The sequence below is a fragment of the Phalangium opilio genome, unplaced genomic scaffold (assembly GCF_054372755.1).
Source record: "Phalangium opilio isolate 3A_F unplaced genomic scaffold, DU_Popi_V2 ptg000061l_1, whole genome shotgun sequence".
NCBI lineage: Eukaryota > Metazoa > Arthropoda > Arachnida > Opiliones > Phalangiidae > Phalangium > Phalangium opilio.
Genome location: NW_028324178.1, coordinates 5,651,378 through 5,794,793, shown reverse-complemented (window position 1 = coordinate 5,794,793; position 143,416 = coordinate 5,651,378). Strand labels below are relative to the sequence as shown.

At 38.5% G+C, this 143,416-nt stretch overlaps 1 protein-coding gene and 46 non-coding genes across 47 annotated transcripts; all 47 read left to right on the top strand.

The window, feature by feature from the left end:
* Positions 1-55,269: 55,269 nt before the first annotated feature.
* Positions 55,270-55,342, top strand: TRNAA-UGC (transfer RNA alanine (anticodon UGC)). Its single transcript has one exon. It is a non-coding gene; the product is annotated as a tRNA-Ala (tRNA).
* Positions 55,343-56,092: 750 nt separating this feature from the next.
* Positions 56,093-56,166, top strand: TRNAV-CAC (transfer RNA valine (anticodon CAC)). The gene has a single exon. It is a non-coding gene; the product is annotated as a tRNA-Val (tRNA).
* Positions 56,167-57,052: 886 nt separating this feature from the next.
* TRNAV-CAC (transfer RNA valine (anticodon CAC)) lies at positions 57,053-57,125 on the top strand. The gene has a single exon. It is a non-coding gene; the product is annotated as a tRNA-Val (tRNA).
* A 65-nt stretch (positions 57,126-57,190) lies between these two features.
* TRNAV-CAC (transfer RNA valine (anticodon CAC)) lies at positions 57,191-57,263 on the top strand. The gene has a single exon. It is a non-coding gene; the product is annotated as a tRNA-Val (tRNA).
* A 65-nt stretch (positions 57,264-57,328) lies between these two features.
* TRNAV-CAC (transfer RNA valine (anticodon CAC)) lies at positions 57,329-57,401 on the top strand. Its single transcript has one exon. It is a non-coding gene; the product is annotated as a tRNA-Val (tRNA).
* Positions 57,402-57,466: 65 nt separating this feature from the next.
* On the top strand, positions 57,467-57,539 carry TRNAM-CAU (transfer RNA methionine (anticodon CAU)). The gene has a single exon. It is a non-coding gene; the product is annotated as a tRNA-Met (tRNA).
* A 747-nt stretch (positions 57,540-58,286) lies between these two features.
* TRNAV-CAC (transfer RNA valine (anticodon CAC)) lies at positions 58,287-58,359 on the top strand. The gene has a single exon. It is a non-coding gene; the product is annotated as a tRNA-Val (tRNA).
* A 753-nt stretch (positions 58,360-59,112) lies between these two features.
* On the top strand, positions 59,113-59,185 carry TRNAA-UGC (transfer RNA alanine (anticodon UGC)). Its single transcript has one exon. It is a non-coding gene; the product is annotated as a tRNA-Ala (tRNA).
* Positions 59,186-60,510: 1,325 nt separating this feature from the next.
* Positions 60,511-60,583, top strand: TRNAA-UGC (transfer RNA alanine (anticodon UGC)). The gene has a single exon. It is a non-coding gene; the product is annotated as a tRNA-Ala (tRNA).
* A 203-nt stretch (positions 60,584-60,786) lies between these two features.
* On the top strand, positions 60,787-60,859 carry TRNAV-UAC (transfer RNA valine (anticodon UAC)). The gene has a single exon. It is a non-coding gene; the product is annotated as a tRNA-Val (tRNA).
* Positions 60,860-61,196: 337 nt separating this feature from the next.
* Positions 61,197-61,269, top strand: TRNAV-UAC (transfer RNA valine (anticodon UAC)). The gene has a single exon. It is a non-coding gene; the product is annotated as a tRNA-Val (tRNA).
* Positions 61,270-62,158: 889 nt separating this feature from the next.
* On the top strand, positions 62,159-62,231 carry TRNAV-UAC (transfer RNA valine (anticodon UAC)). Its single transcript has one exon. It is a non-coding gene; the product is annotated as a tRNA-Val (tRNA).
* Positions 62,232-62,569: 338 nt separating this feature from the next.
* Positions 62,570-62,642, top strand: TRNAV-UAC (transfer RNA valine (anticodon UAC)). The gene has a single exon. It is a non-coding gene; the product is annotated as a tRNA-Val (tRNA).
* A 339-nt stretch (positions 62,643-62,981) lies between these two features.
* On the top strand, positions 62,982-63,054 carry TRNAV-UAC (transfer RNA valine (anticodon UAC)). Its single transcript has one exon. It is a non-coding gene; the product is annotated as a tRNA-Val (tRNA).
* A 1,850-nt stretch (positions 63,055-64,904) lies between these two features.
* TRNAV-UAC (transfer RNA valine (anticodon UAC)) lies at positions 64,905-64,977 on the top strand. The gene has a single exon. It is a non-coding gene; the product is annotated as a tRNA-Val (tRNA).
* A 338-nt stretch (positions 64,978-65,315) lies between these two features.
* On the top strand, positions 65,316-65,388 carry TRNAV-UAC (transfer RNA valine (anticodon UAC)). Its single transcript has one exon. It is a non-coding gene; the product is annotated as a tRNA-Val (tRNA).
* Positions 65,389-65,727: 339 nt separating this feature from the next.
* TRNAV-UAC (transfer RNA valine (anticodon UAC)) lies at positions 65,728-65,800 on the top strand. The gene has a single exon. It is a non-coding gene; the product is annotated as a tRNA-Val (tRNA).
* Positions 65,801-67,650: 1,850 nt separating this feature from the next.
* Positions 67,651-67,723, top strand: TRNAV-UAC (transfer RNA valine (anticodon UAC)). The gene has a single exon. It is a non-coding gene; the product is annotated as a tRNA-Val (tRNA).
* A 338-nt stretch (positions 67,724-68,061) lies between these two features.
* TRNAV-UAC (transfer RNA valine (anticodon UAC)) lies at positions 68,062-68,134 on the top strand. Its single transcript has one exon. It is a non-coding gene; the product is annotated as a tRNA-Val (tRNA).
* Positions 68,135-68,473: 339 nt separating this feature from the next.
* TRNAV-UAC (transfer RNA valine (anticodon UAC)) lies at positions 68,474-68,546 on the top strand. The gene has a single exon. It is a non-coding gene; the product is annotated as a tRNA-Val (tRNA).
* An 888-nt stretch (positions 68,547-69,434) lies between these two features.
* Positions 69,435-69,507, top strand: TRNAV-CAC (transfer RNA valine (anticodon CAC)). Its single transcript has one exon. It is a non-coding gene; the product is annotated as a tRNA-Val (tRNA).
* A 336-nt stretch (positions 69,508-69,843) lies between these two features.
* On the top strand, positions 69,844-69,916 carry TRNAV-UAC (transfer RNA valine (anticodon UAC)). Its single transcript has one exon. It is a non-coding gene; the product is annotated as a tRNA-Val (tRNA).
* A 68-nt stretch (positions 69,917-69,984) lies between these two features.
* TRNAV-CAC (transfer RNA valine (anticodon CAC)) lies at positions 69,985-70,054 on the top strand. The gene has a single exon. It is a non-coding gene; the product is annotated as a tRNA-Val (tRNA).
* A 1,026-nt stretch (positions 70,055-71,080) lies between these two features.
* TRNAV-CAC (transfer RNA valine (anticodon CAC)) lies at positions 71,081-71,153 on the top strand. The gene has a single exon. It is a non-coding gene; the product is annotated as a tRNA-Val (tRNA).
* A 60-nt stretch (positions 71,154-71,213) lies between these two features.
* On the top strand, positions 71,214-71,286 carry TRNAV-UAC (transfer RNA valine (anticodon UAC)). Its single transcript has one exon. It is a non-coding gene; the product is annotated as a tRNA-Val (tRNA).
* Positions 71,287-71,489: 203 nt separating this feature from the next.
* TRNAV-UAC (transfer RNA valine (anticodon UAC)) lies at positions 71,490-71,562 on the top strand. Its single transcript has one exon. It is a non-coding gene; the product is annotated as a tRNA-Val (tRNA).
* Positions 71,563-71,630: 68 nt separating this feature from the next.
* On the top strand, positions 71,631-71,700 carry TRNAV-CAC (transfer RNA valine (anticodon CAC)). Its single transcript has one exon. It is a non-coding gene; the product is annotated as a tRNA-Val (tRNA).
* A 1,303-nt stretch (positions 71,701-73,003) lies between these two features.
* TRNAV-UAC (transfer RNA valine (anticodon UAC)) lies at positions 73,004-73,076 on the top strand. The gene has a single exon. It is a non-coding gene; the product is annotated as a tRNA-Val (tRNA).
* A 70-nt stretch (positions 73,077-73,146) lies between these two features.
* On the top strand, positions 73,147-73,214 carry TRNAG-CCC (transfer RNA glycine (anticodon CCC)). Its single transcript has one exon. It is a non-coding gene; the product is annotated as a tRNA-Gly (tRNA).
* An 889-nt stretch (positions 73,215-74,103) lies between these two features.
* On the top strand, positions 74,104-74,176 carry TRNAV-CAC (transfer RNA valine (anticodon CAC)). Its single transcript has one exon. It is a non-coding gene; the product is annotated as a tRNA-Val (tRNA).
* Positions 74,177-74,513: 337 nt separating this feature from the next.
* On the top strand, positions 74,514-74,586 carry TRNAV-UAC (transfer RNA valine (anticodon UAC)). Its single transcript has one exon. It is a non-coding gene; the product is annotated as a tRNA-Val (tRNA).
* Positions 74,587-74,656: 70 nt separating this feature from the next.
* TRNAG-CCC (transfer RNA glycine (anticodon CCC)) lies at positions 74,657-74,724 on the top strand. The gene has a single exon. It is a non-coding gene; the product is annotated as a tRNA-Gly (tRNA).
* Positions 74,725-75,889: 1,165 nt separating this feature from the next.
* TRNAV-UAC (transfer RNA valine (anticodon UAC)) lies at positions 75,890-75,962 on the top strand. The gene has a single exon. It is a non-coding gene; the product is annotated as a tRNA-Val (tRNA).
* A 70-nt stretch (positions 75,963-76,032) lies between these two features.
* On the top strand, positions 76,033-76,100 carry TRNAG-CCC (transfer RNA glycine (anticodon CCC)). The gene has a single exon. It is a non-coding gene; the product is annotated as a tRNA-Gly (tRNA).
* Positions 76,101-77,405: 1,305 nt separating this feature from the next.
* TRNAV-UAC (transfer RNA valine (anticodon UAC)) lies at positions 77,406-77,478 on the top strand. Its single transcript has one exon. It is a non-coding gene; the product is annotated as a tRNA-Val (tRNA).
* A 340-nt stretch (positions 77,479-77,818) lies between these two features.
* TRNAV-UAC (transfer RNA valine (anticodon UAC)) lies at positions 77,819-77,891 on the top strand. The gene has a single exon. It is a non-coding gene; the product is annotated as a tRNA-Val (tRNA).
* Positions 77,892-80,302: 2,411 nt separating this feature from the next.
* TRNAV-UAC (transfer RNA valine (anticodon UAC)) lies at positions 80,303-80,375 on the top strand. The gene has a single exon. It is a non-coding gene; the product is annotated as a tRNA-Val (tRNA).
* A 203-nt stretch (positions 80,376-80,578) lies between these two features.
* Positions 80,579-80,651, top strand: TRNAV-UAC (transfer RNA valine (anticodon UAC)). Its single transcript has one exon. It is a non-coding gene; the product is annotated as a tRNA-Val (tRNA).
* A 1,417-nt stretch (positions 80,652-82,068) lies between these two features.
* Positions 82,069-82,141, top strand: TRNAV-UAC (transfer RNA valine (anticodon UAC)). The gene has a single exon. It is a non-coding gene; the product is annotated as a tRNA-Val (tRNA).
* A 203-nt stretch (positions 82,142-82,344) lies between these two features.
* TRNAV-UAC (transfer RNA valine (anticodon UAC)) lies at positions 82,345-82,417 on the top strand. The gene has a single exon. It is a non-coding gene; the product is annotated as a tRNA-Val (tRNA).
* An 865-nt stretch (positions 82,418-83,282) lies between these two features.
* On the top strand, positions 83,283-83,355 carry TRNAV-UAC (transfer RNA valine (anticodon UAC)). The gene has a single exon. It is a non-coding gene; the product is annotated as a tRNA-Val (tRNA).
* Positions 83,356-84,499: 1,144 nt separating this feature from the next.
* On the top strand, positions 84,500-84,572 carry TRNAV-UAC (transfer RNA valine (anticodon UAC)). Its single transcript has one exon. It is a non-coding gene; the product is annotated as a tRNA-Val (tRNA).
* A 1,279-nt stretch (positions 84,573-85,851) lies between these two features.
* On the top strand, positions 85,852-85,924 carry TRNAV-UAC (transfer RNA valine (anticodon UAC)). Its single transcript has one exon. It is a non-coding gene; the product is annotated as a tRNA-Val (tRNA).
* A 203-nt stretch (positions 85,925-86,127) lies between these two features.
* On the top strand, positions 86,128-86,200 carry TRNAV-UAC (transfer RNA valine (anticodon UAC)). Its single transcript has one exon. It is a non-coding gene; the product is annotated as a tRNA-Val (tRNA).
* Positions 86,201-87,065: 865 nt separating this feature from the next.
* TRNAV-UAC (transfer RNA valine (anticodon UAC)) lies at positions 87,066-87,138 on the top strand. The gene has a single exon. It is a non-coding gene; the product is annotated as a tRNA-Val (tRNA).
* A 1,555-nt stretch (positions 87,139-88,693) lies between these two features.
* On the top strand, positions 88,694-88,766 carry TRNAV-UAC (transfer RNA valine (anticodon UAC)). The gene has a single exon. It is a non-coding gene; the product is annotated as a tRNA-Val (tRNA).
* A 52,699-nt stretch (positions 88,767-141,465) lies between these two features.
* Positions 141,466-142,079, top strand: LOC149664022 (uncharacterized). The gene is made up of 2 exons (XM_089842125.1): positions 141,466-141,701; positions 141,762-142,079. Exons 1-2 carry the CDS (start codon positions 141,538-141,540, stop codon positions 141,970-141,972), a joined length of 375 nt encoding a protein of 124 aa, XP_089698251.1. The 5' UTR covers positions 141,466-141,537; the 3' UTR covers positions 141,973-142,079.
* Positions 142,080-143,416: the final 1,337 nt, after the last annotated feature.

Genomic DNA, 143,416 nt, shown 5'->3' with positions numbered 1-143,416 from the left:
ACAAAAGAGAGCTTAAAATTATCGGTAAATCACGATCCATCCAATGATGTATTTTTTTTATTGTGTGATAAAAGCTCTAGCTTTAATCTTAAAAATACTGAATCAGATATTTTGAGTAAATCGATTTAGACAAATTGTTATTTTAATGGTAAGGCCGATTTAGTTTTTACATAGATCAATGGATAGCCTATCCTGTGCTCGTAAATTATATGCCTGTTGCGATGAAAAAGTTTCATTTGGGAAGAGTATGAACTCCTCTAACTGAGACCCCCTCAACTTTAAAATGGCAATTTTAAAACTTAAATAAAACCAAGAAAATTTAAACTATGAAAACCAAAAATATATCAAATTATAGGCGGATATTTGTTATTTTAATGGTAAAAATTTCATGTCGGTGTATAATCACCTTCAACTGAAAAACGGGTTTTTTGCGAGATGGCAAAAACAGTCATTTTGCTATTTTTTCTCTGAAGGCTTGTAATTCCACTGCTTTAGTAAAATAATCTACCATGACTAGTAACATGGTATTTTCTATAGGGGATTTGGGAAAAGGACCCATCAGATCTATGCCGATTAATTTCCAAGGGCCTTGAATTAGAGTTGACATCATAAGTCCAGGTTTCTTTTGTCTTTCAGTTTTGTTCTTTGATATACGACGCATGATTGTTTGTATTGTTTAATGTCATTTTTTCATACCTTCCCAATAGTATTTGGCTTTTATCTTTTTGTAGGTTTTATCAATGCCCATGTGTCCGGCATAACGCGCATCATGGTAGGTTTCCAACACATTCTTTCTCGCGTCTATAGGGGTTAATAATCTTGGATAATATTCTTCCTCCATGGGTTTCAGATAAATCAGGTCATTTAATTTCACGTATTTGGGATGATTAGATAATAACTGGGGATCCCCATAAAATTCATTTATCTCAGGATCGTTCTTTTGTTTATCTATACATTCTTTATGGCTTAAAATTTTAATGGGTATATCTTCGGCTAGGAGTTCTATTTGGATCGCCAATAGTAAATCTTCAAATGCTACATCATCTGTCTCTTCTTTAACCATGATCACATATTGTGATTCCGTAAAATGGGTTTGAGTACTGGTAGACTTCATCAACTTGTTTCTATCCAAAAACCAGTCGTAGGGGTAAGTAGGGATGTTATGTTTCAATTCTTCTTTGTCTTCGCCTGTTTCATCCTCCGTAAGGGAATTTTCATTCATTTTCTGTTCTGTAGTACTAGCACGTGAAAGGGGGTCGGCTAGTTTGTTTTTCGATCCAGGTCTATAGATGATTTGGAAGTCATAATTTTGTAGACTGAGAGCCCATCTTGCTAGTCTTCCGTGAGGGTTGTGCAACGAAATTAACCATTGTAAAGCGGCATGGTCAGTTATGACTTTAAAATGAATGCCCTCTAAATAACATTTAAACTTCTTTATAGCCCAAACGACTGCATAACATTCCTTCTCAGTAATAGAATAGTTTTTTTCATGTGAGTTCAGGGTTTTACTAGCATAATGAATAACTCTGGGATAATCGTTCTGTACCTGAAGTAATACAGCTCCCAACCTATTTCACTTGCATCTGTATGAATAATCATCTCGCCATCTTTTAGGGGGGCAACCAAAATAGGGGGTGAAACAAGTTTTTCCTTTAATTGTTGGAAAGCCTGTTCTTCAAGTTCATTCCAAGTCCAAGGGACATTCTTTTTTCTAAGGTTGTTAAGGGGTGCAGCTATATCAGCAAAGTTAGGAATAAAACGTCTAAACCATCCTGCCAGTCCCATGAATTTAGCCAATTCATCAGTATTCGTAGGGGAAGGATATTGTAATAATGGTACAGTTTCTTTAGGGTCAGGACGAATTCCTTTTTGTCCAACGAAGTGTCCTAACAAGGGAACTTCCGATTTGGCGAATGTACATTTATCAATTCTTATGGTCAATCCATGAAATTTAAGGCGAGTGAATACGTAATTCAGGTCTTCTAAATGGCTCTCCCAAGAAGGGGATGAAACAATGATATCGTCTCTATATACATTCGTATTGTGTTCTCTTCTTACACTAGGGGGAAATACTTCATTCATCAGATAAGCAAAGCACGCCGGAGCATTGACCAATCCAAAAGGCATGACTAGAAATTCATATTTTCCAGAGTGAGTTATAAATGCGGTCTTGCAAATTAACGCTGAATCCATAGGTAGTTGCCAAAATCCCGACAATAGGTCAATCGTAGTAATATACATAGAGGTTCCAATAGAGTCTAACACTTCATTGACATCAGGATAGGGGTAAATATTCTTAACTGTTATCTCGTTTATCTTTCTATAGTCTACACAAAATCTGTTATCTCCAGTCTTTTTAGGAACTAATACTACACTACTATTCCACCCTCCAACATCTTGCTAACGTGTTCTTCTATAATAGTTTGTTTTGAAGGGGATACTCTACAAGTGGCTAACGCGATAGGTTTATGTAATACGGTGTCTATTTTATGTGTAGTTACCGTAGCTCGACCCGGTTTCTTACTGAAAACATTGGGAAATTGATTGAATAGGTTTTGCAAATCTAGTGTTTTTTTAGCGTTCAAATCTACATCTTCTGACATACTTATGTCATTTGTCACGATCGTAGTAGTAGGGGTGGCCCTAGGGTTTTGAATAAATGGAAACATCCAGTATTGTCCATTTATTGTGCAAGCGATACTATGATCTTCGTAGTTCAGTTTTACTCCTACATCTGTCATCCAATCAGATCCCAGTACAATTGAAAATTTTGCTTTCTCAATTATGTAAAATTCGATTTCCATAGGGGACCCATTTCATGATCTCATTGTACAGGAAGTTTAATTGGATCTTCAGCTTTAAACGGACTGTTAAGGGAAGCTGAAACGAATTCTCTCGTTTTCAGATGATTAAAGTTCATTTCTGGGTAGGCTTGTTCAGCGACATTCTTGACCATAAATGATGTACATGCTCCCGTGCCATTGGGTAATTGTAGGGGTATACTTCCAGTTCTTGGGACGAAATTACTTATCACGTTAATTAAGTTTTCATGTTGTGGGACAGTTATCTCAACCGTTCTTTTAGGAGTGGTATTTTGTTCTTCATTTATTCTTTCTCTTGATTGATAGTTTTGTTTTTGGGGACGATCTCTAGCTATGATCCGTAGAATTGCATACAAAGCATTCAGGCCTAGCTGATGGAAGATACGATTCAAGGGGTAAGGTTACTTCTTGCGGTCTACTTCTTTTATTTGGGCAGTTATAAACAAAATGTACGTATTCCTTGCAATAGTTGCAAAATTTGTTTATTGAGGGGTTTCGGGGTTCGTTTGTTCCTTGATTTCTAGGGTGTAAAACTCCCATCACTGGTTGAAGTTGCTTCACTACCTCTAGAAGCTCATCAACTGTGGTACATGCTTTCAGATTTAATAGGGCTTCATATTCGGGCATTAATCGAAAAATTATATGATCCAATCGATCTTGCTCAGAAGGAATAGAGGGTAGTTGATCATATATGTTAATCATATCCTGCACATAATCTCCAGGGCTCTCATTGGGTCTTTGTCTTCTTGTTTGAATTTTTCTTTTGATTATTTTGGAATAACTATCTCCCAAATATTTTTCTTTAAACTTATTATCAAAGTCATTCCAGGTATGAAAATGATTAATATTTTTCCAATACCATTTCTTTGCTTGTCCTTCGAATTCTAGGGGTATATGGGTCAATAATTCTAGAAGTTTTACGCCTGTTATCATCCCATACTCGTATGCGCTATATAGGAAGTCTATAGGGTTTGATTCTCCATTAAATCTTGCCGTAATTTGAGGAATTGGTAAAGTTCTATTTCTCTGGGTTGAATATTGTAATTTTTCTCCTTTAGGAATTAAGGTAATATCAGGAATATTTGATATCTCTCTTTCTTTCTCGTATACAGGAAATATAGGACTTTTCAACTTGTCTAGGAAAAAGGTATTCTGATTTAGTATAGGATCGTGTCTTGGAAAAAGTTCCTTTCTCTCTGGTCTCAAGGTAACGTTAATAGGGGGGTTGAAAAATTCTTTTACTCGTGTCGCATAGGGGTCTTACGAACTTTTTTCTTCGTCAATATTGGAGGGGAGGGATACTTTATTTCCTGTTTCTTTTTGGTTATAAGGGGTTGATGTAAATATCAGGTCTAATCTATCTTCCTTTTTTCTAGTCTTTTCGACTCTTCTAAGATTTTCATCAATGGGAGATAAAATAAGGTTTTATTCGGGTTTATGGATATATTTTATATGTGTAAGTTTCATATTAATTTGATGGGTTTCAGATTCCGAACTCGAACTTGAGTTAGATCTCAAAGATTGGGGAGGGGAACCTCTATGGGTTTCTAATGAATCTTTCAGGCTATCTCGTAAAGCAACAATAGTCTCAGTTAATACTTTTTGGGATTCAACATTTTGCTGAATTAATTGTGTTAAATAATGGGTATGGATATTTATCATTGTTTGTACGTCGAAATAACACGCCGATATTCATAATAATATTTCTCAAGAAGTTTAAGATTCTATCATACGAAATTCCTACCAACAATGCAATTATGATAGCGAAGATATATGATAATAGATCTGATGATTTAAGATTAATTTCTGTCATTTTGATTGGTCGATTTTTCAATATTTTCTCAAAATATAGGCGTTTTTAATAATTGAACCAACTTTGACTCTCTTTAAGACATGTCAGAATCCATCATATCGATAAGATTCCGAAGTATCGTATCCTGCCGACTGCGCCAATTTATAAGCCTTTTCTTTATGCTCTTTTAGATTTTATGGGGGTAAGGTGGGGTGTTCGATTCTTATTAGAGGGGTTAAAGTATAAGACAAACACCTATCTCTTTTTTCACTTATGATTCATCCTCGCAAACGCTAGACTAGATGTTAGAATGCAGTCAGTTGTGGGGAGTTAAGGCCATTTTAGCGGAAACGAGGGGCTTATAAAATTTCTGAATCAACAGTGACCGCGTTTGTTGGTATGTGTCAAGTGAGAGTCAAAATAGTTTCTAATCCAAATTTTAATATTCAACATAATATTCAATCTTATTCATAAATTATCACAAACGATTATAGGGGTAAAAAATAAGAAATTGAACAAGACAATTAAACTTACATCTAAGGGAGGTTTGCAATTTATAACCACTTTGAAATGGCTCCTCAATAGGATTACCTCCTACAGCCTTTAAGATTTTAAAAATTAAATTTAGGGGTTTGTTAGGTTAAAATCGTGCAATTATGCACTAAAATAATAATGTTCAAAATAGAAAGTTAATATTTTTAAAATGAATCAATCCGTCAACCATAATGCTAGTTCTTTAACCATAGTTTCAAGCCAGTTTATCAATAGTTTCAAGTTTTTTTTATTTCTTACGCCAAGTAGCTCCTCTTCCACATTCATCTTAGGGGTTCAGGATCTTTTTTCTGGTTACGCGATTTAAGGGTTTAATTATGTTTTTTTTCTTCTTTCGCGATTTAGAGGTTAATTATTTTCTTTTTTTCCCTTTTTAATAATAATTCAGGCACTCGCGCTCCTTCTCTTCTTCTTGGGGTTAAAAATAATTTCTCCGAAAAATAAAGATTCAACTTGATGAAAAATAAAGGTATCAAATGAATAAAAATAAAAATATCGAATTAAAATAAAGGTTTCGATTTAAAATAATCTTGGTACGTCTTAGGATTTCTTAAGGGTGAGCCGACAGGGTTTCGTTAAGGGGTTCAGGTATCGACTGAGGTTTGGCGAATAGTGGACCATATTTATGACGTAGCCGGGCGGATTCATGTTATAACGAATAGGCAAAATTTTTGGTTTTAGGACCAAATACGGATTGGTCCATTTAAGGGTTAAACTAAAATGTTCTAGAAGTTTCTAGGGCTAGGTACCAGGATAGTGACTCAAGGTCTTGTTGCTTGGGAGTCTAAATAAGCGAAGAATTTCTCTGGTTTCTTGGAAAACGTTTTCGTTGCTAGGTGTTTCTTTTTGCACTGTGGATACTGTGGTATAGGATAATTCTAGAAAGTTCGCTATCAAATTTGATGGGCTATTTCCTATTTCATTGTAGTTATTATTGGAAACCGTGAATTTCTTTCAGTTTCTTTTAAAGGGATAGGTTTAAGTTTATCTTTATAATTTTAATTTAAGGTATTTCGTTGTTAATTTAAAGATTATTTTATTTGTAAATTTAATTCGATTTTTGTGTTAAGATGGTTATATTACTTGGTACGAATAAAAGAAACACTAGACGGAAACCGTTTTAATAGTCTAATTTAGCGAGCAAAGCGACTTCTCCGACCATGACAATAGACTTTAGTCTAGTATGAATGGGCCTTTAAATTTATCGTATTGTTCTTACAAATATTGAAACGTCAACATCAATTTGTAGCTAAGATATAAACAGTAACGAATGTATCTTTCACGGTTTTCCGCCTTGTTGCTTTGCACCACGATGACATGTCCATTTTGAAAACAAAATAGTAAATGTGGATGACAGCTCTTTGTCCCCTGAGAGCAAACAATGCTAATTTATTTTGGCGCCAGTGACAGAGAGGACTGAGACCCGACTTCTTCTCCTCCAATAGGCCATTTCGTTTCATCTTCTACGAAGGAATAGGAAAACCGATCGTGTATTCAAAGGAAGCGACGTTTTTAGTTGAAATTGAGGCAGTTTATATTACCTAATATTTGTTTAAATATCCTGCTTTGATTTCGTTGCTATTCTGTATTTAATTTTTAAGTTTCGAATTAAAATGTACTATATAATTAGTCATCCTTATTATTAATGTAATAGTTTTCGAATTATAAAATGTATCTATTTTTCTATTTTAACTTGCATTAAAGTATTTATAAGCACACTAATGTATCTTTAATTTTTAGTCATTATCAACATTTTAGTGGTCAGAAAATCGCTATAGTCCCATATGGAGAATATATTTAAATTTCCAGCCCAATGGCGGCTTTCTGCTGAATGGGAATTATTTGAAAGAAATAGTTAATTAAATGTCTGTGAGGATTTCGAATCACCGCAGCAGCATGGTAGAATATCAGGCTTTTATTTCAGAGGCTCGGGTTCAAACCCAGAGAAGGAAATTTTAAATTTCGTTGGGTTAGGTTAGGTTCGGTTAGGTTAGGTTATTATCCTATTAATTAGCTGCCACCTTTTCCAAAACATTATCCTACTAATTAGCTGGTACCTTTCCAAAATATTCTCCTAATAAAAAGCTGCCACCTTTTCCAAAACAATGGGTCCAATAATTCGTTGCCACCTTTTCCAAAATATTCTCCTAATAGTTAGCTGCCACCTTTTCGAAAACAATGATTCCAATAATTCGTTGCCACCTTTTCCAAAATATTCTCCTATTTCTTAGTTGCCACCTTTTCCAAAATATTCTCCTATTAATTAGTTGTCACCTTTTCCAAAACATTCTCCTACTAATTAGCTGTCACCTTTTCCAAAATATTTTCCTAATAGTTAGCTGCCACCATTTCCTAAACATTCTCCTACTAATTAGCTGCCACCTTTTCCAAAATATTCTCCTAATAGTTATCTGCCACCTTTTCCAAAACAATGCAAGTCTCTCCATTATTAATCACTCTTAAATTTTGCATTTCAAACAACAATATATATCTACAACGAAAACTGTAGGGTAAAAAAAATTCCTTAAAAAAAGTGAAAACGTTTGCTTTTTAAATTTTGATATATATTTTCCCAAAACCGCACATTTGGGCTGTTTTCGGTTGAATGGGAAATGCGTTCGGTCGAATGGGACACAAGGGAAAAATCATATTGTATCAATTCTTTTTGACACAAATAAATTTTAGTTAATTTGTTGAGGTAACTGAGGTTCAAATGTAGCTAGTTTTAATTTCAAACAAATGAGACTTTTCGATCAGAAGCCATGCGTTAAAGTAGGATTCGATCACAACGATCACCTAAAATTGATCAAATCGTAAAAAGTGGTGGTGATCATTAGAAGGTGCTTCGATTACCTAATCAGATTAACATAAAACCAATATTTAGCTAACCCACCGGTGCTACGCGTTTGCGTGCAACCTAAGCACGTAATTTACTTTTCCATAACTGATATCCTTTGAAAGGCATGGCAAAGTTAGGCTTAATCCTGAAATCGAAAAGGTCTACGGCATCGAAACAAGATTTGTCAAGAGATTTGATTTGGTAGTAGAGAGGGATATCCCCCTTGGGATCAGAATCAATGTTGTTTTGTGCCCTAACGAGAAATCCCTTCCCGAACGAACAGGGTGTCAATCACACCACTGAAGAGACCAAAGTTACGCAATCTTAGAAGACCTCGAAAACTGATTCACGGGGTGAATTATTACGGAGCATTCTAAGAGTAAAGCCGAAAGGCAGGGAAATTTCCTCTTAGAGCACGTTTTGTTAAGCAAATAATAAAATTTGCATATTTTAATATAAGCTTAAACATACGCTGTTTGGGGTTGAGGATTCAACCGGCAGTTCAGGATTTGTTTCGAAGAAACGTATGGGCATTTAATACAAGTTGGGAAAACCAAAATATTACATCTCCGTGTCGAGAAGACTATATAAACTTAAGTATCCAATGAAAACGTCGACCTTTTTGCCCTTGTCCTTTCCCGCGCTTTGCGCTTCCGCATTTCATCCTTACTCTCGACATTATCTTCCTCCATTTTACATACAAAAATCAAATACTCACAAAAAGAAGCGGCAAAAACTTGCTGGCTCTTTACAACCACTTAATTTGACTTAATATTCAAACACGAATATTTACTGGTAGATAAATTGGCAACCCACAAGCATAGAAAAATTCTCAAGAATGGCTCCCGCAAATTTAAAAGGTCTATTTTCAACTAGGTGGGCGTATCTGATTAGATTTAAAATATATATTTTTGAAATTTTTGGTCTGACTGTTATCTACACCTAGATGGTTTTCAGTCAAACAAACTAGGAGCATAAACACAATAGTGGAAGCTTCAGTCTTATTTAAAACAAGTAAAACAATTATCATCTCTGCAAATAGTTTACACATTTCTTTCTTACCAATGCCTAACCGTTTCGATTTTTCTAAAGCAATCTTAGCACCAAAAAATAATTTTTGATACAAAATAAATGTTTTATATTCTTATTAAGAATAAAAACAAGAGGATAAAAAGGTCTGTCCTCTCGTAATTTTTAGGCTTTTATCATGATTACTCTATACAACAGTAACAAGGAGTATAAACCCATTAGTGGAAGCAGTATTTTTTTTTCGAAACAATCTCGCTTATGTTTATCCTCTCTAGACTTCGCTAAAAACGTATTACTCCTACGTAAAATATTAATAGACAGGCAAGGATTCATACCATTAAAGAAGGAGCGCAATACTATCCATATTTTCATTTCATATACAGAGAAAAGAAATTATTATGTTTCTGAGAGGAGCTTCCCATTTTTGTTGTTGTTTTGAAAAATATATCGCAATGCACGGGCCTTGATAGATATAGGAGGCAATGAATGAAATATATCACAATGCACGGGACTTGATAGATATAGGAGGCAATGAAGGAAATATATCGCATGCACGGGCCTTGGTAGATATAGGAGGTAATGATAATCTCTCTCTTTGCACGAGAGGTTTATCTTTAATATTTAAATAAATATAATTATTTTTAATTATTTTAATCTTCAATAATAAACATTAATAATAGTTAAATCGTTTAAAATAAAGTTATACCTATTATCATCTCAAACTTTGCTAATATTGACGTTTAAAGTGAAGGGTACCCCTCTTGCCCGCTTTCTTCAGATTTTGGGGTATATATACGATTCGTTTCCATTATAATAGTAAGGAAAAAGCGCAATTGCGAAAACCTTTGGTGGCGATCCCACCTTACGGAGGCTAGACGTTTCTCGTAACCCTAGCTGATCGCCGCGTATAACCTAAAACCAAAGGATGATAATGGAGTAGAAGCCAATGATACAGATTGGTGTCTATGTGGAATAGACGGAAGACCAGTGGATGGTGGTGTTAGAAGCCAATGATACAGATTGGTGTCTATGTGGAGTAGACGGAAGACCAGTGGATGGTGGTGTTTAGGAGCCAGTATGTACAGACTGGTGTCCAAGTGGGATGGACAAAGACCAGAAGATGGTGGTGATTAGAAGCCAGTATGTACAGACTGGTGTCCAAGTGGAATGGACGAAGACCAGAAGATGGTGGGGTGAATAGAAGCCAGTAAGTACAGACTGGTGTTCGTGTGGGATGGACAAAGACCAGAAGATGGTGGTGTGAGAACTCAAGTAGAGGAGCCATTTCCGTGACTGTGAAAGCAGTTCGGAAATGGTGAACACTTTTGCTCCGATACGCAAACTGCGAACGCGGTCACGTGGGTGTAACAACGGACAGACAGACACACACACAGACACACAGACACGGCCGTTACAGAACCTCTCCTGGACTACATCACACGGAGAGGTAAAAAGAAATTTATTAATTGAATTTCTATAGGGAATGGTTTTCATGGTAGTTTCTTTGCATTCGTGCTTTTGGAACTTAATGTTTCAGTCAATATTTTGAGAATACGCTTGCCACGGCCCCGTATACGGAGTCACACCTCATTTAATATAGATTTTTTTCAAAAAGTTCGCAATTGCCAGATTTAACACGCAGACTGAAACACAGTCAATTTAATATGACATTCTCTTTACCATATGAACTTTCTGCATTGATAAGTAAAAATTAATCATTTTCAACTAGGAGAAAAATCAAAACTAAATTGTTTATTGCGCCAATAGAGAAATAATTTTATATTTTATTTTAAGATAATTTTTCTTAGAAAATACAGGTCTACCTACGGATATAACCTAAATAATTCAAAGTATCTTTAAGAGGAAATAAAATTTTTATTGCTCTGCTCATTATTTGTGAATTTCTTCTGTAAGGGTTGAATGCCTATTACGCAAATTTGGAAATAGATTTTCACTATTTTTAAATTTTAAACGCATCGAAAAGATGGGGTGCTGAGTCATAATTACCTAGATTCTGTAGTCAATTACGAAATTTGCTATTGTTGATTTGAAATCGAGTAATTAGATGCGACTGCACCGATACCAACTGACAATGACACGTGTTGATCAGTAAAACTGCCTAGCTTATTTTCCATAGTTTTGTGTAATAAGATTAGGTAATAAGACTTTTACTTTAAAGATGCAAGTTTCGTATAAATTCTAAATAGACCATAAATATTTCAGACCTTATTAGATATTTTAATCTCTGACTTTTTTCCTTTAAACTAAGCCAGTTTCTTTTCTTATACCAGATTTGGAAGCAATGGAGACCATTAGATATTGTGTTACTGAGGTAAGAATAATTTTTAGTTAGTCCAAATACCTCTGAAGTAAGATGAGTGTGGTAAGACTAAGCCGCTTGTTTTGGTTAAAACAAATATTGAAATATGGCCCGATCATTGGTACTTTGCATTGAAACAAGGCCACTAATTTTTTTTTAAAACTCTCATAAATCGTAGATGTTAGCCATTTATTATAAGCGAATAATAGTGCCAATTGCTTGGTTTTCAGATTCCGTTGTATGGTTTGTACTACAATTTAAACCCTTTGAAAATGGAAGGTCACTACACCGTCATCGCCGATGAAACTTTGAAGAAAATGAAGTCAAAGTGACACATAGATTTAAAATATTTTTAAAAACGCTTCATGATTGATTTCGAAACACTGTCAATAAACTCACCTACGTTTTTCTAATTTTTTTTAGCTATACCGGTAAACTAAAAGAAAACATAGTGGATTTTGGTAAAATTTATGGTCCAGGAAATGGTACTGGTCTTCTCGGAATGTTGGTGAAAAATGTGAGTTCAAGAACAACAATTTTCAATTAATTTTTTTTGGCGTAAAAAAACTGTGTGTGTAATGGGCGTAGAAGAGATAATGGTCTTAACAACACCCAATACTATTTAAGTATAGAAATAAAGATCTTATGGGCTAAGACTAGAAAAAGCAAAAGATAAAAAAAATGGAATGACTGAAGACCCAGATATTAAAAATTTCAATAAGTTATTTTAGAAATATTGCCTGTCTAATTTTTTTCACCAAAATTTCATTTGCACGAATTATTGTAATCATAAAATTATGCACTATTTTCGAAAACAAACATGATAAGACAGAGTATTAAGTTGATCTTCAGTTCTTAATATTAGAAAAGTTCGCATCAAAAAATTCATATTATACCCTTTCCATTGTATTTTGTTCCACGACTGGCTTATTCGGATATGTTTGCATTACTTCCCACTATTTGTGTCGACAATTCGACAATTCAAAATGATATAAAAATCTATTTTAAAATTTTATAAAACTTGTGGTTTAATTAACTTTGGCATCAGCTTGAGGAATTCGAAAACGGTTATAATTGGATTTGCTATTTTGTGATGAATACACTAGAGGGTAACGAAACAAATAAGTGGACATGGATTCATTGTTGGACTTAATTTCAATTATCAAGACTATTTAAATCGAACAATAGATTAAATAGACGTCTTAAAGCCCTTATCCTATCCCCAATCGTCAAACTTTTCTACCAAGAACTACAATTCTTATGCTGACGCAAAATGTAAACGATGTCATTTTTGTTTGATTTATAGCAATGCTTCAACAATAATGGAAAATTACGTGAATAATTAATTTGGAAAAATGAAATTTTGGTGAAAAATTCGAAGATTACCAAATTTTCAAATAATTGATATTGTTTAAAAAATATCTCTCTAGTGAAAATTTTTAAGTCATTCTATTTTGTTCACTTATCCTTAGCTTTATCAACTAAAACAGTTCTTTTCCTTCAATCTTAATTTTATTTAAGATTATATTGCATTTTTAAAACTTGCACTACCATAATCGGGAAAAAAAGAGCGCTTAGTGGCAATGTTGGGAAAGACTTGTCATTATTGTTTAATGATCATACATCTCGATTTCGATATGGTCCATTACTGTTTTTCTCACTGACTTTACCCATGATAAAATTTTGTAAGTTCAAGTCAAAGTACATTTTTAAAATTATAAAAAGTAATACTTAAACTAATGAAACTATGCAAAGGCTTTACCCTGACGTTGGATCTTTATGTTCGTTCCCAGGCGTATTGAACGAGTAATTTTGTTTAATAACGTTTCTTTTTCCCTCACTTTAAAAAAACTTTTAGGTTATCTGTTCGCGAAAATTTAGTCTTTTCACCGAAAGGTCATATTTATTTTACGAATTCTAAAACTACCCTTAGATAACTTAACCACACATTAGGAGTCCGGAATATAGTTTTGATGAATTTTTTCAAAGCAGCAGACACAGTATGATAATCGTTATATCCAATCAAAAAACTATCCTAATTCATTTAACCCAGTATGAAGTCTTATCTATGGGAGGTACCTCTCCCTTAGAATATGCAGAAGGCAAACACAGACGACCCTAGGTTTGTTAGAAATACAATTTATCACTTTTCTAAATTAGGAATCGGATTTTGCTTTTAGCCTGCAACCCATCATGTACGATAATTTTTAATACCTCGAATTCACTCCTGTCGTTACTGAAGATAATTGGATATATTTAAGTTCCGGAAAACTAATTTATTCTCACGCATACCTCGTCGCCACGATTTCAATATTTGATTCCACGGTAAGCAAAGATAATCACTTCGATTACGAAATATTATGAGTGCGTTGGCCTGACTCTACAAATTATAAGTGAGGATTGAATATGTAATTAAAAGAAGTTGAGAAAACTAAAATATTAACTCTCCGATTCGAGAGAAAGACTAACTATACAATCAATGACTCGCGTCGAAATACTTAAGTCTTAATAGTCCTATATATTTAAGTTACTATAATGGTCTAACGAAGCTTAAATCGTTGAATCGTTCTCTCTACTTTCTCTAATTCCTTGGACTTAAGATTAAATAAATATATTGATATCCATGATATGAAATGGAAGGAAACGGTTTCTAACTTCCAAAGACGTTGGATGTGGTTCAAATAAGCGAACTTTGATGGACTGGTAAACTAAAATCCTATCTAACGTCTTTGGATCTACATACCGATAATTCCACCTTCACTCAATTAAAAGCGGATGATACTCCCTACAAAATGGGTCCGTTTTATTTGTGATGTTTTCTTTGCAGGGTTATAACTTTTAGAGGAATAGCGCCTATTTTATACTTTTTCCTAAATTTTTCTGCATCTGCTTGAAAATTTGGTAGAAGCCAATAAATACAGATTGGTGGCATATAGAAAATTATAGACCAGAACATAAGGTTGATAGATGTCAATAAGTAGAAATTAATATCTATACGAGAAAGATAAAAATAAAGAACGGAAGATGGTGGTGTTAGAAGCCCATTCGTAAAGATTTGTGTCCATGTGTGAAGGCATAGACCAGAAGATGGTGGTGTTAAAAGTACAGATTGGTGTCTATGTGGGATAGAACAAGACAAGGACCACAAGATGGTGGTGTTAGGAGCCACTTCATACACACTGATGTCTATGTGAAATGGACAAATATAGAAGACTATGTTAGAATTCAATGTTCAGAAATTGGTGTCTCTGTTCAATGAACGAAGAACAAGGCAGATGAGCAAAAATGTGCAATAATAATTTATTGGCTTAAGAAGAGTAACATAGTGAAATTATATCTTCCAAAATTCAGTGTCCTGTAAATGTGGAAAACGTTAGCTCCAAACTGCAAACCCGGTCTCTAGGGGTGTAAAAAAAAAACACAACGACGATTTCGTCTAGAACAGAACCTTTTCCTGACTTATCTCATTCTCAAAATTAATAACCACCACGTCAAAATTTAATACCAACAAAACAATTTTTTTATTGCATCGATAAGCGCGGTGAACGAACTCTTAATCTGCTTGTGAATGATCAAAACGAAACCAAAATACGAAAGTCCTAAGCTATGCATAGGAATAATAATATTGAGATAAGCTTTTTGAACAAAATTATGACGACCCTCTTTTAGTATTCGAGCTGGCAGTTAATGAGGTACAGGATTAGCCAGGATCTGAACGACGACACCAAATCTTTGGTGAAAGCTATTAATTTTCGAACGAGCTTGAAACTAGACATCATCTATTATTGTTCATTTGATTAGGACGTAGTTTCTTCAGCATTAATTAAATTTCACTAATTCTATTTTTAGGTTTGGATATTTTTATTTGAGTCTTTTTTATTCTTTCTCCTGGCTCGTACATTGTTGGAGAAATGTATTGGGAAAAATTACTGGGGTCGACTATGCATGAAAAATATCTTTGAAAATATTCAAGCTCTCTTATTTCAGGGTAAGTACAAATAAGGCCCTGCATCGATAAAACTACTTATTATACATTAAATAAAAATGACAGGTATAAACGTGTCGGTAAACAGAGATTGTGAGAGGATTATGATAGTTGGATGGTTGCTATTTTCATTTTGGATCGCATCTTCGTATACTGGATGTCTTCTCGCCAAATTGACATTATCAGAGAAACCATGTCAAATACAAACAGTGAAAGATATGCTGGAATTTCCAACACGTCGGGTCATTGTGCACAAGAGCACATCCCTCGAAACGTACCTTGAGGTAAATGAATACATTTTTGTCTTTTGTTGCACCACGTTGTTTTCATTTTTATGTTAAAACGAACCTATCTCTCCCATGTAAACGTTTGGAAATGATTAATTAGAAACCGTAACGTGATAAAACAAAACAGGAATTAGCAACATTTGAAATTTTAGATAGCATGATATACTAAAGATTAGTATTAACGATATTTTTATATAAAACAGGTAGAGAAAAAGAATATGTGTTTAATTATTTTATGTAAGCAAATTGAATATTACTCAATTTCAAGTAAGCCCATTATGCGTTACTATAATTCAAAGCTAATAATTTCGAATAACTACAAGGTACCTTAATTCTCATTTCCTAACAAAGATAATTTGAGGCTAACCTCTCAAAAAATACAGGTTGACGCTAAGACCCTCTAGCCAAAGGAACTCTGGTTTGTAGTTGAACATCTTTGATTGTGAAAACGACTTTTAGTCAACAACCAACCAGGGTTCCAATTAAAACAAGTCGGCTAAGGGCTTGTAATAGCAGCCACATCGTTATCTATTTAATTAGCACACAAATAAAACCCAAAAAAATCAGAACTGTCCGACTCCTCAGATAAAAATTCAAAAGTATCCGACCATACAGATAGAGAGGTACCCTCCCCCTATCCCCGACACTTTAGAGATAAACTAAAGGATGAAAACTCGAATGTTTAATCGAGTCTCTAAGGCTTAATGGTAGCGTGTCTTACTGCTGTGCCAGCTACCCGGGTTCAATTCCCGGGTACGATGTGAAAAAATTTTAATTAAAATAAAATCTCTAACAGAGCTCAGCTACCCCTATTGGTGTGAGTTCCTTTTAAACTAAAATCTAACGATAACGAAAGCGACAACCCCGGCCACTACTACTAGTACTACTACTACCCGTACAAAAATTTACGGCTGCATTTTGGTGTTATTTAGATTTTTTAGAATCTGCAATATATTGCAAATAAACTGGAATATTCTGGAAAAATACTGGAACAAACCTGAAAAAGGTTCAACTTCAGACAAAATTAAAATGCATTCCAGAGAGCAATGCAGAACATTTTAGACGTTTTGCAGAAAAAATATCTTCCGTTGGAAAACTCAGTACAGCAGTATACAAAATTTAGCTACTCTAGAGTCATAGAATAGCTACCTTACAGCTAGAAAACAGAAGGGAAATAGTAACTACCGTAAGAAATCAGGATGTTTGTAGGCTCATTACAGGTACTGTACCTTCCAGATATATTGTATGCATGTTACAGTCAGAAATTGCTAAGTTTATAGGATAATGGCAGGCGGGTTTCGGATACTTTTTAGGATAATTGCAGGCGCGTATCATATACTTTGTAGGAAAATTGCAGGCGCGTTTCAGATACTTTTTTGGATCATTGCAGGCGCGTTTCAGATACTTTGTAGGATAATAAGAGAGAGAGTATAGACGCCTGTATACCGGAATAATTCGGTATACAGGCGGCCTTTACGTAGCCCCATTTGTTGCCCCCCCTTTTCTATCTATCTCGTTCCTCTACATGGTACCGTGCCCGAGGGGAAATTGCAAGGGATTGAGATTGATGACGTCGCGTATCACGTGATATTGTTGGCGGGAAATTTGAATTGTAACGCCCCCTAGTTGTGGCGGGATATTTAGTTGATTATTAAGATGATAGAGAGTAGTACGCCAGTATGAGCTACAAAGATGGCGGCCACTGTTAAGGCGGGGGAGCCTAGTTTCTACGTTTTCTCTCTTTTTTTGGGGGAGGAATACCTGTCAATCTTTGATTGATTTTGTAAGCGTAGATTTTTTTTGTAAGCTTAAAGGTAGGAATGAATTTATAAAGACCATGATATAAAGTGTGAAATATTTATTTCGCAAGAACAATGACGACTAATTTGTGTTAATAAAAATGTCTGCAGACAAAGCCCCAGTCAATTAAAATATATACAATTTTACAAATTTAAAATTATTTAATGTAACCATAAGGTGCTGTAGTATAATCGGGGAAAACGCGAACTTTATCCACGACCACCTGATATGTTTTGGTCTGTTCTATCGTAATTAAAGTATGATTAGGTAGGCGACGTATTTGGGGTCCAATGGGTACCTGCACAGCGTTTATTTCGGGTTTCCCCTGGTTGTTCACCCCTAATAATTTTTTCATGATATCAAAATTAACATAATTTTCTGTAGATGTGTTTAAGTAGAATCCTTTAACTTTAATAATGTTAGTAATTTTATCAGTTGCGGGATCATAAATGTTCATGGAATAGTTTTTAGCCCCAGCTCTTCCGAACTCACAAATATATGCGTCTTTTCCGTAAGGTTCTAGTTCATTTTTTAATTCCCCAAGATAATCCCCCGTCGGGAGTATAGGGACGCCATCTGGTGAGAGGTAGATAAGGCTATCTGTATCCATATAAAAACAGAGGTCACCTACCATCTCAAGATGCTTTAAAAGATGAAGTCGCGCTATTGTTGTTGTATAACACGCTATTACCACGTTTGTATGCTTATGAGCTATCTCATTTTCGGCAAGGTCTTCTGATTTGACTAAGATGGTGTTGTCATTTAAAGTCAAGAGACTTTTTACTTCTTTATCGGGGTTAAGGATCAATTCGTATAGAGTCTTGGCGTCTTTTATGATGTCTGTTGAGGCGTGTCTAGTTTTCTGTCCAAATTTCCCCCAAAAAGAGTTAAGCATAAGCTTACTGAGGCATCTCAACCCTTCGTTCTTTTCAATTTTATCTATATCTAGATCTATCCCCTCAACTTCTTTGTAGTTCCTGACATATTTCTCTTTGTCCTCCTGTGTGACGCAATCGGAGGGGAAACCGCTAGCCAGGGTTTTATATTCGAGAAAGGCATTGACGTAGTCTTTAAAAAGACCACCCTGTTTAGTCTCGGTGTCGTATTGTGTGATCTTGTACGACCAGGCTTCGTACATGCGAGTAATAGTGTACCCCCTCTCTACAGCATACCTTAGCTCGTCTGTAACCCAGGTACCCCGCAGCTCTCTCTCATCAGGCCTGTGTGTACAGTCACCTTGAAACTGAGTTTTGCAACAAGTGTAGCATAGGGGGAAGGTTAGCTTCCCGTTTATCCTAGCGGGTAAAACAGGGTGTGTTAGATTTTGAGCTGGTAGTACATCACACTTGAGAAGGCCATTAAAAGAAAATATGTCAGGAAAATTATCTAAAATAATTTGAGGATGACCAATAGGAATTTTACCCGTTTTGTTCACGAAAGGATATAAACTGATGAAATCAACGTAGTGCATTTTTTCAGTGCCTGTAGTTTTATGATATAGTTTATTAGCGCAGCACCTGCCTCCGAAGAAAGCATCTCGGGGGTTTAATCTTTCCGATGTTTTAATACGAATATCGTTACGTTTAAGAAATTCATTTATTTCGGGTTTATCGCGTTTGTCTTGCTGCCAGTCGCATTCCCATTTGACGTTTACTTTGTAGTGCAGGGCCTCTAGTTTACAAATTTTTTTCTCAGTTTTTGTATACCTTGTATTTAAAGTCTGTGTCGGGTCACCGTGTAAAATCATGTTCCTATTTACGGGGAAATGAACTTTGCAACCGTGATAATAGCAGCCCATATACTCGAACACTTCTTTGTTTGTGGGACAATAACCATCTACCTTTAGGATCTGCAGCTTAACCTCCTTGCCTCTAAAAGAGGATTGAATGAGAATGTTTCTATCGTATGACGTCCATTCTAGCCATTCAATGGCTCCTAATGACTGATTTTCCCCAAGTCTATAGTAGTTTGAAGGAATGATACTAATTGTGTTTGGTTTGAGATAATTTTTCCGGAAGACATAGGAACAAACACCCGGTAGGGTAACGGAATTACAATTAAATGGGTCTACGCTAGTAACTTTAAGTAGGAGCGACCGAAAAGTTACACATCCTAAAAATAAGAGTAAAGTGTCGTTTTCGCAATAATAATACAGTTCTTTTAAAAAATTAAAGCCTTTACCCTTACTGACTTCTGAAGTGTGCCATTTTAAAAAAGTGTCTAGGTTTTTCCTGGTGAAATACTGACACCCGTAAGCTTCTGTAGGTGGTAGAGTGTTCTCCAATACGTAGTTAGTCTCCTCTTGTCTGTCTATATCGAACTCGTGACCCACTACGTTGAAAAGGAAATGAGGAAAATACCCTTTAGCGGCATTAGGGAGGCCGAAAGTAGCGGGGAACTTGGATAAAGCGACTGGGATGAAATTATACGAATCAAGGAATAACAGATTAGAAAGTTTCATTTCTAAAATACGTGTACCGTTAATTTTCAAAGATTCGGGTACAAATTTCTCGTCACGATTAATTATTTCCCTTATTAATAGTTGGTTGTCATAGTTACTGCCGAAATGAGACACCACGATGACTTTCTTCACGTCGAATAAGCGGACTAAGTAGTCGAGGAAGGCAGCTATGGGTTTCCCACCTGTGAAGCGTTGTTTGCGAGGTCCAAATTGACTGCACTTGATACAATTAAAATCGAGAGACGTTTCGTCAATGCAGTCTAAGCAGACAGAGATGCTAACGCATAAGATGGCTTGATGCTCGTACGCGCCCAACTTTTCCGTACATCTTTTCGTTTGTATACATTCAACGTCGAAGAAAACGTAGATGAGTTCTGGTAAATTACGGCGTGGTTTTTTCGCGGGGATAATGCACGGGATTTTATCCTTGATCACCTGAATGTAACATAAATGGTCGCTGGGTTGGTGTTTTCCACATACAGGACAGAAAATCTCCCCACAGCTGTGTCTAGTAGTACGTTTTCCGAAATCAATTGTTTTAAAGCAGTTTTTACAAATGTAAAGCCGCTCGCAAAGTGCTTTTTTGTTCCCAGCTGGAACCAAGTGACTGTTATAACAATCGTCACCCCAGAATTTTCGTAGGCACGAACCGCATGTTTTTTCTTGTCCATGGCAAACAGTCGGACGCATACATTTAAAGCAAAAGTCATTGCATTTATGAGATTGAACCTGCCAGTAAGGTGTGAGGCATTTTTCGCAAAAGTGGTCGTGACTAAACAAGGGTTTTAAATTTGTTATGACATTATAATGATTACTCTCGTTAAGCAGAAAGAGACGTGGTCGGGTATCTGTAGGGTCGTTTTCGCCTAAAATTAAAATGGGTACTCTGTTTTCGAATTTATAGACGAATATAGAATAGGAGGATAAGTAAATTTTAAATTTCTGGAACGAATCAGGGGTACCGCATTCAGGCACAGAGACTCCTGCCTTTTGACAAAGATCTAAAGCCGCTGTTTTTTGGATTGTGTATCGGGGTCCTACTCGTGATATGGTTATGTAACGGTTTTTTAACTCTGTGTTGTTCCTATTGTTCATGTAGTCACGATGAGAAATAGCAACGCAAAGACAACGCGCAAGACACAGATTATCCTTGTTTGGGATTCGTCGAATCCCCCTTCGATCCTTTGAGAAAATACTGAAGGGCTTAAGTTGACGCCGGTTAGACCGTCCATACCCTTCTGGTATTCTAACGATACTGAATATCATTTTTACAGGTCCTTGAAAAAAATGTTCGATTTCATCGTCATAAAGTAATTCGGCTAGTTGATCAAAGAGGAAAGAAGGGTCTACTTGATCTAATCTTTTAAAGGATAATTCGAGTTCCGAACGACAGTTTACACCTAGACTTCGTAAAGTTATTTGTACGTAATCTGTTGCTCGGTACTCGCTTAATATATGTTCCGTAATAGTACATATACTATCAACCGGATCGTCCGTTATATTTAGAATTATTTCCCTGCCATACATATTAAAATGTTCGAAAAATCTCTCGCTTTGCTCTAAAATCTCGCAAGAGGGTACATCTTCTACAGGAGATGGGGGACACCCCCCACCCCATTGGTCATAGACATCAGCCTCGTGCATCTCCTTGGCCTCCTCTGAATCTACAATGGAGCTCTTTTCGCTGGGGGCGTAGTCGGAAAAGTTCAAGGACATGTATTCGAAGGGGTCGTTCTCCGTCCCGCCGTGTTGAATGGAACTCTTTTCGCTGGGGGCGTAGTCGGAAAAGTTCAAGGACATGCATTCGAGTGGTTCGTTCTCCGTCTCGTCTTGTTGACACGCGTTATCTAGAATCTCCCCCATCTCCCTGCCTGTTTGAGAATTATCGAAACGGGCTATCAAAGATTCTTCTTCACGGTTATCACGTTCTAATTCTTGCTTCCGCCTTTTCACGCGGTCCGAGTAAGCAATTTTTAAAGGGCTAGGAATTAAATTCCATAGATGTTCCAATTCGTCTAGTGTTTGACACGTTTCAGGGGTACGAGGAACGTTCTTCATATAGTCTATTAGATCGAGGAACGTTTGAATAATATTTAAACCGCCATTTATGATAAAACCGGGTAATGTTGAAGGTATATTAGCAGGATCTAAGTGTAAATAAGAGCAGAGAAAATAATAAAACTTGTATATTTCAACTATGTTCCAAGGCTTATTTACGGCCATTTCGTCAAGTGTCCAGCGAAGTGCTTCAGCGTCCATGTTGAGGTTTTGACGATTGATGTTCGACTGTGAAATACTGTTATTTTCTCACGTTCTTTATACTAGATTCCTACCCCCCCTCTTCCTCCTCTCAAGAGGGGTCAAGGCCAGTATATTTTTCGAAATTATTGACTAACAATACAAGGTACTAGCAAAGGCCATCGCAGCTGATTTCCGACATGTTTAAACACGTCTAACATTGTTTGACAGTGAACAATAGGTGATATAAGATAGACGTACGATGGCTTGACAGGGTGTCAAATAGTCGTATAACAAAACAACGAATTTGCAATAGATTTTATAATTCAACAAAAGGAATAATTATAACAAAAGAGTTGGTGCGACATTCCACTAGGTGGGGACTTCTTCAACAATGACATTGAGAAAATGTTAGGAAAGAATTTCTTCAATCAATCAAATTGTGACAGTTCTATTTAAGGAATGTTGAGAATAGTAGATAAATAGGTCAAGTTTACTATTGTGTAATTTATTTACTCCTCAACTGTCAGGTACACAAAGCTTGTCAGGAATTAGTCAGATCTTGGAGATTTTATCTTATTGCTCTTGAGAGTGCTGGAATTCCTTAATCCCTGGTTTGAAAAACGCACCTAAAAATACGCTTATAATCGAAGAAGGGGAGAGGGTTCTTCAACAATGACTTTAGGTCTTTGAAGATGTTAGGAAAATATTTCGTCAATCAAATATTGACAGGTCAGGAATGTGGGTCATAATAGATAAATAGGTCAAGTTTACTATTGTGTTATTTATTTACTCGGCAGCTGTTATGGAGGCAAGTACACAAAGGTTGTCAAGAATTCGTCGGATCTTGGAGGTTAACCCTCAAAAACTACTTATTGTATTCTTTATATTACTGATTTTGGGAATGTTAGAATTTCTTAATCTATGGTTTCAGAACTTTGACGTAAAAATACGCCTACAATCTAACAACGGAACAGTCAAGGACAATAGATATTTCGCGATAGCTACTTAGGAAATTTAGTATAAAAACCCTCGAACTCGACAGATGAGAGTATCATAATTCGAGAAGACCTTAAACGTGCAACATGGAAAATCAAGAAGCTGGCAAGAGGAAGATTGGCGTAATTAACGAACGAAAAATCAACGGTAGATTCCACATTTCTAGAGAGTTGTTCCTGACAACGGGGTTCGTGAACGGCACCCTCGATCCCGAGATTCGCTTATGTAGGAAGCAGTCGGTAAAAAGTTTCGCCATTTCAACAAGTACCTGGGAAAAATTGATACCCAGACTACCCGTATTAGCAGGCTGGACGGCGGGCCACGAAACCAATAACTTTGAAATCGTTTTGATCGATAACGCAAATGAAAAAACAACTGTCGTGGCGTATCATAATACGTGTCACATTAAAGATCTACTAAATGAGGACTCCATTGTTTTGGACAGTATGGAAACAGCGGCATTGAACCGAGTTTCGAACGCCGTTAAGGAGCATCTTATTAAGTTAAGTAACCATGAAATTGTATTCACGCACATGGCTGATATTATTATAGAATTTTATAATGATATTTATGATAATTTATACGGCGAACACGATCGCATACCGTGTTTAGATGGGCAGCCCGAAAAATTCGATGCAGTGGTGGGTTACTTCACCAATTTCGTAACATCGTACCAAGTGGTAATGAAATTTAATAATGTACTGGAAGAAGAAAACCTTGAAAGTAAATTTTATAACTATAATGTATTCTCGGTAATTTCGGGTCAAATAACATTTTTAAAAGAGAGAATGCACATGTTAACGCATTTTTAAATTTATGTCTGTTTGATAATTTGTTTTTTTCATTGATGTTTCAAAAATAAATTGAATTTAAAACTGAAAACTGTTCCATTTTATATAACTAATACAACACAGAAATGATATAAATTTCTAGTTTTTAAATTTTAAGCCTAAGAAATATAAAAGTAGATATAACTAAAGTGTAGGAAAAACTTGTCGATTTTTTGATAGGAACTTATTTTAAATAAAACGAAGTAAATAAGGCAAAAACAATTTATTTTATTTAAAATATTTACAACAATTTTTTTTTTACTTCCCCCCTCCCCCACCTCAATCGATTGAGAGGTTTCGCACGAGTGTACGGACCCCCTCGAACATCACGTCGTCCCGGTTCTCGTACACTCGTGCGTGGCCCGGGGGGACTTCGAGGAAACGTACCCGGCGGTACGTCGACAACTGGGCGAGCTCCTACGTCACTCTGTTGGGAAAGAGAAAGAGAGAGAGAGAGAGAGTTATTCTATACGTTAATAAATAAAGTATTGGATAACAACAAATAATAAAGAAATTAACTCACCGGAACCCGCGACAGTTGAGGGCCAGGAGGCTAAAAAAGAAAAATTAAAATTTAGATAAACGAATCATTAAATAATGCATGAAAACTTACTCGTGGGGTATAAAAACGCAGTTATTATACACGACCTGCCTTACTTGATTAAGCGGGTCGTGCATAAAGTCGTCATCCGCCACGACCTCCGCTAGTCCCGCCAGGTATGCTGTTATTTCATGTACCAAGCTGCAAATAAATAAAAATTATAATACCGTAGTGTAACGTAAAACAAAAGGTTCACTTACAAGTCCCCGTTGATGTTTAAGTCATCCACTCCCGGCCGGGGCATAGCTAGCCACGGATAGTATATGGCCGGGAGTGGTAGATATTCTAGTTGAGGTTCGGGGGAGGGGGTGCATGGTGGTGGTGGGCTCGGTGGCGGAGATGGATTACGGGGCCTTGGCCCTACCACGCATAGTGGTCTTGGAGGTGGTGGCGAGGGGGCTAGCTCCAGGGACTCGGGGGTCCCAGAGCGGGAAGAATCCGCCGAGTCCGAAAACTCGACGGGGGAATACGGGGTATCAACCCCATGGACGTAGCTATAGAGAAAGATTTTCTAAGTCTTAAATAAAACTAAGTTTTAAAAAAAGTATTTCTTACCATGTTGCGGAAAGGTCCATCGCTCCGTGTTGGCTGTGGTGGTGGTGGTTCATGGTTCAGAGAGAATGATAACTTTGAGGTCTCAACCTCTTCATTTTATACTTTTTACTAGGGTCAAGGCGTGTTCGGGAGCAAACAAATGACTTCGAGGTATTTAGTACGTACAAGGGTAGAAAATTTTCGCGGGCAAAATTATACGAAACCTTGCCATTGGACTAAAAATGTATTTCAGGCGACTTTTTTTTTGGGGGGGACATTTAGAGAAACCCCTTTAGCGTTTCTTCGATTGACCGTACAAGGGTCTTTAGTTTAGCCGTATTTACCATCTCAAATAGTGACAGTCCATGTTAAAAGCTTCGCCCCTATAGTGAAAGGCAGCATGATGGCCCTACTTTTCAAAATTATTTCTACGCGTTCACGATGGCCTACCCGCGCCGCGCTTCCCCCTCCCCCCGCGTGTCGTTTGGGGCCCCTACCCCCACGCGTTTGGGGTTCGCGACCCGGGGTTTGCGCGCGTTCGCGTATTAATTGAATACGTTTAAGTACGAATGATAGTTACAAATAAGTTTCATTCGAGTGTTAGCTATGATACCGTTCACTACACCTGGAAATTTGATTATTTTCGGTCCTTCGGGATCAGGTAAAACAGTTTTATGCAAACGAATAATTGAAAATAAGGACAAAATGTTTGAACCTAAAGTCGATTTAGTTGTTTGGCATTATAGTATATATCAGCCTTGCTACGATAAATTGAAAGAAATGGGCGTAATAATGCGTCAAGGTTTACCCGACGTTACTATATACGATGGCTCTAAAACAATACTAATCGTATTAGATGATCTCATGTTAGAAAATAAAAATAATATTTTATCAGAAATATTTACTAAGCAATCTCACCATAGGAAATTATTCGTCATCACCCTTTTACAAAACATATTTGAAAAAAACTTGAGAACAGCCTCTTTAAACGCGCATTACATGATTCTTATGAAAACTGTGAGAGATCTTATGCAATTAGTGGCTCTCTCTAAACAATTGGCTCCCAACAACTCTAAATTTATTGTAGAATGTTATCTGGATGCGACAGAAAAACCTTACGGGTATTTACTTTGCGATTTAACCCAGAAATGTCATTCCGATTTAAGGTTTAGAACAAATATTTTACCGGGAGAACAAATAGTCATCTATACTCCCAAGAAGAAAACGATATAATTAAACGACATTACTAAAATTTAATCATTCTTTACGATGTCACCACCGAGAAAGGTCAAGAAAACATCGGGTATTAAAAAGAAAAGTTTAGCCGCTAAAAACATCAATTTAATAGCCGCTTTGGGGCAATTAAAAAAACCTCAAAGATTAGCTATTCTTAAAAACTCTAATCGAGAAATTATTGATTCAATCAGCGAGTGTTGTCACAACGCCTTACAAGGAGCTGTCAATCTGAAACCCGACGTATATAATAAATTGTGTAAGCACAAGAAACATATTCGTAAAATTGCTTGCAAAAATACTCATTGGAAAGCCAAAAGAACCATATTATCTAAACAAACAGGAAGTGGTTTCTTTAGTGTCCTCTTTCCAATAATTTCAAGCCTTTTAGGCGGTTTATTCTCAAAATGAATAAAACACTAGTTTACGCTAATAAAATGACATTAGTACCCTTGGAGCAACAACAACCTGAACAAAGTCATAGCCCATCAAATCAATTAATAACATCAAATAATGAGATTTCAAAAAACAATACAGTGTTATCGGAGTTGGATAAGGAGATGAGCACGATTATCTCAAATCAATCTTTAGATGAAAGAACCAAATGGGTTTTTTATGAAGAGGCGATGAAGCGCTACCTGAACATCTCCAAGCCCCGCCCATCGAATAAACAAGACAGCTGGATTAATATGTTTCCCCTGAAATATAGAGGAGCGGCGAAGAAAATATTCGACCACTTAGCAAGTAACGCTCCTAGTATACGTTGGGATGACTCGGGGGTTCTCTTCGTGAACGGCCTTAAGATCCCAGATTCAGATATAGTTCAGCTAGTTTATTTTACTATACAACCTACCTTCTTCAATAAGTACGGAGTAGCCCCTTCACTCGTAGGTACTCCACCGACGGGGTGGACGGAATTTCAACCCTTTGTGCTAAAATTTCTAGCGCCAAAAAACAAATCAACGTCTCCATTAGCACCGCCCCCCTCAACCAAGGCATCGCCCAGTTCTGTACCGCTGAAGAATCGGCTTCGACCCCGAACGTATATAAAAGCGAAGAAGAGATTAACATTTGACAATAAAACGAGCCCTTTAATTTCGAAGAAACAACCTTTTAAAGCCAAGAATACATTATGGGAGGTTTATCGAAGCTCCAAAAAGTAGAAACTTTAAAGAATACTTATCTCAACACCAAACACCGGTCAGGGTTCACTGGTTTAAACCCATTGTACAAGGCTGTCAAATCTCAAGGTATTTCGAGAAACGAAGTCAAAGCCTTTCTAGAAACCACTGACGTTTACACACTGCATAAAACAGCTATACATAAATTCAAAAGGCGTAAAATCCCCGTCTTTAACATCTCGGATAGAGTCGAAGTAGATCTGGCTGATCTGGGTTCAATCGCTAAATACAATGACGACTACAGATACCTGATGGTGGGCGTCGACTGCTTCTCCCGAAAAGCTTTTGTAGTACCCATGAAAAGAAAACACGCGACCGAGGCTACGAAAGCTCTCGAGGTTATCATCGAACAAAGCAAACCTAAAGCCATCTGGTCTGATTTAGGTAAAGAATTTATTAATTCACAGACGCAAAAACTTCTTAAGAAAAATAAAATCAAATATGGCTCTATGACGTCAGAAAAATTCCACTGTCCATTTGTAGAACGTTTAATTAAAACTTTGAAACATCGAATATTCAAAATGTTGACTCATTTTTATTCTCATAGATATATAGATCATTTGACAGACATAGTTAAAGGCTACAATGCCTCTTATCATTCCGTAATAAAAATGACACCCGACAATGTTTCGCCCTCTAACGTTCTGGAAGTGTACAAAAACATTTACAAACCGGAAATGAGTACTAAGCCTACTAAAAAAGACGTCAAATTTCGTGTCGGAGATTACGTAAGAATAAGCAAACTTAAACCAGCATTTTCTAAAGGTTATGAGCCAAATTTTTCAACGGAAGTATTTATCATTTCCTCTATTTTGAACTTCAGAAAACCCGTATTATATCGTTTGAAAGATTTGGAAAGAAAGCATATAACCGGGTTGTTTTACTCTGATCAGCTCATTCGAACAGTGGAACCCAAACTGTTTAAGATAGACACTATACTCAAGAAACGTAAACGTAAAGGGAAATTAGAATATTTTGTATCGTTTATCGGTCTACCTAAATCGCAGAACTCGTGGGTAACAGCCGACAATGTCGAGAAAATCTGAATTCTATTTAACTCTACCCAGCGACGCTAGTATGGATGTCTACCCTAATAACACTATGGGTAGTTACATCACTAAACTACCCGATCCTATTAATTTACAAGGACAATGGGAAATTTCTTTAGTAGAAGTAATATATACAAGCAGTTTCTACAATGTTATATACAAAACGAGTAAGAGGAAGGCGAGCAAGAGAAAAACACTTGAAGATTTAGTCGAAGAAAGTAGCTCTAATAAATTTAAAAACCCCAAGGAATGCGACGTAACCGACCTTGTTGAACGAAAAGATGGGAAACTGACCAGCTACGAAAGCTACCATCTACATAATATACCGGCCGGCCATTACAAATCACTTAACCACATTGTGGAAACTATCAATACTTCCAAAGTATGCGAAAAAACCGCTTCTTTATTTCATATTAACGAGACGACGGGGCATGTAAAACTAAAAACCGATGCCACTGAAGATACGAAAATTATCTTCAAAACACACGAATCATTAGCTGCAATTTTGGGGTATAGAAACCCTCTCAATATATAAGGGTTGAGCGATAGACCAGCCAGGTTAAACTACCACGTACCATCTCAATTATATATTTATTGCGATCTGGTTGAAGGACAAATTGTCGGTAACACCCACGCCCCCCTCTTACGTATTATACCCATCGAAGACAAGAAACACGGGGATACCGTGTGTCTTACGTTTGTCTCACCCCATTACGTCCCTCTGTCAAAACATTATATTAGCGAGGTTGGCATCCATATAAAGGACCACATGGGTGAACCGGCTTTATTTCAGTTTGGACTGTTGCACTGTAAAGTTCATTTAAGATGCGCAAGTCCAACGCGTTAGATAACAAAAGATGTGTTTACACGGATTATTATACCCAACAAGCGCAGTCAGGTGGTGGTCTGAGTTTTTACGTCGGGAAACAAGGACAACACGGACACGGACAAAATGGACACGGAATAGGGTCTTTCTTGAAATCTTTCGGTAGATACGTATCACCTTTCTCAATTAAAGGGGCAAAGTTCCTTGGCAAACAGTTTCTGGGCACATCTTCAAATATCATAAGCGACGTCGCCTCTGGAAAAGATCTGAAAATTTCAGCTAAAAGAAGGTTCACCGAAACTTTGGATGATGTGCAACAACAATACGGTAGAGGGGTTGCAAAGAAAAGACTAGCTAAAAAGAAAAAAACACCAAAGAGAAAGAAATCTATAAAACAAAACAACACAAACAAATTTAAATCAGATAAACGTAAACTTTCATTCAAAACGGTTCGTGATATTTTCTCTCCCTAAAAAATGACTGAAGCTTGCAGCACGGGTTTCGATATTTTCGCTCCCCCTCCCCTTCAAACAGCCATCGAAAATTCCAAATGGGTTCCTTATCAACCTTTGACATCTTTGAAAGGCGACCAACCTATTGAATTTGAAGTAACGTCTAGCGGTAGCGAATACGTGGATACCGCCTTAACAATGCTGTACACCAGAACTAAAATTGTAAATGAAGATGGAACTGCTTTAACAGCTACTGACGCAGTTGGACCCGTAAATAATTATATAAAAAAGGACTTGGTTTGCCCAAGCCTAAAAAGCAAAACGATAAGTTTTTTTCCCAGTTGACTGAAGCGCGGATATTTTATTTTTCTATATAATTTTAAAGACAATCCGTATTGTACTACTCTTTAGAATTTAATTCAATCTCCTGATTTTACTGCTAATGGATTTATTTCCTATAAATTAATTGAAATAAAAAATTACTTATCTCAGATATTTCATGATAAAATTTTACGAAAATGGAATTGTTGAAAAATCTGAGATAAGTAATTTTTTATTTCAATTAATTTATAGGAAATAAATCCATTAGCAGTAAAATCAGGAGATTGAATTAAATTCTAAAGAGTAGTACAATACGGATTGTCTTTAAAATTATATAGAAAAATAAAATATCCGCGCTTCAGTCAACTGGGAAAAAAACTTATCGTTTTGCTTTTTAGGCTTGGGCAAACCAAGTCCTTTTTTATATAATATCTGTTCCTTCAGTCTGCATTTGTATTAATCTATTATAAAACAATTTTTTGCCTGAAATGCGAAATTTTTCACTTCTAGGACGAGGTTAAAAATGGTTTTTCACTTCTACTAATTCTTATAAGATACGGCTCACAATTCGTTTTAGAACCCGAGCTTAATAGTCAACTTCAAAACGAACATCCTGCCACGATTTTTAAACTATCAAATCCGTATCTTTTACAGTCCACTCTGCGATTACAATTATCCATGACATTGCGTTCACTGCCCTTGTACGTTTACAGTGAGTGGCACCGTGGCCAGTTTCAGGGTTGTCTGATTTAAATCAGTTTGATTTAAATCACTGATTTAAATCATGATTTAAATCAAGCGATTTTTTTAAAAAAATCATTTGATTAAAATCAAGAATATATTTTTATTTTTAAAAAATGTTTTCTAAGATTCCAAGGAGTATTTTAAGTAACTCGAGAAGAAACTTAATTAGAAAAGACCTAAAATTAAAAATAATCGTGGTTTTGGTATATTTCAATCTATGTTTTTCCCAGAACTCCAGTTTGTCTTGCTGGAAAGGCTAGGAAATGAAATAGCGGTCAAGCTAGTCTTTTTATACAAGCATTTGAATAGTAATAATATCAAATAGCTGCTTAAATGTCATGATTATTTTGCTTTTGCTTAATTTTGACTCAAAAGTTTTCATGTTGGTAATTTACTATCTATTAGTTCAATAAAAATCAAATAAATCAATTAAAATAAAAAAAATCCGATTTAAATCAAAAAAATCGCCAACCCTGTTTTAATTAAAATACCTAGGCCACAGGTCCAGTTTTAAAAAAATGCTTATTTCCAACACTGATCCATCTATCCTTATGCCTTACTGAAGGCTACAGTGAAATATCCATGAAGCGTAAGCTTCCATTATAAATCCATGGCCTAAGTAAGGCAACTTAAGCCTTGGTCGAAACTAACATCTAAAATATAAATTAAAAAGGTATCTTAAGTATAGAATTTCAACCGAGACACATAATTAAACGAAAAATAGACCCGCCAGAGAAATTTTTAATAAATATAGTGTTATATTTATTGAAAAATATAAAGTTAAAGTTTCAAGGCGGTGAAATGGCAAATTAGCGTCGTCTACTGTAGAGTAATGAACAATTAGCGTCGTCTGCTGTAGAATAATCTTTTGAGGTACTTACATTTTTAATTAAATTAACATACTTAGACTTAATTAATTTTCATGAAACTTGAAAAAGGCACACCTTGAATAGTTACTTGTTAATTTGAAAGTATTCCGAAACGTAACTTCGCTTTAGTTTTTAAATGATTCGATGTACAGGAGCACCAAAAACCCCATGTTATTCCTATGGGAAATTCGGCGAAAATCTGTGAATTTTCATTTAACATTACGGGAGGGTGTGGGATCTTATCTAGAAGGGCCTACCGGCCCTCTAGAATTTTCAGCATAGTCAATTTGAGCGTGTCGATTTGGAGTTGGGCGATTGCGCAACAACACCAGCTGCTAGTAACTACGCGTACACTGCTTTGCTCTCGGCCCTGACGTCATACGGTCCGGCGGCTAAAGAATCCCATTTGGGTGCCTCCTTGTTTTACAAGGATACAGGCGGAAGCATGGATTCGCTTACAGAAAATATGGGTTTTGTTAAACGCCAGAAACTCGCAGCATTATCCGAGGAAATTGAAATGTATTCCAGCCTTTACGTAGATATGTTCAATATCCCCCGATACCTGATAAACGGCGTTTCTATGAAATTAAAATTACATAGAAGCAAAGCTAGTTTTGGTCTTATGGGTAAACTTAACGCGTCAGGTAACGGTTATAAACCCGTAATCGTTGAAGCCGTATTATACGTCTTAAAGCTTCAATTAGCTCCTAAAATTCTATTTGCTCACGAACAAGCTTTAAGCATTAAAGCCGCCCAATATAGTTACACTAGAACGGAAACTAAAATATTCACAATTGCGCCAAATATCTTAAACACATCAATCGGAAACATCTACCTAGGTACCCAGCCTTCACGGGTTACAATCGCTATTGTAAAACACACCTCTTACAATGGAACGTTGGATAGTAACCCCTTTGACTTTGGACATTGGAATGTCAATCATCTAGCAGCATTCATCAATTCTGAACAATACCCCTCGAAAGCCTTGAAACCCCACTACAGTAAAAAGCAATTTGTCCGAAGCTACTACACTTTATTTTCGGGGTCAAACAGTCACTACAACGACAAGGGGAACAATATCTCTATGGATGACTTTGCCTCGGGCTACGCCATATACTGTTTAGACCTGACACCTGACGGTAGCGCGAGTCATTCCGATCATTGGAGTCCTACGAAGCAGGGACAGTTAAGATTAGAATTGGGTTTTGAAAAACCCACGTTCACTACACTAAGCTGCATCGTACTATCCGAATTCCAGGCTTTGTTACAAATAGATAAAAATAGAAACGTGTCAATCGTTTGTTAAGAGATATAATGAATGCCGAACAGATAACACGATTTCTAAGATTCACGCCGCATTTCATGGGGGTTTATCCAAGTGATTTATTACCCAAAGAAATTGACAAGTTTCCTTCGTCCATTATAATAAATTTAGACAATCACTACAAAGACGGATCTCACTGGGTCAGCGTCTACTTTGATGGCAAGAGACGTGGTTATTATTTTGACTCATTGGCTTTAGGGAACTTTCTCCCCTCGATTAAAGAATTTGTTAAAAGAAATTCTAGAAAATGGTCGTTTAACAAAAGAAGACTACAAAACTTGTTAAGTTCGACATGCGGACTATATTGTATTGCTTATATAATACAGAGAACAAAAAGAAAGAGCCACAAATCATTCATGAAGCAGTTTGGACGAGATGGTTTGAAAAATGACATCATTGTTACAAACATGTTGAAACGCGCCCGTAAAGAATAACTTAGTCCTTTTGTTAAAAAATACTCTTTGTAATTTCTTTTGTATCTTTAAAAAATAAATGTGTCACCTTTTTTTTAATACTGTGTTCTTTTATTTCATATATTAAGGAATGTGGGGGGGGGGTAATGCTTGGAATGTGAGAGGGGAGGTAATAAAAGGGGGGTGGGGGGAAATGTTTGGCAGATGTATAAGTTGGATATTCCCATAATCATTTTCATTCCTCATCATGAACTCGGAGCTGCAGAGATATCGTACTTTTTACTCCTGGCCTCAAGACGGAAACTATATAAAAACTTTAAGCAGAGCGGGATTTTATTCATTACATACCGACGATCTAGTACAGTGCTTCGAATGCGATGGAATATTATTAGCATGGAAACCCGATGATAATCCTTACGAAGAACATTTAAAACATTTCCCCAAATGCAACTTTATTAGAGGTGGGCAAACAAAAAATATACCCTTCAGTTTTGATGAAACAGAAACATACACCAAAATTATAAATAACGAAATCAAGACCGAGGAAAAAACACCCGAAAAACCCATGGAAAACACTGAAGAACTTTATCATACCTTTAAAGTTAAAACTAAAGATCTCGAAAGACTAGTCCTAGAACTCTACGCTAGAAAACAACTTAACGCTTTGTATATCAAAGAACGACTTGATGCCTTGCGTAAGATTTAAAAATAATATTAAAATTTATCTTCTTCCTTACGAAGATAGACGAAATTATTTTAGAATTAATCAAATACATTTTAATATGAAAATTGAAAATGTATCTTTAATATTAAAACCTATACTTTTAAAGAAAATAAATAACTTTGAATTTTATATTATGGTCTTCATTTTTTTCACTTTACATTATGGTCTTCATTTATAAGCCTACAAATTGAGAACTTATCTTTAATATTAGAACTTTTAAAGAAAATAACTTTTTACATTATATTATGGTCTTTATAAATTTACTCCTACCAAAAATCCTTTAAGCATACAAAATCAATCAAAGATTGACAGGTATTCCTCCCCAAAAAAGAGAGAAAACGTAGAAACTAGGCTCCCCCGCCTTAACAGTGGCCACCATCTTTGTAGCTCATACTGGCGTACTACTCTCTGGTGATGGCGCGAAATTTGAATTTATATTTTAGTGTATTGGTATGACGTCACGTGACTTGGTAAAGGTATGTAGTGCCCATAGTAGTATTGTAGGATATTGTGTACATTTAGGGTATGATTTATTGGTGATTCAATACGTTCAATAGGCCATTTCTACACCCAACCTTTCCGTAATGTTATTCTGTGTATGATTTTAAGGTATCTCAATGTATGTTTATGTTATTCGTATATTACAAGAACTAGATAAGGTTTACGTAGTTTATTGAAAAAGGTTCAAATAACCCTATGATGCGGTTCAAGGTACTCATGTTTTGAATTGTTATTATTTGGTGTATCTTTAGGATATTGCGTACATTTAGGGTATGATTTAGTGGTAATTCTATAGGTTTAGTAGACCGTACCCTTCCCTTGTTATTTTTTGTATGATTTTGAAGTCTCTCCGTGTATGCTTATGTTATACTAAAGAAATAGTTTTAATTGAGATATGGTTTACGTAGTTTAAGCTACGATGATGTTCTAGGTGTTCTCCTGTATTTATATTGGGTATTGAGTTACAGGGTTAAAACAATAGTATATTTTAATATCATAAAAGGGGAATTACGGCAGTTTTCACACAATTTGTAGGCTTTTTATATGGTAGATTCTGGTTGGTTTATGCTACATTAGATCTTGTAAGATAGTTTTATGCTATTGGAGGCTTACTCTATGGTAGATCCTGGTAGGATTATGCTATATTAGATCATGAAAGATAGGTTTATGATAGGCTTAGTCTATGGTAAATGCCAAAAAAGATAGCTTTACGCTATTGTAGGCTTATTTTATGGTAGATCCTGGTAGGCTTATGCTATTGTAGATCATGAAAGATAGGCTTATGCTAGGTATATTCTTTGGTAAATGCGGAAAAAGATAGGCTTTTGGTATTTTAGACTTATTCTATGGTAGATCCTGGCAGGCTTATGCTGTATTACATTCTTTGGTAATTGCTGCAAAAATATACTCTAATGCTATCTTATTCTATGGTAGATCCTAGGCGTTTTTAAAATAGCTTCGTACATGCATTTTATAACTTGATCATTCAAAAGGTTGTAGTGAAATTTATCGTTCAGTTTCCCTGCCTCGGCCTTTGTTAGAGTGAATACGCTACCCTCAATGAATACTATCTCCCCTACATTACGGTAATTTTTATTTTCAAGTTCAAGTAACGATAATTACCCCAGTCGCTGAATGGATCTCCGTCCACTCCTCCATAAATTCCTTCAAAACGTCTTCCGAGACTGTAACAATAGTTCCCTCCATCTTTGTCAAAAGTAGGCTTGGCTCGTACCCATTCACCCCAAACACCGCAGAGCATTTATTACTTAGTCTAACACGGGCGTTCACGCGGTCATCTCCGACATTGGTGGACATACTTACGACAGGTCTTTACAGCTTAAAAGGTTACAACCGAATGATCTTTATTGCGAGATTTTGTTGATAGCGGGGTTGATAATTAGCCTGAGGGTATATTGACTGTTTCTTTTTTATTGTCCTTTATTGGCTACATACCAGGTGGCTTAAGACCTTAAAAGGGGGCGCGGCTAAACCATTTGTATTATCAATGGAATCTGTATTTAGAGTGATTTATGACTCACACAAACGTGTTAAGACATTTCATCTGTTTTTTATTTATACGTAACCACGTTCAGACGATCTATGTTAGATACTTAAAGTTAGTCTTATGTTATTTTAGGCTTATGCTGTATTAGTTCTTGAAAGATAGGCTTTTGCTAGGTTTATTCTTTGGTAAATGCTGAAAAATATAGTCTTATGCTAGGTTATTCTATGTTACTGGAAAGTTTATGCTATATTAGAGCTTGAAAGATAGGTTTATGCTAATGTAATCTTATTACGACATTCAGTGTCACTTAACTCTAGAGATAATGTAGGATATTGTGTACATTTAGGGGATGTTTTATTGGTAATTCCATAGGCTCAGTAGACCCTTTCTACACCCACCCATCCTGTAATGCTATTCTCTGTATGATTTTGAGGTCTCTATATATGCTTCTGCCAGTCTTATACTAAAGACACAGTTTTAATTGAGATATGGTTTACATTGAAAAAGGTACAAATTAAGCTACGATGATGTTCTAGGTGTACACCTGTTTTGTATTGGCTAGTAAACGAGTTACAGGGTTAAAAGGATAGCACATTTTGGTATCATAAAGGGGAATTACGGCATTTTTTACACTATTCGGTAGCCAGTAATTAGTTAAAAGGAACAAATATTACTAAAAATCTCAGAACCTAAGGATTACACTAGTTTTGATACGATTTGGTAATAAATATAATACTAATTGACTAAAATTCAAAGGCTTATGCTATTGTAGATCCTGAAAATTATAGGTTTATGCTATTGCAGGCTTACTCTATGGTAAATCCTGGTAGGTTTATGTTATATTAGAGCTTGAAAGATAGGTTTATGCCAATGTAAGCTTATTAAGACATTCAGTGTCACTTAACTCCAGGGGTATTGTAGGATATTGTGTACATTTTGGGGGATGATTTATTGGTAATTCTATTGGTTCAGTAGGCCCTTTCTACACCCACCCATCATGTAATGCTATTCTCTGTATGATTTTGAGGTCTCCATGTATGCTTATGTTATTCTTATACTAAAGAACTAGTTTTAATTGAGATATGGTTTACATTGAAAATGGTATAAATTTAGCTACGACGCGGTTCTAGGTATATTCATGTTTTGTATTGTTATTATTAGGTGTATCTTTAGGATATTGTGTACATTTAGGGTGTGATTTATTGGTAATTCTATAGGTTCAATAGACCCTTTTTACACACACCCTTCCTGTAATGTTATTTTTTGTATGATTTTAAGGTCTCCATGTGTGCTTATGTTTATCTTTTTTAAAAAACCAGTTTTAATTGAGATATGGTTTACATTGCAAAAGGTACAAATTAAGCTACGATGATGTTCTAGGTGTACTCATGTTTTGTATTGTTGTTATTTTGGTGTATCTTTAGGATATTGTGTACATTTGGGGTATGATTTATTGGTAATTCCATAGGCTCAGTAGACCCTTTCTACACTCACTCTTCCCGTAATGCTATTCTCTGTATGATTTTGAGGTCTCCATGTATGCTTATGCCAGTCTTATACTGAAGAACCAGTTTTAATTGAGATAAGGTTTACGTAGTTTATTGAAGAGGGTACAAATTAAGATACGAGGATGTTCTAGGTGTACACCTGTTTTTGTATTGGCTAGTAAACGAGTTACAGGGTTAAAAGGATAGCACATTTTAATATCATAAAAGGGGAATTACGACATTTTTTACACTAATCGGTAGCCGATAATTAGTTAAAATGAACAAATATTACTAAAAAAACCCCAGAACATAAGGATTACACTAGCTTTGATACGATTTGGTGAATAAATACAATACTAATTGATTAAAATACAAAGGCTTATGCTACTATAGATCCTGAAAAATATAGGTTTATGCTATTGTAGGCTTATTCTATGGTAGATCGTGGTAGGTTTATGCTATACTTGTTCTTGAAAGATAGGTTTATGTTAGGTTATTCTATGATACTGGTAGGTTTATGCTATGTTATTCTATGGTAGAGCCTGGTAGGTTTATGCTATGTTATTCTATGGTAGAGCCTGGTAGGTTTATGCTAGGCTTATTCTATAGTAGATCCGGGTAGGTTTATGTTATATTAGGCTCAATCTATTGTAGACCCTGGTAGGTTTATGCTAATGTAAGCTTATGTTAGATCCTGGTGGGCTTAGGCTAGGTTATTCTATGATAGATCCTGAAAGAGAAGTTCATGCTAGTTTATTCTAGTTGTATAGGCGGAAGAATCAGAGTTTGTATTAAATTTAGAACATTGAACACTACTAAAATACACATGAATATTGATTAAAATACTAACATTTCCATAATACTATCTTAAAAACCCCAATTTTACCATGCAAAAGTGACTTATTATAAACTAAAGCTGAATTTCATACGAATAATACTAAACTGCAAGGGATTTATATAAAATACATGCAAAAGTTATAGCCGAATACTGGCTAAAATACACATGACTATTGATTAAAATACTGGCATTTATATAACACAAGCTAAAAAAACAACAATTTTACCATGCACAAGTGGATTATTAGAAATTAATACTGAATTTCATACGAACAATACTGAATCACACTTGATTTATATACGATACATGCAAAGGTTATAGCAGAATACTACTAAAATGCACATGAATATTGATTAAAATACTGGCATTTACTTATTACTACCCAAAAAACACCAATTTTACCATGCACAAGTTCCTTATTAGAAATTAAAACTGAACTTCATACGAATAATACTAAAGTACACAAGAATATTGACTAAAATATGCATAATGTTATAATGCAAAGTGAAACATACCCTTTTTTATGAAGCAAAAGATGCTTTGTATTAACTATCATCCTTCCACAATTCTATTTCATCTCGAAAGTCACTGCCGTACCTGATTTAAATCTCTGGTGAATCATCTGTCCATTCGTCATATGTTTTTTATTTAGCACACATTTTAAGGGACATTTTTACCAAAACAAGAATTACATATTACGTAAGGTGCAACGGAGGAAACACGTGATTTCTTACTAATCTTGCCAACAACCTTTCTCTCCAGAGTTCGGAAGTGAAATGACTCTCTATAGCTTACAAAAGCCCCTTTTGGCCACCCAACAGGTGTGTTATATGACATTAAGGGGGAGGAGGGGGTCAAACTTGGTTCATAACAAAAGAATTTATCCCCATCTGTTTTTATTTATACGTAAACACGTTCAGACGTGTCTAGATTTTGAGATGGGGGGGACGTAGTTCCATTCGATTCCTGGCTATGTTATCAATGGAATTTATTTTGTCCTTTCTTTAATTGGACCACCCACCAGGTTTTATGAGATTAAAAGTGGGGCGAGGATAAACATTTATCCCCATCTGTTTTTCAGTTATACGTAAACATGCCCAGGCGTGTCTTAATGGCTTGGGAGGGGGCGTGGTCGAATCATTTGTATTATTATGAATGGAGAGTGATTTATTGCTTTGTTAATTGGCGAAGGGTGCCAAACATTTAATTGATTCCAGGTGGTTGCCCCGAGGGCATTATCCTGACAAGTCTCAACAAGTTATGTTTTCGTAGCGCTAGCAGAAATCAATAAGTATTATTAGACCGAAACATTAACTATACTATATTTATCAAAATTATCGGCCGTGTAATCAAAAATGTGTGGCAAAACGTAAAACAGTAATGTAAGAAGCATCATTCAGAAGGCATTTCGTGTTAGAATTAAAAATCCATCGAAATGTTTTTGATCATTTGGGTTACAATTGACCGAAAAAAAACGCTAATTTACAATTCCTAAAATCCCATAGGAATACATGAGAAAATGAATAAACCACCGATACGAAATCAGTCGTGTAGCATACATTTAACCGAAACGAAAAGGGTCATGTGAAAAACATTTGAAATTGTTAAAAACGTTGAGTTAAATTTTAGCTAAATTTATCAAAATTACTCTATGTTTCACCAAAAACACTTTTAATTTCAGCAAAATTTCACACCGATTAAGAATTTGTGATGCATACCTTAACGGTGCATACTCCACAAACTATAAGCCTACACAATCAATCAAATATTGACTGGTTGAGAAAAAGAGGAGAGTACGTAAAACCCGGTCTGCAATGCCGTTTTCAGGAAGGACCACCTAGCGCCAAATTCAATTGGAATTGTTCCACCTCAACCACTCGATGGCTACTTTAGACTGAGGGTCTTTCATTCTATAGCCGTGAGGTGGAACAATTCCAATTGAATTTGGCGCTAGGTGGTCCTTCCTGAAAACGGCATTGCAGACCCGGTTTTACGCACTCTCCTCTTTTTCTCAACCTGTCAATATTTGATTGATTGTGTAGGCTTATAGTTTGTGGAGTATGCACCGTTAAGGTATGCATCACAAATTCTTAATCGGTGTGAAATTTTGCTGAAATTAAAAGTTTTTTTGGTGAAACATAGAGTAATTTTGATAAATTTAGCTAAAATTTAACTCAACGTTTTTAACAATTTCAAATGTTTTTCACATGACCCTTTTCGTTTCGGTTAAATGTATGCTACACGACTGATTTCGTTTCGGTGGTTTATTCATTTTCTCATGTATTCCTATGGGATTTTAGGAATTGTAAATTAGCGTTTTTGTTTCGGTCAATTGTAACCCAAATGATCAAAAACGTTTCGATGGATTTTTAATTCTAACACGAAATGCCTTCTGAATGATGCTTCTTACATTACTGTTTTACGTTTTGCCACACATTTTTGATTACACGGCCGATAATTTTGATAAATATAGTATAGTTAATGTTTCGGTCTAATAATACTTATTGATTTCTGCTAACGCTACGAAAACATAACTTGTTGAGACTTGTCAGGATAATGCCCTCGGGGCAACCACCTGGAATCAATTAAATGTTTGGCACCCTTCGCCAATTAACAAAGCAATAAATCACTCTCCATTCATAATAATACAAATGATTCGACCACGCCCCCTCCCAAGCCATTAAGACACGCCTGGGCATGTTTACGTATAACTGAAAAACAGATGGGGATAAATGTTTATCCTCGCCCCACTTTTAATGTCATAAAACCTGGTGGGTGGTCCAATTAAAGAAAGGACAAAATAAATTCCATTGATAACATAGCCAGGAATCGAATGGAACTACGTCCCCCCCATCTCAAAATCTAGACACGTCTGAACGTGTTTACGTATAAATAAAAACAGATGGGGATAAATTCTTTTGTTTTGAACCAAGTTTGACCCCCTCCTCCCCCTTAATGTCATATAACACACCTGTTGGGTGGCCAAAAGGGGCTTTTGTAAGCTATAGAGAGTCATTTCACTTCCGAACTCTGGAGAGAAAGGTTGTTGGCAAGATTAGTAAGAAATCACGTGTTTCTTCCGATGCACCTTACGTAATATGTAATTCTTGTTTTGGTAAAAATGTCCCTTAAAATGTGTGCTAAATAGAAAACATATGACGAATGGACAGATGATTCACCAGAGATTTAAATCAGGTACGGCAGTGACTTTCGAGATGAAATAGAATTGTGGAAGGATGATAGTTAATACAAAGCATCTTTTGCTTCATAAAAAAGGGTATGTTTCACTTTGCATTATAACAATATGCATATTTTAGTCAATATTCTTGTGTACTTTAGTATTATTCGTATGAAGTTCAGTTTTAATTTCTAATAAGGAACTTGTGCATGGTATAATTGGTGTTTTTTGGGTAGTAATAAGTAAATGCCAGTATTTTAATCAATATTCATGTGCATTTTAGTAGTATTCTGCTATAACCTTTGCATGTATCGTATATAAATCAAGTGTGATTCAGTATTGTTCGTATGAAATTCAGTACTAATTTCTAATAATCCACTTGTGCATGGTAAAATTGTTGTTTTTTTAGCTTGTGTTATATAAATGCCAGTATTTTAATCAATAGTCATGTGTATTTTAGCCAGTATTCGGCTATAACTTTTGCATGTATTTTATATAAATCCCTTGCAGTTTAGTATTATTCGTATGAAATTCAGCTTTAGTTTATAATAAGTCACTTTTGCATGGTAAAATTGGGGTTTTTAAGATAGTATTATGGAAATGTTAGTATTTTAATCAATATTCATGTGTATTTTAGTAGTGTTCAATGTTCTAAATTTAATACAAACTCTGATTCTTCCGCCTATACAACTAGAATAAACTAGCATGAACTTCTCTTTCAGGATCTATCATAGAATAACCTAGCCTAAGCCCACCAGGATCTAACATAAGCTTACATTAGCATAAACCTACCAGGGTCTACAATAGATTGAGCCTAATATAACATAAACCTACCCGGATCTACTATAGAATAAGCCTAGCATAAACCTACCAGGCTCTACCATAGAATAACATAGCATAAACCTACCAGGCTCTACCATAGAATAACATAGCATAAACCTACCAGTATCATAGAATAACCTAACATAAACCTATCTTTCAAGAACAAGTATAGCATAAACCTACCACGATCTACCATAGAATAAGCCTACAATAGCATAAACCTATATTTTTCAGGATCTATAGTAGCATAAGCCTTTGTATTTTAATCAATTAGTATTGTATTTATTCACCAAATCGTATCAAAGCTAGTGTAATCCTTATGTTCTGGGGTTTTTTTAGTAATATTTGTTCATTTTAACTAATTATCGGCTACCGATTAGTGTAAAAAATGTCGTAATTCCCCTTTTATGATATTAAAATGTGCTATCCTTTTAACCCTGTAACTCGTTTACTAGCCAATACAAAAACAGGTGTACACCTAGAACATCCTCGTATCTTAATTTGTACCCTCTTCAATAAACTACGTAAACCTTATCTCAATTAAAACTGGTTCTTCAGTATAAGACTGGCATAAGCATACATGGAGACCTCAAAATCATACAGAGAATAGCATTACGGGAAGAGTGAGTGTAGAAAGGGTCTACTGAGCCTATGGAATTACCAATAAATCATACCCCAAATGTACACAATATCCTAAAGATACACCAAAATAACAACAATACAAAACATGAGTACACCTAGAACATCATCGTAGCTTAATTTGTACCTTTTGCAATGTAAACCATATCTCAATTAAAACTGGTTTTTTAAAAAAGATAAACATAAGCACACATGGAGACCTTAAAATCATACAAAAAATAACATTACAGGAAGGGTGTGTGTAAAAAGGGTCTATTGAACCTATAGAATTACCAATAAATCACACCCTAAATGTACACAATATCCTAAAGATACACCTAATAATAACAATACAAAACATGAATATACCTAGAACCGCGTCGTAGCTAAATTTATACCATTTTCAATGTAAACCATATCTCAATTAAAACTAGTTCTTTAGTATAAGAATAACATAAGCATACATGGAGACCTCAAAATCATACAGAGAATAGCATTACATGATGGGTGGGTGTAGAAAGGGCCTACTGAACCAATAGAATTACCAATAAATCATCCCCCAAAATGTACACAATATCCTACAATACCCCTGGAGTTAAGTGACACTGAATGTCGTAATAAGCTTACATTGGCATAAACCTATCTTTCAAGCTCTAATATAACATAAACCTACCAGGATTTACCATAGAGTAAGCCTGCAATAGCATAAACCTATAATTTTCAGGATCTACAATAGCATAAGCCTTTGAATTTTAGTCAATTAGTATTATATTTATTACCAAATCGTATCAAAACTAGTGTAATCCTTAGGTTCTGAGATTTTTAGTAATATTTGTTCCTTTTAACTAATTACTGGCTACCGAATAGTGTAAAAAAAGCCGTAATTCCCCTTTATGATACCAAAATGTGCTATCCTTTTAACCCTGTAACTCGTTTACTAGCCAATACAAAACAGGTGTACACCTAGAACATCATCGTAGCTTAATTTGTACCTTTTTCAATGTAAACCATATCTCAATTAAAACTGTGTCTTTAGTATAAGACTGGCAGAAGCATATATAGAGACCTCAAAATCATACAGAGAATAGCATTACAGGATGGGTGGGTGTAGAAAGGGTCTACTGAGCCCATGGAATTACCAATAAAACATCCCCTAAATGTACACAATATCCTACATTATCTCTAGAGTTAAGTGACACTGAATGTCGTAATAAGATTACATTAGCATAAACCTATCTTTCAAGCTCTAATATAGCATAAACTTTCCAGTAACATAGAATAACCTAGCATAAGACTATATTTTTCAGCATTTACCAAAGAATAAACCTAGCAAAAGCCTATCTTTCAAGAACTAATACAGCATAAGCCTAAAATAACATAAGACTAACTTTAAGTATCTAACATAGATCGTCTGAACGTGGTTACGTATAAATAAAAAACAGATGAAATGTCTTAACACGTTTGTGTGAGTCATAAATCACTCTAAATACAGATTCCATTGATAATACAAATGGTTTAGCCGCGCCCCCTTTTAAGGTCTTAAGCCACCTGGTATGTAGCCAATAAAGGACAATAAAAAAGAAACAGTCAATATACCCTCAGGCTAATTATCAACCCCGCTATCAACAAAATCTCGCAATAAAGATCATTCGGTTGTAACCTTTTAAGCTGTAAAGACCTGTCGTAAGTATGTCCACCAATGTCGGAGATTACCGCGTGAACGCCCGTGTTAGACTAAGTAATAAATGCTCTGCGGTGTTTGGGGTGAATGGGTACGAGCCAAGCCTACTTTTGACAAAGATGGAGGGAACTATTGTTACAGTCTCGGAAGACGTTTTGAAGGAATTTATGGAGGAGTGGACGGAGATCCATTCAGCGACTGGGGTAATTATCGTTACTTGAACTTGAAAATAAAAATTACCGTAATGTAGGGGAGATAGTATTCATTGAGGGTAGCGTATTCACTCTAACAAAGGCCGAGGCAGGGAAACTGAACGATAAATTTCACTACAACCTTTTGAATGATCAAGTTATAAAATGCATGTACGAAGCTATTTTAAAAACGCCTAGGATCTACCATAGAATAAGATAGCATTAGAGTATATTTTTGCAGCAATTACCAAAGAATGTAATACAGCATAAGCCTGCCAGGATCTACCATAGAATAAGTCTAAAATACCAAAAGCCTATCTTTTTCAGCATTTACCAAAGAATATACCTAGCATAAGCCTATCTTTCATGATCTACAATAGCATAAGCCTACCAGGATCTACCATAAAATAAGCCTACAATAGCGTAAAGCTATCTTTTTTGGCATTTACCATAGACTAAGCCTATCATAAACCTATCTTTCATGATCTAATATAGCATAATCCTACCAGGATCTACCATAGAGTAAGCCTCCAATAGCATAAAACTATCTTACAAGATCTAATGTAGCATAAACCAACCAGAATCTACCATATAAAAAGCCTACAAATTGTGTGAAAACTGCCGTAATTCCCCTTTTATGATATTAAAATATACTATTGTTTTAACCCTGTAACTCAATACCCAATATAAATACAGGAGAACACCTAGAACATCATCGTAGCTTAAACTACGTAAACCATATCTCAATTAAAACTATTTCTTTAGTATAACATAAGCATACACGGAGAGACTTCAAAATCATACAAAAAATAACAAGGGAAGGGTACGGTCTACTAAACCTATAGAATTACCACTAAATCATACCCTAAATGTACGCAATATCCTAAAGATACACCAAATAATAACAATTCAAAACATGAGTACCTTGAACCGCATCATAGGGTTATTTGAACCTTTTTCAATAAACTACGTAAACCTTATCTAGTTCTTGTAATATACGAATAACATAAACATACATTGAGATACCTTAAAATCATACACAGAATAACATTACGGAAAGGTTGGGTGTAGAAATGGCCTATTGAACGTATTGAATCACCAATAAATTATACCCTAAATGTACACAATATCCTACAATACTACTATGGGCACTACATACCTTTACCAAGTCACGTGACGTCATACCAATACACTAAAATATAAATTCAAATTTCGCGCCATCACCTTAATAATCAACGAAATATCCCGCCACAACTAGGGGGCGTTACAATTCAAATTTCCCGCCAACAATATCACGTGATACGCGACGTCATCAATCTCAATCCCTTGCAATTTCCCCTCGGGCACGGTACCATCTAGAGGAACGAGATAGATAGAAAAGGGGGGGGGCAACAAATGGGGCTACGTAAAGGCCGCCTGTATACCGAATTATTCCGGTATACAGGCGTCTATACTCTCTATAATAGCAGGTGCATTTCCGATTCTTTGTCGGATAATTGCAGGTGTGTTTCAGATACTTTGCAGGATCATTGTAGGTGCGTTTCATATTCTTTGTAGGATAATTGCAGAGTCGTTTTAGATACTTTGTCGGATAATTGCAGGTGTGTTTCAGATACTTGGCAGGATCATTGTAGGTGCGTTTCATATTCTTTGTAGGATAATTGCAGAGGCGTTTCAGATACTTTGTAGGATAATTGCAGGCGCTTTTCATATACTTTTCAGGATCATTGCAGGCGCGTTTCAGATTCTTTTTAGGATCATTGCAGGCGTATTTCGGATACTTTGTAGGATAATTGCAGGTGCTTTTCAGATACTTTTTAGGATAATTGCAGGCGCGTTTCAGATACTTTGTAGGATAATTGCAGGCGCGTTTCAGATACTTTGTAGGATAATTACAGGCGCGTTTCAGATACATTGTAGGATAATTGCAGGTGATTTTCAGATAATTTTTAGGATAATTGCAGCCGAATTTCAGATACTTTGTAGGATAATTACAGGCGCGTTTCAGATACTTTGTAGGATAATTGCAGGTAATTTTCAGATATTTTTAGGATAATTGCAGGAGCATTTCATATACTTTGTAGGATAATTGCAGGCGCTTTTCATATACTTTGTAGGAAAATTGCAGGCGCTTTTCATATACTTTTCAGGATCATTGCAGGCGCGTTTCAGATACTTTTTAGGATCATTGCAGGCGCGTTTCAGATACTTTTTAGGATCATTGCAGGCGTATTTCGGATACTTTGTAGGATAATTGCAGGTGCGTTTCAGATACTTCGCAGGATCATTGCAGGAGCATTTCAGATACTCTGTGGGATAATTGCAGGTGTGTTTCAGATACTTTGCAGGGTCATTGCAGCCGCGTTTCAGATTCTTTGTAGGATCATTGCAGGTGCGATTTAGATACTTTGTGGAATAATATCTGATGCGTTTCGGATACTTCGCAGGATCATTGCAGGTGCATTTCAGATACTTCGCAGGATCATTGCAGGTGCATTTCAGATACTTTGTAGGATAATTGCAGGTGCATTTCAGATTCTTTGCAGGATCATTGCAGGCGCGTTTCAGATGCTTTGCAGGGTAATTGCTGGTTATCTTATCAATTATTGTGAATCAGTCGCCTTATATACCCTAAATTTCCAAAAATTGTTGAAGAGGCTTACGCTTGAGTTCAAACGTCAACAATAGCTATGTTTAAAATTATTTTAGGAATAAAGTTCCTTAAAACGATTTAACTAGAATTAAGGTAAATTAATGACGATTAAATTAATAAATATCAATTATATTTTTTTAATATTTAAAAATAGCCTCTAAATTGCGTCCAGGCGCGTAGGAACGCTTCGAATTTAGGGGGGTACAGTCTAGATAAGGATTTGGGCGCCCCCTTTCCAAAAATAAGAAAAATGTTGAAAATATATTGAACAAGATTGAAACATAGTATTTTAATTGCAATGAAAAGTGAAACGGTGTACGGTGAATTCAAAAACTAGTGTCCGATATGTGTTGGTTGTTAAAAACCTTTTGCACATGAAATTTTTATCAATCCTCTCTGGACATGTTTTAGTATTTTTTGAGTCATTGTTGCCCTAAAGTCAGGGCATCAACTCTTTTTGAGAATTTTTTAAAAGGAAAAATAGGATTCTTTTTGCAAAATTTTAGGATTTTATAGGACCGGATTCATAAAATTATAGGATTATATTGGACTCATAAATGAGAAGATCTAGAGCGTCATAGCACCTATATCTAATCAAATGCTAAAGGGTTCACACAGAAGACACACATTCAGATTTACTTGGAAACTGATCAATAATTAAAAAAAAACAACAAGCAAAAAAGAGACTTAAAAGTGATTGAAAAGTTACCAAATCAAACTATTTAAAAGGGTCAGGTATATGAAAAGATATTTTTCAGAGAAAACCCTATTTCCATAATTCCTTTTCATAATTAAAGGTCTGTGCTATAATTGAGCTTAATATGTGAGCTTAGACACTTCAGATGAAAGGTCTTAGGTGAAATTAAATTGAAACGAAGCTCAGAATGCAAAGCAATTGCTATAATTTCAAATAAAAACGGAAAAAAAATTCAATTATGAGACAATTGAAGGTCTGACCAAATGAGATCTTGCTAATTCTGAGTTTAAAACGTCACACAGCTGGGAATATAAATAATTACACCAATATACCAAAAAATAGGACTTTATAGAAATTATAGGATACTTTCTAAAATTTGGGATTTTATGTGAATTATAGGACTTCTGGGGCCTTGCTGTTAGTACGTTTTAAAAGCTTCAATATAGAGAAACTTCTTTGTGCTGACGTGTAATGGCAGGCACAACAAGAAGGAGACGAATTGAGTTGCAAACAGCAAAAGACTGGGTTTCGTCGTCCAACTTTCCTGCTGCCATTGCCTTTAAAAACAAGTTTTCTCCGAGTCCGCTTGATTTTCACAGTAGACCATTTCGGTATTTATCTCTGCGAAGGCGCGAACGGTCTACAGCGCCCCAAATTTGTGAAGCTGTCATTGATAAGCTGAATAAGCCTTTTTATGCCTCACAAAAGACGGGCTCTTAGCTCCGCCACTAGGACGGGAAATGGCACCGAGCGTAATACCGAAATGGGCTATTCACCTCTTTTTTACTTCAGTGTAATTTTGGCGCCCTTTGATTATAAATTTGGCGCCCTTTCTGACCTATTTAGGCGCCCTAGTAAAATTTTAGGGTGGTACAATGTACCCTTGTACCCCCCCGTTCCTACGCCACTGATTGCGTCTCGACTTGGAGAGGTTTATTTTGGATTCCCAACTTGTAGTCATCCCTTACAAAAATATTAAGCTGTAATTTATCTGAATACACGCTTTTCTGACTTGCTTAATTAACATCTGAGATGGTCCAACTGTTTAGGTACATGTACAAGTTCTTACCACATCTAGCTAAAAAGGTCTTTTCGTCTATCTAACATCCACAACATACACACTCACAGAACATAATCGAAAAAGTCTTTAAAACTTGTAGCTAAAAACCGATTACAAGTGAAGGGAAGGGTCCCGACAGGCTTGTTTTACGTCTATTCGCAACCAGGAAAACTGCTGTAGACTTATATGATAGCGCTAAAGTACTTTGGTTCGCAATTTCCTTCACATTTCGAGCGCCATGGTGATAGTAGATCTTGTCTTAATCGGTGAAGTTTGACTGCAAAACCGAGTGTATTCAATTCTCGAGTCATTCTCGAACTAGCTCTCAGTAAGTCTCTAGCATTACGAAGTATAGGCACTGTCATACTTATTGAAACATATCTGATAAACTTTTGATAACTGTATATAAAATACTGGCCCTTTTATGACCAAAAATGTTTCAATTTTCTATCTTTTATGGTGGTTTAAATATTTTTAGGATCGAGACGTGACAGTACTAGATCAAAAGATCTTATTGAGATGAATGAGTAAAGCTTTTTTAAGATGCCTTTTTAGGCCTAACCAATTGTTTATTCAAAGTTTGGGAAAATAAAAGCAGTAATATTAATGCCTAACAGAAGCAGATAAAAATTTATGGAGCGCTCGAAGTTGACTTCCCGTACAAAAATTTTAAGCTGTAATTCATCTGCATACGCGCTTTTTTATCGCTACCACGCTGTAATAGGTATACATTAAGGCTACATTTCTGCAGCTCAAAAAACGGGAAAATTTCACAGCAATTCTAGAACTGCAAATTGACTGCCGTTCTACATTTTCTGTTTGTTAACTGTTAAATGTCTAGACTGGCAGAAATATGCAGCGCAATTCAGCAAACGCTATGCAAAGGTAGAAATACCAGCTGTTAGTTTAAAACTGTAATTTGACCGTTTTTATAGATATGTTACAGGTCTGCAAAAGTGATGGAAAAGTAGAAATCCAGCTGCTAATTTAGAACTGTAATTTGACCGTTTTAATAGACATGTTACAGGTCTGCAAAAGTGATAGAAAAGTAGAAATACAGCTGCTAATTTAAAACTGCAATTTGACCACATTTATAGACATGTTACAGGTCTGCAAAAGTGATAGAAAAGTAGAAATACAGCTGCTAATTTAAAACTGCAATTTGACCACATTTATAGACATGTTACAGGTCTGCAAAAGTGATGGAAAAGTAGAAATGCAACTGCTAATTTAGAACTGTAATTTGACCATTTTATAGACATGTTACAGGTCTGCATAAGTGATAGAAAAGTAGAAATCCAGCTGCTAATTTAAAATTGCAATTCTACCACATTTATAGACATGTTACAGATCTGCAAAAGTGATGGAAAAGTAGAAATGCAGTTGCCAATTTAGAACTATAATTTGACCATTTTATAGACTTGTTACAGGTCTGCAAAAGTGATAGAAAAGTAGAAATCCAGCTGCTAATTTAAAACTGCAATTTGACCTTATTATAGGCATGTTACAGGTCTGAAAGAGTGATTGAAAAGTAGAAATCTAGCTGCTAATTTAAAACTGCAATTTGACTACATTTAAAGACATGTTACAGGTCTGCAAAAGTGATGGAACAGGAGAAATACAGCTGCCAATTTAAAACTTTAATTTGACCTAAATTGACCATTTTTATAGACATGTTACAGGTCTGCAAACGTGATGGAAAAGTAGAAATTCAGCTACCAAATTAAAACTGTAATTTAACCACATTTAGAGAGATATATTGCAGGTATTCAAATGTAGGAAATTCTACTTTTGAATACCTGCAATATGTCTATAAATGTGGAATAGTTACAGTTTTAAATAGGCAGCTGGATTTCTACTTTTCCATCACTTTTTCAGACTTGTAACATGTCTATAAATATGGTCAAATTACAGTTTTAAACTAGCATCTGGTATTTCTACTTTTCTATCACTTTTGCACACCTATAACATGTCTAAAAAATGGCCAAATTACAGTTTTAAATTGGCAGCTGGATTTCTGCTTTTCCATCACTTTTGTAGACCTGTTACATGCCTATAAATTTGGTCAAATTACAGTTTTAAATTGGCAGCTGGATTTCTGCTTTTCCATCACTTTTGTAGACCTGTTAAATGTCTATAAATGTGGTCAAATTGCAGTTTTAAATTGGCAGCTGAATATCTACTTATCCATACGCTTTGCAGACCTGTAACATGTCTATAAATGAGGTAAAATTACAGTTTTAAATTGGCATCTGGATTTCTACTTTTCCAACACATTTGCAGGCCTGTAACATGTCTATAAATGTGGTCAAGTTGCAGTTTTAAACTAGCAGCTGGTATTTCTACTTTTTCATCACTTTTGCAAACCTGTAACATGTCAATAAATATAGTCAAATTGCAGTTTTAAATTGGCAGCTGGATTTCTACTTTTCCATCACTTTTGCAGATCTGTAACATGTCTATAACTGTGGTCAAATTACAGTTTTAAACTAGCAGCTGTTATTTCTACTTTTGCATCGCGTTTGCAGAATCGCGCTGCATATTTCTGCCAGTACAGACAATTAACAGATAATAAACAGAAAATGTAGAAACGGCAGACAATTTGCAGTTCTGGAATTGTTGTTAAATTTTCGCGTTTTTCGAGCTGCAGAAAATGTAGCCTTAATGTAGCCTATTACAGCGTGATAGTGATAAAAAAGCGCGTATGCAGATGAATTACAGCCTAAAATTTTTGTACGGGTACTACTACGACTCGTCTCAAACTAAGAGCCTCATCGTATACTACGATGTGGCTAAAAAACCAGCCCAAATAAAAACTGCGGGTTTAATTGGGTTTTACCCACCATAAAAAACTTAATAAAACCATTACTAAGATCTTCAATTATGATAAATTGAATGCTAGAATAATTTCATTTTATACATATTTGTAGTTTCAACTTCAAAAGTACCATTCAATATTATTTATTATTTTTTATGAAACATTTTTAGACTTTTATTAAGCAATTACTTTTGAATGAATTTCAACCATGTACGCAGCTGCTAGCAGCTAGAGATAAAAAACCTAGAACCCAGTAAAGCAAAGAAAACCCCAATAAAACCCGGTAGGCTGGTATTTTTAAAAAGGGCCGGGTTTTTTAACCCTGTTACAAAGCGCTTCAGCTTATCTTAAAATCCACTTGAATACCTCGATTTAACTGATGTATAGCAAACTTTATATTTATAAAAATAATAACGAAATCAGAAAATATATTTAGAGTTTTCGATTTATATTTTTCGTCGACACATAGGGATCGACTGATTCTGATATTCGAAAGCTGTGGGAACTATCTATGAAGAGCAAAGGAATTATTCCATTTAGTGATTTGGACATCCAAAATTCTTTAGAAGAAGTCAATTAAAGATGGTTTTGAGCAGCTAAGTTCTTGCACTGAGGATCCAGATAGATTCTGTTTATCAAAGTCCGTATATAAGACAAAGTTGGCTTTTCCCATCCGAAGAGGATTCAACTCTTCCTACGCCAATATATTTAAAAAATGGTAAACGTTTCGTTTAAATTTTTAAGAACCTGGTTCGTTCACTTCAGTTGAACACAATAATGCAGATTTGTCTATTCACAGTTGTTACCAGCTTTTTGAAAGTGGAGTAACATTTAAATCCTTGAAAGAGGCTTTCTGGACGGGAGAGAGATGTTTTCTGAAGACTACAGAAAACGAAGTTGTTCAACTACACTTGAAGAGTTTTTTCGTTCCACTATGCATATTGGGACTTGGGTTCACATTTACTTTGATTTCAATTTGCATCGAAGGTTTACACTCAATTGGTAACAAAAAGTAACTGAAGAGTGTTAAAAAAGAAAATATTACAAACACATAAATAATACACAGAAGTAATAATTCCAAACATCAAGTTCAAATAAAAATGGATTTGTACACGTTCCAATATTATTTACGGGCCAATTTAAACTCTGCAAAATTTCTTCCACCGCTACTAGAGATAAATTTTCAATTCTTCGATAAGTGTGAAATAGTGTTAAGAAAGTATTTGCGCGTTTTAGGTTGCCCACATATTTTATGAAATGTAGAATACTATGTAAGTTAATTCCTTACAAAAACATTCTAAAAAAACTCTATGAAGTCCTGTAGAGCTCTAAAGAGTGCCTAGAGTGTGCTAAAGAAAAACCTTTTCTCTTTAAATTTCCAAGAAGCACTCTAAGCAATGTTTTTCAAATTAAATCTGTTTAAAATGCTGAAAAATTCTTTATTTTTCACACTCTTAAGAATCAAAATTTATTTTTCTCAAGAGCAATTAACAAATAAATTTTAAATATTTACTTTTATCAATAGTATTTGAGTTAAAAAGATAATTTGAAAAATTGAAATGGCTATATTACATATTTTTTACATCAATTAGTCACATTCATAAAAGTTGGGCATTTCCATTACATAAATATAACCAGCAAATTTTGGAGAGTTTGTGCCAAGGACCGAAACTTTTCCTTTTATATCCGATACTGTGTAAGCCAATATTTAATGGTAAATTTGCACTTCAACTACAGGAACAAACAGTTAATTGAAAGGCAGTTACAGATACCATCCTTTAACTTGTATAAACCTTGAACTACCCATCCTTTAACTTTATTCCGCAGTTGCATCTTTTGACTACTTCGTGAGAACAAATTGTGCGACCAAAAGACGATATTTTTGTAAATTGCAGTGCAGTTTTCAAATTTGAAATTTTTACGTTTCCCAAATATGGTTGAAAAGCTAATTTAACAGCGCTAGTTATAACACACTCTCTTGGTAAACCTTGAGCGAAACTTAAATCATTCACTATTAATAAAAACTGTCTTAGTGGACAAAGACTAGAAAAAATGTAAACGATAAGAGAAGAAAATGGAATGACCGAAGTCCAGATATTAACTTTTTTCAGCTTAATGACATCAATTATTTAAAAAAATACTTATCTTCGTTTTTATCACCAAAATTCCATTTGCCCAAAATATTTTATCATGAAATTTTGCATTTTTTTGGGAAGGGTTCATGTGAAGGAATTAATTTATAACAAAGACACGCGACATCGTTTACGCTTACCCTAAGCGGTCATCGTAGTCCTTGGAAAATATTTTATGGTTATTTAAAGGGATGCAAGGGTTATTTCAAATACTATATACGTTTTAAATAGTCTTGAGTTAGAGGAAAGCAAGTCCAATAATGAAATAGATAGACAGCTCGCCGTTAGTCTGCGTTCACTTACGTTTTTCGTGAGCAACGTTTGCCATACACTGTCTACATTGTGTTCCTCGTAAAACAGCTAGTGGTCGTCATGCGAAAATTAATTTAGCAGTAACTTTTAAAACTGATAGTTCTCAAAACATACGATATTATATCAAAGGGTTTTTTATGTATTTTATAAAAATTTTAATGATCGATTTATTAATCATTTTGGGTCGTCGATAGAAAAACAGGGAACCAATGGAACGATGGTCGTGTAGTAAGTGTAGACGAAGAACAGACAATCATGATGAAAGATTAAGTTTAATCCTTCATTTTCAAAATCAAAAGGGGGAAAAAATTAATACCATAATTACCCCTTCATACTACTTAATGTTAATACTCAGTCTTTGCACGTGCTTTTTCGACCATAATTCAAAATTGGAAAACTCAATATTACTAAGTATCTATGGTGTAGTGGTTATCACGTCCGCTTCACACGTAGAAGGTCCCAGGTTCTAGCCACATGGGATACATGATCTGACCATCGTGATTGGGCCTAAAAATAAGCTAGGTGTCTTGGAAAACTCAATATTACTAAGTATCTATGGTGTAGTGGTTATCACGTCCGCTTTGCACGCGGAAGGTCCCAGGTTCGATCCCTGGTAGATACGTATTTTGTCCATCGTGATTTGGCATAAGAATAAGCTATATCTATTGGAACTCAGTATTACTACGTATCTAAGGTGTAGTGGTTATCACGTCCGCCTAACACGCGGAAGGTCCCAGGTTCGAGCCCCATTAGATACATGTTTAGACCATCGTGATTGGACATACTAATTACCTAGATCTCTTGCAAAACTCAGTATTACTGCGTATCTATGTTGTAGTGGTTGCCACGTCCGCTTAACACGCGGAAGGTCCCAGGTTCGATCCCTGGTAGATATATGTTTTATCCATCGTGATTGCGCATAAAAATAAGCTAGGTCTCTTGGAAAACTCAATATTAGAAAGTATCTATGGTGTAGTGGTAATCACGTCAGCTTTACACGCGGAAGGTCCCAGGTTCGACCCATGGTAGATACATCTTTTGTCCATCGTTATGTGGCATAAAAATAAGCTAGATATCTTGGAAGACTCAGTACTACGTATCTATGGTGTTGAGGTTATCACGTCCGCTTAACACGCGGAAGGTTCCAGGTTCGAGCCCTGATAGATACATGTTTTTACCATTGTGATAGGGCATAAAAATAAGCTAGGTCTCTTGGAAAACTCAGTCTAACTACCTAACTATGGTGTAGTAGTTATCACGTCCGCTTAACACGCGGAAGGTCCCAGGTTCGAGCCCTGGTAGATACATATTTTTACCATCGTTATTCTGCATAATAATAAGCTATGTCTCTTCGAAAACTCAGCAATACTACGTATCTATGGTGTTAGTGGTTATCACGTCCGCTTCACACGCGGAAGGTCCCAGGTTCGAGCCCTGGTAGATATATGTTTTTTCCATCGTGATTGCGCATAAAAATAAGCTAGGTCTCTTGGAAAACTCATCATTACTACGTATCTATGGTGTAGTGGTTATCACGTCCGTTTTACACGCGGAAGGTCCCATGTTCGAGCCCTGGCAGATACATATTTCGTCCATCGTGATTTGGCATAAAAATAACTAGATATCTTGGAAAACTCAGGACTACGTATTTATGGTGTAGTGGTTATCACGGCCGCCTAACACGCGGAAGGTCCCAGGTTCGAGCCCTGGTAGATACATGATTTTACCATCGTGACTCGGCATAAAAATAAGCTAGGTCTCTGTGAAAACTCAGCATTACTACGTATCTAGGGTGTAGTGGTTATCACGTCAGCTTCAAACGCGGAAGGTCCCAGGTTCGAGCCCTGGTAGATAATTGTTTTTACCATCGTGATTGGGCATAAAAATAAGCTAGGTTTCTTGGAAAACTCAGTCTAACTACCTAACTGTGGTGTAGTGGTTGTCACGTCCGCCTAACACGCGGAAGGTAAAAGGTTCGAGCCCCATCAGATACATGTTTTGACCGTCGTGATTGGGCATAAAAATAAGCTAGGTCTCTTAGAAAACTCCATATTACTAAGTATCTATGGTGTAGTGGTTCTCACGTCCGTTTTACACGCGGAAGGTCCCAGGATCGACCACTGGTAGTTGATAACTTTGTCCATCGTGATTGGGCATAAAAATAAGCTATATCTATTGGAAAACTCAGTATTACTACATATCTATGGTGTAGTGGTTTTCACGTCCGCTTTACACGCGCTAGGTCCCAGGTTCGAGCCCTGGCAGATACATATTTCGTCCATCGTGATTTGGCATAAAAATAAGCTAGATATCTTTGAAAACTCAGGACTACGTATTTATGGTGTAGTGGTTATCACGTCCGCTTCACACGCGGAAGGGCCCAGGTTCGAGCCCTGGTAGATACATGATTTTACCATTGTGACTCGGCATAAAAATAAGCTAGGTCTCTTTGAAAACTCAGCATAACTACGTATCTATGGTGTAGTGGTTATCACGTCCGCTTCACACGCGGAAGGTCCCAGGTTCGAGCCTTGGTAAATATATGTTTTTACCATCGTGATTCGGCATAAAAATAAGCTAGAACTCTTGGAAAACTCAGCATTACTACGTATCTATGGTGTAGTGGGTATCACGTCCGCTTCACACGCGGAAGGGCCCAGGTTCGAGCCTTGGTAGACACATGTTTTTACCATCGTGATTCGGCATAAAAATAAGCTAGGTCTCTTGGAAAACTCAGCATTACCACGTATCTATGGTGTAGTGGTTATCACGTCCGCTTCATACGCGGAAGGGCCCAGGTTCGAGCCCTGGTAGATACCCATTTTGACCATCGTGATAGGACATTAAAAAAGCTAGGTGTCCTGGAAAACTCAATATTACTAAGAAACTATGGTGTTGTGGTTATCATGTCCGCTTTATACGCGGAAGATAACAGGTTCGAGCCCCATTAGATACATGTTTTGACCATCGTGATTGGACATACTAATCACCTAGATCTCTTGCAAAACTCAATATTACTACGCATCAATGGTGCAGTGGTTATCACGTCCGCTTCACACGCGGAAGGTCACAGGTTCGAGCCCTGGTAGATACATATCTTGACCATCGTGATAAGATATTAAAAAAGCTAGTTTTCTTGGAAAACTCAATATTACTAAGTATCTATTGTGTAGTGGTTATCGCGTCCGCCTAACACGCGGAAGATAACAGGTTCGAGCCCCATCAGATACATGTTTTGACCATCGTGATTGGGCATGAAAATAAGCTAGGTGTCTTGGAAAACTCAATATTACTAAGTTTCTATGGTGTATAGGTTATCGCGTCCGCTTTACACGCGAGAGGTCCCAGGTTCGAGCCCTGGTAGATACATATTTCGTCCATCGTGATTTGGCATAAAAATAAGCTAGATATCTTGGAAAACTCAGGTCTACGTATTTATGGTGTAGTGGTTATCACGGCTGCCTAACACGCGGAAGGTCCCAGGATCGAGCAGTGGTAGATACATGATTTTACCATCGTGACTCGGCATAAAAATAAGCTAGGTCTCTTGGAAAACTCAGCACTGCGCATCTATGGTGTAGTGGTTATCACGTCCGCTTCACACGCGGAAGGTCCCAGGTTCGAGCCCTGGTGGATAATTGTTTTTACCATCGTGATTCGGCATAAAAATAAGCTAGGTCTCTTGGAAAACTAAGCATTACCACGTATCTTTGCTGTAGTGGTTATCACGTCCGCTTCACACGCGAAGGGCCCAGGTTCGAACCCTGGTAAATACCCATTTTGACCATCGTGATAGGACATTAAAAAAGCTAGGTCTCTTGGAAAACTCAATATTACTAAGTATCTATGGTGTTGTGGTTATCATGTCCGCTTTACACGCGGAACGTCCCAGGTTCAAGCTCTGGTAGATACATGTTTTGTGCATCGTGATTGGGCATAACAATAAGCTAGGTCCCTTGGAAAACTGAGTCTAACTACCTAACTATGTTGTAGTGGTTATCACGTCCGCCTAATACGCGGAAGGTCCCAGGTTCCAGCCCCATTAGATACATGTTTTGTCCATCGTTATTGGGCATAAAAATAAGCTAGGTCTCTTGGAAAACTCAATGTTACTAAGTATCTATGGTGTTGTGGTTATCATGTCCGCTTTATACGCGGAAGATAACAGGTTCGAGCCCCATTAGATACATGTTTTGACCATCGTGATTGGGCATAAAAATAAGCTGGGTGTCTTGGAAAACTCAATATTACTAAGTTTCTGTGGTGTAGTGGTTATCACGTCCGCTTAACACGCGGAAGGTCCCAGGTTCGAGCCATTTTTTATACATGTTTTTACCATCGTGATTGGGCATAAAAATAAGCTAGGCCTCTTGGAAAACTCAATAATACTAAGTATCTATGGTGTAGCGGTTATCACGTCCGCTTTGCACGTGGAAGGTCCCAGGTTCGAACCCTGGAAGATCCATATTTTGACCATCTTGATACGATATTAAAAAAAGCTAGGTCTCTTGGAAAACTAAGTCTAGCAACCTTACTATAGTCTGTCAAACGAAAGAAGAGCCCTGAGAAATTTGTCCAAATTGGTGTCGCCACCATTGACCCCATAGTACTTTATCAACTTGTTTTCTTTTGTCAATAGTCGTCTGTAATATAGTCTGCTATATACAGATACTTTAACTTATGTCATTAAAATATATTGCAATGCTAGTTCAACAAAGATAAAACTGGTGTCTTGTCGTTAATTTTGTTTTATATTCTTTAATACTCGATGATCGTAAAAAACATAACGTATTAAATATATATTGCAAAATGTATTGGTTCTATTGCAATTAAGCCATCTGTATATAGCAGACTATATTACAGACGACTATTGACAAAACCAAACAAGTTGATAAAGTACTATGGGGTCGATGGTGGCGACACCAATTTGGACAAATTTCTCAGGGCTCTTCTTTCGTTTGACAGACTATAAGGTGTAGTGGTTATCACGGCCGCCTAACACGCGAAAGGTCGCACGTTCTAGCCCTGGTAGATACATGTTTTGTCCATCGTGATATGGCATATAAATAAGCTATATCTATTGGAAAACTCAGTATTACTACGTATCTAAGGTGTAGTGGTTATCACGTCCGCCTAAGACGCGGAAGGTCCCAGGTTAGAGCTCGGGTAGATACATCTTTTGTCCATCGTGATTTGGCATAAAAATAAGCTAGATATCTTGGGAAACTCAGTACTGCGTATCTATGGTGTAGTGGTTTTTACGTCCGCTTTACACGCGGAAGGTCTCAGGTTCGAGCCCTGGTAGATACATATTTTGTCCATCGTGATTGGGCATAACAATAAGCTAGGTCTCCTCGAAAAACTGAGTCTAACTACCTAACTATGTTGTAGTGGTTATCACGTCCGTCTAATACGCGGAAGGTCCCAGGTTCGATCCCGATGAGATACATGTTTTGTCCATCGTTATTGGGCTTAAAAATAAGCTAGGTCTCTTGGAAAACTCAATGTTACTAAGTATCTATGGTGTAGTGGTTATCACGTCCGCTTTACACGCGGATGGTCCCAGGTTCGAGCACTGGTAGATACTAATTTTGTCCATCGTGATTGGGCATAACAATAAGCTAGGTCTCTTGGAAAACTAAGTATTACAACCTTATTATGGTGTAGTGGTTATCACGTCCGCCTAATACGCGGAAGGTCCCAGGTTCGATCCCGATGAGGTACATGTTTAGACCATCGTTATTGGGCATAAAAATAAGCTAGGTGTCTTGGAAAACTCAATATTAGTAGGTATCTATGGTGTAGTGGTTATCACGTCCGTTTTGCACGCGTAAGGTCCCAGGTTCGAGCCCTGGTAGATACATATTTTGTCCATCGTGATTGGGCATAACAATAAGCTAGGTCTCTTGGAAAACTCAGCATAACAACCTAACTACGGTGTAGTGGTTATCACGTCCGCCTAATACACGGAAGGTCCCAGGTTCGAGCGCGATGAGGTACATGTTTGGACCATCGTTATTGGGCATAAAAATAAGCTAGGTCTCTTGGAAAACTCAATATTACTAAGTATCTATGGTGTAGTGGTTATCACGTCCGCTTTACACGCGGGAGGTCCCAGGTTCGAGCCCTGGTAGATACATATTTTTTCCATCGTGATTGGGCATAACAATAAGCTAGGTCTCTTGGAAAACTCAGTCTAACTACCTTACTAAGGTGTAGTGGTATCACGGCCGCCTAACACGCGATAGGTCGTACGTTCTAGCCCTGGTAGATACATGTTTTTTCCATCGTGATAAGGCATATAAATAAGCTATATCTATTGGAAAACTCAGTATTACTACGTATCTAAGGTGTAGTGGTTATCACGTCCGCCTAAGACGCGGAAGGTCCCAGGTTAGAGCTCGGGTAGATACATCTTTTGTCCATCGTGACTTGGCATAAAAATAAGCTAGATATCTTGGGGAACTCAGTACTACGTATCTATGGTGTAGTGGTTATCACGTCCGCTTTACACGCGGAAGGTCCCAGGTTTGAGCCCTGGTAGATACATATTTTGTCCATCGTGATTGGGCATAACAATAAGCTAGGTCTCCTCGAAAACTAAGTCTAACTACCTAACTTTGGTGTAGTGGTTATCACGTCCGCCTAATACGCGGAAAGTCCCAGGTTCGAGCCCGATTAACTACATGTTTGGACCATCGTTATTGGGCATAAAAAAGCTAGGTCTCTTGGAAAACTCAATATTACTAAGTATCTCTGGTGTAAAGGTTATCACGTCCGCTTTACACGCGGAAGGTCTCAGGTTCGAGCCCTGGTAGATACATGATTTGTCCATCGTGATTGCGCATAAAAATAAGCTAGGGCTCTTGGAAAACTCAATCTAACTACCTAACTATGGTGTAGTGGTTATCACGTCCTCTTTACACGCGGAAGGTCCCAGGTTTGAGCCCTGGTAGATACTTATTTGTCCATCGTGATTGGGCATAACAATAAGCTAGGTCTCCTCGAAAACTAAGTCTAACTACCTAACTTTGGTGTAGTGGTTATCACGTCCGCCTAATACGCGGAAAGTCGCAGGTTCGAGCCCGATTAACTACATGTTTGGACCATCGTTATTGGGCATAAGAAAAGCTAGGTCTCTTGGAAAACTCAATATTACTAAGTATCTCTGGTGTAAAGGTTATCACGTCCGCTTTACACGCGGAACGTCCCAGGTTCAAGCCCTGGTAGATACATGTTTTGTGCATCGTGATTGGGCATAACAATAAGCTAGGTCTCTTGGAAAACTGAGTCTAACTACCTAACTATGTTGTAGTGGTTACCACGTCCGCCTAATACGCGGAAGGTCCCAGGTTCGAGCCCCTTGAGATACATGTTTGGACCATCGTTATTGGGCATAAAAATAAGCTAGGTCTCTTGGAAAACTCAATATTACTAAGTATCTATGGTGTAGTGGTTATCACGTCCGCTTTACACGCGGAAGGTCCCAGGTTCGAGCCCTGGTAGATACATACTTTTTCCATCGTGATTGGGCATAACAATAAGCTAGGTCTCTTGGAAAACTCAGTCTAACTACCTTACTAAGGTGTAGTGGTATCACGGCCGCCTAACACGCGAAAGGTCGTACGTTCTAGCCCTGGTAGATACATGTTTTTTCCATCGTGATAAGGCATATAAATAAGCTATATCTATTGGAAAACTCAGTATTACTACGTATCTAAGGTGTAGTGGTTATCACGTCCGCCTAAGACGCGGAAGGTCCCAGGTTAGAGCTCGGGTAGATACATCTTTTGTCAAATCGTGACTTGGCATAAAAATAAGCTAGATATCTTGGGGAGCTCAGTACTACGTATCTATGGTGTAGTGGTTATCACGTCCGCTTTACACGCGGAAGGTCTCAGGTTCGAGCCCTGGTAGATACATGATTTGTCCATCGTGATTGCGCATAAAAATAAGCTAGGGCTCTTGGTAAACTCAATCTAACTACCTAACTATGGTGTAGTGGTTATCACGTCCTCTTTACACGCGGAAGGTCCCAGGTTTGAGCCCTGGTAGATACATATTTTGTCCATCGTGATTGGGCATAACAATAAGCTAGGTCTCCTCGAAAACTAAGTCTAACTACCTAACTTTGGTGTAGTGGTTATCACGTCCGCCTAATACGCGGAAAGTCCCAGGTTCGAGCCCGATTAACTACATGTTTGGACCATCGTTATTGGGCATAAAAAAGCTAGGTCTCTTGGAAAACTCAATATTACTAAGTATCTATGGTGTAGTGGTTATCACGTCCGCTTTACACGCGGAAGGTCCCAGGTTCGAGCCCTGGTAGATGCATGTTTTGTCCATCGTGATAGTGCATAAAAATAAGCTAGTTCTCTTGGAAAACTCAATCTAACTACCTAACTATGGTGTAGTGGTAATCACGTCCGCTTCACACGCGGAAGGTCCCAGGTTCGAGCCCTCGTAGATACATATTTTTTCCATCGTGATTGGGCAAAACAATAAGCTAGGTCTCTTGGAAAACTCAGTCTAACTACCTAACTAAGGTATAGTTGTTATCACGGCCGGCTAACACGCGGAAGGTCGCAGGTTCGAGCCCTGGTAGATACATATTTTGTCCATCATGATTGGCATAAAAATAAGCTATATCTATTGGAAAACTCAGTATTACTACGTATTTTAGGTGTAGTGGTTATCACGTCCGCTTTACACGCGAAAGGTCCCAGGTTCGAGCACTGATAGTAAATAATTTTGTCCATCGTGATTGGGCATAACAATAAGCTAGGTCTCTTTGGAAAACTAAGTCTAACAACCTAACTATGGTGTAGTGGGTACCTCGTCCGCCTAATACGCGGAAGGTCCCAGGTTCGAGCAACATGAGATACATGTTTTGACCATCGTGATTGGACATACTAATTACCTAGGTCTCTTGGAAAACTCAATATTACCAAGTAACTATGGTGTAGTGATTATCACGTCCGCTTTACATGCGGAAGGTCCCAGGTTCGAGCCCTGGTAGATACAGGTTTTGTCCATCGTGATTGCGCATAAAAATAAGCTAGGTCTCTTGGAAAACTCAATCTAACTACCTAACTATGATGTGGTGGTAATCACGTCCGATTCACACGCGGAAGGTCCCAGGTTCGAGCCCTGGTAGGTACATAGTTTGACCATTGTGATAAGATATTAAAAAAGTTAGGTCTCTTGGAAAACTCAATATTACTATCTATGGTGTAGTGGTTATCACGTCCGATTCACACGCGGAAGGTCCCAGGTTTGAGCCCTGGTAGATACATATTTTGTCCATCGTGATTGGGCATAACAATAAGCTAGGTCTCCTCGAAAACTAAGTCTAACTACCTAACTTTGGTGTAGTGGTTATCACGTCCGCCTAATACGCGGAAAGTCCCAGGTTCGAGCCCGATTAACTACATGTTTGGACCATCGTTATTGGGCATAAAAAAGCTAGGTCTCTTGGAAAACTCAATATTACTAAGTATCTCTGGTGTAAAGGTTATCACGTCCGCTTTACACGCGGAAGGTCTCAGGTTCGAGCCCTGGTAGATACATGATTTGTCCATCGTGATTGCGCATAAAAATAAGCTAGGGCTCTTGGAAAACTCAATCTAACTACCTAACTATGGTGTAGTGGTTATCACGTCCTCTTTACACGCGGAAGGTCCCAGGTTTGAGCCCTGGTAGATACTTATTTGTCCATCGTGATTGGGCATAACAATAAGCTAGGTCTCCTCGAAAACTAAGTCTAACTACCTAACTTTGGTGTAGTGGTTATCACGTCCGCCTAATACGCGGAAAGTCGCAGGTTCGAGCCCGATTAACTACATGTTTGGACCATCGTTATTGGGCATAAGAAAAGCTAGGTCTCTTGGAAAACTCAATATTACTAAGTATCTCTGGTGTAAAGGTTATCACGTCCGCTTTACACGCGGAACGTCCCAGGTTCAAGCCCTGGTAGATACATGTTTTGTGCATCGTGATTGGGCATAACAATAAGCTAGGTCTCTTGGAAAACTGAGTCTAACTACCTAACTATGTTGTAGTGGTTACCACGTCCGCCTAATACGCGGAAGGTCCCAGGTTCGAGCCCCTTGAGATACATGTTTGGACCATCGTTATTGGGCATAAAAATAAGCTAGGTCTCTTGGAAAACTCAATATTACTAAGTATCTATGGTGTAGTGGTTATCACGTCCGCTTTACACGCGGAAGGTCCCAGGTTCGAGCCCTGGTAGATACATACTTTTTCCATCGTGATTGGGCATAACAATAAGCTAGGTCTCTTGGAAAACTCAGTCTAACTACCTTACTAAGGTGTAGTGGTATCACGGCCGCCTAACACGCGAAAGGTCGTACGTTCTAGCCCTGGTAGATACATGTTTTTTCCATCGTGATAAGGCATATAAATAAGCTATATCTATTGGAAAACTCAGTATTACTACGTATCTAAGGTGTAGTGGTTATCACGTCCGCCTAAGACGCGGAAGGTCCCAGGTTAGAGCTCGGGTAGATACATCTTTTGTCAAATCGTGACTTGGCATAAAAATAAGCTAGATATCTTGGGGAGCTCAGTACTACGTATCTATGGTGTAGTGGTTATCACGTCCGCTTTACACGCGGAAGGTCTCAGGTTCGAGCCCTGGTAGATACATGATTTGTCCATCGTGATTGCGCATAAAAATAAGCTAGGGCTCTTGGTAAACTCAATCTAACTACCTAACTATGGTGTAGTGGTTATCACGTCCTCTTTACACGCGGAAGGTCCCAGGTTTGAGCCCTGGTAGATACATATTTTGTCCATCGTGATTGGGCATAACAATAAGCTAGGTCTCCTCGAAAACTAAGTCTAACTACCTAACTTTGGTGTAGTGGTTATCACGTCCGCCTAATACGCGGAAAGTCCCAGGTTCGAGCCCGATTAACTACATGTTTGGACCATCGTTATTGGGCATAAAAAAGCTAGGTCTCTTGGAAAACTCAATATTACTAAGTATCTATGGTGTAGTGGTTATCACGTCCGCTTTACACGCGGAAGGTCCCAGGTTCGAGCCCTGGTAGATGCATGTTTTGTCCATCGTGATAGTGCATAAAAATAAGCTAGTTCTCTTGGAAAACTCAATCTAACTACCTAACTATGGTGTAGTGGTAATCACGTCCGCTTCACACGCGGAAGGTCCCAGGTTCGAGCCCTCGTAGATACATATTTTTTCCATCGTGATTGGGCAAAACAATAAGCTAGGTCTCTTGGAAAACTCAGTCTAACTACCTAACTAAGGTATAGTTGTTATCACGGCCGGCTAACACGCGGAAGGTCGCAGGTTCGAGCCCTGGTAGATACATATTTTGTCCATCATGATTGGCATAAAAATAAGCTATATCTATTGGAAAACTCAGTATTACTACGTATTTTAGGTGTAGTGGTTATCACGTCCGCTTTACACGCGAAAGGTCCCAGGTTCGAGCACTGATAGTAAATAATTTTGTCCATCGTGATTGGGCATAACAATAAGCTAGGTCTCTTTGGAAAACTAAGTCTAACAACCTAACTATGGTGTAGTGGGTACCTCGTCCGCCTAATACGCGGAAGGTCCCAGGTTCGAGCAACATGAGATACATGTTTTGACCATCGTGATTGGACATACTAATTACCTAGGTCTCTTGGAAAACTCAATATTACCAAGTAACTATGGTGTAGTGATTATCACGTCCGCTTTACATGCGGAAGGTCCCAGGTTCGAGCCCTGGTAGATACAGGTTTTGTCCATCGTGATTGCGCATAAAAATAAGCTAGGTCTCTTGGAAAACTCAATCTAACTACCTAACTATGATGTGGTGGTAATCACGTCCGATTCACACGCGGAAGGTCCCAGGTTCGAGCCCTGGTAGGTACATAGTTTGACCATTGTGATAAGATATTAAAAAAGTTAGGTCTCTTGGAAAACTCAATATTACTATCTATGGTGTAGTGGTTATCACGTCCGATTCACACGCGGAAGGTCCCAGGTTTGAGCCCTGGTAGATACATATTTTGTCCATCGTGATTGGGCATAACAATAAGCTAGGTCTCCTCGAAAACTAAGTCTAACTACCTAACTTTGGTGTAGTGGTTATCACGTCCGCCTAATACGCGGAAAGTCCCAGGTTCGAGCCCGATTAACTACATGTTTGGACCATCGTTATTGGGCATAAAAAAGCTAGGTCTCTTGGAAAACTCAATATTACTAAGTATCTCTGGTGTAAAGGTTATCACGTCCGCTTTACACGCGGAAGGTCTCAGGTTCGAGCCCTGGTAGATACATGATTTGTCCATCGTGATTGCGCATAAAAATAAGCTAGGGCTCTTGGAAAACTCAATCTAACTACCTAACTATGGTGTAGTGGTTATCACGTCCTCTTTACACGCGGAAGGTCCCAGGTTTGAGCCCTGGTAGATACTTATTTGTCCATCGTGATTGGGCATAACAATAAGCTAGGTCTCCTCGAAAACTAAGTCTAACTACCTAACTTTGGTGTAGTGGTTATCACGTCCGCCTAATACGCGGAAAGTCGCAGGTTCGAGCCCGATTAACTACATGTTTGGACCATCGTTATTGGGCATAAGAAAAGCTAGGTCTCTTGGAAAACTCAATATTACTAAGTATCTCTGGTGTAAAGGTTATCACGTCCGCTTTACACGCGGAACGTCCCAGGTTCAAGCCCTGGTAGATACATGTTTTGTGCATCGTGATTGGGCATAACAATAAGCTAGGTCTCTTGGAAAACTGAGTCTAACTACCTAACTATGTTGTAGTGGTTACCACGTCCGCCTAATACGCGGAAGGTCCCAGGTTCGAGCCCCTTGAGATACATGTTTGGACCATCGTTATTGGGCATAAAAATAAGCTAGGTCTCTTGGAAAACTCAATATTACTAAGTATCTATGGTGTAGTGGTTATCACGTCCGCTTTACACGCGGAAGGTCCCAGGTTCGAGCCCTGGTAGATACATACTTTTTCCATCGTGATTGGGCATAACAATAAGCTAGGTCTCTTGGAAAACTCAGTCTAACTACCTTAAAAAGGTGTAGTGGTATCACGGCCGCCTAACACGCGAAAGGTCGTACGTTCTAGCCCTGGTAGATACATGTTTTTTCCATCGTGATAAGGCATATAAATAAGCTATATCTATTGGAAAACTCAGTATTACTACGTATCTAAGGTGTAGTGGTTATCACGTCCGCCTAAGACGCGGAAGGTCCCAGGTTAGAGCTCGGGTAGATACATCTTTTGTCAAATCGTGACTTGGCATAAAAATAAGCTAGATATCTTGGGGAACTCAGTACTACGTATCTATGGTGTAGTGGTTATCACGTCCGCTTTACACGCGGAAGGTCTCAGGTTCGAGCCCTGGTAGATACATGATTTGTCCATCGTGATTGCGCATAAAAATAAGCTAGGGCTCTTGGTAAACTCAATCTAACTACCTAACTATGGTGTAGTGGTTATCACGTCCTCTTTACACGCGGAAGGTCCCAGGTTTGAGCCCTGGTAGATACATATTTTGTCCATCGTGATTGGGCATAACAATAAGCTAGGTCTCCTCGAAAACTAAGTCTAACTACCTAACTTTGGTGTAGTGGTTATCACGTCCGCCTAATACGCGGAAAGTCCCAGGTTCGAGCCCGATTAACTACATGTTTGGACCATCGTTATTGGGAATAAAAAAGCTAGGTCTCTTGGAAAACTCAATATTACTAAGTATCTATGGTGTAGTGGTTATCACGTCCGCTTTACACGCGGAAGGTCCCAGGTTCGAGCCCTGGTAGATGCATGTTTTGTCCATCGTGATAGTGCATAAAAATAAGCTAGTTCTCTTGGAAAACTCAATCTAACTACCTAACTATGGTGTAGTGGTAATCACGTCCGCTTCACACGCGGAAGGTCCCAGGTTCGAGCCCTCGTAGATACATATTTTTTCCATCGTGATTGGGCAAAACAATAAGCTAGGTCTCTTGGAAAACTCAGTCTAACTACCTAACTAAGGTATAGTTGTTATCACGGCCGGCTAACACGCGGAAGGTCGCAGGTTCGAGCCCTGGTAGATACATATTTTGTCCATCATGATTGGCATAAAAATAAGCTATATCTATTGGAAAACTCAGTATTACTACGTATTTTAGGTGTAGTGGTTATCACGTCCGCTTTACACGCGAAAGGTCCCAGGTTCGAGCACTGATAGTAAATAATTTTGTCCATCGTGATTGGGCATAACAATAAGCTAGGTCTCTTTGGAAAACTAAGTCTAACAACCTAACTATGGTGTAGTGGGTACCTCGTCCGCCTAATACGCGGAAGGTCCCAGGTTCGAGCAACATGAGATACATGTTTTGACCATCGTGATTGGACATACTAATTACCTAGGTCTCTTGGAAAACTCAATATTACCAAGTAACTATGGTGTAGTGATTATCACGTCCGCTTTACAGGCGGAAGATCCCAGGTTCGAGCCCTGGTAGATACAGGTTTTGTCCATCGTGATTGCGCATAAAAATAAGCTAGGTCTCTTGGAAAACTCAATCTAACTACCTAACTATGATGTGGTGGTAATCACGTCCGATTCACACGCGGAAGGTCCCAGGTTCGAGCCCTGGTAGGTACATAGTTTGACCATTGTGATAAGATATTAAAAAAGTTAGGTCTCTTGGAAAACTCAATATTACTATCTATGGTGTAGTGGTTATCACGTCCGATTCACACGCGGAAGGTCCCAGGTTCGAGCCCTGGTAGGTACATAGTTTGACCATTGTGATAAGATATTAAAAAAGTTAGGTCTCTTGGAAAACTCAATATTACTATCTATGGTGTAGTGGTTATCACGTCCGCTTTACACGCGGAAGGTCCCAGGTTTGAGCCCTGGTAGATAAATATTTTGTCCATCGTGATTGGGCATAACAATAAGCTAGGTCTCTTGGAAAACTAGGTTTAACTACCTAACTATGGTGTAGTGGTTATCACGTTCGCCTAATACGCGGAAGGTCCCAGTTTCGAGCCCCATGAGATACATGTTTGGACCATCGTTATTGGGCATAAAAATAAGCTAGGTCTCTTGGAAAACTCTATATTACTAAGTATCTATGGTGTAGTGGTTATCACGTCCGCTTTACAGGCGGAAGGTCCCAGGTTCGAGCCCTGGTAGATACATGTTTTGTCCATCGTGATAGTGCATAAAAATAAGCTAGTTCTCTTGGAAAACTCAATCTAACTACCTAACTATGGTGTAGTGGTAATCACGTCCGCTTCACACGCGGAAGGTCCCAGGTTCGAGCCCTGGTAGATACATATTTTGACCATCGTGATAAGATATTAAAAAAAGTTAAGTCTCTTGGAAAACTCAGTATTAGTAGGTATCTATGGGTTAGTGGTTATCACGTCCGTTATACTCGCGGAAGGTCCCAGGTTCGAGCCCTCGTAGATACATATTTTTTCCATCGTGATTGGGCAAAACAATAAGCTAGGTCTCTTGGAAAACTCAGTCTAACTACCTAACTAAGGTGTAGTTGTTATCACGGCCGCCTAACACGCGGAAGGTCGCAGGTTCGAGCCCTGGTAGATACATATTTTGTCCATCATGATTGGCATAAAAATAAGCTATATCTATTGGAAAACTCAGTATTACTACGTATCTAAGGTGTAGTGGTTATCACGTCCGCCTAACACGCGGAAGGTCCCAGGTTCGAGCCCCATGAGATACATGTTTTGACCATCGTTATTGGGCATAAAAATAAGCTATTTCTCTTGGAAAACTCAATATTACTAAGTATTTATGGTGTAGTGGTTATCACATCCGCTCTACACGCGAAAGGTCCCAGGTTCGAGCACTGATAGTTAATAATTTTGTCCATCGTGATTGGGCATAACAATAAGCTAGGTCTCTTTGGAAAACTAAGTCTAACAACCTAACTATGGTGTAGTGGGTACCTGGTCCGCCTAATACGCGGAAGGTCCCAGGTTCGAGCAATATGAGATACATGTTTTGACCATCGTGATTGGACATACTAAGTACCTAGGTCTCTTGGAAAACTCAATATTACCAAGTAACTATGGTGTAGTGATTATCACGTCCGCTTTACATGCGGAAGGTCCCAGGTTCGAGCCCTGGTAGATACAGGTTTTGTCCATCGTGATTGCGCATAAAAATAAGCTAGGTCTGTTGGAAAACTCAATCTAACTACCTAACTATGATGTGGTGGTAATCACGTCCGATTCACACGCGGAAGGTCCCAGGTTCGAGCCCTGGTAGGTACATAGTTTGACCATTGTGATAAGATATTAAAAAAGTTAGGTCTCTTGGAAAACTCAATATTACTATCTATGGTGTAGTGGTTATCACGTCCGATTCACACGCGGAAGGTCCCAGGTTCGAGCCCTGGTAGGTACATAGTTTGACCATTGTGATAAGATATTAAAAAAGTTAGGTCTCTTGGAAAACTCAATATTTTTATCTATGGTGTAGTGGTTATCACGTCCGCTTTACACGCGGAAGGTCCCAGGTTTGAGCCCTGGTAGATAAATATTTTGTCCATCGTGATTGGGCATAACAATAAGCTAGGTCTCTTGGAAAACTAGGTTTAACTACCTAACTATGGTGTAGTGGTTATCACGTTCGCCTAATACGCGGAAGGTCCCAGTTTCGAGCCCCATGAGATACATGTTTGGACCATCGTTATTGGGCATAAAAATAAGCTAGGTCTCTTGGAAAACTCTATATTACTAAGTATCTATGGTGTAGTGGTTATCACGTCCGCTTTACAGGCGGAAGGTCCCAGGTTCGAGCCCTGGTAGATACATGTTTTGTCCATCGTGATAGTGCATAAAAATAAGCTAGTTCTCTTGGAAAACTCAATCTAACTACCTAACTATGGTGTAGTGGTAATCACGTCCGCTTCACACGCGGAAGGTCCCAGGTTCGAGCCCTGGTAGATACATATTTTGACCATCGTGATAAGATATTAAAAAAAGTTAAGTCTCTTGGAAAACTCAGTATTAGTAGGTATCTATGGGTTAGTGGTTATCACGTCCGTTATACTCGCGGAAGGTCCCAGGTTCGAGCCCTCGTAGATACATATTTTTTCCATCGTGATTGGGCAAAACAATAAGCTAGGTCTCTTGGAAAACTCAGTCTAACTACCTAACTAAGGTGTAGTTGTTATCACGGCCGCCTAACACGCGGAAGGTCGCAGGTTCGAGCCCTGGTAGATACATATTTTGTCCATCATGATTGGCATAAAAATAAGCTATATCTATTGGAAAACTCAGTATTACTACGTATCTAAGGTGTAGTGGTTATCACGTCCGCCTAACACGCGGAAGGTCCCAGGTTCGAGCCCCATGAGATACATGTTTTGACCATCGTTATTGGGCATAAAAATAAGCTATTTCTCTTGGAAAACTCAATATTACTAAGTATTTATGGTGTAGTGGTTATCACATCCGCTTTACACGCGAAAGGTCCCAGGTTCGAGCACTGATAGTTAATAATTTTGTCCATCGTGATTGGGCATAACAATAAGCTAGGTCTCTTTGGAAAACTAAGTCTAACAACCTAACTATGGTGTAGTGGGTACCTGGTCCGCCTAATACGCGGAAGGTCCCAGGTTCGAGCAATATGAGATACATGTTTTGACCATCGTGATTGGACATACTAAGTACCTAGGTCTCTTGGAAAACTCAATATTACCAAGTAACTATGGTGTAGTGATTATCACGTCCGCTTTACATGCGGAAGGTCCCAGGTTCGAGCCCTGGTAGATACAGGTTTTGTCCATCGTGATTGCGCATAAAAATAAGCTAGGTCTCTTGGAAAACTCAATCTAACTACCTAACAATGATGTGGTGGTAATCACGTCCGCTTCACACGCGGAAGGTCCCAGGTTCGAGCCCTGGTAGGTACATAGTTTGACCATTGTGATAAGATATTAAAAAAAGTTAGGTCTCTTGGAAAACTCAATATTACTATCTATGGTGTAGTGGTTATCACGTCCGCTTTACACGCGGAAGGTCTCAGGTTTGAGCCCTGGTAGATAAATATTTTGTCCATCGTGATTGGGCATAACAATAAGCTAGGTCTCTTGGAAAACTAGGTCTAACTACCTAACTATGGTGTAGTGCTTATCACGTTCGCCTAATACGCGGAAGGTCCCAGGTTCGAGCCCCATGAGATACATGTTTGGACCGTCGTTATTGGGCATAAAAATAAGCTAGGTCTCTTGGAAAACTCTATATTACTAAGTGTCTATGGTGTAGTGGTTATCACGTCCGCTTTACAGGCGGAAGGTCCCAGGTTCGAGCCCTGGTAGATACATGTTTTGTCCATCGTGATAGTGCATAAAAATAAGCTAGGTCTCTTGGAAAACTCAATCTAACTACCTAACTATGGTGTAGTGGTAATCACGTCCGCTTCCCACGCGGAAGGTCCCAGGTTTGAGCCCTGGTAGATAAATATTTTGTCCATCGTGATTGGGCATAACAATAAGCTAGGTCTCTTGGAAAACTAAGTCTAACTACCTAACTATGGTGTAGTGTTAATCACGACCGCTTCACACGCGGAAGGTCCGAGGTTCGAGCTCTGGTTGATAAATATTTTGATCATCGTGATAAGATATTAAAAAAAGCTAGGTCTCTTGGAAAACTAAGTCTAACTAACTAACTATGTTGTAGTGGTTATCACGTCCGCCTAATACGCGGAAGGTCCCAGGTTCGAGCCCCATGAGATACATGTTTGGACCATCGTTATTGGGCATAAAAATAAGCTATTTCTCTTGGAAAACTCAATATTACTAAGTATTTATGGTGTAGTGGTTATCACGTCCGCTTTACACGCGAAAGGTCCCAGGTTCGAGCACTGATAGTTAATAATTTTGTCCATCGTGATTTGGCATAACAATAAGCTAGGTCTCTTTGGAAAACTAAGTCTAACAACCAAACTATGGTGTAGTGGGTACCTCGTCCGCCTAATACGCGGAAGGTCCCAGGTTCGAGCAACATGAGATACATGTTTTGACCATCGTGATTGGACATACTAATTACCTAGGGCTCTTGGAAAACTCAATATTACCAAGAAACTATGGTGTAGTGATTATCACGTCCGCTTTACACGCGGAAGGTTCCAGGTTCGAGCCCTGGTAGATACAGGTTTTGTCCATCGTGATTGCGCATAAAAATAAGCTAGGTCTCTTGGAAAACTCAATCTAACTACCTAACTATGATGTGGTGGTAATCACGTCCGATTCACACGCGGAAGGTCCCAGGTTCGAGCCCTGGTAGGTACATAGTTTGACCATTGTGATAAGATATTAAAAAAGTTAGGTCTCTTGGAAAACTCAATATTACTATCTATGGTGTAGTGGTTATCACGTCCGATTCACACGCGGAAGGTCCCAGGTTCGAGCCCTGGTAGGTACATAGTTTGACCATTGTGATAAGATATTAAAAAAAGTTAGGTCTCTTGGAAAACTCAATATTACTATCTATGGTGTAGTGGTTATCACGTCCGCTTTACACGCGGAAGGTCCCAGGTTTGAGCCCTGGTAGATAAATATTTTGTCCATCGTGATTGGGCATAACAATAAGCTAGGTCTCTTGGAAAACTTGGTCTAACTACCTAACTATGGTTTAGTGGTTATCACGTTCGCCTAATACGCGGAAGGTCCCAGGTTCGAGCCCCATGAGATACATGTTTGGACCATCGTTATTGGGCATAAAAATAAGCTAGGTCTCTTGGAAAACTCTATATTACTAAGTATATATGGTGTAGTGGTTATCACGTCCGCTTTACACGCGGAAGGTCCCAGGTTCGAGCCCTGGTAGATACATGTTTTGTCCATCGTGATAGTGCATAAAAATAAGCTAGGTCTCTAGGAAAACTCAATCTAACTACCTAACTATGGTGTAGTGGTAATCACGTCCGCTTCCCACGCGGAAGGTCCCAGGTTTGAGCCCTGGTAGATAAATATTTTGTAAATCGTGATTGGGCATAACAATAAGCTAGGTCTCTTGGAAAACTAAGTCTAACTACCTAACTATGGTGTAGTGGTAATCACGACCGCTTCACACGCGGAAGGTCCGAGGTTCGAGCTCTGGTTGATAAATATTTTGATCATCGTGATAATATATTAAAAAAAGCTAGGTCTCTTGGAAAACTAAGTCTAACTAACTAACTATGTTGTAGTGGTTATCACGTCCGCCTAATACGCGGAAGGTCCCAGGTTCGAGCCCCATGAGATACATGTTTGGACCATCGTTATTGGGCATAAAAATAAGCTATTTCTCTTGGAAAACTCAATATTACTAAGTATTTATGGTGTAGTGGTTATCACGTCCGCTTTACACGCGAAAGGTCCCAGGTTCGAGCACTGATAGTTAATAATTTTGTCCATCGTGATTTGGCATAACAATAAGCTAGGTCTCTTTGGAAAACTAAGTCTAACAACCTAACTATGGTGTAGTGGGTACCTCGTCCGCCTAATACGCGGAAGGTCCCAGGTTCGAGCAACATGAGATACATGTTTTGACCATCGTGATTGGACATACTAATTACCTAGGGCTCTTGGAAAACTCAATATTACCAAGAAACTATGGTGTAGTGATTATCACGTCCGCTTTACACGCGGAAGGTTCCAGGTTCGAGCCCTGGTAGATACAGGTTTTGTCCATCGTGATTGCGCATAAAAATAAGCTAGGTCTCTTGGAAAACTCAATCTAACTACCTAACTATGATGTGGTGGTAATCACGTCCGATTCACACGCGGAAGGTCCCAGGTTCGAGCCCTGGTAGGTACATAGTTTGACCATTGTGATAAGATATTAAAAAAGTTAGGTCTCTTGGAAAACTCAATATTACTATCTATGGTGTAGTGGTTATCACGTCCGCTTTACACGCGGAAGGTCCCAGGTTTGAGCCCTGGTAGATAAATATTTTGTCCATCGTGATTGGGCATAACAATAAGCTAGGTCTCTTGGAAAACTTGGTCTAACTACCTAACTATGGTTTAGTGGTTATCACGTTCGCCTAATACGCGGAAGGTCCCAGGTTCGAGCCCCATGAGATACATGTTTGGACCATCGTTATTGGGCATAAAAATAAGCTAGGTCTCTTGGAAAACTCTATATTACTAAGTATATATGGTGTAGTGGTTATCACGTCCGCTTTACACGCGGAAGGTCCCAGGTTCGAGCCCTGGTAGATACATGTTTTGTCCATCGTGATAGTGCATAAAAATAAGCTAGGTCTCTTGGAAAACTCAATCTAACTACCTAACTATGGTGTAGTGGTAATCACGTCCGCTTCCCACGCGGAAGGTCCCAGGTTTGAGCCCTGGTAGATAAATATTTTGTAAATCGTGATTGGGCATAACAATAAGCTAGGTCTCTTGGAAAACTAAGTCTAACTACCTAACTATGGTGTAGTGGTAATCACGACCGCTTCACACGCGGAAGGTCCGAGGTTCGAGCTCTGGTTGATAAATATTTTGATCATCGTGATAATATATTAAAAAAAGCTAGGTCTCTTGGAAAACTAAGTCTAACTAACTAACTATGTTGTAGTGGTTATCACGTCCGCCTAATACGCGGAAGGTCCCAGGTTCGAGCCCCATGAGATACATGTTCGGACCATCGTTATTGGGCATAAAAATAAGCTATTTCTCTTGGAAAACTCAATATTACTAAGTGTTTATGGTGTAGTGGTTATCACGTCCGCTTTACACACGAAAGGTCCCAGGTTCGAGCACTGATAGTTAATAATTTTGTCCATCGTGATTGGGCATAACAATAAGCTAGGTCTCTTTGGAAAACTAAGTCTAACATCCTAACTATGGTGTAGTGGGTACCTCGTCCGCCTAATACGCGGAAGGTCCCAGGTTAAAGCAACATGAGATACATGTTTTGACCATCGTGATTGGGCATAAAAATAAGCTAGGTCTCTTGGAAAACTCGATATTACTAAGTATCTATGGTGTAGTGGTTATCACGTCCCCTTTACATGCGAAAGGTCCCAGGTTCGAGCACTGATAGATTATAATTTTGTCCATCGTGATTGGGCATAACAATAAGCTAGGTCTCTTGGAAAACTAAGTCTAACTACCTAATTATGGTGTAGTGGTAATCACGACCGCTTCACACGCGGAAGGTCCGAGGTTCGAGCTCTGGTTGATAAATATTTTGATCATCGTGATAAGATATTAAAAAAAGCTAGGTCTCTTAGAAAACTCCATATTGCTAAGTATCTATGGTGTAGTGGTTCTCTCGTCCGCTTTACACGCGGAAGGTCCCAGGTTCGAACACCATGAGATGCATGTTTTGACCATCGTGATTGGGCATAAAAATAAGCTAGGTGTCTTTGAAAACTCAGTATTAGTAGGTATCTATGGGTTAGTGGTTATCACGTCCGTTTTACACGCGGAAGGTCCCAGGTTCGAGCCCTGGTAGATACATATTTCGTCCATCGTGATTTGGCATAAAAATAAGCTATATCTATTGGAAAACTCAGTATTACTACGTATCTAAGGTGTAGTGGTTATCACGTCCGCCTAAGACGCGGAAGGTCCCAGGTTAGAGCTCGGGTAGATACATCTTTTGTCCATCGTGATTTGGCATAAAAATAAGCTAGATATCTTGGGAAACTCAGTACTACGTATCTGTGGTGTAGTGGTTATCACGTCCGCTTTACACGCGGAAGGTCTCAGGTTCGAGCCCTGGTAGATACGTGATTTGTCCATCGTGATTGCGCATAAAAATAAGCTAGGGCTCTTGGAAAACTCAATCTAACTACCTAACTATGGTGTAGTGGTTATCACGTGCTCTTTACACGCGGAAGGTCCCAGGTTTGAGCCCTGGTAGATACATATTTTGTCCATCGTGATTGGGCATAACAATAAGCTAGGTCTCCTCGAAAACTAAGTACAACTACCTAACTATGGTGTAGTGGTTATCACGTCCGCCTAATACGCGGAAGGTCCCAGGTTCGAGCCCGATGAGGTACATGTTTGGATCATCGTTATTGGGCATAAAAAAAGCAAGGTCTCTTGGAAAACTCAATATTATTAAGTATCTATGGTGTAGTGGTTATCACGTCCGCTTTACACGCGGAACGTCCCAGGTTCAAGCCCTGGTAGATACATGTTTTGTGCATCGTGATTGGGCATAACAATAAGCTAGGTCTCTTGGAAAACTCAGTCTAACTACCTAACTACGGTGTAGTGGTTATCACGTCCGCCTAATACGCGGAAGGTCCCAGGTTCGAGCGCGATGAGGTACATGTTTGGACTATCGTTATTGGGCATAAAAATAAGCTAGGTCTCTTGGAAAACTCAATATTACTAAGTATCTATGGTGTAGTGGTTATTACGTCCGCTTTACACGCGAAACGTCCCAGGGTCGAGCACTGATAGTTAATAATTTTGTCCATCGTGATAACATATTAAAAAAAGTTAGGTCTCTTGGAAACCTCAATATTACTAAGTAACTATGGTGTACTGGTTAGTACGTCCGCTTTACACGCGGAAGGTCCCAGGTTTGAGCCCTGGTAGTTAATAATTTTGTCCATCGTGATTGGGCATAACAATAAGCTAGGTCTCTTGGAAAACTCAGTCTAACTAACTAACGATGTTGTAGTGGTTATCACGTCCGCCTAATACGCGGAAGGTCCCAGGTTCGAGCCCCATGAGATACATGTTTTGTCCATCGTTATTGGGCATAAAAATAAGCTAGGTCTCTTGGAAAACTCAATGTTACTAAGTATCTATGGTGTTGTGGTTATCATGTCCGCTTTATACGCGGAAGATAACAGGTTCGAGCCCCATTAGATACAGTTTTTGACCATCGTTATTGAGCATAAAAACAAGCTATTTCTCTTGGAAAACTCGATATTACTAAGTATCTATGGGTGAGTGGTTATCACGTCCGTTTTACACGCGGAAGGTCCCAGGTTCGAGCCCTGGTAGATACATTTTTTGTCCATCGTGATTGGGCATAACAATAAGCTAGGTCTCTTGGAAAACTCAGTCTATCTACCTAACTATGGTGTAGTGGTTATCACGGCCGCCTAACACGCGGAAGGTCGCAAGTTCGAGTCCTGGTAGATACATATTTTGTCCATCATGATATGGCTGGCATATAAATAAGCTATATCTATTGGGAAACTCCTTATTACTACGTATCTATGGTGTAGTGGCTATCACGTTCGCCTAACACGCGGAAGGTCCCAGGTTTGAGCCCCATGAGATACATGTTTGGACTATCGTTATTGGGCATAAAAATAAGCTGGGTGTCTTGGAAAACTCAATATTAGTAGGTAACTATGGTGTAGTGGTTATCACGCCGTTTTGCACGCGGAAGGTCCCAGGTTCGAGCCGTGGTAGATACACGTTTTGACCATCGTGATTGCGCATAAAAATAAGATAGGTCTCTTGGAAAACTCAGTCTAAATGCCTAACTATGGTGTAGTGGTAATCACGTCCGCTTCACACCCGGAACGTCCCAGGTTCGAGCCCTGTTAGATACATATTTCGTCCATCGTGATTGGGCATAACAATAAGCTAGGTGTCTTGGAAAACTCATTATTAGTAGGGATCTATGGTGTAGTGGTTATCACGTCCGTTTTACACGCGGAAGGTCCCAGGTTCGAGCCCTGTTAGATACATATTTCGTCCATCGTGATTGGGCATAACAATAAGCTAGATCTCTTGGAAAACTAAGTCTAACTACCTAACTATGGTGTAGTGGTTATCACGTCCGCTTTACACGCGGAAGATCCCAGGTTCGAGTCCTGGTATATGCATGTTTTGTCCATCGTGATTGCGCATAAAAATAAGATAGGTCTCTTGGAAAACTCAGTCTAAATACCTAAGTATGGTGTAGTGGTAATCACGTCCGCTTCACACGCGGAATGTCCCAGGTTCGAGCCCCATGAGATACATGTTTTGACCATCGTGATTATGCATAAAAATAAGCTAGGTGTCTTGGAAAACTCATTATTAGAAGGTATCTATGGTGTAGTGGTTATCACGACAGCATTACACGCGGAAGGTCCCAGGTTTGAGCCCTGATAGATACATATTTTGTCCATCGTGATTGGGCATAACAATAAGCTAGGTCTCTTGGAAAACTAAGTCTACCTACCTAACTATGGTGTAGTGGTTATCACGTGCGAATAATACGCGGAAGGTCCCAGGTTCGAGCCCCATGAGATACATGTTTGGACCATCGTTATTGGGCATAAAAATAAGATAGGTCTCTTGGAAAACTCAGTCTAAATGCCTAACTATGGTGTAGTGGTAATCACGTCCGCTTCACACACGGAACGTCCCAGGTTCGAGCCCCATGACCTACATGTTTTGACCATCGTGATTGGGCATAAAAATAACCTAGGTGTCTTGGAAAACTCAATATTAGTAGGGATCTATGGTGAAGTAGTTATCACGTCCGTTTTACACGCGGAAGGTCCCAGGTTTGAGTCCTGTTAGATACATATTTCGTCCATCGTGATTGGGCATAACAATAAGCTAAATCTCTTGGAAAACTCAGTACTACGTATCTATGGTGTAGTGGTTATCACGTCCGCTTTACACGCGGAAGGTCCCAGGTTCGAGCCCTGGTAGATACATGTTGTGTCCATCGTGATTGCGCATAAAAATAAGCTAGGTCTCTTGGAAGACTCAATTTAACTACCGAACTATGGTGTAGTGGTTATCACGTCCGCTTCACACGCGGAATGTCCCAGGGTCGAGCCCCATGAGCTACATGTTTTGACCATCGTGATTGGGCATAAAAATAAGCTAGGTGTCTTGGAAAACTCATTATTAGTAGGTATCTATGGTGTAGTGGTTATCACGTCCGCTTTACACGCGGAAGGTCCCAGGTTCGAGCCCTGGTAGATACATGTTGTGTCCATCGTGATTGCGCATAAAAATAAGCTAGGTCTCTTGGAAGACTCAATTTAACTACCGAACTATGGTGTAGTGGTTATCACGTCCGCTTCACACGCGGAATGTCCCAGGGTCGAGCCCCATGAGCTACATGTTTTGACCATCGTGATTGGGCATAAAAATAAGCTAGGTGTCTTGGAAAACTCATTATTAGTAGGTATCTATGGTGTAGTAGTTATCACGTCCGTTTTACACGCGGAAGGTCCCAGGTTCGAGCCCTGTTAGATACATATTTCGTCCATCGTGATTGGGCATAACAATAAGCTAAATCTCTTTGAAAACTCAGTCTAACTACCTAACTATGGTGTAGTGGTTATCACGGCAGCCTAACACGCGAAGGGTCGCAGGTTCGAGCCCTGGTAGATACATATTTTGACCATCGTGATAAGATATTAAAAAAAGCTAGGTCTCTTGGAAAACTCAATATTTCTAATTATCTATGGTGTAGTGGTTAGCACGTCTGTTTTACACGCGGAAGGTCCCAAGTTTGAACCCTGGTAGATACATATTTTGTCCATCGTGATTAGGCATAACAATAAGCTAGGTCTCTTGGAAAACTAAGTCTAACTACCTAACTATGATGTAGTGGTTATCACGTCCGCCTAATACGCGGAGGGTCCCAGGTTCGAGCACCATGAGATACATGTTTTAACCATCGTGATTGGACATAAAAATAACCTAGGTGTCTTGGAAAACTCAATATTAGTAGGGATCTATGGTGTAGTAGTTATCACGTCCGTTTTACACGCGGAAGGTCCCAGGTTTGAGTCCTGTTAGATACATATTTCGTCCATCGTGATTGGGCATAACAATAAGCTAAATCTCTTGGAAAACTCAGTCTAACTACCTAACTATGGTGTAGTGGTTATCACGGCAGCCTAACACGCGAAAGGTCGCAGGTTCGAGCCCTGGTAGATACATATTTTGTCCATCGCGATTCGGCATAAAAATAAGGAAGGTGTCTTGAAAAACTCAAAATTAGTAGGTATCTATGGTGTAGTGGTTATCACGTCCGCGTTACACGCGGAAGGTCCCAGGTTTGAGCCCTTGTAGATGCACATTTTGACCACCGTCTCTTGGAAAACTCAGTCTAAATGCCTAACTATGGTGTAGTGGTAATCACGTCCGCCTAATACGCGAAAGGTCCCAGGTTCGAGCACCATGAGATACATGTTTTTACCATCGTGATTGGCCATAAAAATAAGCTAGGTGTCTTGGAAAACTCAATATTAGTAGGTATCTATGGTGTAGTGGTTATCACGCCCGTTTTACACGCGGAAGGTCCCAGGCTCGAGCCCTGGTAGATAGATATTTTGTCCATCGTGATTGGGCATAAAAATAAGCTAGATATCTTGGGAAACTCAGTACTACGTATCTATGGTGTAGTGGTTATCACGTCCGCTTTACACGCGGAAGGTCCCAGGTTCGAGCCCTGGTAGATACATGTTGTGTCCATCGTGATTGCGCATAAAAATAAGCTAGGTCTCTTGGAAGACTCAATTTAACTACCGAACTATGGTGTAGTGGTTATCACGTCCGCTTCACACGCGGAATGTCCCAGGGTCGAGCCCCATGAGCTACATGTTTTGACCATCGTGATTGGGCATAAAAATAAGCTAGGTGTCTTGGAAAACTCATTATTAGTAGGTATCTATGGTGTAGTGGTTATCACGTCCGCTTTACACGCGGAAGGTCCCAGGTTCGAGCCCTGGTAGATACATGTTGTGTCCATCGTGATTGCGCATAAAAATAAGCTAGGTCTCTTGGAAGACTCAATTTAACTACCGAACTATGGTGTAGTGGTTATCACGTCCGCTTCACACGCGGAATGTCCCAGGGTCGAGCCCCATGAGCTACATGTTTTGACCATCGTGATTGGGCATAAAAATAAGCTAGGTGTCTTGGAAAACTCATTATTAGTAGGTATCTATGGTGTAGTAGTTATCACGTCCGTTTTACACGCGGAAGGTCCCAGGTTCGAGCCCTGTTAGATACATATTTCGTCCATCGTGATTGGGCATAACAATAAGCTAAATCTCTTTGAAAACTCAGTCTAACTACCTAACTATGGTGTAGTGGTTATCACGGCAGCCTAACACGCGAAAGGTCGCAGGTTCGAGCCCTGGTAGATACATATTTTGTCCATCGCGATTCGGCATAAAAATAAGAAAGGTGTCTTGAAAAACTCAAAATTAGTAGGTATCTATGGTGTAGTGGTTATCACGTCCGCGTTACACGCGGAAGGTCCCAGGTTTGAGCCCTTGTAGATGCACATTTTGACCACCGTCTCTTGGAAAACTCAGTCTAAATGCCTAACTATGGTGTAGTGGTAATCACGTCCGCCTAATACGCGAAAGGTCCCAGGTTCGAGCACCATGAGATACATGTTTTTACCATCGTGATTGGCCATAAAAATAAGCTAGGTGTCTTGGAAAACTCAATATTAGTAGGTATCTATGGTGTAGTGGTTATCACGTCCGTTTTACACGCGGAAGGTCCCAGGCTCGAGCCCTGGTAGATAGATATTTTGTCCATCGTGATTGGGCATAAAAATAAGCTAGATATCTTGGGAAACTCAGTACTACGTATCTATGGTGTAGTGGTTATCACGTCCGCTTTACACGCGGAAGGTCCCAGGTTCGAGCCCTGGTAGATACATGTTGTGTCCATCGTGATTGCGCATAAAAATAAGCTAGGTCTCTTGGAAGACTCAATTTAACTACCGAACTATGGTGTAGTGGTTATCACGTCCGCTTCACACGCGGAATGTCCCAGGGTCGAGCCCCATGAGCTACATGTTTTGACCATCGTGATTGGGCATAAAAATAAGCTAGGTGTCTTGGAAAACTCATTATTAGTAGGTATCTATGGTGTAGTGGTTATTACGTCCGTTTTACACGCGGAAGGTCCCAGGTTCGAGCCCTGGTAGATACATATTTTGACCATCGTGATAAGATATTAAAAAAAGCTAGGTCTCTTGGAAAACTCAATATTTCTAATTATCTATGGTGTAGTGGTTAGCACGTCTGTTTTACACGCGGAAGGTCCCAAGTTTGAACCCTGGTAGATACATATTTTGTCCATCGTGATTAGGCATAACAATAAGCTAGGTCTCTTGGAAAACTAAGTCTAACTACCTAACTATGATGTAGTGGTTATCACGTCCGCCTAATACGCGGAGGGTCCCAGGTTCGAGCACCATGAGATACATGTTTTAACCATCGTGATTGGACATAAAAATAACCTAGGTGTCTTGGAAAACTCAATATTAGTAGGGATCTATGGTGAAGTAGTTATCACGTCCGTTTTACACGCGGAAGGTCCCAGGTTTGAGTCCTGTTAGATACATATTTCGTCCATCGTGATTGGGCATAACAATAAGCTAAATCTCTTGGAAAACTCAGTCTAACTACCTAACTATGGTGTAGTGGTTATCACGGCAGCCTAACACGCGAAAGGTCGCAGGTTCGAGCCCTGGTAGATACATATTTTGTCCATCGCGATTCGGCATAAAAATAAGGAAGGTGTCTTGAAAAACTCAAAATTAGTAGGTATCTATGGTGTAGTGGTTATCACGTCCGCGTTACACGCGGAAGGTCCCAGGTTTGAGCCCTTGTAAATGCACATTTTGACCACCGTCTCTTGGAAAACTCAGTCTAAATGCCTAACTATGGTGTAGTGGTAATCACGTCCGCCTAATACGCGAAAGGTCCCAGGTTCGAGGACCATGAGATACATGTTTTTACCATCGTGATTGGCCATAAAAATAAGCTAGGTGTCTTGGAAAACTCAATATTAGTAGGTATCTATGGTGTAGTGGTTATCACGCCCGTTTTACACGCGGAAGGTCCCAGGTTCGAGCCCTGGTAGATACATGTTGTGTCCATCGTGATTGCGCATAAAAATAAGCTAGGTCTCTTGGAAGACTCAATTTAACTACCGAACTATGGTGTAGTGGTTATCACGTCCGCTTCACACGCGGAATGTCCCAGGGTCGAGCCCCATGAGCTACATGTTTTGACCATCGTGATTGGGCATAAAAATAAGCTAGGTGTCTTGGATAACTCATTATTAGTAGGTATCTATGGTGTAGTGGTTATTACGTCCGTTTTACACGCGGAAGGTCCCAGGTTCGAGCCCTGGTAGATACATATTTTGACCATCGTGATAAGATATTAAAAAAAGCTAGGTCTCTTGGAAAACTCAATATTTCTAATTATCTATGGTGTAGTGGTTAGCACGTCTGTTTTACACGCGGAAGGTCCCAAGTTTGAACCCTGGTAGATACATATTTTGTCCATCGTGATTAGGCATAACAATAAGCTAGGTCTCTTGGAAAACTAAGTCTAACTACCTAACTATGATGTAGTGGTTATCACGTCCGCCTAATACGCGGAGGGTCCCAGGTTCGAGCACCATGAGATACATGTTTTAACCATCGTGATTGGACATAAAAATAACCTAGGTGTCTTGGAAAACTCAATATTAGTAGGGATCTATGGTGAAGTAGTTATCACGTCCGTTTTACACGCGGAAGGTCCCAGGTTTGAGTCCTGTTAGATACATATTTCGTCCATCGTGATTGGGCATAACAATAAGCTAAATCTCTTGGAAAACTCAGTCTAACTACCTAACTATGGTGTAATGGTTATCACGGCAGCCTAACACGCGAAAGGTCGCAGGTTCGAGCCCTGGTAGATACATATTTTGTCCATCGCGATTCGGCATAAAAATAAGGAAGGTGTCTTGAAAAACTCAAAATTAGTAGGTATCTATGGTGTAGTGGTTATCACGTCCGCGTTACACGCGGAAGGTCCCAGGTTTGAGCCCTTGTAAATGCACATTTTGACCACCGTCTCTTGGAAAACTCAGTCTAAATGCCTAACTATGGTGTAGTGGTAATCACGTCCGCCTAATACGCGAAAGGTCCCAGGTTCGAGCACCATGAGATACATGTTTTTACCATCGTGATTGGCCATAAAAATAAGCTAGGTGTCTTGGAAAACTCAATATTAGTAGGTATCTATGGTGTAGTGGTTATCACGCCCGTTTTACACGCGGAAGGTCCCAGGCTCGAGCCCTGGTAGATAGATATTTTGTCCATCGTGATTGGGCATAAAAATAAGCTAGATATCTTGGGAAACTCAGTACTACGTATCTATGGTGTAGTGGTTATCACGTCCGCTTTACACGCGGAAGGTCCCAGGTTCGAGCCCTGGTAGATACATGTTGTGTCCATCGTGATTGCGCATAACAATAAGCTAGGTCTCTTGGAAGACTCAATTTAACTACCGAACTATGGTGTAGTGGTTATCACGTCCGCTTCACACGCGGAATGTCCCAGGGTCGAGCCCCATGAGCTACATGTTTTGACCATCGTGATTGGGCATAAAAATAAGCTAGGTGTCTTGGAAAACTCATTATTAGTAGGTATCTATGGTGTAGTGGTTATCACGTCCGCTTTACACGCGGAAGGTCCCAGGTTCGAGCCCTGGTAGATACTTGTTGTGTCCATCGTGATTGCGCATAAAAATAAGCTAGGTCTCTTGGAAGACTCAATTTAACTACCGAACTATGGTGTAGTGGTTATCACGTCCGCTTCACACGCGGAATGTCCCAGGGTCGAGCCCCATGAGCTACATGTTTTGACCATCGTGATTGGGCATAAAAATAAGCTAGGTGTCTTGGAAAACTCATTATTAGTAGGTATCTATGGTGTAGTAGTTATCACGTCCGTTTTACACGCGGAAGGTCCCAGGTTCGAGCCCTGTTAGATACATATTTCGTCCATCGTGATTGGGCATAACAATAAGCTAAATCTCTTTGAAAACTCAGTCTAACTACCTAACTATGGTGTAGTGGTTATCACGGCAGCCTAACACGCGAAAGGTCACAGGTTCGAGCCCTGGTAGATACATATTTTGTCCATCGCGATTCGGCATAAAAATAAGAAAGGTGTCTTGAAAAACTCAAAATTAGTAGGTATCTATGGTGTAGTGGTTATCACGTCCGCGTTACACGCGGAAGGTCCCAGGTTTGAGCCCTTGTAGATGCACATTTTGACCACCGTCTCTTGGAAAACTCAGTCTAAATGCCTAACTATGGTGTAGTGGTAATCACGTCCGCCTAATACGCGAAAGGTCCCAGGTTCGAGCACCATGAGATACATGTTTTTACCATCGTGATTGGCCATAAAAATAAGCTAGGTGTCTTGGAAAACTCAATATTAGTAGGTATCTATGGTGTAGTGGTTATCACGTCCGTTTTACACGCGGAAGGTCCCAGGCTCGAGCCCTGGTAGATAGATATTTTGTCCATCGTGATTGGGCATAAAAATAAGCTAGATATCTTGGGAAACTCAGTACTACGTATCTATGGTGTAGTGGTTATCACGTCCGCTTTACACGCGGAAGGTCCCAGGTTCGAGCCCTGGTAGATACATGTTGTGTCCATCGTGATTGCGCATAAAAATAAGCTAGGTCTCTTGGAAGACTCAATTTAACTACCGAACTATGGTGTAGTGGTTATCACGTCCGCTTCACACGCGGAATGTCCCAGGGTCGAGCCCCATGAGCTACATGTTTTGACCATCGTGATTGGGCATAAAAATAAGCTAGGTGTCTTGGAAAACTCATTATTAGTAGGTATCTATGGTGTAGTGGTTATTACGTCCGTTTTACACGCGGAAGGTCCCAGGTTCGAGCCCTGGTAGATACATACTTTGACCATCGTGATAAGATATTAAAAAAAGCTAGGTCTCTTGGAAAACTCAATATTACTAATTATCTATGGTGTAGTGGTTAGCACGTCTGTTTTACACGCGGAAGGTCCCAAGTTTGAACCCTGGTAGATACATATTTTGTCCATCGTGATTAGGCATAACAATAAGCTAGGTCTCTTGGAAAACTAAGTCTAACTACCTAACTATGATGTAGTGGTTATCACGTCCGCCTAATACGCGGAGGGTCCCAGGTTCGAGCACCATGAGATACATGTTTTAACCATCGTGATTGGACATAAAAATAACCTAGGTGTCTTGGAAAACTCAATATTAGTAGGGATCTATGGTGAAGTAGTTATCACGTCCGTTTTACACGCGGAAGGTCCCAGGTTTGAGTCCTGTTAGATACATATTTCGTCCATCGTGATTGGGCATAACAATAAGCTAAATCTCTTGGAAAACTCAGTCTAACTACCTAACTATGGTGTAGTGGTTATCACGGCAGCCTAACACGCGAAGGGTCGCAGGTTCGAGCCCTGGTAGATACATATTTTGTCCATCGTGATTCGGCATAAAAATAAGGTAGGTGTCTTGAAAAACTCAAAATTAGTAGGTATCTATGGTGTAGTGGTTATCACGTCCGCGTTACACGCGGAAGGTCCCAGGTTCGAGCCCTTGTAGATGCACATTTTGACCACCGTCTCTTGGAAAACTCAGTCTAAATGCCTAACTATGGTGTAGTGGTAATCACGTCCGCCTAATACGCGAAAGGTCCCAGGGTCGAGCACCATGAGATACATGTTTTTACCATCGTGATTGGCCATAAAAATAAGCTAGGTGTCTTGGAAAACTCAATTTTAGTAGGTATCTATGGTGTAGTGGTTATCTGGTCCGTTTTACACGCGGAAGGTCCCAGGTTCGAGCCCTGGTAGATAGATATTTTGTCCATCGTGATTGGGCATAAAAATAAGCTAGATATCTTGGGAAACTCAGTACTACGTATCTATGGTGTAGTGGTTATCACGTCCGCTTCACACGCGGAATGTCCCAGGGTCGAGCCCCATGAGATACATGTTTTGACCATCGTGATTATGCATAAAAATAAGCTAGGTGTCTTGGAAAACTCATTATTAGAAGGTATATGTGGTGTAGTGGTTATCACGTCCGATTTACACGCGGAAGGTCCCAGGTTCGAACCCTGGAAGATACATATTTTGACCATCGTGATAAGATATTAAAAAAAGCTAGGTCTCTTGGAAAACTCAATATTACTAAGTATCTATGGTGTAGTGGTTATCACGTCTGCTTTACACGCGGAAGGTCCCAGGTTTGAACCCTGGTAGATACATATTTTGTCCATCGTGATTGGGCATAACAATAAGCTAGGTCTCTTGGAAAACTAAGTCTAACTACCCTACTATGGTGTAGTGGTTATCACGACAGCTTTATATGCGGAAGGTCCCAGGTTTGAGCCCTGTTAGATACATATTTTGTCCATCGTGATTGGGCATAACAATAAGCTAGGTCTCTTGGTAAACTAAATATTAGTAGGTAACTATGGTGTAGTGGTTATCACGGCCGTTTTACACGCGGAAGGTCCCAGGTTCGAACCCTGGTAGATACACGTTTTGACCATCGTGATTGCGCATAAAAATAAGATAGGTCTCTTGGAAAACTCAATTTAACTACCGAACTATGGTGTAGTGGTTATCACGTCCGCTTCACACGCGGAATGTCCCAGGGTCGAGCCCCATGAGCTACATGTTTTGACCATCGTGATTGGGCATAAAAATAAGCTAGGTGTCTTGGAAAACTCATTATTAGTAGGTATCTATGGTGTAGTGGTTATTACGTCCGTTTTACACGCGGAAGGTCCCAGGTTCGAGCCCTGTTAGATACATATTTCGTCCATCGTGATTGGGCATAACAATAAGCTAGATCTCTTGGAAAACTAAGTCTAACTACCTAACTATGGTGTAGTGGTTATCACGTCCGCTTTACACGCGGAAGATCCCAGGTTCGAGCCCTGGCATATGCATGTTTTGTCCATCGTGATTGCGCATAAAAATAAGATAGGTCTCTTGGAAAACTCAGTCTAAATACCTAAGTATGGTGTAGTGGTAATCACGTCCGCTTCACACGCGGAATGTCCTAGGTTCGAGCCCCATGAGATACATGTTTTGACCATCGTGATTATGCATAAAAATAAGCTAGGTGTCTTGGAAAACTCATAATTAGAAGGTATCTATGGTGTAGTGGTTATCACGACAGCTTTACACGCGGAAGGTCCCAGGTTTGAGCCCTGATAGATACATATTTTGTCCATCGTGATTGGGCATAACAATAAGCTAGGTCTCTTGGAAAACTTAGTCTAACTACCTAACTATGGTGTAGTGGTTATCACGTCCGCCTAATACGCGGAAGGTCCCAGGTTCGAGCCCCATGAGATACATGTTTGGACTATCGTTATTGGGCATAAAAATAAGCTGGGTGTCTTGGAAAACTCAATATTACTAAGTATCTATGTGTAGTGGTTATCACGTCCGCTTTACACGCGGAAGGTCCCAGTTTCGAGCCCTGGTAGATACATGTTGTGTCCATCGTGATTGCGCATAAAAATAAGCTAGTTCTCTTGGAAGACTCAATCTAACTACCTAACTATGGTGTAGTGGTTATCACGGCTGCCTAACACGGAAATAGCGTTTTGGTTTTCGTCGGGTGCGGTCGCGTTTTTCTCTCGCTCCGTCCTCGGCTTTTCCTCTTGTTCGCGAGTTTTTTTTTCTGCCTTTTGGCTTTTTTATTCGTTTCTTTGCGAGAGTTTCTTTTTTTGCTGCATATTTTGTGTCTGATTTCTCGCGTTTTGGGCTCTGCCTCGGGCAGAGTCCCGTTATTTTTACCTCTCCGTGTGACGTAGTCCAGGAGAGGTTCTGTAACGGCCGTGTCTGTGTGTGTCTGTCTGTGTGTGTGTGTCTGTCTGTCCTTTGTTACACCCACGTGACCGCGTTCGCAGTTTGCGTATCGGAGCAAACGTGTTCGCCATTTCCTAACTGCTTTCACAGTCACGGAAATAGCTCCTCTACTTGAGTTCTCACACCACCATCTTCTGGTCTTCGTCCATCCCACATGGACACCAGTCTTTTCTTAATGGCTTCTAACACCACCATCTTCTGGTCTTCGTCCATTCCACGTGGACACCAGTCTGTACATACTGGCTTCTAATCACCACCATGTTCTGTTCTTTGTCAATCCCACATTGACACCCGTCTGCACTTACACTGCCTTCTAACACCACCATCCACTGGTCTTCCGTCTATTCCACATAGACACCAATCTGTATTATTGGCTTCTACTCCATTATCATCGTTTGGCTTTAGGATATACGCGGCGATCAGCTAGAGTTACGAGAAACGTCTAGCCTCCCTAAGGTGGGATCGACTACCGAAGGTTTTCGCAATTGCGCTTTTTCCTTACTATTATAATGGAAACGAATCGTATATATACCCCAAAATTTGAAGAAAGCGGGAAGAGGGGTACCCTTCATTTTAAACGCCAATATTAGCAAAGTTTGAGAAGATAATAGGTATAACTTTATTTTAAACGATTTAACTATTATTAATGTTAATTATTGAAGATTAAAATAATTAAAAATAATTATACTTATTTAAATATTAAAGATAAACCTCTCGTGCAAAGAGAGAGATTATCATTGCCTCCTATATCTACCAAGGCCCGTGCATGCGATATATTTCCTTCATTGCCTCCTATATCTACCAAGGCCCGTGCATTGTGATATATTTCATTCATTGCATAAACATAAGCGAGATTGTTTTGGGAAAAAAATACTGCTTCCACTAATGGGTTTATACTCCTTGTTACTGTTGTATAGAGTAATCATGAGAAAAGCTTAAAAAATTACGAGAGGACAGACCTTTTTTATCCTCATTCAAAAATATTTTTTGGTGCTAAGATTGCTTTAAAAAATCCAAACGGTTAGGCATTGGTAAAAAAGACAAATGATATTTTTCAAATCTAATGAGATAACGCCCACCTAGTTGAAAATTGCCGTTTTTTATCCGCGGGAGCCATTCTTAATGAGAATTTCGATGCTAGTAGGTTGTCAATTAAACTACCGGTATATTATTGTTGTTGGTAATTGGATATTAAGTCAAATTAAGTGGTTGTAAAGAGCCAGCAGGTTTTTGCCACTTCTTTTTGTGAGTATTTGATTTTTATATGTAAAATGGAGGAAGATAATGTTGAGAGTAAAGATGAAATGCGGAAGCGCAAAGCGCGGGAAAGGATGAGGGCAAAAAGGTCGACGTTTTCATTGGATACTTAAGGTTATATAATCTTCTCGACACGGAGAGGTAATATTTTGGTTTTCCCGACTTGTTTCAACTAATCTACTTACACGATGGAAGTTTTGAGACGTTCGGTTTTTGTGGAATGTCAGGAGCGCGTTGTTTCGAAGATTGAAGAAGCTTTGTCCTTGACTTTTGGTTCGGATTCTTATTCGTCGGTGGTGAGTACGAAGGGCGGATTTTTCGTAACTTTTGTCTAGGTGGAAGATGCGGATAATTGCGCAGAATTAGGTCTTGGGCTAGAGGCGAAAGATTGCGTGGTGCGCAAAGTCGGGAGTCGCGAGATCATTGCTACCTTTTTTGATCTCCCGGAGTTTGTATCGGATGACGTTTTAAAGGCAAAGTTGCTGAGTTATAATTGCGAGTTAAAAAGTGAGGTGGTTTGGGAGCGTACAAATGGCAAGTGTTACGGGCAACGATCGGTAAAGGTCTCGCTACCAGAGGGTGTCTCTAGCTTACCTTATAGTTTGCGTTTGGTCGACGTCATGGGGCTCGAAAGCTCCTACCGCGTTCGGCATGATCGGCAGGGCAAAGTTTGTAATAAGTGTCTGTCTAACTCTCACCTCTACAAGGACTGTCCTCTCTTCGTTTGCCGCCGGTGTGACGCCCAAGAGCATATCGAACGGGTTTGCCCCAATGTTGATATACCTCGTCGTCTGCCTCCTGCTGCACCTTCTGTCGACTTGCCGGTTGGTGTTTCTTCCGCCGAGGTTATCCCGGAGGGCGGGTCATCAGTTGCAGCGCCTGGAGACTCTGAAGTACTGGTTGCGGCTCAGAAACGTCCAGTTTCTAGTAGTGAGGGTGAACCTTCCGTTTCGCCCGAGGATGGCCAGGGCGACTGGCGTGTTGTCGGTGGTAAGCAGGGGCTGAAAAGGCCTAAGTCAGACCTCACCCTGCTTGGTCGGCCTCCTTCTCCACGTCGTATCGCTGACCAGGTGACCCCTCCGCTGCTCTCGCCCTTAAATGATAAAAATCGTTTCTCTTAACGTCCGCGGTTTGCGGGCTCTGGCGAAGATGAAAGAACTGGTTGAATGGAGCAAGGGTTTCGACGTTTTGTGTCTCCAAGAGACTCACGGGTCGGGCTCCCATGTCGCGGTTTTTCGGTCTCTTTGGCGCGGTCCCATTTATTTTGATAATGAACCTGTTTCCGGTTTTCGCGGTGTTGCTATTTGCATTCGGGCGGGTCTTGACGTTTTACCTTCCCGCGTCCTACGTAGTGGAGAGGGCCGGTTTATTTTGGCGTCTTTGTCCATTGACGGCGAACCTCTGGATATCGTGATCGTGTATCTTCCGAATGTCGCGCCCGATCGTTTGCCCTTTTGCTTGCGGGGGGTGGTCTCGAGCTGTTCGCGTCCCCTAGTCGTCGGGGACTTTAACGACGTAGCGCAGCCGGGTCTCGATCGCCGACCATTGTCTGGTTCCTCTTCGCGTTTGGGCTCGACTGCCCTATTCCGATTTCTACGTGATACCTACCTCATTGACGTTTGGCGCGCAACACATGCGGACATTTTTGACTGGACCTGGTCCGGTCCCGTGTATGGCTCTTATCTTCAATCGCGCATCGACTATGTTCTCCTTGCCGGGGAGGATCGTCAGAATGTTACGACCTGTCAGATCTTACCGTGTCCCCTTTCGGATCATCGCGCCCTTGAACTCCGTCTCGTCTTGGACGGCGTTAAGACGGGCCCAGGTACGTGGTCGTTTAATGCGCGTCTCTTGCAGTTCGATGCCTACCGCCAGGCAGTCTTACGCATTCTTCGCCGGAGTCGCCAACGCTTTCGCGAATCGCCGGACAAATTTGCATGGTACGAAGCTTTAAAGCTGTCCCTACGCGAACATGCCATGTTTGACGGGAAGGTTCAATTCTCGCGTGATCGCGCCGAACGAACTCGCTTACGCGAAGCCTTGTCCAAGACTCAGCTGGCCGCCTCTAATTTCTCGGTTGGTCTCGCGGACTTTCTTGCGGCGAAGGGGGCCTTAAACGACTTCGACAGGGGGGTGCTGCAGGGGGCAGTAGCTCGGGCTAAGCAGCAATGGCGCACGGCCGATGAGCGTCCTACGTCCTTTTTTCTCCGCCTGGAACGTCATCGGCAGTCTTCTAAGTCGATCAAGTGTGTCTTCGCGCCTCACGCGCAGCTCCTAACGGAACCGGGGGCCGTTCGGCAGCGCTATTTTGAACACTTCGCGGCGATGTCTCGTCGACGTCCTACTGACCGGGCTATAATCGACTTTTACGCGTCTTTCGTTACTAACAGACTTTGCGCGGCCGACGCGCAGTCTTGTGATGCCCCGATACGGTGGACGGACATTTCAATGGTCTTAAATTGCGCTCCCGCCGGCAAAAGCGCGGGTACTGACGGTTTCACGAATGAGTTCTGGCGATTTGTGCTGCCACATATTCAGGAAGAATTTGTTGAACTCCTTTCCCATTGTCATTCTGAGGGTCGCCTTCCTCTTTCTATGAAGTAAGGTCTCATCATTTTGCTGCCTAAAGGCGGGGATTTACGAGACGTCAAGAACAGACTCCCCATCACGTTGCTAAACGCGGACTATAATCTCGTCGCGAAAGTACTCGGTTCACGGCCTTCTTCAAGTTTTTCCATCGTTAATTCATGGTTCGAAAACGTGCGCCGTTCGATCACGTTCCGCGACTAGTACTCCGGCCCTTTTCTCCGACATATTGGACTTTCTGCAGCGGTCTCGGGGGCCTGGTATCCTCCTTAAATTGGATCTCGCGAAAGCGTTTGATCAGGTTTCGTGGGACTAGCTCTTTGCGGTACTTCGCGCTTTTGGCTTCGGCGAGCCTTTTCGCAAGTGGATTTAATTATTTCTCGTTGGCAGCAAGTCTTGCCTGAAAATAAATGGATATTTAACAGACTTTCTTCAGCTCGGTCGATCGGTCCGCCAGGGCTGTCCGCTTAGTCCCTTGCTTTACGTTCTGTCTTCCGAACCCCTATGCTACGCCTTGGAATACCGTCCTGCTATCGTCCGGATTCTTTGGCCGACCTCTCAGCATCCTCCCTTTTTGTGGATTCATGTCGATGACAATGCCTTGGTGGTCCGCGATACAGCCACCGTCTTGGAAGTTGTGCGGGAATATCAGCGGTATGGCATTGCGTCGGGTTCCGACTTGAACATCTCCAAGTGTCGGGGTATGTGGTTGGACTGCGACCGGGGTCGCGCCCCGTCCATCGTTGCGGACCTCACTATTTCGTCCGACCCGCTCGAGATTTTGGGCATGGCGCGGTCTCGGACGATCTTAACTGGACCCCGCGTTTGGCTAAATTCCGTCGTGTCCTTCGCGTTTGGAAAGGTCGGCGCCTTTCCTTGTCGGGCAAGATCGTGGTGGTCAATACCTTGGCCATGTCGTTACTGGGGCATTGGCTGCGGTCCCTCGCGTTACCGCAACGGTTTGAGGACGACTTCCGCCGGGAAAAGCTGGGGTTTTGTTGGGTAGTCGCAACCATACGGTCGCTTATTCTCTGCTTACGCGTCCGAAGAAGGTCGGCGGCTTCGGGGTGTTTGACTTGCGCACGAAGAAACTTACGTTTCGCTTGCAAGAACTGTTACGGTATATGTATGAACGGGATTTTACATACGAAGTGTTTCCGGGTTTTTTACCCAGTCCCGCGATTTCTGACCTGTTTGGGCTAGCTTCGGACGCCCCGTGCCCGTCGTGGCTTACAAATGCGGTTCAATATATCCATTCTGTTCTCCCGGAGACTTGGCTTTCCCACGTTCGGTCGCGGCGCCGCTTCTGTCGTACGGTCGGAGTGACGTTAGTCGATCATACGGGTGCGGATTGTTACTTGACTGCCATGACCAGCAAGGTCATCTACGGTCGTTTTGCGCTCTCCACAGTTGCTGAGTCCCCAGGTGAGCATGCCTGGCGTTGGTTCATTGGGGTCCCCTGCCTCGCCCTGCCTATTCAACGTTACATTCGTCTTGGCTTCGTCCTTCTCATCGCGACGTCAACCTTCAAGTTGTGCATGGGGCTATATTTACGTCTGAGCGTCTTTTCACCCTCGGTCTGTCGTCTCACCCCACGTGCGTGTTTTGCTTCAACACTGTCGAAACTTTAGAGCACATTTTCTTGCGCTGCCCCTTTTCGATTCGGCTCTGGCAGTCCCTCTTTGTCACTAAATTAGGCTTGGCCCTTGACAGTGTGCTGGGCAGTTGTACGTCCGAAAGGGACTCTTTTATCGTCTTTCAACATTGTTCGGCTGGAAATCGCCATAAATCCCGGGCGAAATTCGTACATTTCTTAACGTCACTCTTTAAATTTCTGGTTTTAAATGGACGCTCCTTTTTAATTAGTAATGACAATGTCTCGTTAGTAATTTTAGAAAACGTTACGCCATTTTATAACGCGAACTACGTCTCACATACAGCTCCAATTTTTTGTTATTAAATCGTGATGAACATTTGTTAAAGCATATAAAACAATTTTTAGACTGGTTATAATTGTTCCTGATTTGTAAAACGTAGCATTGATTATCTTTGACGGTTGTATTCATTTTGTTTTATAATATAAAAAAGTCCACTTTACACGCGGAAGTTCCAAGGTTCGTGCCATGGTAGATACATGTTTTACCATCGTGATTGGACATAATAATAAGCTAGATCTCTTGGAAATCTCAGTATTACAACGTAGCTATGGTGTAGTGGTTATAACGTCCGACATTCACGCGGAAGGTACTAGGTTTGAGCCCTGGTAAACACATTCTTTGACCATCGTGATTGAAAAAAAAAAAGCTAGATCGCTTCGAAAAATCTATTTTTCCACGTATCTATGGTAAAGTGGCTATCACGTCCGCCTAACACGCGGAAGGTCCAAGGTTCGAGCCCTTGTATATACATGTTTTGGCCATCGTGATTGGACATAATAATAAGCTAGATCTCTTGGAAAACTCAGTATTACCACGTATCTATGGTGTAGTCTTTATCACATAATAATAAGCTAGATCTCTTGGAAAACTCAGCACTACCAAATGTCTATGGTGTAGTGGTTATTACGTCCGCCTAACACGCAGAAGGTCCAAGGTTCGAGCCCTGGTAGATACATGTTTTACCATCGTTATTGGACATAATAATAAGCTAGATCTCTTGAAAATCTCTGTATTACAACGTAGCTATGGTGTAGTGGTTATAACGTGCGCTTTTCACGCGGAAGGTACTAGGTTCGGGCCCTGGTAAACACATTCTTTGACCATCGTGATTGGAAAAATAACAATTTAGATCCCTTGGAAAAATCTATTTTTCCACGTATCGATGGTGTAGTGGTTATCACGTCCGCCTAACACGCGGACGGTCCAAGGTTCGAGCTCTGGTAGATACTTTTTTTGACCATAGTGATTGGACATAATAATTTAGATCTCTTGAGAAACTCAGTATTACCACATGTCTAGGGTGTAGTGGTTTTAACGTCCGCTTTACACGCGGAAGGTCCAAGTGTCGAGCCCTGGTAGATACATGTTTAACCATCGTGATAGGACATAATAATAAACTAGATTTCTTGGAAAACTCAGTACTACGACGTAACTAATGTATAGTGTCTATCAGGTGCGCTTTTTATGCGGAAGGCCCCGGGTTCGAACCCTGGTAGAGCCTATATGCACTCCTTTTTCATCAAATATGTGACCAAAAATGTCAGCTACTTTCTGAGCGAACCGACAACTCTTCAACTCAGGGGTGAGACTTGATTTCTATAATCTATTTAGGATATATTTCAAACACTAAGGGAGATTAAATCGTCTAAATAGTCAATTAAATGGAAATAGCGTCTCTAAAAATCTCGTCTATTAACCGCTGGAAAGATTTAGGGCGTTACAAAGCCAAAAGCGGGAGTACGTTAAACTCGTACTTTCCCATATGAGTCTCAAAAGCAGTTTTAAGTCTGCTTTTTTGGTGCATTTTGACCTGCCAATAACCTGATTTTAGGTCAAGGGTGGTTATATATTTCGATTTTCCAGCTCTGGCTAGCATGTCCTCTATGTTGGGCAAGGGATAAGGGTCCTTAATGTTAACACTATTTAGTTTTCTGTAATCAATGCAAAACCTATAGAGTTTTCCCTGTTTCGTTTGATCAACTAAAACTACGGGAGAGACCCAAGGAGATAAGGAACGTCTTATGATCCCGTCATTAAGCATTTTCCTAACATGTTGTACAATTATTTTTTTCTTCTCATCGTTAACCTGATAAGGTTGATATTTTATGTGCTCTCGTGGAAGACTAGTCCTGTTCTTCCTACTTTATCCGAAAAGAGTCAGGGAATTTTAATAATAGGGTGATTTCATGTAGTATCAGGGAGTGTTCGCACCAGGGGTCGGTCGATTTGGTTCTAACTTAGAACACTTGTCCCTAGATACAAATAATAGACTAATCTCGATTATTGGGCCATTCCTTTGAATAGCTCCAGACTTACAGCGATTTTAAACAAGACGGCCCCGGCCATATTAGATCCCCATCGTTTGTAAGGTTCCAGCAATCAAGAACGTTTTATTTGACCCCAAAAGATACAAGTTCAGAAGTGTCCGACCCCAAAAGATACAAGGTCAGAAGTATCCGAACCAAAAAGATACAAGTTCAGAAGTATTCGACCCCACAAATAAGAGTGCTTCGCCCCCATCCTCGACTCTTGAGACACATTTGAATTAACCGCCAAAGCTACCGAACGAGAACAAAACACACGAGGAGCGCAGTAGGAAACGGGGAAAATCGTTATCTATTTAATTAGCACATAAATAAAAAGAAAATAAATATAAAAACCTAAAAGAAAAAAATCAGAAGTGTCCGACCCCGAAATTCAGAGTTATCCCTTCTCTCAGCCCATGTCCTGAGCTAGGAGACATTCGCTGGATGGGTTAAAATATTTTTTTCCAATAGATGCAGCTCGTTAGGAAAATTAAGAAGGGGGAAAAATCAAAAACAAGCTAAGCCTTTTTACCATGTAGTTTTAAAAAATTTAGAGGTTATAAATGGTTATTTTAAGAATGAAATTCACAACTTTCAATTTAATGAAGTTTGGTGGGTTATTTAAGACTTCCTCGATCGTGGTCACTTATAAGTGCACGTTGTAGATACAAGTTCAGAAGTATCCGATCCCAGAAATACAAGTTCAGAAGTATCCGACCCCAAAGATACAAGTTCAGAAGTATCCGACCCCAAAGATACAAGTTCAGAAGTATCCGACCCCAAAGATACAAGTTCAGAAGAATCCGACCCCAAAGATACAAGTTCAGAAGTATCCGACCCCAAAGATACAAATTCAGAAGTATCCGACCCCAAAGATACAAATTCAGAAGTTTCCGCCCCAAAGATACAGATTCAGAAATATCCGACCCCAAAGATACAAGTTCAGAAGTATCCGACCCCAAAGATACAAATTCAGAAGTATCCGATCCCAAAGATACAAATTCTGAAGTATCCGCCCCAAAGATACAGATTCAGAAGTATCCGACCCCAAAGATACAAGTTCAGAAGTATCCGACCCCAAAGATACAAATTCAGAAGTATCCGACCCCAAAGATACAAATTCAGAAGTATCCGCCCCAAAGATACAGATTCAGAAATATCCGACCCCAAAGATACAAGTTCAGAAGTACACTGTTAGAAAAAAGGTGTTTCATGGGTGTTCGGAAATACCTTGAGGTGTTTATAAGCTCTTTTTTGAGTGTTTTTTAACTGAAATGGTGTTTCCTCCGAAAAAAGGTGCTAGTTGACTCTTTTAAGATATTTTTTAAGGAAATGGTGATTCACAGGCACGTAGACACACCTTTAGGTGTTAATTGACCCTTAGTTAATATTTTTTTAAACGGAAATAGTGTTATTAATATAAATTTGTTCGAATGGTGCGAATAAACACCTTTGGGCTTTACTTAACACATTTTTAGCTGATATGGTGTTTTTTTAGTGAAAGGTTATTGATATGAGCTTAGAGGGAAATAATCTTCTAATTCTACCTGCATAGTGAAGCATCCTAAAAATATCCCAAAGATTTTAAAAATCAAAATTATTTTATATTTCTTAGGACTAGCTTATTCTAATATTTGAGAGAATTTATACTTATTTTGATTTTTCAATCATTGCAAAATAATTCTCGAAGAGTTCAATATGCTGGAATTTCTTGGAATTAGAGTAATTCATAAAATTATCACTTGAATTTCCCCTTGACACAGGTTTTAATCTCTCAGAGTGACGATGACGTCACGGAGAGGTATTACACTGGACGTTTCTGTGTGTCTAAGATGAAACTAAGCTTTATAGCTACACAACTACTAAAAGAATGGTAATGCCGAAAAATATTTAAAATATTTCCATTTAATATTCTGCAAAAAGAAAATGTAATCGTTTTGTAAGAGATCTTATCATCCTACTCGCTTTATATTAACTTTGATATGCGTGTTGTGTCTCGATTCAGATGCAATCTTCATTACTCGTTCTATATATACTCACAATTTTGTCATTCCAAAGAAAGAAGTTTAACTTAAACAGGAGTCTTAAATAATTAAATAAATATAAGTGATATGAATTATTTTAATTGTCAGTATTTTTCGATAATTATAGTTAGGTCGGTTTAAGAAACTTAATTCCTAAAATAATCTTAAACATAGCTATCTATAAAGTTATACTTCTAGGAAACACCTATATCAGAACTTTTGTAAATTTTGGGTATATAAGGTGATTGATTCACACTAAGAGATAAGAAATGCGTGAACCTTTGGAGGAAGCTCTGCCATTAGGAGGCTAGACGTTTCTCATGTCTCACGTGTGGCGTATGTGGAGTACACCAAAGACTAGTGCATGGTGTTGTTAGAAACCATTAAATACCGGTCGGAATTGGGTGAAACAATTGGTTGTTAGACAGCAGGTGAAGGAGTAACGGATAGTTAATAATTGACGTTAAGTAAGATGGATATAGCAACGAAGAAACATTTTCCGAATTTCTGTATACTGCGAAAGCTGTTCGGAAATGACGAACACGTTTGGTTAGATTTGCCAACTGCGAACGCGGTGACAGACAGACACACAGACACGTCCAGTACAAAACCTCTCCGTGACGTCATCGTCACTCGGAGAGGTAAAACTTCTACTTCATTACGCTATCGCCGCACTTGTATTTCTAATGGTATATACCACATACACGCTAATCTGTATTTATTGTCTTCTGACAACACCATCATATAGTCTTCAGTGTGTAACACATACACGCCAATCTGAAACGTTGGCTTCTACTCCATTATCATCGTTGGGATTAAGATGTACGCGCGATCGGGTTACGAGAAACGACTAGCCTCCCAATTTCAGGGCTTAGACCAAAGGTTCACGCAATAGCGGTTATTCCTACCAATTTTGAATCAATCGCCTTATTTACCCTTACTTTCCACAAATTGTGAAAACAGTTTACGCTAGAAGTCAAACGTCAATAATAGATATGTTTAAAATCATTTTAAGAATAACGTTCTTAAAACCACTTAACTAGAATTAAGGTAAAATACTGACGATTAAAAAAATTAATATCATTTATATATAAGATAATTTTCTTTCTTCGGAACGACACAAAATGAAAGTTTATATAGAACGAGTATTGAAGATTGCATCTGAGTCGAAACACTACACGCATATCACGAGTAGGATAAAATTATATCTTACAAAACCATAACATTTTCTTATTGTAGAATATTAAATGAAAATATGTTAAGTATGTTTCGGTATAACGATTCTTTAAGTAGTTCTGTAGCTATAAAGCTCTGTTTCATTTCAATATTCCAAGAAGATCTTTTATATTAATATATCAAATATGGTGTTTACTTTTTAATTCAGCTTTACTACATTTATATACAGTGTAAACATGAAATTTAACTTTCCTAGTTTCACTAAATGTTACTTCTAAATATTTTGGTAAGCGTTGTTCGGATTGGTTCCTTGAATTCGTGTGTCTTTGAGGAGGTCTTGACGGTTCACAGTGAGCCGAAAATTAAATACACATTTAAATGATGTAAATCAGGTCCTTAAATAGAACTATTGAGGATATACAGTAAAGGTTAAACGTAACCATTTCACACGCATATCAATTCTTACACGGTTGAATAAGGCTTACAGCAGACAAAACGTTTACCCTTAATCCACTGGATTTGAGCAGCAGATTTTGAGCAGCTATTTTGAAAGACTAATCTATGGTAACTCATGTGTTTTGAAAAAAATAATTTCAAAAAACACCATTTACAGAGTCTATAGACACCTTTCTGGTATAATTATAATACTCTATTAAGGGTGATGGTTTAAACCTAACAAGAATTAAAAAGCACCAACGTCAATGGAATTTAAAAACACCAAATTAGTCTCAAAAAGACCTTTTTTAAAGGTTTTATTAACACTTTTTCTGGTATTAATATACACCGCTATTCAAAGTGAATAAAACACCTCACAGGATATAATAAGCACCTTCCGAGAAGGTATTATTTCGCACTGTGTTCAAAGGTGCGTATTGACATCCTCTCGAATGGTGCTTTTAAACACCAATAGGGGTGCTGCTGGGGATGCATTAGGAAACACCTCTAAAGGTGTCAAACAGTTCCATTTTTTTTAACAGTGCATGTTGGCAGGCTGGCAGCATAGATTTATAATACAAGCTAAACGTTAGCTTGTATTATTAATATTGTTATCTGAAATGGCTGTTTATATATTACTTAAGCTATACTACATCTGTATATAGAATAATCCTTGGTTTTATTATTTCAAGACGAAAGCTATGGCCTGGATTCCGTCGGGTAAATCAAGTTTGATCCGCAATAGGCTTAGTGAACCAAAGAGTAAATAATTGAGACCTGAGGTGGAGTAAACTTTGGGTTTTGATTATCGTGTCTGTAATGAAGGGACATTAACGGTTCAGAGTGAGCCGAAAGTTAAATACACGTTTAAGTAATCAGATTTAGATTTTATAATAGAAGAAAGCATCATGGTAGCAATTAGATCAGTGAAATGGCTAATCGTTATCGGATCATAGCTTTGAAGTTTTCATTCTTGTTTCAAAGTTAATATAGAACGAGTATTGATACCGTTAGTTATTCAAAACAGAATTGAATATTTGATTTGCGATAAATAATAAAATGAAGTTTCAAGTGTGTGACTCTCTGAAATACGGTAGGGGGTAGAGACGAGTGCTTTTTATTGATATCGTTAGTTACTAAATTCAATGTAGTGAAGTTCATTTTGGGATAAATGACAAGCGCAGGCTCTCTTTCAAATGACCGTAAACGGTTGGTCTTTCATAATACGGGAAATCAACGACAAAATGTATAATGCAACACAATGCAAAAAGGTCAAAGGTTATATTCTCCGTGATAGTTACCTCTCCGTGTGACGTAGTCCAGGAGAGGTTCTGTAACGGCCGTGTCTGTGTGTCTGTCTGTCTGTCTGTCTGTCCGTTGTTACACCCACGTGACCGCGTTCGCAGTTTGCGTATCGGAGCAAACGAGTTCGCCATTTCCGAACTGCTTTCACAGTCACGGAAATGGCTCCTCTACTTGAGTTCTCACACCACCATCTTCTGGTCTTTGTTCATCCCACACGGACACCAGACTGTTCTTACTGGCTTCTAATCACCACCATCTTCTGGTCTTCGTCCATTCGACGTGGTCTGTACATTCTGGTTTCCAATCACCACCATCTTCTGTTCTTTGTCAATCCCACATTTACACCAGTCTGCACTTACACTGGCTTCTAACACCACCATCCACTGGTCTTCCGTCTATTCCACATAGACACCAATCTGTATCATTTGCTTATACTCCATTATCATCGTTTGGTTTTAGGATATACGCGGCGATCAGCTAGGGTTACGAGAAACGTCTAGCCTCCCTAAGGTGGGATCGCCACCAAAGGTTTTCGCAATTGCGCTTTTTCCTTACTATTATAATGGAAACGAATCGTATATATACCCCAAAATTTGAAGAAAGCGGGCAAGAGGGGTACCCATCACTTTAAACGTCAATATTAGCAAAGTTTGAGATGATAATAGGTATAACTTTATTTTAAACGATTTAACTATTATTAATGTTAATTATTGAAGATTAAAATAATTAAAAATAATTATATTTATTTAAATTTTAAAGATAAACCTCTCGTGCAAAGAGAGAGATTATCATTGCTCCTATATCTACCAAGGCCCGTGCATGCGATATATTTCCTTCATTGCCTCCTATATCTATCAAGGTCCGTGCATTTTGATATATTTCAATAATTGCATCCTATATCTATCAAGGCCCGTACATTGCGATTTATTTTTCAAAACAACAACAAAAATGGGAAGCTCCTCTCGGAAACATAATAATTTCTTTTCTCTGTATATGAAATGAAAATATGGATAATATTGCGCTCCTTCTTTAATGGTATGAATCCTTGCCTGTCTATTAATACTTTACGTAGGAGTAGTACGTTATTAGAGAAGTCTAGAGAGGATAAACATAAGCGAGATTGTTTCGGAAAAAAATACTGCTTCCACTAAAGGATTTACACTCCTTGTTACTGTTGTATAGAGTAATCATGATAAAAGCTTAAAAAATTACGAGAGGACAGACCTTTTTTATCCTCTTGTTTTATTCTTAATAAGAATATAAAACATTTATTTTGTATCAAAAATTATTTTTTGGTGCTAAGATTGCTTTAAAAATATCCAATCGGTTAGGCATTGGTAAAAAAACAAATGATATTTTTCAAATCTAATGAGATAACGCTCACCTAGTTGAAAGTTGCCATTTTTTATCCGCGTGAGCCATTCTTAATGAGAATTTCGATGCTAGTAGGTTGTCAATTAAACTACCGGTATATTATTGTTGTTGGAAATTGGATATTAAGTCAAATTAAGTGGTTGTAAAGAGCCAGCAGGTTTTTGCCGCTTCTTTTTGTGAGTATTTGATTTTTGTATGTAAAATGGAGGAAGATAATGTTGAGAGTAAGGATGAAATGCGGAAGCGCAAAGCGCGGGAAAGGATGAGGGCAAAAAGGTCGACGTTTTCATTGTATACTTAAGTTTATATAATCTTCTCGACACGGAGAGGTAATATTTTGGTTTTCCCAACTTGTTTTAACTTGTGTTTTTATTTTACGTGCCTTATCTCCAAAAAAATAGCAACATATGCCTTTTTCCATTGCCATTTTCTTTGGAGTAATGTCACGGAGTGAGAACGAAAATGTCATTAGAAATCGTATTTATTTTAATAATAACTCCTTTAATATTGCTCCATAATGGTAGATTGCTAGCAGACAATGCAAAACCGAATAACTTTAATCGTTTCTGTGTGAATCTAAAAAATTTAGGCCGTTGCTTTTTTAGCCTGTTTCTCGAGCTATTAGTAACATGTTTAAAGTAGCATCCTTTAATTAGCGGCGGTGCGCGTTCAGCACCAACGAATAGAAAAGAGGGTTGCAAATTAATAAAGGATGAGTTAAATAGCACTATGAGTTTATCTGTGTGTGTGCGTCCGTCCGTTGTTTAATGCGCCACGTTAGTAGTTCGCCTTCTGTAGATATGTAAAGAAATCCTTTAATACCTTTATATTTGTTTTTGTCCTAATATAAATTGATTATAGGGATTTTTTTTTGGAATTTCGAAGAATTCACATAGTTTTGTAACTATAAGCTCTGCTTCATTTTGATATTCCAAAAACAATTTTTATATTTTTATTTGAAATGGCTGTTTATATATTACTGAAGCTATACTACAACTGTAGATGGCATAAACCTGGCTTTAGAGATTAGAAAATAAAGCTAAGGCATATCCTACTTGGATGAAAAATGTCGTCTGCTTTACTGTATATGCGCTTTGCCTTCAATACTACTTTAATAATTCGTAAATTTTAACATAAAAAGAGAAATAATTCCATAATTAATTAAGGTTTGAAGTAGTTCTCCTCTTGACTCGGAGAGGTAATATTTTGGTTTCCCCAACTTGTTTTTCTAATGGTATATACCACATACACGCTAATCTGTACTTATTGTCTTCTGACAACACCATCATATAGTCTTCTGTGTATAACACATACACGCCAATCTGAAACATTGGCTTCTACTCCATTATCATCGTTGGGATTAAGATGTACGCGCGATCGGCTTAAGTTACGAGAAACAACCAGCCTCCCAATGGCAGGGCTTCGACCAAAGGTTCACGCAAAAGCGCTTATTCCTACCATTTGTGAATCAATCGCCTTATATACCCTAAATTTCCAAAAATTGTGAAAACGGTTTACGCTAGAAGTCAAACGTCCACAATAGCGATGTTTAAAATCATTTTAAGAATAACGTTCTTAAAACCACTTAACTATAATTAAGGTAAAATACTGACGATTAAAAAAATTAATATCATTTATATATAAGATAATTTTCTTTCTTCGGAACGACACAAAATGAAAGTTTATATAGAACGAGTATTGAAGATTGCATCTGAGTCGAAACACTACACGCATATCACGAGTAGGATAAAATTATATCTTACAAAACCATAACATTTTCTTATTGTAGAATATTAAATGAAAATATGTTAAGTATGTTTCGGTATTACGATTCTTTAAGTAGTTCTGTAGCTATAAAGCTCTGTTTCATTTTAATATTCCAAGAAGATCTTTTATATTAATATATCAAATATGGTGTTTACTTTTTAATTCAGCTTTACTACATTTATATACAGTGTAAACATGAAATTTAACTTTCCTTGTTTCACTAAATGTTACTTCTAAATATTTTGGTAAGCGTTGTTCGGATTGGTTCCTTGAATTCGTGTGTCTTTGAGGAGGTCTTGACGGTTCACAGTGAGCCGAAAATTAAATACACATTTAAATGATGTAAATCTTTATAAATATTTAGAGGTTAGGATGATTTTTATCACAAGTAAATTCACTATTTTCATTTTCAAGTGTAGGGATGTACACACATGCTTACAAAATATAAAGTTTCACAAAGATAATTGTTACTCTCGTTAGATCATCTAATCGATAGACAACTATAATCATGATTGGGATCATTATCTTTCCCTAACACAAAATTTATTAAGTAGACTTTTTAGGCCATTGATTGCCAACTACGCATATGATGCTACTTAAATAGAAGTTGGGAAACCAAAATATTATCTCTCCGAGGCGAGTGGAGGTCTAACCGCAAACTTCTCTGCCTATACAGGGTTTTTCTGAAAAGTCTATCAAAAATTAGGGGCGATGTTGTTCTATGGCATTTTGCCATCCGAGCCACTGTCATCAAGTTATAATTTGAATGCTTTATGGATGACTCCTTAATTAAATTAACATTGTCTTTATATTTCATAAAGAAATTTAAGGGGTCATCCGTAAATAACTTCAATCTTAACTTTGAAAACCGTGAATAAATGTCATAGAACATTTTCGACTCAAGATGGCCCAAAGAACAACACCCTTACTCTCTGATAGACTTTTCAGAAACACACTATATATGTAATTATTTCTCTTTAATGAAAATCAACTGCAGAAGTTAAATTAATTAATTATACAAGCTCTGTTTACAATTACTTTGGTGTGTAAGCACTAAACTCAAATTATACTTTCACGATACTCTGAGCCAGTGTCAATGGTAATGTTTGACCATACTGGAACCGATTTATCTCAAGCCGCACTGAAATAATGGAACCTCTTCATAAGTTGTAACCCGATTATTGTTGTTTTCAAGACAGTTGGTTCCATGAAAATACCTAAAACTACTCATTCTAATGTGTGTTTAACCTCAGAATAATATTAATTTGGGGTTAATTAATCAATTTGAACGGTTGAGTCTCTACAAAGAGGACAGGAAAAACAGAATTTAATTCAGCTTGTGTCGGAAATAGAGTGTTTTCTTTTCAGTCAACTAAGAACAGATGTCATCAATATCAGGAAGGACATTAGGCAAAACTTTTCTTCTTTATCCTGAAATGTCCAAACTAGCGTTTAGGATATATATAAATGTAGTATAGTTTAATTAATATGAAAACACCTATCAATATCAAAAGTCATTCCTAGAATAACGAAATCAAACGAAGCTTTATAGCTTGAAACCTACTTAACGCATCGAAATTCCAAAAATAGTTCCCTTTATTTTCGTTTTATATTGTGAAGAAAAAAGGTTTAGTAGGATTTCTTTTCATAGCAATATAAGCAAAATATTGCAGACAGTATGAGTAACGGAGTTAAAGTTGTATACCAGATACAAAACGAAGTTCACAAAATTTCTCGTTTGTCATTCATCCGAAATCGACATCTCACAATCGGTTCTCATAAACATTTCGCGAAAACAATTTCTTTAATTGGCCTATATTAACTTTTGAGTTTCCTTGATATGTAATAAATAAGTAAGTAGGTTCTTAATTACTCGCTATATATTAACTATGAATTGCATGTAGTGATCTACTTCTTAAGCAATTTTCATTACTTGTCTTATATTAATTTTGACAAAAGAAGATTCCCTTAGCGGAGTTAAATTTATTAAATAATTTAAATATAATAATCGATATTAATTATTTTCATCGACTGTTCCTTAAATGATTTCTAGTTAAATATTTTTAAGAAACATTCGTCCTAATATCATTTGAAACTTAGCTATTATTAACGATTGACACCTATCCTTTGCCTCTCCGCGATATTCTGGAAATAGCAATACATAAGTCAGACGATTCCCATCAAATGATGGGAAAAAAGCACATTAGCGTGAATCTTTAATAGAGCCGACTGCCATGACGACAACGATATTGCGATAGCGTGAATCTTTAATAGAGCCGTCTGCCATGACGACAACGATATTGCGATAGCGCGAATCTTTAATAGAGCCGACTGCCATGACGACAACGATATTGCGATATCAGTTATCGGACAAGCATTAACAGTCATACTCGTTGCTGTATGACTAGAGGATATTGTTTGTAAATAGAGCTTCGAATAATGCTTGAATAATTCAGTAATTTAACTTTAGCGGTTGCTTATAAATATAGAGCGATAACTACATACATAATTAAATTAGTTTGTAGGTATTCATCCACTGGATTCGGAGAGGTAATATTTTGGTTTTGAAATTTTTTGGAATCGGTTTAGTGGTTCTAGAGATGGCCCACTACATACATTAAAACAAACAAACAAATTTTAACTTTCCATATTTTTAGTACAGATAAAAATCACGACAAATACTTACAAAAAAATTACAATTCAAAATTTTAAAAAGTTTTAATTACATCGCGTAAGCTTCCCTACTTTATTAACCTATAAAATAGAGCCATGTGTCGTCAAGACGTCAAAGCGTAGAGATGTGAAATTACCGTAATTTTTAAAAATGGTAATTTACCGGGTAAATTACCGATTAAAATTTTGAAATCACATAAATTACCGTAATTTATGGTATTTTATGTTTTAACAGGCTTTTTAACGCGGTAATTTTGTAATTTACCGGTAAATTACCATTCTCAAATTACGGTAAGATATAAATAGGTAATTTACGCGGTATTTGGTAAATTACCGGTAATTTACGGACGGTAAATTACCGACTCACATCTCTATCAAAGCGTCACATTATTCATTATATTCGATTTACGGCGAATTGACGAAATTTTTCTTTGTAGAATACTGTGCTCGCCTTTTCTTGTATTGTGTTGTCGAATCAACGTTAACTCGATCCCAAGAAAGAAAGATGTGTGACAAATTTTGAACGCATCTGATTCCATCTTAGGCTATTAATATGATGATCAGATTTAAGATAAATATCAAGAGATGAACTCATGATTTCGACATGGTTAGTATCATAAATAATGGGTTAAACATTAAACAATCTTAATAATTACACAGATTATAAAATTTTCAAAATTTGCAAATAAAATTCCTTGGTTATCGGCGACTTATGTTTCAAGTTTTTATTTCGAAAGCTGTTTATGCGTATATTCGAAATATTTAGCGCTATTTTTTCTACCTTGTTTCATGTTAGTGAGGAGTGCAAAGTTTGAGAAGAAATACTGAACATTCCACTCTCTTTTCATGTTTTAACGTCAATTCATTTGAACCAATCCATTGCAGTTACAAGGAAATCAAAGCTCGTGATTCAACTGAAATATATATCCAGCTCCATTTCTCTGAGAGCTTGCTCTACCCTTGAATTCTTCCGCGCATACCAGACTTCAGCGAAAAAGGTAAAAATGGACAGTATGTTTAAAACCGCGAATAGTATAAACATGATGCTGATATCATGAAAGGACGTCTTCGAGAATACCATGCTTTGTTCTTTCTTCATATACTTTGAGCACGCATTCCCATGCATTAGATACTTCTGTCGGATTTCATGTCCAGTTTCCCAATAATTCTGTAGTCTGAAATCAGAATTGAAAGCAAATCTCAAAAATGCATTGATGGAATATGACGAGATAAGTTTGTTTAAGCAAACTAAGAAATATATATTATAGAAAAGATACCGACATTAAAATATTTTTTAAAGAAATTTACACGATTTCCAGTATGTTGCTGGGGTTAAGTTACTAACCGTCCAGGTCGAGCATGTACGAGAAAGAGCAAGACGGAGCCCAGAGTTATGAGAAAACATGTGTACCTTCTTCCAACAAGATGATTCCGGTTCAAATTACACATTTGCGCGCCTTCTAGTGACTAAAATTAGTATTACTATATTCATTATATGATGACCCCGGCTAATTTATATATTTCGATTTTATTTATTCGTTGGTTATAAATTGGCATTACTATTAAGAATAAAACCAAGAGCTAGTAATTAAACTACAGTAACTTAATCATTAGGTTAATTTGAAACTTGAACTATAGTACCTTATCTTAATTAAATTACAGAATAATTTTCATTAAACTATAGTTAGTTCCTCAATCGGTTAATTTTAAGCTAGATTATTTATTATAAAGTTATCATAAACTGCAGTATAATATTTCTTAAAATATTGAATTTTTTGAATTTGAATTGGCGTTTACTACGTGTAAAACAACATACAAAATTGTATTTTTTATAGTCATACACGTTTTAAATTTGTTTTATATAAATATATGTTATATCTCTCTACTTATAATGTAACGTCAAGTGAACCAACAATTGAGAAAAAACTAAAGTTAAAATTAAAATTTAGAGCAAGGTATAAGATAAAATATAAAATACAACGAAAGGGGAAAGACTTAATTCAATGTTGTAGACTTAAATGGCGTCCTCTTAAATAAGATTAAAATTAACATAAGTTAAATAAGTAAATAAATAAATAAATAACTAAATGAGAGTAAAAGAAAGTAAAAGGCTTTATGTTCACAATAGCGCCTTCTTGAGATTGGTAACAAAACGAGACTTAACATTTTCAAAAATATCCGGTGATTCTTTCATATTATTGAAAATATTTTGCATTCTGTATATAGGGTTCAGATATTTATGGAACGGTTCATAGAAAAGTGATGCATTTCTCGTTTGTTTGCAAGGTATTTTAAAATTTATACTGCTCAAGAGCTCACTACTGTCTATGTTTTTATGGACTAAATTATAGAGAAATAAGATTTCCATATATTTAAGTCTGGTTTTCACTGTCATTAGGTTTAGATCTTGCAAGACTTCCAGATAGTTGTACTTATGATTATTTTTAAATTTTTTGCAGTACACCTCCACGAATTTTCTTTGCATTCTTTCTAATTTTATAAAGTTGCGGGGTTCCCCAGGGATCTTCCTTGGGGCCTTTGCTCTTCAATATTTACCTCTACGACCTACAATTCCGCATTCGTCATTCCAACCTTCTTCAATTTGCGGATGACACAAACTTTGTAAGGTGATCGAAACCGACCGTCATAGAGTTCAATTGCAGGAGGACATAAACGCCCTGTCTATTTGGTGCCAGAATAATAATATTCCGGTTAACCCTTCGAAATCAATACATGTTACATTTACTAGGCGAAATTGTCGGACATTGCTGAATTCATATGTTATAGATTCCACACCCATTCGCACTGCAACTGAAACTAAAGACTTGGGTGTTATTTTTGACGCTAAGTTACTATTCTTTAATCACGTGACGAAGACTGTCAGCAGGTGTTGGCGTACTTTAGCGGTTTCACTCAAACTCTGCAGACAGTTACGATCACTGCATCACTTTCGTCTACTGTATATAAGCCATGTTCGTTCGCGATTGCTTTTCGCATGGGTTGCCTGGAGTGGTTGTAGCCAGTACCTAGTTAATAAGATGGAGGGTGTGCAACGCAAATTCATGGAGTATTGTCATAGGTGTTTTGTGCCCAAAGCCCCTATAATTACACTTTCTTGTTGTCCATTCTTGACCTAACTAAAATTGTGGATTGTCTAACTATTAATGATATAACATTTGTATATAAATTGCTACATACGATCATTCCCCTCTCAAATCTGTTCAGTGCCATTCATTTCTCTGTTTCAAAAAACTTGCGAAATCCCACATTGTTTTATATTCCGCGGAAAAGTATAAATCCTATCATTAGAATGCAAACTAAATGCAATTTGTTCTCTTCACTTATTGATCTCTATTCTGACAAATTACCTGATGTTTAAAAGCAAATTCGGACCAAGTTACGGGATGCTTACTGATTTTTACAACCTTAATCTATTTTCTATTTAGATAAATTCACTATGTTATTTACCTGGTATGCACAATGTTGATTTTGTAACTGTATTTTTAATGAATGTGTATAATCTCGTGAGTCGTGACCCAACTTTTTTTATGCACAATAAACTTCTATTTCATTTCATAATGTTATATTCACTGCTCCCGCCATATACCAGTGACCCATACTCCAAACGAACACGAACTAAGGCGACGTATAGAAAATGGGACACTTTAGGGTGTTTTAAGTTTTTTGCTATTCTTAATACAGCGTATAACCTTCTCAGACTTCGAGATTGGATGGCTTGAATTTTTTGGCCAAATAGCAGTTTGGAGTCCATCAGGACCCCTTGATCCACCATATTTGAGCTTCTTTGCAGAATTTTCCCATCGATTTGGTATGGGTACTGAATATAGTTAGTTTTCCTGGTGAATGTTACTACATACGTTTTATCGGCATTTAGCGTAAGTTTATTGGTCTTTCCCCAGTCGTTGAACGTTTAAAATGTGTTGTATAGCTTTTGACAATCTTCTGGAGTGCTTATGTCGCTGAAAGTCTTGCTATCATCGGCGTACGCCAGACAGTCGTCTTTATTGGTCCAGAGTAAGTCATTAATAAATATAACGAACAACAGCGGTCCTAGGGCGGAGCCTTGAGGTACTCCTACTGTCGTTTCGTAGCTGATTTTGGTGAATACTTCGTTTATCTTGAGGAACTTTTTCCGGTCTTTTAAGTATTCAGAAATCCATTTCAGCATTGATCCGTCCGTTCCGTACCATGATAGTTTTATGAGTAATATATCATGGTCCATACGGTCGAAGGCCTTACTGAGATCCATGTATATACAATCTACTTGCTTTTGATTTCTGACTCTTGGTAATAGGTAGTTGGTAAATGCGATCAGGTTTGTGTAAATAGACCTTCCTTTACAGAATCCGTGCCAATGTAGCGAAAAACCAGCCACTAACGTATTTATGGATTATTGACTCAAAGATTTTTGCAAAGACCCTTTTTGTGTATTGGGACAGACACAGATGTTTTCCATTGTTTTGGAAAGACTCCTTGCTCGAGGGATACGTTAAATATATATTGAAGCGGGTTATGAAAGATTCTGCGTAAGCTTTCACAACAAAGCCAGGAATATTGTCGATAACACTGGCTTTTTTAGGTTTCAGCTTTTTTATGCCTTCTTCGATGTCTTCCTCGGTCAATTGAAGTTTTAGGAACGGTTGTTAACTCGTGCCCGCTCATATTTGCATTTAAAGTTTTTCTCTCCTCCATAGCATTTTCTGTCCTTTTGGAGCCACATATTTCCTCAAAGTGCCGTTTAAAACATTTTGCAATTTGTACAGGTTCGGTAAGAGCCTCGTCGTTTTCCCTCGCTAACCGTATGATGTCCGTAGCCCTAGGTTTGAGTCTGCTATTCACATAGCCCCACAGATTTTGAGGTTTGTTTTTTAGTTCAATTACAATTGAGCAGCCACATTTTTCCTTGTCGATTCGTAACAATCTTTGTGCTTGTCTCCGTGCTTCCTGGAATTTCTCCATGCCTTTCTTATTATTTGTTCGTTTGAATTTTCTGTGGAAATATTGTTTTCGGCCTAATGTTTTTCGTAATTCTTGTGAGAACCAGTGAGGATACCTTGAAGGTTTGCGACATTGTTTTGGTATGTACAGTTCCATGCCATACTGAATAGTGTCGTGCAGATTTGCAACAGCCATTGCAATGTATTTTGGTTGACAGTATCTGAGCCCAGGATTGATCCCGCAAGTAAGTATAAAGGCTGATATAGTCTCCTTTTTTGAAATTGTAATCACTAGTTCGTTTTTCAGTACCGCTCCCCTTATATTCTTCACTTGATTGAACCGATATCAGCAATGGAGGGTGATAATTGTCAATTGGCGTCAATGGTGAATCATCTTCACGAAGTTGGAGGCTTGGACAATTGCTCATTACAAGATCTAGGACATTTCCGGATATATTGCGTATGAAATTATACTGGTAGAGATTTGTTCTTAGAAGGAAATGAAGTACAGCTTACCGCTTTGGGCTTTACCGCTGAATTGCAGTGATTTGTCGACCCAAGGTCCCAATCTGTTCCAGGTATATTAAAGTCCCCAACCATTAAGATATGTCTGTCCGAATCTTCCAGCATTTTGCTTAACTCTTCAAAATAGGTCATATATTCTTCCTTAGGTATTTGTGGCGCGAAATAGTGGTTTCCGATTAGTGTTTTGTTTTTATTATTGGATGCTACTTCGATCCAAACGGATTCTGATCTCAGTTCCAGGTCAGTTCGCCTCTTTACGTTTAGAGTTTTCTTCACTAGGATAAGAGTCCCTCCTCCCCTCTTATCTTTGTGACTTGTCTGAAGTCGGTCTGCTCTAACAACAGTAATATCCGATGGGACGAAGTGAGTGTGATTCAGAAAGGTTTCGGTCAAACAGTTCCGTCCTTGTGAGTGTTAAGTAGATCTAGCCTCACCGCGTCAAGTTTGGTTCGTACTTCGTAGGCCTCTCACATTTTGATAAGCAAACGCAATTCGTAATTGAGTTCTTTTGTTAGGTTTATTATTCTGATTTTGTTGCCTGTTCATCCACTTATGAACCGTACCTTCTCTCCTGCAATTCTCGTAGAGAATTTGTAGTTACTTTTCTTTCAAGTGATCATCAACAGTACCGTTGCCCATTGATGAAATACCGGGTAAATTACCGTTTTATATCTTACCGTGATTTTACAATGGTAATTTACCGTGGTAAATTACCAAACATATTTATTACGCCTTAAAACTTCATTTAACACTTAAAAGATCAATTATTTCTGTTTTTACTTCCAAAATGACTCAATAGGCACTATTCGCTAGCCAGTACTTACAAAGTTGCGCTAGAAATTAGTCTTTTAATAAATTTTTAGTAAGAGATCAGATTAGAAAGGCCACGGCTGCCGTCTTGGTAGCAAATGCCGCAAATACGTGTAAAGCAGTCAAGATAATGTTTCATACGGTTTATATTCTCTCAGCTCTTAACGATTTTTGCCCATTTTATTCTCTTTATAGGGCCAATTTCTCAACCTAATTGTAAATTTTTAAGAGAAACTATATTGCAAATGCTTACTTTTTTAAAATGATGCTCATATTTTATTTTTACTGAAGTAACTAAAATGAGAAATTTATCAAATAATTGATGTTTTATAAATTTGTCTTCGAAAGTGAAAATTTGATTATCTGTGCTTCAGGCAATAAATTAAAGCAAAGGTCTTGATTTTTTCAACTTCATGCTCTTCTCTCTCCTTTTTTAAATACCTGTGTTTGCGCGCAAATCGTGGCGCCACCTACATTGTGTAAACGTTCTTCCGCACTGGTAAAGCTCAATCCATTATCCACGTCATTATATCTTTATCCGCACTTAAAAATTATCCATAGAACTTGTTAAGTCGTAGAATATCTACAACTTTCTTAATAAATAATCGCTTATCCACTAATTTGTCGATAATAGATAGAAAACGCCGAGCTCTACGCACTGGTTTGCGTATATTTTAAGTACGACGTTTTTTGACGCTTGATTACGCGGCGTTTTCACCAGTGAAAACAATCTCTCCCGGCGAACATTTTCAATCACTTTTTAGCCACATCAGAAGTAAATGAACCGAAGTTATCAAAGAATAGATAATTAACCAAATACATTGGCCCCGTCGATGGGGGTTGAAACATTGATGCATTTGTTTCACATTCTCTTCTGAGAAAGGTCGTGCAACGGTTGATGGGATTCTATCTGACGCGCCATCTGAGACCTTTGGAGATCGGGATTAGAAAAAATAGGTGTTTGCTATTGCTAGGCTTAGCTCTTTAGGCAGTTATCGATTTAGTCTGTGGCTGTAGATGAACTGAATTCATTATTAAATTAATCAAAAATGTCTTGATTAGAATCAAGACCTGAAAAGTATCGATAAGACCATGAGTGAATCATATACTAGCTCCCTATAAGTTACACAGCCACACTAGCCTAATGTATCCAGCATTTTCTTCCCGCCAAAAAAGTGTTACCTATATGTGACCCCCAGTGAGAGAAAATAACACTACTCTCGGCGCTTACGTATTTCCGGTAAAAAACCGGAAAAGGGAATCAACCAATGAAACTTCGAACTAAAAGGTAGTTAGTATAAGCAGACGAAGTTTTAGATATGTTGTGATTGTTTGCGGACGGTTCAGAGTCGTATTTTTTCTTTGAAATTATTTTAATGGGTCAGGGTTGGCGCAATTAAAATGGCAGAATTTTTTATATTATTTGGCAAAGCCCAAATGAAAGAAACTCATTTAAATTATTATTTAATTTATTCCGTAGGCAACGTTCAGACTGCAGAGGCAGAGCTAAACAACAACTTAATAGTCATCTCGAAAACCTTACTAAACTTTTTAATAATGCTTCTAAAAGAACTAATAGAAAAACTTAAAGAAAGGTCCAACATATTTTTAACGAAGTCTGTTGTGAAACCCAAATTATTTTTAAATAATCAAAAGAATGAATGTGGTGCATAGAAACCAAAACCTCCAAAACGTTAATACCATTTGGAACTATCATTCATCAATTTCCAGTTCTCGATATATTAATTTCAAAGCCCTAAGAGAGGGCGCCGTCTACTATCACTTTCACCCGCCTCTCTTCCTCTCTAGTATTCGGAAGAAAATGCTGGATACATTAGGCCAGAGTGGCTGAGTAACTTATAGGGAGCTAGTATATGACTCACTCATGATAAGACTGAGGTTATCACTTGACTGAAGGATCAGATATTAATTTTTCTTTTTAATTGAAACTTAAAGGCATGCTTAAGAAAAAACAACGTTCCATTACCGTTTTCTGTTGAAATAACTTATTTTACTGGTAATCAATTTCAAAAATTTACTTATCTCGGCTTTTCGACCACAATTCCATCTAAGACCATTAAACACAGACGGACTGGAATGGAGATATGGCGGGTGGTTCCTTGTGGGAAGCGTCTCTCTAGCGCCACGCCGCGACCAATATTGAAACTATTTCCAATTAAACAAACAGACGCGTGAAATAGCAGACGACATTAGGCCCGTTAAAGCTCGAAAGTCTATGTTAGGTACACTTTTAGAAAGTTGATATTTGGGGTTTGGTAATTTGTAGAAATTAATAAATTTCATATGGGATTTATCAAAATAACGTTGGTAATTTTTACAAACTCCGAAAGCACACCTTTTGCTTGGCATCTTAAATACCCAAACTAATCGTTAAGTTACTTATATGAAAACGAACATAAAAGGCGAAAAAGCGGAGAGGAAAAACCTAACCGTACCTAGACCGTACAATCATAAAAATTCAACAGAACAGACGACATAATAAAGGTGACATGATCTATGCTTTGAAACGTTTCGGGACTCTCCCACTAGGGGCGACGATACGCACTGAAGTTTAAAGATAGGGTTTTTAGCTTATCATTCTAGTCCATCTGTGTTTAATGGTCTTAGATTCCATTTCCCCAAAACATTCTATCATTACATTAATTACTTTTGAGAGAGTACGTGAATGGATTTGCATTTTTTAAGGTTACTAAAGACGTTACATCCCCATTCGTGCCCGGCACGCTTTGCAGTGAAACATTTTAATAATTCTAAAACCAATGGCGGCAAATTCAATAGGGACTGTAAGATTTTTACTCGTGGTTTTGCAAAATGATGTGATATCAAGTGTACTTTAGTCAACCGTCGTATTGTTCTTTCTCATAGTTCAGGGCATGATCAGTGTTATAAAGAACTAAACGTCAAGGGAATGACACCGGTAATGAGCAGCAAAATGAGAGGAAAGTTTGCTTCAAGTTAGCAGAGGGAGATGGTAGTAAAAATAGTAATCTCGAATTTTGTTCGTTCAAATCTTAATGTAATCATGAAAAATTCAAGTGAGGTGAAAGATTGATTTGGCGTGAACGAGTGGTCCGTGAAAATAGCAGATAACAGCGAAAAAATTCCCTTGGATCATAGCCCACTCGATCCATGATCACGGGCGATAGCTGTTCGCGCTATTGCAGCTTGTGTCGTTAAGCGTGCGTGATCGAGTGGGCTACGCCTGGCCCCGAAGTCCTCCCAGCATCCTCAGCGTTTACATGATGCATCACAAGGTACACTGGGAGAGTTTCAGTGCCACAGGTTGCACATGATGATATTTCAACTCGTTTATATCATATCTCCCTGGTTGTACTAGTAGTGGGTTAAGCTCTAGTTTGTTCAGGTCCTGTTAGTCTTGAAAGGGTTATATGGTGCTTGTAAACAGACCGCTATTACAGTTTTTTATTGTTTTATAGATAATTTGACTTGTTATCTCCCAAAAGTAAATAATGTAATGATAAAATGTTTTCGGGAATGGAATTGTGGTCGAAAAGCCGAGTTAAGTAAGTTTTTGAAATAGATTACCAGTAAAATAAGTTATTTCAACGGAAAACGGTATTGGTACGTTGTTTTTTCTTAAGCATGCCTTTAAGTTTCAATTAAAAAGAAAAATTAATATCTGATCCTTCAGTCAAGTGATAACCCCAGTCTTATCGATACTTTTCAGGTCTTGATTCTAATCAAGACATTTTTGATTAATATCTGTACCTTCAGTCTTCATTTTAGTTAAGATTGTTAAGAAACTGTTTTACATTTTCAAAATCTGCACTAAGCAGAAACATATATAAAGGGGACCGTAACTTTAGCTCCATCAAACATTTATTTATAATGATACTTCAGAAAAAAATATATTAAATCATTAAAAGTTTGTATTCTTTCTATAATTAACATAATACAATTTTTTACAATCGTTTATTGAAGCGCGAGGCGCTCCCCTAATTACAGAAATAGGACCTAATTGACAATTTTACATAATTTTTAAAAAGGCTGATTTATGTCCGTTTAACCTTTAGCTCAAAATTTTCATAAGCCCAATATGAAATTCGAATATCCTTAAAACTACACAAAACCTTTACTTCACTTCAAACTTAATCGAAAACAAAAATAATTTTTGTTTCTATTGAACTTATAAAGACATAGAACATTTACTGTCATTTTGCATAAGGTAGTCACGATCTAGATAACATAAACTCGAGAAGAAACAAGACTGTGGTTCGCCAGGTGACCCAAATAGATATAAAAAATATTGTTATCGAACGAAACAAAGCTTAAGTTTTTATTCTGGTTTTATAATACACTAGGCCCTCTAGCTGTTACCTGCGGCGTCGCTCGCGTGTAATGAACATGGGGTGCACAACATATGGCTACGGAGATATGTCCCTCAGACAATTTCCCCTATAACAAAGAAAAATCCAGCATTTTTAGGACGACTTTAAACCGAGTAACCAGCTTGTTCAGAACTATTAGACAATTTCAATAGCCTTCAAAGTTCAATCTAAAAACGTTTTGTATCTTATCTGCGGAAGGTTATGAAATGTGTAGAAGTATGCCTACAACGGGAATGTTAAGCCAATCTTCTTATTACACGCGAGCGACGCCGCAGGTAACAGCTAGTGGGCCTAGTGTATTATAAAACCAGAATAAAAACTTAAGCTTTGTTTCGTTCGATAACAATATTTTTTATATCTATTTGGGGCACCTGGCGAACCACAGTCTTGTTTCTTCTCGAGTTTATGTTATCTAGATTGTGACTACCTTATGCAAAATGACAGTAAATGTTCTTGTCTTTATAGGTTCAATAGAAACAAAAATAATTTTTGTTTTCGTTTAAGTTTGAAGTGAAGTAAAGGTTTTGGGGAGCCAAACGAAATAAAGGTTCTTATTGTCTCTTTTAAACTAACAGAATACATTACCTTATGTTTATGACATTTTTCATGAAAGTGGTTGCGTTAGTTGACATAAAAAAATATGCAAAGGACGGTAAGAAAGTGTTTTTTCCGTAATGTAAGGGCTTTCCCAAAGTGTACCACCGATGACAAATAACGTCCAAATTAGAAATCATGCCCAAAATGACTGCCTTTCCTTTGTTGAAAACGGTAAGTGTGGGTAGTGCCCTGTTTTCGTGCAATTTTTCTAATCTTCGCTCGTATTCTTCAAAGAACCTTTCATTAGTGCCCTGATAAAAGAAGAGTTTGAATTGTAGTCATTCATATCAATCATAAAATCAACTTTAGACTAGGTTGATTATTTCTACCTAGTTTAAAGTTGATGAAAAATTAGAGTGATGCGCGAATTTATGCGTTTAAAGTCGGATATCGAAATACTACTTATACACTGTCGCCATTATCAATAAATTTCCGCCTCCGTACTTTTGAGTTTCTATGTCATAACTCATCCTACATTTGAAACGTCACCACCCCTTGCTACTTTGTTGGTACTTCTTGTTCACCGGCTACGGATTACGCGTACCAATTTTAGCACTGTCATGGGCAGGGTTTTATAGATTACGCGTAATCACTTTCCAATGTACCGCCGTGTACAAGGACCACACTTAGTGACCTGCCCCTCGGATGTCAAGCCATAATCATAGCAACGCTATCATTACTCGCCCTTAATTAATATTTTCCATGATTTGTACATCTATGGGGACACGTCTTAATTGCTTGCTTTATATTGACTATGAATTATGTCGGTTTTTTCTAACAGTGTATAGGGGTCGACATTGTCACACGAACAACTTAGTCTAATCGAGCGTGGGATTCAGATTTCAAAATTTGGGAAAGAAACGGAACCATTTCGATCGAAAGGGGGATCCGATTCATCCTCGCTAACATTATTGGCGAAAAACAGCTGGAGTTAAAGCATAGCCCACTCAATCATGATGGAACATAAATTTTGGTAAATAATTGTAGACATTGGTTCCAAGGTGGACTTTGAAATATTGTGTTTTCTTAATGACTTCTTAACAAAATTAAAGTTAAATGTGACGTCACGCATAGTAGAACTCCACAGCTTTGTCTCGGACCTATCAGAAATTTAGAAACTGCCTCCTCCCTTTGGAGTATGACGTATTTCACGGACCATCCCTCGATAGATTTTTGAAAAGTCCATCAATAATGAAGGAGCTTGTTTATTGGGCCCAATTGAGTGGAAAATATCAATGAACATGGGGTGCACAACATATGGCTACGGAGATATGTCCCCCATAACAAAGAAAAATCCAGCATTTTTAGTACGACTTTAAACCGAGAAACCAGCTTGTTCAGAACTATAAGACAATTTCAATAGCCTTCAAAGTTCAATCTAAAAACGTTTTGTATCTTTTCTGCGGAAGGTTATGAAATGTGTAGAAGTATGCCTACAACGGGAATGTTAAGCCAATCCCAAGTTTCATGGTGTTTAGCTAATTAATTACCGTGCAACAATGAATTCAAAAATTGATGGAATGCAACGGGTGCTGGGAGATTATCAAGCACCATGAAACAACATTACCGTCGAAGGCATACATCAATACATTTTATACAAAGGTACAAAATGTTTTTCATCGACACACGAGTATTTTCTCTACCTCTAGAACCTTACTATTTCCGTAATATTTAATGTGTATAAAAGTCACCATTATCGTGGTCAGACTTTCTCTCCAGTTCAGAGAACCGAAAAAATAAGAATGCGCTTAAAAAAAAAGCGACATTTTACCTTAATGAAATGATAGAGTTCTAAGTCATAAGGTTCAAATAAAATGGGCATGTCGGGATATTTTAAGATATCGTTTAAGTTATTTATGTTGCGATCAATGTCCACGGTCAGTTTGGTCGACAGGTTGGCTTTAAAGTTTTCCACCAAAATGAAACAACCCATAAAATAGATGGCCAATACAATGTTCTTGATAGTTTCGCATTTGTTCTCCCAAACATCAGAGACACCAAGGAACGCCCGGGGTAGTTGCGGCTCGAATTGTTTTGCAATCGCAAAGATGAGCTTCCAAAGAGTGTAATTCAACAAGACAATGAAAATCCACACCTATAAAGTCAAAATACGCCATTTATATTTAAAAATGTTAACTTTTGCGGCCCACGGGTGTGAGACTTGACTTTGGTTTCGTGGCAAGTTCGAGCCGTAACAATTTATTAAGTAAATGTGATGTTGCGTACTCGAACGTTTTTCACAAGTCAAAATATTTTATTCGAGACGTAAAGTGAATTTGAAAATTAACAGAACTTCCATGTATTAATATATTTGATGTTTCAAATTCACAAACTCAGTTTCGTTATTAGTACAGGCAGAAGTCCATTAAATTAGCCTAGGAAGTAAATAAAAGCGGGGTTTGGGTCTCCCCTCTCTTGTGTTGCAATCCTGAAGAAGAGCGACACATTCTCTACCTCGCGATAACTTTTCTCAGATCTCCGGTTTAGGTGCGACACGTACGCCAAAATTTTCCCTATTGAGAGAGAAATAGCTATTGGCTGAAAATGAACGTTGGATCTCTAAAGGGACCGGAAAACGACCTCGTTCCATTATAAAACCGAGCCTTCAGTCAAGGCATTTCAGTTTTTTATAATTCTACATAAACCTTTTGAAAAAAACCAATTTAACGACCGGGCCCGTTCCCTTTTCTATTTTTTTATAAAGCAAATTTGCTATATGTAGGAATCCACCCTATTTTCCGGTTCGTGGGCTGAAGAAGTCACGCCCCGTGAAGAAAGACTTCGAGATTTCTAACAGGATTAGGAAAGGGGGGAAAAATAACCCCCATCCACGGAGTTAAAAGGAGTTCTTACCCCAGCAGAGACGTACGCTATACCAGGTATTGTAATTGCTTACTTCCTAGGCTAATTTAGTGGACTTCTGGTACAGGAGACTCGTTTAGAAGTAAGAAATTCAGAAATATTTCCGTAAGGACAATATTCACATTTTTCATAAGCGTCATTCATTTTCAACTTTTTCTGCCCTTAACATACATGTACTACCTTTTTCTAGGTCTTTGTCCGTTCCTTTTTTAATCCTTCGATAGCTCAAACCTTATTCAGCATAGAGAATTGATACTCGAGAGTATGATACATAATATAGTTGCCCATCAAAATAGACTCAATATGTAGTCGAATTTCAGGAACGTTTCATAAATTTTATCTTTAGCAGAAAATTATTATGATTTTCGATGTCAGTGATGCCGATCTATATTATAAACTTTTCTACGTTTACGGGATATTTCAATTTATTTAAAGAACCTAGCACGGTTAACCATAAAAGTAGATTTCACTTAATTTTCTACATACTGGCAAACCAGATAAAAACTATGCTTTATTCGTGGACCGAATCTTGAGAAACTTATCTAAACAAAATATGAAACCTTTCTATCGTGTTAATGATGTAAAACGCGCAGTTTGTCAAATTCTCAACGAATTGTGCATCAAGCAAAAATACAAACAAAAAAGCTCCTTTTCAAATATTTGTATAGTTAAACTTTATTACCTGTTAACTAATTCGTCATAAAACTAAAAAATAGGAAGAAACATCCTGCATGGAAAAATCGTTTTAATTTTCAATTTTTGTGGAACTAAAGTGATTCTCAATTTTACAAATATAAACATTGCGTACACTATTAAAAATACAAAGAAAACCTAGAGAATATCCACGTAGAAATCCCCTTCGCTGATATCGATAATCATTTTCACATTATTCTAAAGTTAATATTTAATTATTAGTAAAATTTCATATTTGGGATAATTTCTGCATTTTTAGTACGACTTTGGACTTTTGACTTCAAATTGGTTTTTTTTTTGATGGACAAACATATTAAGTGTCATAGCTTCAGGTATCATATCTTTATGCTGAAGAGATCTTGAATTAACGAAAATATTAATAAATAAATAAATAAATTAATTAAAACAACGGAAAATACATTTGAAATGGAGTGAACGTAAAATTTAGGAAATTGAACTACAATGGCATTGTGCGAAGATCTCGATGGCTTCGTTATCTAGATATACCATCTAGTTTCCCTTAAAAACCACTAAATTTCGAAGTAGTTGGCTAGCTAGTACCTGTACCCTCTGCGATTAGGAATTTTCCTTCAAAGAAATACACAACTACTCAAAGCACCTTGAACATTGGCTTCGAGTCTTACTCGAGCCTAGGCTCATCATTTTCAAAGGCTCGATACCTAACTCGAGACTCGAGCTCAGTATTCGCACATTCCTACTTCTGCCCATAGTTAATTGAAATTCTAGATCATGCGCATCGACCCTCTGACCGGAAAATAAATTATAGGAAAGAGACATACCTGAGGATGGAAAACTTCAAATAGTCCGGTTAATGATACTTGGTATTCAGCTTCGCGATAAATTGACAGAACTTTTCGTTCGTAGAGCTAAATGGGTGAGTGAGAGTTTTGTTCGGGGGCATCGGAAAATTAAAGGCCATAGAATGCATCCAAGGTGTAGAGGCTAAATCGCCGTACTAAAACAAAACAAACCTTAAACCAATATAATATATCGTGTGTCATGTAGAAAAACAATACTTGCCAAGTCGATATGATCGACGACAGGTGAATACGTTATGTTAACCCTAAAATACCAATAATTTATCTCTTATGTTTACATTGTTTTGGAAAACGCTGGAAACAATTACCGGCCTCTCGGATACAATAGGAATTCATAGTAAAGGCTCTCTTCGTATTTGCTCAAATATAATTTTTTCGTAATGAAGTCGAAGTATTTCTTGAAAAACCAAAATGGGAGACAACAAGTATTGAAACCGAAAAACCTCTTCAAGCCGAGTCAAATACTAGCTTCCCAATAGTTTTACCCGAATATGCAACACTTTCTGCTATTTAATAATAAGGAACTGTGGTTATCATTATTCATGCGTTATATATAGATCTCTTTACAACTAGTTTCTTATTTACACACCGTTATCTCGCCATTATTGATAAATACTCCAAGTTTTTCAACGTGATCCCTTATCTTTGGGGTTGGAAAGTGCGTGTTATTTTTTATGTATTTAAAACTTAATAGCCACGTGATATTAACATCGCTAGCGACCCTCACCGCGATTCGCGTGACCTCTGAGCGACAAACCCTAATTTAAACAAATTCTCTTTGCGTGTGTTCTGAACTAGTAGAACAAGGGTTTTGGGAATTTTAAAATAATTTTTTTTGTTCTTATACTTGTGAAGAGCGAATGAAAGGCGAGTACTCAGTTATTAGTATGGGGTCTATGGTCTCTTAAAGATTCCAAGAAGAAGATATCTATTCCTGCTGGAACTAATAGTTATATATTAGTAGCAGTATTAGAAGTATTAACAAAGGGCAAAGGCAAAGAGAAAAAAAACATTGAGGAAGAAAGTAGGGCATCGGTGACGTGAGGTTCACGTTGCCTTGTTGCGAAAGAAAAATTATTCCCCCCTAACTGGTATAGTCGGGCATTTTTCACAAGAACAATGTTGCCTAATTATGGGCTACATTATTTTCAGGTATATTTTGTGATCGCACGACTTCATTAACAGGTATTATGATTTCGAATTAAAAGCCTCGATTGTCAAATTTAAATGTACCCTATATACAGTGTGGTCAAGATCAGATCAACACCTTCCTTTGCGAACAGCCCTCAATAATGCCAACGGATGACGTCACTATACTAAATAATACAGGGTTTAAATAAAAGTTTGAAATTCATGTTTTATTGTATGGAAAGTGAAAACGGGTGACAAGGTACGAATAGAAAGGATAATATGTCTGAATGCCACAAAATGTTTTAAAGTTCAGTCCTACGATTACTTATAGATCTTAGGCCTCAAATTGCAACCTCTAATCTCTTTGGTAAACACCTCAAATATTCGATGTGTCTACCATTATGGTGGATTCTCACTTCAAAACAACTGTCCATGTCTTGCAATACATTTGCAAGCCCTAAACTCATGACGCAGGAAGTCAGAGTAAACGCTTCCAGTCGATAATCAAAGAAGAAGGGTCCTGTAATTCAGTTTATAAGAATGCCCACCCAAACATTTACCTTCCATCGCATTTGATGTTAGTGATGTCGTAAACAGTGATAATTTTTTTGTTTCCAGTAATATACGTTATGCCAATTTACCGTGCCATCCCTGTGAAATTTATCCTCGTCAGAAAACAGTACCTTTCTCAAAAATAAAGGATCGGCTTCTGTGGGAGATTTTTACAATTTAGTTCGGTTTTCTCCTACATAAAATTATACTTTCCGTTAATAGTTTGTTTAAAAAGGGAATATAAAAGAATTGTCATGAGTTGAAGATTTTCAGTTACAACGTTTAAATTTTCCGTTTACATTTTATCCGGATCAATAAGAGACTAATTGCAAGAACTTTTTTTTCAACTTAATATATTTTACAATATGTAGTTTTCTTTTTATACACCTTACTAGAGTAAACCTTGCTTTTGAGTCACGATCTTGCACCACCGAAATCACGAAGGTTGACGACAATGTCGGTAAAGGTGCCACGCACTGGATGTCGTCGGTGTGGAAACCTTTCGGCATAAAGCACTGCCGCTTGTTGAACGTTACCGCGACATTCGCCCAAAATAAACATCGTGTTCAATTTGTTCTGGTTCGAACAGGTTTGCATTTTGCTTATAAACGAGACTAACTACTGTAATTCTACTACTTATAGGTGCACTACAAACACTGTATCTCTAAAGGGACCGGAAATACCTCATTGTTTAGTTTAAAAAGATTGCTGGCTTGAGCAGGTCATGGTGTTTATTATATTGTTTAACGATCAACACGTGACACCGCGTAACCGCTAGATGTTTGGACCTCTAATGTCGTCACCAGACAGATCTAAAGATTTACCATACTGGTTTTTAGTCTCAACGTTGTGGTATTGCCAGTCTCATTAGAAAAACAAAGTCTGTAAGGATGCAATTGTACCAATACGGCTATTAAAAAGGCACAAATGCTGTATAAAAACCACAGCAATAATGGTTGGCCAATATTAAGACACCCCTAACCTTAAACTTTGGACTAAATAAGGAAAAAATAAAGGTTTCATTGGGAAAAACTTTGAAGAAGAAGGTCCGAGTTGTCTGAGGAACCGAGAAAAGAGACCGTTGTGAAAAGAGCTCGTCGTTACGTAGCAGCTAAGATCGAATTACTGCAGTTATTCTCCTGTCTTAGTAATATTCCAGCCTAGTCCCACCAGGACAAATTGAACATGATGTTTGCGAGGATTACCCAAGACGGTTAGACTTTTGCGTGAACTAAACCAAGCCGATCCATTTTTTTTAGAAAGGTACTGTTCTCTGACGAGCCTACATTTCACTGGGATGGTACGTTAAACCGGCATAACGTACATTACTCGACCCAACAACAGTTTCACTGGTTGCGACATCATTACCATTAATTGCGATGGAAAATAAATATTTGGGTGGGCATTCTTTGAAACCGAATTATCTGATCCTTCTTCTCGATGAGAAAATCACTGAATACATTTACTTGGATTTCCAGCTTCATAGTGCTTGTAAATGTATTGCAAGACATGGACAGTCGTCTTGAAGAGTGCCTCCGCCACAATGGTAGTCACATCGAACATTTACGGTGTGATGTTTACCAAACAGATTAGAGGTTGCAATTTGAGGCCTAAGTTCTAGGACTTATCGTAGGACTGTGCTTCAAAACATTTTGTTGCATTCCGGCATATTCTCCAGTATTCCTTTTGTACCTTGTTACTTGCATGAAATAAATAATTTATTCCAAACAATGTTTTACACTTTTATAATTTAGTATAATGACGTCATCCTTTGGCACTATTTGGGGTTGTATACAATGGAAGGTGTGAGTTTGATCTCGACCACACTATGTATATATATAATACAGAAACATTTTGTTTCGTGAGTTAAATTTAGTAATTTGGAAATTTCCATTTTTTCCGGTAGTGATCGTGTTAACGTTTGACTATACGTTAACATATAAATTGAGGATGTTGTCGATTAAAGATGATTTTAATTCCATTTCATTCTCTCTTTGAGGACAGAATATACATCACTGTTAATTTTCATAAAGAGATGTAAGATGTAAACTAGATCAATCTAACACGTTATGGTACTGTTATTAAAATGATGCTCAAAATGTATCATAAAATATTTTTCGGAAATGAATATTTCGTTGAATAAATGTTGAGTAATTTTTTCAAATAACTGATTTTTAATGATCAAGCCATTAAAACTAAAAATTTTAATTTGGTTTTAATTTACTTTTTCCTTTTAACACTTCTTTTTTCACGTTTTCGTCTATTACTATATTCTGGAATTTTTATTTCTCTGTTGAATCTGCCTCACAGGTACGAAATAAGCTATTTATGATCAGCATTATCCAAACAATTGACGTAATTACATTTTAATATAATATAGTGCAATTTTACTCTGTTCAAAGTTAATAATTTAGTTGAGGGTACTTACCACTAACACTATGACTTTCATTATAGTTCTGGGATCCATGACGTAGACTATAATATATAATTATATAATTATTTATATATATATATATATATATATCATAGATGTTTCGAAAAAAAGAAAACTCAAGTAGTTTATGACGGACAGATTAAATTTGGAAATGGAAAAGTGGAAGAACAACACACACTCTTTTTAAGGCTTCGTTGACAATTTCTGACAAGATGTTCGAGGCCCACCATACATTTTTGCACACCTAATAAATTTATTATATATTGACTCCTAGAGGTGTCTCAAAGTTATCGTATTTCCGTCCGTGCTTAAAAGATTACCTACACAATAACTCACTCAGTAAAACAAACTTAACGAAAAGAGATAAGAGATTTGAAAGTGGAAAAAGATAGCAACCCTTTTTTGAGCCCTTCTTTCTCGAGTGCGTGCACTTTGTTTTTCTCTTTATTCGGGATTGAGACGCAACCTTCTCATTCTTTCTTTAGTTTCCTCTTTGGCATTAGACGCATTTTCATTACTGTAAACTTTGTTAGATCATAAGAAAATATGAACACTTGCAATAATTAGTTAAAATTAATGTTGGTTCCATTTGGAAAGGGTGCTTAAAAGCGTATTCTCTTATATCTCTAACCCAAATCCATATCGACATTTGAATCTCTCGCCAAACATTAACCCATCATAGGACAATAAATTATTTATCGTAGATATTGAATTTCTGATCCATGGTATTTTAATATTTCTAATGTTGTTAATCTCAATATGGACTGCTACTTCATGGAGTAAATTTTATATGTTTATTTAAAATTTAAAACTTTGGGAGCTTTCGGACCGCGGTCCTTCCTCAGCCAATTTTTAAAATGAACTCATGAGTTCCGAAAGCCCCCAAAGTTTTAAATATTAAATTTTAAATAAACATATAAAATTTACTCCATGAAGTACCAGTCCTTATTGAAATTAACAACATTAGAAATTATTTATCTACGATAAATTTAGTTAGCCCATATATTTAAAATTAGAATTTAACTCATTTCAAAACTACGCTTTTCCTAAAGGTTTTGAACCGTTTAATTAAAATTATTTAGTTACACAATTAAAATTGGTGATGGTCAATTTACCAATATCGTTACCAATTTTTTTAAAACCAATGAAACTAAAAAATCAATATTAAACAAATTATCTACTGGAAAAGATATCAAGTTATTATGTAATTTAAATTTTTCAAGTTAAGTTTCAAAAGAAGATGAATTTTATTATTTTCTGACACAAAAATTGGCAACTTTTTTTGCTTAATTCTGAATTGTTTTCTACTCTAAAAAGAAAGTTTAACGTTTTGTGATATTAAAGGAGAAATATAACTATAATTTTCGTTTCTTTGAAATAGTTTCTATACTGTACACTTACCGATAATAGATTTTACTAATTGAGACGATTACACTGCGTTATTGCATTAATATTTATAAATATTAAAGATTATATCAAGATCTCATTCTTGTAAAGAGAGAACGGTCGAGTTTACCTTCATCTTCGCTGCCAACAAATACTACCTAGGCCCCTCCCTAAAAAAAATAGTATAGTGGTGGCGTGTAGGACGTGTTTTTTCATCGCTCCGTTTGCAGCTTGTTTTTTTATGTTTTTTCGGTTCGCACGGATTTCTTTGATCGCGTCCCCCCGTGTGTTTTTCACGACCAATCCGACGGTAAGCCTTGTTTTTTGCTGAACTAATTATCTCCGGCGCTATAACGCTATTAGTTTTAAGTTCGACTAGGCCTTGGGGCCTCGTGTTGGGCCGCTCGGTAATTTTTTCGCAGCCTTTTCGCTCTCCCCCCCTAGTCGCGTTATTTTCTGGTTTCCCCCCTTACCACGATGCCTCGACCAAGTAGAGCGAATTCCCGGTCCCCCGCTACGGACGTTACGGGTCATTCACTGGGAGGGGACTCCGTTGTCTCCCCCATTGCTGAGTCCCCCTCGCTTTGTCCGCCCTGCGGGATGAAGATCGACGAACCCTCCAACAGTATACAGTGCGAGGACTGTGGGGACTGGTTTCACGCCCCCTGTGTTGACATCCCCGACGAAGTGTACGAAGGGGTAACCAACAACTCGAGATTCCACTGGCTCTGCTCAAAATGTAACCCGTTCCGGAAACTTTCCTTCCGCTCCATACAAGACAAGATAGCTGCCCTTAAGACGAAGATCACTACGAGCGCGCCCTCCAACGACCAAAATTTTCGCGCCTCTGTCTCCGACCTTGCCTCCCGCCTGCAAAGTGTCCAGTCGGCCTGCGACTCTGACCGAGCCCGCCTCAACACGGCCGCGACGGACATAGCTCAGCTCCAGGTTGACCTTAAACAAGCCTATGATAGCCTTTCCTCAGCCCAGGACACCTTGCAGTGCTCACTCAGCGGCTCGATAGTCTGGACACGTCGATCTCCACCTTTAAGACAGACTTCAAGGACAATTTTAAATCATTTGAGGCCTCCCTGCTAGAACAGTTCTCTCACCTGCGTCCCTCCGCGCCCACCGGGAATTTCGTCACGCCGGAGGTGCTTGACCAACGTGACCGGCGATTGAATGCTATTCTTTTTGGGGTACCCGAGCATCATTCCCCCGCTGATGACCTGACTGTACTTGCTGAGTTGTTTTCTTCCTGCCAAGTGTCCCCCTCGCCCCCGTTTCGTCGCCTTGGGCAGACGCCCCATGGCCCCGGCGGTCGTCCCAGGCCTATAATCATAACATTTCCCCACACCGACGCCAAATGGGCGTTCTTGGGTCTCATAAAACACCGCCGTAGCTGTGATCCTTCCTACGCCCTCGCGGCCCGTATCGATCGCACCCCCCAAAAAAATGGATGCCCACCGCCGTGCTCGGGATGAACTGACGGAGCGCCTCCGCAATGGTGAGTCCAACCTCATTATCCGGAACGACTCTGTCGTTGCGATAGTACCGACCATCGCTGCCCCTGTCAGCGCCCACCCGCCGCCCCTGCTTTCCCAGGGGTCGTCCTACACCTATCGCCCGCCTCAGCCTCGGGGCACCGACAATATACAATTTCCTCCGAACCTCATCTACCGTCCATCACCTACCACGCATCCAAAAAACCTGTTGCCACCGCGCTTCCAGTCCTAGGTGTTGCGCGGCCTCCCGGACCGGCTCTCAACCCCTTGGCACCACCGTTTTCTCCCGCCGCTCGCTCTCCACGCCCCTCTCGCTCCTGTTCCGTGCTATCTGCTAACGTTAGAAGCCTGAACAGTTTGTACCGCAGGGAAGAGTTATCCGCTCTAGTGCGCGCCCACGACGCTAAATTCGTTGCCCTGTCAGAGACCTGGCTCACCTCCGACACTCTCGACTCTGAACTTTATATCCCGTCGCTCGCCCTCTACCGCCAGGATCGCCATCCTTCCCTCCGGGGTGATGGTGTCGCTCTGTACGTTTCCACCGCCTTCCACTCCCGCGCCATTTGCCTCCTTACCCCCGCGGAGATCTCAGCCTGGTCTTCGGCCCATGGGCTCGAAGCCCTCACGATTTTGTGCAAGAACACTCAGTCCAGCCTCGTCATTTGCGTTGTCTACCGGTCCCCATCGTTTGACAACCATTGTCCACTTCTGCAGCTCCTCGCTCGCGTTAACGACTACTGCGCCCTTAACTCCTGCAGTTCTCTCATCATTGGGGATTTTAACTACCCTCGGATTAACTGGCCCTCGCTCGTGCCCGAACCGCTCGCCACGCCACAGACCAGGATATTCCTAGAGCACGTGGTCGACCTCCACCTCACGCAGCTGGTCACCTCGCCCACCAGACAGGGGGGCTCCGCTGACTCTCGCCCCAGTGTTCTGGACCTTGTGCTAGCTTCCGACCCTGATCTGGCCTTCGACGTCACCCACCTGGCCCCGTTGGGCTCCAGTGACCACGATACGCTACTCTTCCGCGTCGCTTTCCCCACTTCGCCTGCCCCGAAGTCGCTACGGCCGGTGCGGGATTTTTACAAAGGGGACTATGAGGCGTTCAACGAGTATCTCGCGGCCGCCGATTGGGGCTCGGTTCTTGGGGCCACTTCTCTGGATGATTCCTGGGACGCCTTCCTCGCCGTGATCACAAGGGGCATAGATCGTTTTGTTCCTTTTCGCACTCTTCGTCCGGCACATCCGTCGCGGGTTGTCCGCTCGCAAAAGTCGTTTTCTCGTAAAGCGTGTACGTACAAACGTTACTGCCGCCTCAAGCGCCACCGTGCCAGTGATCTGTTGGTCCAGCAAGCCCATCGTGAGTACCGCAACGCCCGCTCTGCCCTAACCAAGGCTCAACGGAAAACTAAGAGGCAAACTGAACGTCACTTGGAGTCTTTGATTGCGACCAATTCGAAAGCCTTCTTTGCCCACGTAAATAGCAAACGTAAGTGCCGCTTCACCATCTCGGAACTGGAGCGCGCTTCCGGAGGCCTTACTACCCACCCTGGCGAAATTGCTGAGATTTTCAACCTTCACTTCGCTAGTGTTGCCTCGAATTCGCCTCCCAGCCGCCCGCCACGTTGCCCTCCTGCCAGTACCGGTCGAACGCTGGCGCAGTTCGCCTGCACGGACCTCGATGTGTTTCGCCAACTAACGCTACTGCAACCTTCCAAATCCGCAGGTCCCGATGGCCTTCACCCCTACCTGCTTCGCGCTCTCGCTCCGACCCTGAGCGGGCCGTTGTCAGCGTTTTTTAACGCTAGTTTCGCTCTGGGCACGGTGCCGCTAGCCTGGCGTTTGGCCAACGTCACCCCAATATATAAGAAGGGCGGTCGCTCCAAGGCTGCAAATTACCGCCCTATTAGCCTAACTAGCGTGGCGTGCAAACTCTGCGAGCGTATCGTCAAAACCATCATTGATGACCACCTGGCCACCACAGCCTTCATGCATCCCTCCCAACATGGCTTTCGCACCCGCCGCTCTTGCGACTCCAACCTGCTGGAAGCTACTCACTCGTGGGTCACATGGCTGGATGATGGAGGTTCAGTTGATGTCATCTACCTAGACCTGTCTAAAGCGTTCGATACCATCCCCACGCTAGGCATTTCTGAGGGCCTCGAACGCGCCGGCATCTCCGGTTCGGCCCTACGTTGGTTGATCTCGTTCGTGTCCGACCGCAGGCAGAGTGTCGTCTTCCAGGGTCATACTTCGGCGCCTTTGCCGCTACATAGTGGGGTCCCGCAAGGCTCCGTCTTGGGACCGCTCCTATTCGGAGTCTTTATCAACTCACTCCCCGCCGTAGTTCAGGACTCGCTGATCTTATTACTTGCTGATGACTGTAAGTTATCCCGTCAAATCACTGACCCCTCCGACTGCCTCACCCTACAGGTTGACCTGGACGGTGTCCTCGCTTGGGCAGCCTCTTACGGCCTCCATTTCAACGCCGCGAAGTGCGAAGTCTTACACCTCGGGTCGCGTAATCCGCGTCACCAGTACCACATTGATGGAGCCCCTCTTCCACCTACGGCGTGTGCTGCCGACCTCGGCACCCTTGTCGACGATGCCCTCCTATTTCGCGATCACACCTCCAAAATAGTCGGCCGCATGAACTCCATCTCGGGGCTGGTCCGCCGCAATTTTTATTTTCGATCCCCCCGGTTCATGCGCACCATCTACAATTCGCTGCTTCTCCCGTCCGTCGATTTCGCGTCCATCATATGGTCTCCTTCGCAGGCGAGGCCACGAACCTCGCTAGTCAAGGTCCACAATCGATTCACGAAGCTAACCAAGGGTTGTGAACGTCTCCTACCTGCCCAACGCGACCCTAGGCTTAGTGTCCTGCCGCCCACCCTTCGCCACCGGGTCAATGACCTGGTGTACGTGTTCGACTTGTTTCGGGGGGCCATCGATGCTCCGGTCGAGAAGTACTTTGACCTTTACTCTGGGTCGCGCACTCGCGGTCATCGGCTGAAACTCCGAAAGCCCCGCGCCCGCACTCGCCATCGCCATAACCATTTTACGTCCCGCGTTGTGTCTGACTGGAACGCGCTACCTCCCGCCCTCCTCGACTCCGCTGGTCGCCAGTCGTTTCGTTCCGCTGTATCGACCTGGCTCTCCTCGGTCTCTTAATCCTCGCGCCCGTGGTTACCCTGGGTTCTTTATTTTTAGTTTTATTTATTTTGCTCTGTTTTGTTTTTGGTATTTTCGATGTATGTTGTATTTTTTTTTTGTTCATTTGTTCGTTTCTGTTTGTAAATATTCCCGTTTGTATATACTCGCAAATTGTTTCTCGACTCTTGTACCATGGAGGGGGGTTGTACCCAAGCCCTGGCGGCTTCACGACCCTATCCCTCGAGCCTTATTAAATAAATAAATAAATAAATTATTTATCAAAATTGTCGTACTCGATCTCGATGTGAGGGAAACTGACTCCAGAATTAGTAGATATGTTTATTAGAGCAACAGTTGATAGTGCTGGTTATGTCGATATAAATATAGACCGAATAGTAAATAGTAAAATAGACAATAGTTATTCGATTATTATAACAAGGAAAATAGGAAAGGCCACTATTATATTCCTTAAGTGCCAGAACAACCAAGGCTTACGTTTGAAACTTCAGGTAAATAGCCATATTTTAATATAATACCACGTTATTTTTATCTGTTCCTATCCCGATTGATAAAAAAATATATTTTTAATAAGGCCGATCCGATGTTATTAATCTGAATCGTATACTAATACTTAACATTGTTGTCAATAGTTTCTTTCGACTTCTGGCCTAGGCCGACTCTCGAGTCGCTACTGGCCGCGTCCATTTAACATTTTATTCAGTAATTTCCGGTTAGTAGGTGGTGCGCTAAACCCATACCCCCCTCGATCACGCGCTTCACGACGCAAGCTGCTCTCGCTATAGCTATAGCACGTGCAGCGCAGCGTCTGGTTGCGCGGATCGAGTGGGCTATGGCTAAACCGACTTAAACTCGGCCCCTCCCAGAAAAAAAGATAACTTTGACTTCATGGAAGCGGATTAGACTGACTCGAACGTTCTCTCTTTACTTGAATGAGATCTTGATTATATTGATATTTCAGATTCATTGAGTTTAAAAAATTGGATCAGTATTTCAGTTAAGCTTTGATATTGACATCGGTTAATTTACGATATCGGCTAACGATGCTAGTCTATTAATAAGATTAAATCTGAACTTCAAGTGTCACTTGACAGCGTATAATTTCAAAATCGAGAGTTTGCAACTATAAAGCAATGTATAGCAAATAATACCATTAATCGCCATGTTTAGTAAATAATACCACTAATCGTAATGTTTAGTAAATAATATCATTAATCGCAAAGTTTGGGGTGTGACGTAGTTTATAAACGGTTAAATAGAAAGCAAAATCTAGTGATCATTTGATTTTAATTGTTTACTTGCAAATAAATATTTTTCTTATACTTAAATGTTTACATTATTTGAAATAATAGTCATCCTACTAAGAAGGGACATTCAATTTGAGCGCGGAAAAATTGTTAAATTTTCCTTAGCAAGTTCTTTACGATAATCGGTAGCACCCTGCCCTTCCGTAAAATGAAAGTGAGTTGTTTTCATCAAAAATCTGTTCCAATTTTCAGCCTTGGGAAATCGAAATTTTGAGTGAATGTTATTTCCACTTACTAAAATTCTGGCGGTCGTCAAAAAGTGATACCAAGACTCTCTCATAGAAAATTTGCTTTGATTAAAGTTAATAATCGAAATTTTAGTTTTATAATATGTCAACGAAATAAATATTTTTCCGTTTTCACATCTAGGTTTAGGCTCTGTTACACTCGACTGTAGAATATGCCTATTCGCAACTTAAACTCGAATTGCGTAGTTACACGTACGCGTTAAAATATAAAGTGTCAGAAAGATAGCAATCAGCTTTAAAGTGCTATATAAGACGCGATCTAACATTGCCACCTTTCAAGCTGGTTCGCATCTCATGAATATTTTCAGGGTTCGTGTTTTTCTTATCTAGTATTCTCACTTGTGCAGGGGTGAAAGATGAAAAACAGAACAATCAATATTCATGATGTAAATGAATTTATCCATTAGTCAACAAAGGAATCATATCTGAACTCGTGTTATTCTACTTGTGATTTAAAACTTTGCTAATGATCATTTTAAAACACGGAATCCTCAAGCGATTTCCGAAACATTACTTAGTAGAGGAAACGAATACTTAACAAATTGGATCGATTTTCTAAACCCTTCTAGTAGAAGAAAAACAAGTTAGAGAAATGAACATTTTACCTCACCGAGTCAAAATGAGAACTATCTTCTTACTTATCTACCCAACTGAAATATGTATAAGTATTTGCTTGCGCTATAGCTAAAAAAACAAGTTATTCAAGTGTAATAAAAAGTTCTATTCACAACTCGGATGCTATGAAAACACTTTCCTCTCATTATACCTCAAAAGACAGAATAATTGCCAATTTTTCTAAATACTTCAGCTGAAATATCTCTTGCCGCAAAAAAACGAGAATATGAATAAAATAATGAAAGTTTTGCTTGATCAAACCTTTCACTACAGCGAAGAAGTTATGGTAACGTCCCATGACTCTATTAATAAACCTAGAACTATTTATTTAACACCTTTCAGTGTCACATAGCACCTTTCAGAGTGTAGCATAACACCTTTAAGAGTGTAGCATAATCAGGGAGGTACAGGTGGGCCACGCCCACTCTGCAGTTGGTTTGGCCCTCCCTATGAAATTCATGGGGGAAAAATATGGAATAGCTGGCCCTAAATATACTTTTGGTAGAAGACAGAACATCTAATTTCTGCGATAAAATGTTAAATGTGATGTGACGTCTTGGAATTTTTAAAAGTAATTGCAATTCTGATTTAGATGATTAGAAAATTCTTACCAAAATACTATTTTCACTAAGAGAATGGGCCATTTACCTGGAGGGAGGAGGGCCCAAAAAATCTGCTTTTTGACCTCCAGGTAGCTTTTTTTCCTTGTGTGAATGGTATGAATCCTCCATGTGTGAAAAGCAGCTATATCAGGCTGAGATATAAGCGATTTTTTTAACTGGAGCTGTGGCCAGTAGAGCCAAGGTAGTTTAATTTAAAAGCTGGTCACTTACCATTTTAACCTTCAAAATCAGGCTTTTATAATTAAGGTCAAATTATATTTTCTTGACAATATGTGCTTAGCTGATCTATGTGCACTTTAAAAGTCTAAAATATCAAAACAGACAAAATTGGTGGTACTTTTTAAAGAAGTCTCTAAGTCTTCAAATCAGAATCGTATTATCGTCGTCATCATCCCTTCGAAAAAGTACTCCGAATCCGAAATTTGGCGGATGCAGCTGTTAGTGAATCGTGGCAGTGAGTAAATATCGTTCGGCTGGATAGTGCGGTCAAATTGAATAGTTGCGTGGATAGTCGTCAATTTTAGACGAGCCTTAATAGTTGTGAAACCCAATTAAAACCGAAACCCGCTTTAAGATCTAAACAGCCTCTTATCTCTCGCGGGCCTTAGTCTTGACAAGATTCTATCCACCTAAACCTAAACCCGATAAAGAATTGAGCAATGATGGTGAATCCCCTATTTCAAGCTCGATATGCAGTACAAATGATGGTAACCATTTTTTTGCTCTATGTCCAGGGACAGGCTGGGGCTGATTAGCCATATAACCTGGGGTGCATGAAGTGCAAGCGTTTGAGTTTTAAATGGCTGTAGAACCCGCATTGACGACATCCTCAGGTAGATTACTCCACGGAATGATCACTCGGTGATAGAAGGAATATTTGACCGCATATTTGAGAGATGGAGTTTCCGGCTATTGCCGCGCTTCGATGCCATATTTGTAGGGGTGTGCGAATGCCACTTTTTGGGTATCGAACCGGTTACCGAATACCCAAAAAACTTTCCTTATCAAATACTGAAACGAACAGTAGAATACCGAATAGTTAGGCCTTGGTAATTTTTTTTTACTTCCCGATTAATCGTGAATAGTTAAGTCTAGTATTCGCGAATAGTTAACCCTAATACTCGTGAATACTAGGCCTAACTATTCGCGACTAATCGGGTAGTGACCCTAATATTTGCGAATAGCTAATACAATTCAAGGAGAAAAACATTTAGAAGCTCCATAATTTCCAAATACCTCTCCTCATTGTTTGCCAAATATTTCTTAAAATTTTCCTAGGCACTTGCTGATAGTTTTTAATAGTCTTTTCGGTATTCAATATTTGTATTGAATAGTGAAAATGGGCTTATCGAATACCGGATCGAATTATTTGGTTCGGTATTCGATAGAAATATTCGATTGAAAAGGTTAACTGCACACCTCTAAATATTTGTAATGAAATCACGGAAATTCACCAAGTAACCTGTATGATAGGATTTCACTTTGCGGTACCCCATCAACTAACAATTGTTTCTAACTAATTAGATCACCGGGAGTTCATAAAAAATACAGAAAACCTTCCTAGCACGTCACAAGTATTTTGGAAGATTTTAAATTTCATGTTGAAACTAAAGGCAATACTATAAGTAGGGGGACTTCAACTAATTGAAGGACTCGCAACGGTAGTATAACTATGAAATATTAAAGACCTACTTAAACAATAGAGAAAATATTTTGAAAAACGCGTCAAACTCTTGAGTGAATTCACAATATGAAAGCAATAATATTTAGGAAAGGTAACATTTATTGCTTTAAGTTACAATATGTAAGCAACAATATTTTGGAAAAGGTTTCAACCTAACCTAACTTATTTTTGCTTACATATTGTTACTTAAACCAATAATTTGACATTTTTTCCATACGCTATGTAAGAAAAAATATTTTCCACGAAGAAATTGACCCCTCTTTCAAAATATTTTTTCTATTTTCTTTCAGAAATGAATTGTTTCAGTAGGTCTTTAATATTTCATAGTTATGCCAACGTCGCGAGTCCTTCAATTTGCTAAGTCCCAATACTTTTATTGCAATATTGAGTGTGCAGTATGCCTTTAGTCTCAATAGTGGTTAGTACATGAAATTTAAAATTTTCAAAAATTTATTAAAAATACTTGCGGCACCAGTGTTTGTTGATGGGGTATCGTAAAGTGAAATCCTACCATCTGGACTCTGTAGTCACACTTTCACAGGGGTTTAACAGAAAAAATAGGGTTCTAAATCGGTAAATTGCCATAGTAATTTACCCGCGTAATTCTAATTTACGATTTCCTCGGGTAAAATACGAAAACGTAATCACCGTGGTAATTTACGACCGACTTCTTAATTTTTATGGGAAATGTTCCAAAGCTCTAGCCGCAAATAAAGTCCATTTTCCTGGGCCCTTCTGTGGCCCAACCTAAAATTTTTAGCTGGTGACGGCGCTGTCAATATTACTACATAAAACTGATTCCAGTTTATGGTAAATATTTGCAATTCTAACTCTAATTCGGGTCTTATTACTGAAGAATTGATTAGATTGTACGACATGTTTCATAAAACTTTGATTATTTTTTCTTCATTTTCATTGAAGTTACCCTGGCAACTAAAACACTAGAGGGAGAGTGTGGTTATCAAGAAGAGTAGTTAAATTGTTATTACTGGCTTGTTCATAGAACTCTGTACGGCTCGAGGCTGGAAATACCCGAGGCCAAAATGGTACTCAAAGGAGAGTACCAATTTTTCTTAATATTCTATTGAATTAATTACGCGCAAAAATTTGAGACATTTGACATTTTAAATGATTAATGTACATTCCGTCTTCTTCTTTCGGATTGAAGAAGCTATGGTTTAAGTGGAGCTCAGAACGGCTCTGAACGAAATGGAATTTCTGGGAAATAATCGATATTTTAAATACAAGTACATAGAATTTGCATTCTGAAATCTTAAATGTAATTTGTCAATTTATAATTTAAATAAAATTATAGGTACGCCCAAGAGACTCCCACGTCACGACACTGGAGGTGAGTTTATGAATGTTCGGTTGCTTTTTGGTAATTCAACTTTAAAATATTAATATAATAATTTTATGTTACGTTGTATAATTTTGTCTTTGGTGTTTAGGGTAATTTACGAAGGGAATAAAATGGATTTTGATGGATTTTCCAAATTTATGGCTACGCCTGAGGCTTTCAGCGTAAGTGAAAGAGAAACGAGACCAAATTTTATGTCTACTTATGAAAACATTTCTAATAATCTTTAATTTTGTTTTAGAATTCTATTTTAATCTGTTTCCCTTTCCACGCTCATTATTCCATGATCGACAGGAATATATCAGTCCCTCTCTGGTGTTCGAAACGGCCGGAACGATTATAATGTCCGAACGTAAGTGATTGAGTATTCGCTTGCATTTGAAAAGAATATGTCCCATTATGACGTAGCGAAAGACAGTTTTGAATGAGGGAGGCAAAAGCTTTAAATAACCGGATGTTATAATGTTCCCAACAGCGATTCCCTCCGTTTTGCCGCACATTACTTGTCGACTGCTGGCTGCGTCCTGGCTGATCGGAGTGACTTTCATTCTGTTTTTCTTGGGTTGTTATTTGCGGACGGAGTTCACGACGGAAAGCTACAATCGCATCGACACCCTTTCGGACTTGATCAAATCGGGAATTCCACCTACAATGACGCAAAATAGCGGAGCTTTCGACTATCTGAAATATTTGGTGAACATTCATTTCAGTTTTAAGTTCCTCTACTCTTCTGACATCATTGATTGCTTATCTACAGGCAACCCAGGATCCAGATGTTAAGAAATGGCTAGACGCACTCGACCAGAATAAAATGTTCAGTATTGCTATGGATTATCTGACTCGTGATGGATACCTCCCTCTTCTTTTGCGGGAAAAAGCTTTCATCGCTGAGGACATTTATCTAACTTGGGTAATGGGAGAATTCCTCAAATCAGATCCCGAGAGTAGAAAGTTCTTTTCGGACAAGGGAGGATTTGACTATTCCGAGCAAGTAATGAGCTTCGAGTACTTACACTTCCTTTTCAACACTACTTGGCTAAGAAGCCATCCGCAATTACAAGAAAACCTTCAACTGATGTCGGTACTAATTTCTTATAGTAAACTGATTAAGGGGCTTGACGACCGTTTTTGTTTCAGCGTGGAACCGATTTTTGAAACGCAATTTTCGAAGTATCTAGACTTTGAACAGGATTACTTCATTGAACAGCTCAAGTGGAGGAGACCTTTGAAAAGCACCGTTGCCTTGGACCTCAGTAGCGTCGGCGTTCCTTTCTACATGCTCTTCTTGCTGTTGTCTGGAACAGTGGGCGCCGTCATCACCGAAATATTCATCAACCAATTTGCTTAAAAATAACTCAAAATACGAAATAGTGTTTTGCGTAAACAAGTCAAGTGGTAGAGATCGTTGAAAAGCAAAGCTGATTTGGACCGGAGTAGCGTCCTGGTTCCATTCTACTTTCTCTTCGTGCTGTTGTTGGGAAAAGTAGCCGTCGTCATCACCGAAAGAATCTTCAACCACTTTGATTCAACACTAAAATTTAACTATATGTCACGAAACAAACTCGAAATTTTCGATAATACAAAAAAAACACACGCACACATTTTGAGCATCTAATTGCAATACACGTCTTACATTATTACATAACTTATAATCGACCCTAACTTATATGGGGTATTAATGCATTTATGATGTAAAACATTTGCACTCTATTGTGAACTTAATTAGCACTCGAAATAAGACTAATTTGAATTACCGTAATTAAAATTGTCAATGATGTAGTTATAGTTTTCGTTTCGTCAACAAACTTAATAGAATAGTTTGACTCGTACGTGAAAATTGCCTTTGCAGTTGCCGCTTGCAACTTGGAAAATGGCAAAAACTAAATGTGAATCACTTGATAATGATAGATATAAACAAAATTTGCATTTTCAAATCTAAAATGTTATTAAATTATTCAAGTTCTAAAATGCAATACCTGTTGTCCAATTATTTGGCAAAATCAATATAACATCTAGAAGTACACTCTTTTCCAAAAGTCTTTGTCCGGTGTTTTTTTTTCAGTAAAATCTCAATAATTCAAAAACCGTTGATCACAGAGAATAGATAATTGACACTAAGATACATATTTTAGTTCCCCATCAAATAATACAAAATTTGAAGGCGTAGGTCCAACCACGTGCTTTAAAACGCGAATTTTCCGAATATCTGAAAATGTTCAACTTTTTAAATATTAGTTTTTGGAGAAAATAAATGCGATTTTCGTAACCATCGGGGTCCATTTTTATCGAGAAAGTGTCATCAATTTCCTTGTATCTTTAATATTTTGCAAGAACTTTAAACTTATACAATTGAGAACCCTTTAAGTTCCACAAAAAGTGAAAATGAAAGCTTTTATCCAGATACCTAGAAAATTCCATATAAGGTGTTTCTACCTATCTTTTTGTTGATATGACGAATTAGTAAATTCCAGCTAACTTTAACTTAGGTTTAAAGGAAAACATAAATGTTCTGAGTTTTATGAATTAAGTCATCACTTCAATATTACAACTTTCCCATTGGTTTAGTAGCAGGGCCGGAAATAAGGTAAAATTGTTATATGACGTGTGCCCAGTGACCCCTCCTTTGACTGGAAAATATATCGGACACTGTCCTACTGATTATTTAGAAATACTGCTGAAACTTAATAGTCAAACTATCTCAACTTCGGAAATATTTATTGGTCAAAATGTCCAGTGACCCCTTAAATTTTTAAAAAAAAATATGGGATATATTCAAATTTAATTGGACAATG

Coding starts and splice junctions, on each gene's coding strand:
- LOC149664022 (XM_089842125.1), top strand. CDS start 141,538: ATGGGAGAATTCCTCAAATCAGATCCCGAGAGTAGAAAGTTCTTTTCG. Junction 141,702..141,761: donor CAAGAAAACCTTCAACTGAT/GTCGGTACTAAT, acceptor TTTTTGTTTCAG/CGTGGAACCGATTTTTGAAA.